Source organism: Trichoplax adhaerens, genomic scaffold (genome assembly GCF_000150275.1).
Source record: "Trichoplax adhaerens TRIADscaffold_3 genomic scaffold, whole genome shotgun sequence".
Taxonomy (NCBI): Eukaryota; Metazoa; Placozoa; class Uniplacotomia; order Trichoplacea; family Trichoplacidae; genus Trichoplax; species Trichoplax adhaerens.
Genome location: NW_002060945.1, coordinates 9,095,169 through 9,239,347, shown reverse-complemented (window position 1 = coordinate 9,239,347; position 144,179 = coordinate 9,095,169). Strand labels below are relative to the sequence as shown.

Below are 144,179 nucleotides of genomic sequence, written 5' to 3'. Positions count from 1 at the left end.
TCTATCTTTTAAAAGTAAACTAGTCCTGTTTTACCAGTCTATTTTTCCAGCAATTCCTGCTAGACTTCTATCGTATTTTGACATTAGCATGGGTCGCACAAGGCGCAGCAGCTGAGCACACAGTGCTGTACCAGGGGAGCAAGTGTACATCGATGCTGTGTCTGAATAAAGCCGTTTTAGCGGCTAGGCTAAGCAATTTCCTTTCTAGTTGAAGTTTTTTACTAATCCTTTTAGGGATATTGACCACTAACAAAATAGTATTGACAAGTCACAGCTTGAGTTTGCTGCTGACTCATAAAGTCCTACATTGGTGATTTGGTGTGGATATTTTGGCCAGGCATCGACTGTTAACGAGTGTGCACACCACACTGGGCTGATCACTATGAGTGAAGGAAATTTCATCCTAGTTGAATGTTCTTGAAGGCTTTTCCCATTGAATCAAATTCATTCCATTGCTTTGAATCAAGTGAAAATTGAATTAGAGCTTAACTGCTGTGCTACCCAGCGATGCTAATATGCCATCGACCTATCCAACACAAATGGGCGCTTACGGTTTATGAACTTCTATAGCCAGTCACGACAAGACGAGAGCAGCATGATGGCGCTTATGGACTTTATTGACGAATACGGTAGCGTCGAGGTAGAACAATTCATCCATTCCCTGTAGAAGGAAATCTCTCATTTCCTTCTTTTAGCAGTCTTGATAGCGAGCTGGAAGTAGCTAGGAAGCAATTTCTGCATTGCAAGTGGCCAGCCAACGATGCACTTGAGTCAAGAGTAGAAAGGCGATCTACAAGCCACCATTAGTTTCTTCTTTTGGGAGGCATTTTACTAATTGAATTAGATCGCACAGTGCTGCCACATACACTTGATGCAGTAAAAGGTTTTGCTGAATTTTTTGAGTAGTCCTATTAGCTTAAAGTTATCTTATTTTTTGAGTTCTTGAGTCTATTCTTGACTCCATGACTGCAGTCCATCTCGACGAGTGCTTCCTTCCTTCTGTACAAAAGTCATGTCGCTCCTGCTGCCTTGTATTGGGCGTCATTGGCGACATCCTTTCTTGTTTTATTGACTATGATACTATAGGATATCGAGCACAATGATGTTCTAGGTTGTCTAGTCTCTTTGGCATCAGTTGGCGACATTCTTTTTACTCGCAGCTACACGATGTCGTGACCAACTCCAGTATGCCAATAGGTTTTGTACTCACTAGTTTCTTTTTTTGAGAGGCATTGTACAATCCTTTCCTGATCAAACTAGATCGCACAGTGCTACTATATCGATTCTATGCAGTAAAAGATGTTGCTGAATTTTTTTAGTAGTCTTATTAGCCTAAAGTTATCTTGTTTTTCGAGTCCTTGACTCCATGACTGTAGTCCATCTCGACGAGTGCTTCCTTCCTCCTGTACAAAAGTCATGTCGCTCCCGTAGTCCTATATTGGACGTCATTTGCGACATCCTTTCTTGTTTTATTGACTATGATACTATAGGATATCGAGCACAATGATGTTCTAGGTTGTCTAGTCTCTTTGGCATCAGTTGGCGACATTCTTTTTACTCGCAGCTACTCGATGTCGTGACCAACTACAGTATGGCAATAGGTCTTGTACTCACTAGTTTCTTCTTTTGAGAGGCATTGTACAATCCTTTCCTGATCAAACCAGATCGCACAGTGCTACTACATCGATTCTATGCAGTAAAAAGATGTTGCTGTCTTTTTGATTAGTCCAATCGGCCTACAAGTATCTTGTTCTCTACTCCATAATTGTGGTCGATCTCCACCATAGTCGGACTCGTGTACAAAAGTTATGTCGCTCCCGTAGTCCTATATTGGACGTCATTGGCGACATTATTTCTTCTTTCATTAACTATGATACTATAGGATATCGAGCACAATGATGTTCTAGGTTGTCTAGTCTCTTTGGCATCAGTTGGCGACATTCTTTTTACTCGCAGCTACTCGATGTCGTGACCAACTACAGTATGGCAATAGGTCTTGTACTCACTAGTTTCTTCTTTTGAGAGGCATTGTACAATCCTTTCCTGATCAAACCAGATCGCACAGTGCTACTACATCGATTCTATGCAGTAAAAAGATGCTGCTGTCTTTTTGATTAGTCCAATCGGCCTACAAGTATCTTGTTCTCTACTCCATAATTATGGTCGATCTCCACCATAGTGGGACTCGTGTACAAAAGTCATGTCGCTGCCTTGGTCCCATATTAGGCGTCATTTACGATTGCTTGGTTGACGACTAGACTATAGGCTATCGAGCAAAATGATGTCATGCCTTCTTGAGCAAAACGATGTCATACCTTTTCTAGTCTATGATCCATCGATTAGCGACGTTGCTTTTACTCCAAGCTTCTCGATGTCGATACCAACTCGTGTACATACAGTCGGTATGGTCTTGGAAGCCACCACGCCTACCGTACCAGACCGGGCCAGTCGGCATTGCAGCCTACTTTGACTGAGCATGAGAGTAGTTTCTTCTTTTGGGAGGCATTTCCAACCCTTTTTTGGCCAAACTAGATCGCCCAGTGCTACCACACAAATTCGATGGAGTGAAAGGGTCTTGTTGTAGTCGTATTTGATTCGAGGTATCTTCTTTTCTACTTGCTACTCCATGATTACAGTCCATATCCAGCACTGTCTAAAAGTCATGTCACTCCCGTTGTCCTCTATTGGGTGTCATTGGCGACATCATTTCTTATTCAATGGACTACTAGACTATGGGATATCGAGTAAAATGATGTCATGCCTTGTCTCGTCGATGAGGCACTGATTGGCGACGTTCGTTTTACTGTAACCTACTCGCTCTATCCACACTCACTACCCTGAAAACACACTCCACAATCTACCCTTCAGTATGCCAATAGGTCATAGAACGCGAGGACTACTGCACCAAGTGGATCGTCTACCGTACCCAACTGGACCAGTAGTATGGCCCAGTTGGCAATCTACTTGCGGCTCTTATTTGGAAGGCAAAACTAGATTTAATCGTCTCTCCTCGATCCTTTTCCTACTCTAAAGATTCTTGTAGTCACCATTAATCATTGACAAAGTGGAAAACGTTGTGATTGACAAGGGCAAATGGCCTTTTCTACTATCAATGCAACCATGGCATAATCAGCCTTGATTGAGTTTATTCTTTTATTCCATTCTTTGCTTAGGCTGAAGAAGAATTAGTGGCTAAAAGAGCTGCTCGTGCTGAAGCTCGATCCATCAGAATGCAAGAATTAGTCAAGCATACACAAGAGGTAAGTCCAATCAATCCATGATGAAAATAGATGCATAACCTAGTAGTAGACTCTTGTCTCAATCATTGCCATGACATGGGCTAGAGAAAGAGATTTGTTCATCAAGGAGGATTGACTCGATCATCCATCATGTTACCATAACCCTACGATGAAAATAGATGATGGCGGAGAGGACCATCATCCGTCTACGTTACTACTGTCACGTTGATCCTAGACTACAACTTGCTAGTTGTACATAACCTAGTAGCAGACTCTTGATCTTAATCATCACCATGTTATTGGGTAGAAAAAGAGATTTGTTCATCAAGGAGGATAGACTCGATCATCCATCATGTTACCATAACCCTTACCATGAAAATAGATGATGGCGGAGAGGACCATCATCCGTCTACGTTACTACTGTCACGTTGATCCTAGACTACAACTTGCTAGTTGTACATAACCTAGTAGCAGACTCTTGATCTCAATCATCACCATGTTATTGGGTAGAGAAAGAGATTTGTTCATCAAGAAGGATTGACTCGATCATCCATCATGTTACCATAACCCTACGATGAAAATAGATGATGGCGGAGAGGACCATCATCCGTCTACGTTACTACTGTCACGTTGATCCTAGACTACAACTTGCTAGTTGTACATAACCTAGTAGCAGACTCTTGATCTCAATCATCACCATGTTATTGGGTAGAGAAAGAGATTTGTTCATCAAGAAGGATTGACTCGATCATCCATCATGTTACCATAACCCTACGATGAAAATAGATGATGGCGGAGAGGACCATCATCCGTCTACGTTACGACTGTCACGTTGATCCTAGACTACAACTTGCTAGTTGTACATAACCTAGTAGCAGACTCTTGATCTCAATCATCACCATGTTATTGGGTAGAGAAAGAGATTTGTTCATCAAGAAGGATTGACTCGATCATCCATCATGTTACCATAACCCTACGATGAAAATAGATGATGGCGGAGAGGACCATCATCCGTCTACGTTACGACTGTCATGTTGATCCTAGACTACAACTTGCTAGTTGTACAATGGCGGATCGTATTACAACGACATTATTCATTCCAATTCCATTTGTACTGTACTATGGATAGAGATCGTGTGCCATTCAAATTAGCTAAATGAATCCTTTTTTTCCCCCCTTTGCCCCCCTATGGATAGCCAGCTTAAACGATAGTCACGATGGCCAGTAAATCATTTTAGTAGAGTCATCTTAAGTAACCGATCGGGGGGTAACAACTGCAGTACTGTATATCCTTTTGGATTTCCATGTTAAAACAACAACAATCGCCCCATGCTCATCATCATCCAGTGGATCAATTCCATTCCAGATGGATAGTCTGACTTGCAGATTGTCGCTATTCTAGTCTAATCCGCCCCAAATGGCTTACCGATGTTTTCCAGCCTCCATGATGAAAACAGAGTAGTTCACATCATCTACTTTTAGGACAGCAATATCCATGCATTTGGTACCGACTATTTTCCAATCTTCATGGTTATGAAGAAAGCCAGTTCGATAATTGAAACAATGTATTCAATTTGAGCTAGCCATCATATTAGTAATCGTCTAGCCTTATCCTTGATGATGAGAAGGAAATAATTCACATCGCCTGATGACTGAGCTTCATAACGATATCATTCCATTTTTATACCCACCGTTTTCTATTCTTTATCCTAAGAAAGAAATCTGTCCTGAAAATCGACTCTATTCTAAACGATGGATTGAGTCTTGGCCAACCATCATCTTATTAGTCATCGTGTAGCAATATCCTCCATGATGAGAATACAGCACTATACATCGTATACTTTCAGATCACCTACGATATCATTCAATTTGATACCCATCATTTTCTACTCTTTATCCTCACCAAGAAATCCACTATTCTAAACGATAGATTTAGTCTTGGCTAACCGTCATCTTATTAGTCATCGTATAGAGATATCCTCCATGATGAAAATACAGCAGTTGACATCGTCTATGTTCAGATTGACTACTTATAGTAGAACGATATCATTCCATTTCCCTATTTTCTAACTTTATCTTAATAAAGAAACCTGCCCTGAAAATCTACCCTACTCCAAATGATCAATTCAGTCTTGGCTAACCATCGTCTTACTAGTCATCGTATAGAGATATCCTCCATGATGAGAAGAGAGCAGTTGACATCGTATACTTTTCACATCGCCTACTTACAGTACAACGATATCATTCAATTTTATACCCGTATCATGTTATTCATCTTTATCCTCATCAACAAATCTATGCTGAAAATTAATTCTACTCTAAACGATAGATTCCATCTTGGCTAACTGTCCTCTTAGTAGCGAAATGACTCGTTAGTATTAAGACAATATGACTCTCTTTCATCTACAGTACGTTATGCCCATACTCTTTTGCCATGCTTTACTTTAGCCCAATTCTCAGACTAGTATTTGAACGCTGCCATTCGTCAATTCGTCTTGATCATCCCTTGCAACACAGTAAATTGAAATCATTGTTATGCAACAATTTCAATAACGACAATCCAGATCATCCTCCCTCAACAAAAACTCACTCTCAGTGCAATATTCAACCAGATGATTGGTGGCATTGATTGGCATACTCGTCGATCTACATGGACGCTCATGATATTGATCGTGAAAAGTGTTCCTTTTCCATTTTAGTTCGGTCAATCTTTGAGGCAAAGTCTATTTTACTGTATGAACCGCGCTATAGTATACTGTAGACATCGTAAAGATGATGATGACAGTAGTAAAAACGCGGCTACGATGATCGTCTATCCCTTGGCCAACTGTCTTTTTCTACATCTTGCTTATTATGTGTATTTGGATATCTGTATTGATATTTTACTCCACTTTTTCTGCTTCTCATTTTTTTTTTCCAATTTCAATTCTATTCATCAATTTACCATGTAATCATACAACATTCGACGCTTTCTTGATGGCAATGTATATAGACTTGAACAAGTGTACAAATCATGTGAGAATAGGCCTAGATGGCCTTTTCAACAATAATCATTGTTTTAGATTGTTGAATAAGTAGGATTTTCGAAATTTCTATCCATGATGGATTGATTTATTGCTAGCAGAGATACTTTAGATGGGTACTGTAATGACTGACTGGTGTGATTTGACTCCATTTTCAACGAGCTTATCCAATTAACCAAGTCTATTATCCAGAACAATCATGGCTGTCGTTGTAGTTGTAGCAATAGTAATCATAAATTATTTATATTCACTCCACTTTCATCTACTCTCTTGAGCCTGTAAAGCTCTTTTGACTACCATGTTAAGACACAAGTGCAGTCAGATTCCTTGATTGAAATAGATACAGTAGTGTCCTCCACATAGAGGCTACAATCAATCAAGCGAATGTACCTTTACTTTCCATGAAGAATCGCTTATACTCGTATTGTTAACACAGTTGCAAAAAAAAGACAAGAGATACAAAGTCATCCACAAGCTAGCTTAGATTAACACTGGACTCGAACATCGATGGAAAAATTCTTCAATTCTTAGCATGCAGTAACTCTACTCTAATCGACTGTATATTGATCATGTTTATTATTGAAGCTGATCGCTACGGTAATCTCATCGTATAGAAGAGAATTAACACCAAATTGAGTCTGCTTTTTGCATACCAATCCAACACACTATTGTGCTCTATAGAACGAACTGGATCTCCAATCAACCATTTTATTTAGTATTGTAGACAGATTGCGTAGAAATGCATGCGGTGTACCAAGAGATACTACTGTATTGATGTGTAGAATTACTGCATCCAACGAAAGATAGAATCTAATCTTTTTTAGTTTAGCCCATCTTGAAGCAATAAGTGACGAGCACTTGGCGTCCCATTTGGAGAATCAAACATGGTGACAGTATTTTACCGTACAATTTACAATTTTTTCTTCCATCAGTCCATGCATGCAGTCGTAGTGTAATTTGCTCTCCAAGCTAGTTATTGTTTAGATAGGGTTATCCTTTCTCGATCTAATGGTGAATCATTGTTGATATAAACTATCCAGCTAAGCCATTTTTCTATTTGTTATTTTAAATTGACGAAGCCTAATTAATGCAATAAGATATGCGTTGTGATGTATACTGGATACCTTTGGTCAATAACGATGATGTACATTTCAATATTGAAGTGAATTACTTCTCCATATACTTTACTCGTAACTAAAGTTTCCAACTAAATCCATTTTACTTTTAAAAATACTATCGGTGCAACTGCATTAGTAGCTAAAAGTAAATGAGTTCCACTAGGATCTACTTATACCATACTCTACTAATAACTAAAGTTTCCAGTTCAATCGATGTTATAGATGAATACCATCGATGCGACTAGTAGATGGAAGTAATATATGCCTTTGGTCAATGAAAATGATCTACATTTCAATATTGACGTGAATTACTTCTCCATATACTCTGTTAATAATATAGAGATATAATTAAAGTTTCCAACTAAATCCATTTTATTTCTACAAATACTATCGGTGCGACTACAGTATTAGCTACAAGTAAATGAAGTTCCACTAGGGTCTACGTATACCATACTCTACGAATAACTAAAGTTTCCAATTCAATCGATATTATAGATGATTACCATCGATGCAACTAGTAGGTAGAAGTACTGTATTCCTTTGGTCAATGAGAATGATCTAGATTTCAATATTGAAGTGAATTACTTCTCCATATACTCCCTTAATAATATATATATGTCGTTTACCGTATAGATAATTGATCATTTTGCAAAATGACCGATTATCTATAAGGTAAACGACATATATATAACAAAAGTTTCCAACTAAATCGATTTTATATTGGAAGACCGTCGATGCGACGGGTAGGCAGAAGTACTGTAGGCTTTTGGTCAATAATGATGATCTAGATCTCAATATTGAAGTGAATTACTTCTCCATATACTCTACTGTAAACTATAGTTTCCAACTAAATCGATTTTATATGAATACGATCGATGCGATTAGTAGCTAGAAGTGGACAAATTCCACAAAGGTTAACACATACTCTCTACTAAGAACTAAAATTTCCAACTCAATAGATTTGTATAATACCATCGATACTACTAGCAGCTTATTGGGAATTAGTTCTACATACATACGCATATACTCTACTAATAATGAAAGTTTCAAACTACAATCTACAGTATTAATACTATCGATACTACTAGTTACTTAAATTGAATTAGTTCTACGTATACGAATAATTATAATTCAAGTTTCAAACTATAATCGACGACCGAGTATTAATACCACGGGTATCAATCAAGAAATTTCAAATTGTACATGTTATACTATGATAGTCGTTGATGGAATAGCTATGGCTGCTTGCTACTTTTCTTATATTCTTTATTTGGAGTCATTCATCGTTAGTAATATCTTTATCTCGCTAGTACACTAGCATATTATCATTCAGCGATACACATTGAATATTCATCACTCAAGATTTAGCTATGAGACACTATCGCCGTACAACTATTCTGATTTATAGTTACTTCCACTTTTAAAAGCACCTCTTACTGACAGCTTTTTTATGAACAATCATTAATTAGACTCGATCGGTATGAAGAAAATAGATAAGTAATAATCCGTTTTCCTCTTTTATCTATGAAATCTATAGGTTGATGAAGATTCAGAAAAAATGACTGATAGTAATGTAACCGATAATGATAAAGCAAGAGTAAGTAATAATAGTCATATATTTAGGACAGAGATATATTGTCTTTGATGAGGTTGAGAATATTACAATCAATTAAACTTTCTAAATTGTGATTTACAACATTGATGTGTTATCAATACGGTATTACCTCTCCTATTTTACTCTGTCAAGATATAATCTATTTTAATGTAAGATTCTTATTGTCTTGTTTAGGATGCATGGAGAACGGCGGTAGCTGCTGTAAATACTAGCCTAGTTAAAGCTGATCAATCATCTTTAAGTTCAATGGATTCCGACGATTCTAAATCTAGTAGGAGTAAGGTAATCTATAAAAGTATATCTGATGTACTCGGCATTTAAGAATTATAAACTTGTAGCCGTGACTGTTTAATACATTGCCGTCCATATTCAATCCTATTTTGTTGTTGTGGTAGGAAAAAATTATAGCCTTGGAAGAAAACTTCAAAAAAGCTATGTTATCAAATTCACAATTAGTCAATGAGAAAACTAAATTATTGTTCGAAGTAGATGTTTTAAAAGACAAGTAAGATTATCTCCAACGTATATTTTTATCATGTACAATACTTTTAGTCCCTTTTCAAGTACATATATATCAGTTCTAATTCTATCAACGGATACATGTAGGATTGACGATTTGGAAGTAGACTGGAGCGATGCTAAGTACCATCTAAAAAAGAAGACGTTTGTAAGCTAAAAGATTGATCATAAATCTTACAGTAACCGATTACTATATTCAGCCTTAAAATCTTATTAACTTTAAAAATAAATTAAAATTGGATGTAAATATGACAGGATTTGGAACGCCAACTAAAGTTAAATAAGAAATTGGAATATCGTGTAGAAATGTTAGCAAAGGAGTTACAAAAATATGTTGTAATCAACGAAGCTGTGAGTAGTTAATAGGAACATAAAAATTTAGCTCGATAAATCTTAACTATGAAGGAATAACAATTAGCCAGCGCAACGCATTGATAGAAAGTTATCCTTATTGTTTATTCTAGGGAGAAGTTGAAGAAAGGATTGTATCAGAAAAACAAGAGGAAACACCACCACCTAATGATGAACTACTATCCTTTACAGAAGAGGAAAGAGAAGATTTATTACATGAGGTTTATACATAAAATACTTCATCAGTCCTTAAAGTAAAATTGTTTTTATCCTCTTGCAGTCATTTATTCAGAATTTCTTTTAAATTGATGTAATACTAGATTTCCAGGCTGAAAAATGAATTGCATGAGTCAAAGATGAAAATATCTGGAATGGAAAATCAATCTTTTGATGTCAAAGTCGAAATCGATAATATTAAACGTAAGGAAATTATCAGCTAGCTACGTGATTAGGTTATGCCATAGGAAGGTGTAGTATTTGTTTCCATGATAAAAAATGCTGTTACTGATTTTGATTATATTATCAGGCGAATTTGGTAAGCAAGTGAACGAACTGAAAACTAAAGTTCAAAAACTGGAACAAGAAAATACTCGTTTGGAAACTAGCGTAATTATTATTGTATTCTTATTTTACTATCCCAATAACTATACGAATATATATATATATATATAACATCGACTAACTTCGGGTAAAATTCCAATTTCAATAATTTATAGAATTCACGACTTGAAAATCAGGCCGTACGTTCCGCTGATCAAATAAAAGAATTTGTAAGAATACACATATCTTGCATTTATAACTGCTATTGTGGGAATTAATGGGGTATTTCATTTTATTCCATCTATTAGGAGAATACAAACAATGAATTAAAATCGGAGAAAAGAAGATTGCAACGTGAGGTAGGATTAAAAAATACTTATACATCGTAGATGTTGTGTATATGAGTATTGATGTAGTATATTGTTAGTAACGCTTGAAGATCAATTTGAGCTATGGTAAAATCGGTATCGCTGCTCCATTAAACTTAATACCGGATAACGTTCATTTTTCAGGTCCGCCAATTAACGGAAGAATTAGATGAAGTGAAATCGGAAAATAGTCGTCTAAATAGACGTTTAGATAAAGTAAAAGGGAAAACGCATCTAGTTTCAACCATTAATTGATTCAACCTATGTAGATTTATAAGGGATACGATAAATACAGTAATAATCGTTTCATATTACTAGCATTTTACATGTATTTCTTAGATTAAAAGAAAGTAACCAAATTGGGTTTAATTTTACCTATATCGGTGCGCTTTAGTAATTGCAATTGCAAAGAAATATCGACAGTTTTGTAACGAAAAATGATATAGCTTGATATCCTTTTATGTAACATAGACACCAACGTATATTGTACTAGACGTACTATACTGCATTAATAACTGAATAATATAAATGTTCGATAGTTATCTATCTAGTAAATTAATTTATTGTTTACTACATTTCGTATACTGTAGCAGGATAACATAATATAGCCGTAACTAACTGTAGGTAGCGAATACAAGTATGACTATGTAATTGCTTGTGAGTTTTTAATACAGAGGGTTAGTTGCAGTATCTTGTATCAATGTTTTACTCCTTATTATTCGAGTTGCTGCCATTTACGTTTCTCACACTCACTTTAGATAATTCTCGCAATTTTGGGGGGGATAAATCAAACAATAGTTGTTTATCCGTTCAAATGACGATACTTTGTACTTTAATGGATATGGATTAAAAATACAATATGAGCAGATTCCTAAAGTAAACTCAATGCTTAAAATGTTTTCATTAATCTTCTAGATATTATAATCTTTCTTATAAAAGTTGCACTCACTTATCATAATTAGAATCAGTTGAGAATTAGTTGATTCGAGAAGGAAAGAAAGAGTATGCAACGAATGTTGTCATTATTGTTTTAAAAAGTATAATGTTAGGTGATTAGTACAAGTTAGCATAATATTGAAGCGATGTATTGTGCATTTGTGTGTATATATATATATCATTGGGGTGTGCGTTTATAAAATAGAACTTGGTGATTGTCTGTAAATTACGGGATTTATTAATTTAATAAAAAGTGTGACTAAAAAACTGCAACATTGAAAATTACTGGAAATAGAGAGCTTGATATCACGGTCTTTCATTAGCATACCCACATATTGAATCGACTCAGCTAACTGCTCCTTCCCTATGAACTAAATTACCCCCTCACCTAGTGCCCAATAGACAGTCCAAGCGTATAATACCTACTACGTATTAATTAGACTACAGCTGTTATGACGACATTATGTCGGTATACGTGCATTTAAATAATGCACGATCAAAAATCCTAGTTAAAGTTCTGTAGTAAGACATTGATTTATTTTTTATTTAGTTACATTCGTAATTTGTTTCTTTAGACAGCCTAAATGTTGATATTTGAGTAATGCACCCTTGGCATAGTCTTATGATAACATTCAAAAGTCCTTCATGTATACATTACAGCATAATCCTATATCAAAATGGCAGATACAAATCTAATAATGTAATAGTTATAAAGACTTAATTACTTAGTGAATTGAATATTATTACGGACATGGTCAGATGGTAAATACAAAGACAGAAGTCGTAAGGAAAGTAATCCAACGAGTGAACACTCATAATAGTATGTATAAACGTCAAATGATCAAATCAATAATATACCTAGATAGGTTTATGCTATGATTATAGTAAATTCCATGTCACCAATATGACATAAAAAAAATCCCTAAATTGAACTCTCCAACATGAAATAAACATTTTTATGAAACGGAAATACCATTCTGCTGTATTTCTAGCTAAATATTTTGCAGCATTTTTAGAGATAATTGTGGCTTGAAATTACAACGGCAGCATGGTCGAATAGTAATAACGGGAACCTCAAAAATAGATTACTTCAATAATGGAGAAAATATTATGAAATAAAACAAAGTTAAAAATTCAGGCATAGAAGCAAATACATAATTAATCAGTCGAACAAAAAAGGCATAGATGACATTCCAGGTGATATAAAAAAGGCCAAAAACAATTAATCTTACTACGAAATGGCTACAACGTATATCGTTTGACTTGATGAATAACAGTCATAAAGCCTAATAGGCGAATTTTTGTTTTCCAATTAATAACTGCAGTGACGTTTATGATATCACAACTAATCAATTATATATCACAATTAGCAAGTGTTATGATAATGTAAACTACAGATGATAATTATATTGCCTTAGCTCGATATTAAATGGAAGAAAGAAATAATCTAGCGGGTAAGTAACAGGTTTTTGCATCTACTATGAAATTCTTGAAAACAGAAAATATTACAAAGACGATCTTTACATTTAGCATCACAAAAAGAAAACTATAAACATCTGCAAGTATTGTTAATCAGTTATTGGTTACTTTGAGTAACAGCTCAAAAAAGCGTAATTAATTGAAAATTCAATCAATATTTTTATGTCCTACTTTCAAATTCATTATATTTCACATTAATATCGCTTTTTGATTGTTTTTCCATATCAGTTTCGCATTTCTTAGGGAATACTGAAGCTAAGTATTCGTCTAAAAGTACCTTCATACATTCAGAAACTTGTAGATTTGGAGCACAAGCTAGCAATGGTGTTAATCCTTAAGAAAAAATAGAATACAGTGAATGATGGTATTAATACTGAAGTAATTATTAATAATTTATAGTAAATTACGATAAAAAATTACAACTTCGTAGTTGTAATTATTTAGCTTGCGTTATCAAGACTATAACCTACCGTTAGTATCTTTAGAAAGAACGCTACAACCGCGTGAGAGTAGCTCTTTAACTACATCTATTAGTCCATTATGTGCTGCATGATGCAAAGCACTAAATAAAAATGGATTTTGAAAAGATAGTCAACGCAAAATCGTTAATAAATGAGGACAAAAGTATGATAACACTTACGTTTGATTTAGCTTATTTTTCATTGATAAGACTTCTAATGGACAATTTTCCATTATGATAAGTGCACATGAACTATGCTGCTGTATTTGTACAAAATAAAACAAGATAAATTAATAATGAATCTAATAACACCTAAAACTACGTAAGTTCAAAGCGTATTACGTACATTGATACAACTAAGATGCAAGGCTGTATTGCCCTCGTTATCCACTAAACTAGTATCAGCTTCAGCTTCTCTAATTAAAATTTCTAATTTAATACAAAAAGAGCATCAAATTGTAAAAATTTAGTTGATCCAATATATTTGCAAGTGATACAGCTGAGAAAATTATTACATTTATAACAAACCTATTGATTTCTCATTGCCTCTTACAGCGCCCATCATCAAGGCTGTCTTTCCATAACTGTCGAAAGCATTTACTTCAACGTCATAATGTAGAAGCATTTCGACACAATCATTGTGATCATTGAACACGGCGGCGTGTAAAGCCGTTCTATATAAACACCAATATAAATAAATCGTTACGATACAATAGTGCAGATCATAATTACAATTCCTTATCAACATCATAATTGATACCAGAAGGTTACTATTACAGTATTACCTATTATATTTATCACTTGCATATATAATATCAGGATTTAAATTATCAAGTAGTAGCTCGGCGCAAGCTTCATGATTATTGTATCTGAAGTGAAAAGTATTTAATTTAGGCTCAGTTACATACGTAGTAGTACAGGTTATTATATTGAATAGTATATAGTATTTACACAGCGCAATGCAGTGGACTGAATCTATTTCCTTTCAAGTTGCCTTTATGTGCCTAGTCCAAAACATTCAGATAAAGATATAAAATGATTTATTCTTCCACAATAGTATCATTTTCTGTAGAATATTTACCTCTAAAAGTACATCAACACAACTTTCATGGCCTAGAAAATTATCACCGAATAATAATTTCAACATTAGTATCATTCAAGTCTATACTTTCTTCTAAGCAATTGCAATTATAGATAGATACCCTTATAGCAAGCCCAATGAAGTGGTGTGCAACCCTGAGAATCCATTTTAGACATAGAAGCACCAAATTGTAATAAAGTTGCTAACACGCCAGCATGACCAAACATAGCTGCTAAATGGGTAGCAGTTCGTCCATATTTATTACTATAACATATACGAACTTATGTCAGTTTATTGTGAGGTATAAATTACTCTATATGGAACTACTAATACAATAGAACCTTTGATTGAAATCGATATCACGATATAGCATTTCTTCAACACATTTCTCATGTCCATTGCCAGCCTAATGAGATGAAACCAATTCATTGACAAATTGCGTATAAGAAATCTTAATAAATTCCCAATAGTAATCCAGAACAGTATAGCTATATAGCAAACTTACGGCTCTATGAAGCGAGCTAAATCCTTCGTTATCAGCCAATTTAGCTGATGCTCCTGACTCGAGTAACAAGCTTAAACATTCACTGTGACCATTTTCAGCAGCTAACATCATAGGTGTTCTAATTTTTTGATAAATATAAGAAATAAATACACGTATAGGAGATGTACATTTGACTGCGATAATTTTACAAATATATATACGAAATTACCTTCCGGCGTAATCAGTGATATCCAAATCGTTACTACTAGCTACATGTTTTATTATTTCGCCTAAGCAATCACTATGACCACACATAGCTGAAAGTAAAAGAAATTACTGAAAATTTTAATATTCCATTCTCTTAAATATTAAAACTGAACTAACCAATTAGTACTATTACAGCTACCTGAAATGTGAATGGAATTGTGACCGCTTTCATCGACAGCAGTTATGGAAGCTCCAAATTTCAATAATTCCACAATGCAGTCACTTTGTAAGCGACAAAATTGAATATTAAAATCATAAATCAAATAAATCTATTAACAATATTTTACAGTTTATGACGTACTAATGCAAAATAGAATTTGACAGTTAACGACATCCACTATTTTTATAACCTATAAACTATGTAGGTTACGATCGTGTCTATTTGTAAACTTACTAGTGGCCTTCGTTCGATGCAATAGTTAACGCTAAACGACCTAAACATGACATAGAAAAACAACATAATTTATATTTTATGGTCTCGCTATAACTCATTATTAAGCTCCAATTACAAAACAAAGTTACGAAAATAAAACCTTTAACATCTTTAGCATTGGCGTCTGGTATCACTTTAAGCAATAAACCTACAGCACTGGCATGTCCATTGTATGCCTGTAATATGAGATAATTTAATTGTATATAAATATAGATATATCGTTATGTTATAGTTAATGCTAATTTGTGAATTGTAGCCAAATTGTAATTAATTGTTAAATGATAACAAACCGCTAAATGTAAAGGTGTAGTTGATGGTTGCTTAACACGCGATCGCGTATGTTCACGGATACTACAAACATCTATTAACTATTTAACAAACATCGAATAAGTTGTATTAGCTTAGTTATTATGCTGTTAGTGCAAATAGCTGAATTATTTACCACTTCTAAATTGAGAACATGACCACTGTATGCAGCATAATAAAATGGTGTAAATCCTTCTTTCGTAGTTCGTGTTACACGAGCACCATGATGGATAAGAAGTTCAATGCAACTAAAAACGAAAGATATCGATAAATGTTTCCATCTTATCAACTGCTTTATATAACCTATTTTTACAAAAAATCAATGACAAACAAAACACTTGCCAAATCAACGTACCGAGCTGATGAATCAGCAAATGCAGCATAATGTAGAGATGAACATCCTAAATGGTCTGTTACGTCAATAGTAACTCCAGCATCAATAAGAGAGCATATACTATCGTAATGTCCATGGCCTGAAGCGTAATGCAGTGGCGATCTAGTAGACACAAGATTAAATAATATATTCATATTAACTGTAAAATATACGAATGTGATAGTTGCTTAACACCTTAATTGGAGAGAAAGGGAAGGACATGTTTTTTTTAAAATGTATAAAAAAGGCATTCGCTAAATCGGATTCATAGCTTACCTTCCATATTTATCAACGGCATTAATATCAACACCACAGTCAATCAGAAGATCTACGCAATACGCACTACTATAATAGTAAATTCCAAATTTTTGAAGGATTAGGAGCTTCAAAACAAAATGTTATCAATGCCATATAGGTCAATAGAGTTAAACTTGTTTTATATCAACTGCAAACCAAATACCTGCTACATGCTGCCGCATGCAAAGTAGTTCTATCGTCGACATCCCGAACGTTGGGATCCGCTCCTATGCAAACATGTATGTTAAATCATTATAATAGGGATTCTTGTACATAACTTTTAATAGTATAATTCACCAACTTGAAATAGATCGCTAAGAGTTACAGAGGACTTACCATAATCTAAAAGTAACTTCACACAGTTAGCGTACCCGTACAGACTTGCCATATGTAACGGTGTCATCCCACATTCACCTTGGCTGGAAGCGAATATAAACAATTATACAATTATCAAAATATTCTAACAATCTTAGATGAATGGTAAGGAAACTTATGCATACAGTATATTAGCATATAATATAAATTAAAATAGATAATTACCTTGAATGATTAACTCCACGCTCCAATAGTATCACTAACGTACCCTCATGACCATATCTCGCTGCCAAGTGTAAAGCTGTATTACCATAAGTATCTGTCTCATTTGCTGAAGCATCTACACAATAAAAAATTTTTGATTTTAAGCTTATCAACCTAAATCGTGTATTATCGAAAATCAAAATAACTTTACCATAAAACAATAATTTTTCGATTCTATTAGCATTTCCACACATGGCTGCATAGTGCAATGGAGTGCGACCATCTTTGGCCTATGACAATTATTTTATCAAAGCCTGCTTAATGTATGAAATCTTGATATAAAATTATGCAATTTTCTACCTACCTTGCTATTAGGATTAACTCCATTTTTGAGTAAAAATTCCACACACTCTGTGCTCTCAGCGGTAGCAGCAGCTAAGTGTAATGCAGTCTAAAATAGGCAAACAGTAATTATAAAAGCAGCATTGCATACGGATGTATACCTTCTATCAAATGCTAAATATAATAGATATACATCATATACATATTATTAAGTGCAAATTTTTTACTTGGCCTTTATGATTAGCGGCTCGCAAAGATACTCCATGCTCATGTAACATTGCTACAATTGCATCTTGTCCATTTAAGCAAGCAACATGTAAAGGCAAATTTCCGTATATATTGGAAGCTTCGCTCTGTAAAAGTAAAAATATTACAGTATATGCAAAATGACTTTAAAGAAGGACGTTGTATGTTTTACTATCCATGTAAATAGTTACACCTAAGCGTATTGTTATTAGAATTAACTATATCTACAATTATATTATCAACTGTTTTAATATTATCGACTATGCCGAACTAACCTGAACATTGTGATCAAGTAACATCTTTACGATACTTGCATGTCCTCTTGCAGCACAAATATGAAGTGGTGTATAGTTCTAAATATATAATTACACAATTATAATTGATAAAAATATTTCTTATCAAGATCTTAGTTAGTAAATTTTACCGCTATAACAATAATTTAGTACTGATAAAAATTAATTGAAAGAGTTTTATGTTTCCGTAAAATTATCAAAAGTTACGAATATTCATAGATAGGTATTTAGATGTCATTACCGCTTTATCTGTACAATTAATATCAGCTCCATTCCCAGTTAAAACAGATATACATTCATTATGGCCTGTAGTAGTATTATACCAGTAAGTATTAAACAGGGGAAAAAAAAAACAACTGTGCCAATAATATCATTCATCAATTAGTGTACAGCGTAACTAACCCATGTAAGACGCAAAATGGATAGGTCTTCTATGTTGTTTATTGCTAGCATTTGCATTAGCTCCTTTTAGTAGCAATAAGGAAACCATCTATAATGTAGTATAATTTAATAATCAGTTCAATAAATTATTAAAGAATCTTGCTTAATATTAATGGAACACACTTCGAATTAAGCACAAATAATTAAGCTTGTCATTACTTCAAGGTGTCCTCCAAAGACAGCATAATGTAGACATGTGCTACCAGATCGATCAGTGATATCAATATTACTAACAAGTGGCAATAATCGTTCTGAAAGATATAACAAATGCATATAACAAATAAATACACTGCAATAAAAAGTACACATGTTATCAACGAGGAAAATACGTATTATAGATCTCTTATATTTGTTTACAAGTTTAAATATTTATATGTAGCTTTTGCGACTATATTACCGACGCAACCAATATGATTGTGTGACGCAGCGGCATGAATTGGTAATCTCCAATTTTTCTCTCTTGCATTTGCTTCTGCTTTATTCTGCAATAAAAGTTCTACAGCTTCCTATGTTGATTTCATAAAACAGAAACGATTAGGATGGGGTTTATTGTAGGTAAAATACAATATTTATGAAATACTTAAGATAACCGTCTAATTATTTCGAAATAGACTAGAAATCAATAATATCTGATTTATATTAAATATCTACTAAAGTCTGAAATTGTTCATAAAGTGAACTATTAATCTAACAGATAGTTAATAACAGCAACACATTTTACAGAAATGTACCTCTTTGCCTGCAATGCATGCCATATGCAATGGCGTCGACCATTTACTATCCTTAGCATTAACATTGGCTCCTATTTTGGCATATGTAGACGAAACGGTAAATTTGAAAAAAAAAGGACGACATTATCAATTGAGTAATTGTGACATGATTGCAAGGAAATTTCATCAGAGTATAGATTTATTTCTATTTATCAGATGTAACGATCAGGATTACTAATTTTAAATTTTGCGTAAATCCTAAAAATACATAACTAGTAAATCTACCCAATATATACTCTATAATTATATCTAAAAAATAAAAATTAAAAGAACGATACATTTATAACTGGCAACTACCATTATATACAATTTATTACTGCACCATCTAGTTGTACAGTAGATAGGTCCACTATTTGTTGTATTTTTCAGGGGTTATTAATATTATTGAACATTAATCTAATTTATAAATCAGCATAAATCATTACCGTAGACGATTAAAATTGCCATACATTCTGTACTACCAATGAATGATGCCGCATGTAAAGCCGTACGGCGTTCCTCATCCTAATAAGAAATATACACATTTTGAATTTAAAAAAAAAAACTGATAGCAATAATATTTAAACGTAATAACACAAGCAATTTTAATAATAATAATTGTTTGTGAATATATGTGCGTGTGTTTTAGTGATTAGTATACAAACACACAGTATTGTACCGCCTAGCAATGCAATATGCTTTACAAATCGTAAGTAAACATATCAAATAACATAAATTTACTTTAGAGCAAGGATTTCAATTTTTATCTGTTCCAAACTATGTTTGTAATATTAAATAGACAAGCGATGGCTACACCAACGCAATCATCAATTTAAAAGAATTAATTATAATTATCACTAAAGCTTTGAATGTTCAGCAGCACATATGTTAACTGCAATAATTGTTTATTAATATTAATTCGTCTAAGTAATATAGTGATCGTTTTCAATTCTTGGATTACAGTAGTATGGTCTTGGATCAATAAACTCTATCGATCAAACAGTTCATAAGTAGAATCGTAGATAAATAGCTTTGACGATGCCATAATCGCTATTTTGAATCGATATTTGTTAAGGCATCCTAAAATTTTTTAATTTTTATTTATCGAAAATTATCACTATCAATCTGATCGTCAATATTTCTTAAAATTGTGTAAGGTGCATTCTTATAGTTAGGAATTTATCATGGTTATGCTGAGTACATTGTAATCAATAAGAAATTAGCTGTTTTCTCTACTACTTCAGTCAATGCAACAATATTTGACAGATAGAATAGTGATAAAGGGACTTTACAATCATATTTCATAAAAATTAGATAGCAACCGGAAGGTTTGTCAATCTGCCTAGTTTTTATGTCGTAAACTGTAAAATTCTAGACAGTACGTACACTGAGATCAATTCATTCAGTAATTAATTGATTGATCGGTGGAATTAAAATTACAATGTTCCTAAAAAGTATAGTTACTACGGTCTATTGATACCACTTCATCGCTATCATAGCAAAAAAATTTAACGTTTTCGATTATATATAATTACTTATCAAAGTCTTCTAGTCAATTTTAACAACTAACGTAGTCAGTGATAATAGCTAAAAAATTACATGAATATACGAGTATCGTTGTCGTACATTGTAATATCCTTTCAGTGTTAAAGTATACGTAAGTTGAGTGTGCGAGTTAGACTTAAGACTTGATATATTTATTTATAAAAACATCTTAATAAGTAATAATGGATTGATATCAGACTATATACATAAGCCAATACTGAATAACAGACCATATAACAGATGATCAGATAGTATACTGACTTGATTGATCGATATTAAGGGTTGAACATAAGTGTACTTTTACCGTTATATCAAAATTAATATCGTATTAATGATCATTGATGATGAAAGTCAACTATGAAAACTTTACTAACAGCAAACATGATAACAGCTGACATATGCATATTTAGGGATGGCCTATTCCATTTAAAATTCCTAGATCAAGCAGTACGGTAGGGTAAAATTATAGATTCGATACGCTGACAATATCATAGTTGGAGTAATAGACGAATAGTACAACGTTATGCGGCTGTAGACTGCAGTAGTTGTGTCTCAAAAGTATTCAATTCTGGATACTGTATGTTTTTGTCCTTGTTTACAATTATTGAAGTTTATGATAATATAATTCAAGATATTGTCTAGGACCTAACAAGTCTTGTTATTGAATTGCAATAGATTTATAAATAGTATACTGTGCTGGTCATGTGCATATGATCCTATCCTCTTTAGAGATGATCTTATCAAACAGTACGTATACTGTCAACGATCATTACCGCAAAGATGTACGTACGGTATATTAGCATCTCAAATCTAATGGCTAAGTCAGAAAATATCTTAACGTTATCTCGAAGCATAAAAGTGTACCGTTATGCTCGCACGTAATGTATACTGTAATAGCGATATCGTCTTATAGATAGATGATGTTACTACAGATAAATTCCAAGATACTGTATATCGTTCATTTCGATTTCAACTATTATACTATTTATCATCGAATTGACCGATAAATTTGCGGTATCCGAGGGATAAAAAATTGATTATTAGTGGTCGAAAAAGTAAAGGGAAAAATAGCTCTTAAATTACTAAGTTAAAAACTGTGGTAGGCAAACAATTGAAATAGTCAAAGTAGTTGGTCATTAAATTAGGCCATCTTATCTATCTGTCTTCTTATGCGGATTAGTGGAATATCATAATTTAATAAAGGATTTGTATTTATATCGATAAAATAGAATACCATTTTACTAATGGAGCTACATTTCGATTGCTTCTTGCCCTTCACTCCCCACTGTACAGTGTACAGTTGATATGCATTCATTTGGAAGTTAACTGTTGTACTTGCTCTATTATTATTATTATAAAAATGATTGCGAAGGCGCATAACACGAGATACACTACCCGGGATCGATTCAATCATAGCGGTAAAAGAAAAAAAGTCGATGCAGTGGGGTAACGGTATTTTACAGTCACCCTGTGGGCATTGTCTATTGAACGATAAATAGTCTGATAAATCTTTTAGCTATTCTGCAGCATTAACATTTATGATGTCTAGGCATATTCAAGAAAGAGATGCTTTCTAATAATGCTGTACATCTAGCATGAGACCGTTAGGATAATCTAAGCATATTGGTATGAGGGATTTGCCAAACTAGACAGCACCTACTGTAACAATAATTGATATAATTACTACTACACAGTACTGTATAGTATAATACCCATTAGGACAATGAATGAAAACTATGTACAGTAATAGACTTTTGGATACTACCTACATGAACTGAAAAGCGACCTGAATAAAGTTGCATACATAAAGTAAATGAAATAATAAGTGAAATTCAAGTTGAAATTTGATATATGAAAAACATTTGATCGAATTAAAAAAAAAAAAATCAGACACTGTACTTTATGCCTAATACAGTACAAGTCAGGACAGTTAAAATTTGATGAGTAGGTCAAGTCTGGCAATTAGCTTTTCCGGGTTAACAATCGCTTAGAAAGTTATTATTTCATGATATTGTTTAAAGTAAAGAAATGCAAAATGAAAATTGAAAATTAAATGTTTGTCTGTCATTAATTCACCTAGAGATTGAAAAGGCATCGCAATAACTGTAATAACTCAAAGAATTGTCTTTTAGTTAAAATAAAGATGCATTTTAATTCGTCTTGGCGATAACATACTACTCAAAATATACCGTAGAGTACATCGCAAGACATCGATCAAACTACATACTGTATGCTCTATACTGTACTAGTGGCATAGTACAGTGTTTCGATACTTTATTTTTCATAGACTATACCTAGTATGAATCATGAACAGTGGGATCATAGTGAGAAAGATAGACGGAGATTATCCTGTGCATGTATGTCATGTAAAACGAATACAAGAAGACAGACTACTGCCTCTATAGAAAACATCAAGCGCGTAGTATGCTATCATTAATCAATAAACGAAACTAGATATGATAGTACGCATAATTGTGTCCAATCTTGAAATCATAATTATAGTACTGTATACTGTACAGACGGTGCTAATGATAACTTTGCCTGTAATATAATTACGGACCTGCACTTATTTAGTGATGCACTGTTGTGTACGACTGCTATGATGCAGTGATAAAGATCGATGGAAGTAGAAAACGAATGATGCTAAAATAGTGTCAAACTTATCAATATTGGCAAATGATGACGAACGACTAGTACAGTAGGTATTCGAGTTTTGCTTTACAGTTTGTATCCTTCTTCTCGTCATGATCGCCATCATGATTATTATTTCTAATTATCATCATAACAATTAATACTGATTATCATCCTCGAAGTAGAAATAACTTTAAGTAAACGTTATATTATGGGGAAAAAAAACAGTACATAACAGTTGTATAGTAAGGCAATCAAATAATGATCGTAGTTTAAAACAATATAACCCATTGCTGAATCACTCCTTCAAATTCGACTATCACAACTAGAGTTAAAGCATCAACAGACAAAGAAATCAACTGACACATTGTCTTACCTGTGCGTTGACATTATCACCTTGCATACATAACGTCCTCACTTTGTCGAGGTCGCCAAAAAAGCAGGCTTGGATTATAGGTGGCTAGATAGAAAAGAATTACTCATCTATTTAGAATTCGAGTTTAAACGATAGAAGATTTCAATAGTACCACAACATTAGAAGAAAACTAGAATGAAAATTATTCACATTTAAGGCTAGTTGTCCAAATCAGCATTCATATCGTATGTTGGTTATTGTACAGTACAGTATAATTGTGTAACTACGACTGGCTACTACACCACTTTGTGAGTTGGAATATAGCCTAATTACTGCACGAATATTGAAAAAAGCACATGCTATAAAGATAATATGGTACAATTTCAATTTTTAATCGTTTTACGATAAAAAATGGCAACATTCATGGATATCGATGAGCTTAGAGACTGATTAGGATAAAGTAGATAAACTGTTAGGATTATCATTTGTCAAGATTTTTGTCATGCAAGACCGATACACACGACTTGTAAAATGGACAATTTTTTTTTTAAGTATGCTGTCTATAAAGATAAACGTACACATTAAAGTAAAGAATTTAGCAAATAGATTGAGAATAGAACAATTGATTTGAGCATATGATTGGATTTGATGTATTAGTGTACACTGCACCTATAATTGTGGGTATCATTTTGACAAAAGCTATAGGTAAAATAGACTTTATCCTATGACGAATACTCGTCTATGGTAGTTTGATCGATCAAGATTATATTCAAAAATTTGAATGTAACAATCGTAATGTAATAAAAGAGTAGACAGTAAAATAGGTGTCGTTTCGATTAGAGTAGACATCCGTTAAGTGTCCAGTAGAATATGTATAGAGTATATTGCTATGTGATCGCATAAGAAAGCAATGATGCCCCTCGCCTACGTACGGCCCAAGTCATTGAGCCATTGACGATGGCATCGATTACGGATCTACGGGGGTATTGGTAGGAGACTCTATACTGTATAGTACTGTACGTTTCTGCTATCGTTGCAAGAGCTCAATTTGATTTTGTAGCAGGGGAAAATAAGAGCCCCCAAAAATACACTTTGTTGACTGATGTAAGGCATGTATTGATTGCTCTTGTGGCGAAATTAGTAGCTGTATGTACTCTCTACTCTATGATTGAGCATTACACAAGTAGTATCCTTGGTGGACGATCGAATGATATTATCGGTATCGAAATAGCAACAATTTTGGGGAGGTTGAATGGGTGCCAACTTACCAATTCCTCAAAATCCCTCATATCACCCACATTGAAATCAAGGCTCGACGAGAATAGAACCAAGGTAAACGGATAAGGTTAAGACAGAATGAGTCAATCAAATTAACGCAATGCAAGGTTGGATCGATTTGAAGTCAAGGTTGGAGCGCCAAGATGAATCTATAGAAAAAGTGAAGAATGGATTGTCCTGATCAAAGTGTTGAATACAATTACAGTACGTACGTCCAAGGAGGCCAATGCGAAAAAAAAAGAAATTGGTAACTAGAAGAAGAATTCAACTTCAAAGTCATCAATCGACCTATGCTAAAAGTTGGACATATTAGTTTATCTAGATAAAAGTATCATGATTGAACTTTTTCTCTCATTGATCTCATCACTGCTTGTAGGAGAGTCTTTTTTTGGGTTCGTATCCATCATGGAGTGAGATTGTAGGCCAGGCACAATCGTGGTTATCGAGTCGACAAGCGTCAAGGAAGAACAACTGTATCCAATATCTACTGTAATAACGTCTTGATTTTCATCGACGTTTCAAAGACTTTCATTTCCTAACTCAATGATTTTATGGTATCCATTTGATATTGGTTATTACAGCGAAGACAGTTTATTTCAACTTGACTTACAAGCTAATTTAGTGCAATGGCGCTGGTAGAATCCACTTAGTGGTCAAAATGATGACGCCAGTCGAAATGGGGGGGTAGTCAATGAAAAAAATCCCAGTTGACAGGCGTCTACCGCTAGCAGCGTGTCCGCTGGTAATGAAGCTTAAAATGAGATTGATCTCTTGAATGAGCGCAAAAATGGCTCAAGATACAATCAATTAGACCTCACCAATCTCTACTCTTTGCTAATCCATCCAAATAACAAGCAGTTGTATCAATTTTTTCCTCCTTTTTCCTCTTTTTCTTTGCACAATAAGGTCAGCATGCAAGAGCAAAGTGAAGAATGAAAATCTCTGCTAATATTCGTCCACTCGACGCGTACCTCGGGTCAGGTCGTCCAGTACTCAGACCCAGTCGTTGGTGGTTGACTGTGACATGACGTTTGAGAAGAACGACGCACGGTCGTGTTGGCTGACTACAGTATAGTACAACGCTGTCCCCAGTAACGGTATGGTACAGTACTGGACCGTGCGCTGTGTTACAGTACATACTCTACCGTGCACAGTACATTGTATTGTACGCCACTTGCAATACACTACCAGTCTACAGTGCAATACCATCGACTCACACGGGGACACCGTTTATCAGTCAAGGAGAGACGGACGTCGTGATGCTGTCCTCTACGTTCCTACGATGGTTCGTACTGGCAAGGGGTCGTTCGCTGTGGTGTTGACCAGTCTTGCTGTCAGTCTTGCCCAACAAAACCTGTGTGCAGTGCTACAGTGCATACTCTACAGTGTACAGTACACTACACTACGACCTGCAATACTGTACAGTACAGTACAGTACAGTATAGTACAGTACAGTACACTACAAGTCTACTGTACAGTGTACACTGTACAGTTTAATAACATCGACTCACCCGGGGACACCGTCTATTAGTCAAGGAGAGACGGACGTCGTGACGCTGTCCTCTACTTTCGTACTATGCTGCGTACAGACAAGGGGTCGTTCCCTGTGGTGCTGACCAGTCTTGCTGTCAGTCTTGCCCAACAAAACCTGCGTACAGTACTACAGTACATACTCTACAGTGTACAGTACACTACGACCTGCAATACAGTACTGTACTGTACTGTACAGTACAGTACAATACACTGTACAGTACAGTGCAATAACATCGACTCTACACTGTACGTTCCTACTACAGTATACTGTACAGTACTAACAACTAACAAGGGGTCGTTCGCTGTGGTGTTGACCAGTCTTGCTGTTAGTCTTGCCCAACAAAACCGATACGGAGAGTACGGATGGTACGTACAGTACAGTACACCACTCCAGTACAGTACTGTACAGTCTACAGTCTACAGTCTACAGTACTGTGCGTTCAGAGTGAAGTTCAATGGTCACTGCTGACCAATCACACCCACGGTGTGTTTACTCTACGACAGGTTGACTTGATAGAAATCCAGTACAGTAGCGGGCTACGACTGGCTGACTTGTACAATGTTCAGGCGTGTTGGATGACGTAGTTGTGGTAGTGTCATTCCAGGCACTACTGTCACAGCGTTGTTGCATGGTCAACGCCTGTGCTGATGTTGCAAGAAGAAATTCTTCATCAATTGCAAAATGAGCTAGCCACCTTTTCCGCCATGAATTCATGCAGACTCAGTGCAGTACATTATAGAAAAATAGAAATGATGAGGATATTCATTGAGTTGTTCAAGGTGAAAAAGGAAGAGGAAATGCGCCAACTTTGCCTATACCGCATTGCATCAAGGGCTCTCGTGTACACTTTACACTGTGTCGAAACAGTGCAATCGCTTGAGCCATGACCTTGTACAGGAAAGATGAACTTGAACTCGACAAATGGAAGGAACGTCAAACCATTTCAATGCACAGTATCATGCAGGCAATACAATTAAAAGCTATTTCTTCTATCATGGCATCCATGAACTAGGGCAATGCCATCACTGAAACTACTCTGACCATCGACATGGACTAGATGATATTATACGAGTATTTCTTAGTCTATGCTAGTCTTACAGTAAACAGCAGTAGCAAGGAGGATAGCATGAATAGAAGGTTACTTTTTCAAAAATGGAAAGCACATTCTTGGCTAGTCTTCCACTGATCGATGGGTCCTGTCGAGAGATGGATTGCTTATACTGTATGGTAGACAGTAATGGCATAAAGTAGCTCAGAAATAATAATAATATACGAAAAATAGGGTATGAAGTGGAGAGAAATAAAGCGACTACAGGGAGAGCAAGAGGAGACACCCAAAAGTACATTATCAACGACAGTACTGCACCAATCGCAAATGACTTTCCATACGCCCTGTACACTACAGTCGATGCTGTAAGTAGCCATCGAGATCAAATCAGCCATAGCATTAGGCCATGGTCTTGATCATGGAAGGGTAACGATGAATATCTTAGACCAAGCAGCAATTTCCACTTTGCATCATGGTAATGAACTTATCATACGTCCTATACAATAATCAGGGTGCTACTATCATCATGATACCTCATAACAGTAGTGGTGTGTACTTTTACAGACCATTAGCAGAATATAGGCCTTCTTCTTGTAGTCCATGGTACTTTAAAGATATGGACAAAAAATGCAGTAAACTCAACTATACCATTTACTATGGTATAGTCAATTCAACCTATTAAAATATTGAAAGATTGCGGCTGGTATCATCAATGATACTACTATATGGGACAGTATGTCATATGTTAGGGTTAAGGTAATGGCTCTTTGGGGGAAGCACTCAAATCTTGCTTAATAAATCCCTTCCAGGCAATCTTGGCACAATTCTGTGATAGGACAAGAAGCTGTGATGGCGTAGATTGATCCAGCTCTGGACACTTTTCATAACAATTGTGTCTGCAATAGTTAGATTGATACAGCGATTCAATACTCAAGTGATACAACTATTTAACATGTGCCGTAGGGATAAAAGACATGCAATTCTATCCCAAGCACCCATTTTGGTCAACATAGATTGTCTTACTACGAAGATATTAATTGAACAATTTATTGAATAGGATCAATTTTTCCCCCTACTAGTATAGAAGGTATGTAAAAGAAGTAATATTTTACAAAAAAAAAATTGCTTGTTAAACTATAAAATAGAATTAAGTCATTCAATGATATTTTAGTAGTTTATCCTTCAAGGTAGATGTGCATAGTCATAATTAACGTATAATAACAACAATACTTGATTCTACAGCTTGCAAAGAAGCACAACTTCAATTAAAAACAACGATAGAATCAATGTAGTTGCTAACATACGATAAACCAAATTCCATTTTAAAGGTATAATTAATTAATCGATGAAGAGGTAAAAATCTTCATCAACCTACAGGGTATAAATGTTGAAAAATTTTACAAGGAAAACAACGACTATTGCAAAAGCGAAAATGGATACAAGAATTAATGTACTCTCTTCTGCAGAAATAAGAATAACGATGAAATTATAAACAGTATAATCCTGCCAAATCAATAATAGAACTTAGAACATGGAGGGTAACATTTAGAATCAATATTTTGACTATAACATGCAAATGTAATCATCCAGAGAGATCAACATATACAATATCAGATTAATAAAAAAATGAACTAATCATACTAATGTATAGCGCTAAGAGAAGAAACACACGTATTAATATTTTCCTAATTATCGTGCTCTATCAATTTACTTACGATTCGTAAAATATTGAATTAATAACAATGATAAACAAATGATTAATATCATAAATTTGTTTAGTATTCTGTATATATTCAAACAGTTATGTAAAAATCAGAAATTATATATTATCTATAATAGCCGATTGGAACTTATAGGAGACATTGATTTTCTCATTTTCAAATAAAATTATGGTTACAACTATTCGACTACAAATAATAATTTTTTCATTAGATTAGACCTTGGCCTCCACTATTTCCAAATTAATATCATTATGCATGGCGACCATACTTCGTTGACAAGGTTGTTCTTTCGGCAAATGATAATTCTAGAAGAAGAAATTTGAAAATTTTAGCCAAAATTACTAAATGATCTTCAGTAGAAATGATTTTTACCGTTTACATTTTGGTGTATATCGCGATAAACGAGATCATAGATCAATATAAATTGGGTATTATCAACTTTAGTTGTAAATTTTGCCTTTTTCAGCCTATAATAATTTAAGGCGGTGTATTGCTTTTTTAATAACTAACTTTATCATTTTATTTTATCGTTTCCAGCGCAATGATATACGATACTGTATGAATATTTCTATACTTGCAGTGAATAACTCAATTTTGCTTGGAAATTTTATACGCGAAAATGGATGTAATTATTCTTACCGCAGAAAACTTATCCCTAGAGCATAATCCGACTTGATGACCACAAGTTATTGCTTCATATATGCAAATAATAAGCACTGGCAATAATATAATTTCATTAACACAAAACATGGCGACTACTCCAGTGTTGACCAATTGTGGTTGCAAACTCAATAAGGTAGTAAATTCCGCAATGGTTAATATAATATAGCCGACGATAAAGACCAGCGATGTTGTTAACAAGATAAAATAAGCAATAGCCTAAAATTAAGTATGTAAAACAAATAATGAAGCAAGTGAAATGTTACAACATCGATTGATTGTATAGAATATGTATTTTAAACCAGATGAATTATGTTTTACCTCATTTTCTAAATTTTTGATGACAAGATTATTGCCAAAATGACCAGTTAGAATCAACTAATTACCAATTTGAAAAATTGAGTTAGTACTATATTATTTCTATATGCTACTTTACTTGAAGAGATAGACTAAAATTCACTAATTTATAATTATTACTAATTAATGTAGTTAGCTTTGAAGTAATACTGATAAGTAAAAGTATTAACCTAATAAAATAACAATTTATCACTCAACATGATGCAATGATGTATTTTAATTTAATTTGAAATTGGATTGATTATCAATACACTTTGCTATGCTAAACTATGAAAAAGTTCGATTTAAGCAATTAGTAGATTCTGTAACTTGATTCTAGTTGGAGATAACGCAATCCGCTAGTAACTATGATTAGTGACTAGTTCATTTACCGTATTTATGCACTGACGTTGACAAGAGTACTTACTTGGCATCCAACTGCAAGAGCAATGAAAATGTGAGAGGAAGTGCCAACAAATGATTCAACAACACCCACAATTAGAGTCAATAATCCAAGAAAAGCGAAACATGCTCTAATCATTAATTGGCCAGTAGTTGTTGTCGAACCAAATTGATTAAAGATGATAAATGTAAAGAATGGCGACCGTTGGCGCTTAACTTTTAAAACAGTGATACAAATAGAGATGATAAAGTTACCAACAGCTCCCCATAATGAAATGATAAATAAAACTGTATAAGTTAAATGAGTTTCCCTGCGTAAAGCAGTAGATAGGTAATAAAGTAAAGATGAAAAGGTTGTTGAAATGGACCATAATGATGATGCTCTTGTTAAAATGAGTGACCAAAGAGACTAAAAATGATTAGATGAAAAATGTAATCAGTTCAATCTATCATCCGAATTTATTTTTAAAATATCGTTTACAGTATTCTTATACTGTTATCACGAAATAACTTTTCATAAACCAATTTTTATCTTATTTTCAATAGATAAAATAATTTTGTATTCGATAATAACATCATCATCTAATACTTCATACATATTTGTATAGATAATTACCATCTTTCATAAGGTTATTTCTACAAGTACCGATTGTTTATATATGTCTATACCAAACACTAGCCGATTTTCAATGAAATTTATGTTCATAACTTATTTTAGGGTAGATACTTAGTGGCCTACTAAAATGGGAGGTTGTCAGTATCTCTGAGCTGTGCTATGGGCAAACATCGAGAAAGACAAGCCTAACAGTGGGCTCGAAGGAGTTTCGATTCTTGTTACAACTATTCATTTGTGATGACTATATAAATTGTAGGAATTGGAGCAAATCTTCTCATCATTAAAAGTAATCATTTTCTTTAGGAGATATACAGGATGGGCAGAGTAAATATCCAATAAATTTAATTTAGAATCTTTTTCTGTATGAAATATACAGAAATAATTTACTCTATTACATTTCTGCATCATTCTATATCAATTTATTTCATTAAAGATTAAAGTCTTCTTAAATAAACGTTCTCAGAATTGATGTTATACATAATTAGATTTATCTTATGCCTACTTGTTTTTCATCTACGCGTATTCTACGTATTAGCAATTGCTTGAAGTATGCACACATAGGGGCAATACTGATTCGATTCAATCATGCACGAGATTGCTAAATTTTGAAGTAGTTTTTTAATGGTTTCATATTGTACTTTGCACGAGTAAATAGCTAATACTAAACTTACCGTGGATGATAATTTTGGATATCGATGGGATAATAATGTTACTGCACCCGATGTAATCACCTACAAATAGAGTGTTTATGCAATAAATTAGGCATTCTAAATCTATTTCAGAATTACATGATTGCTAACTGCAAAACTCTTATCCAATGCATAGCCTCTAAAGAATGAATCGAACTAGTAACCATCAATTAACATCAATAACGCTCTCCATTATAATTAGGCTATGCACGCTACTTACCATTGCACCCAAATAGCTATTGGCCAAAGTAAATGCATCTGTAAGTACAAACAAGCATACTAATCCAAGTACAAATGAAATAGTGCCAGTAATAATTTGTGCAATACCCATAATTCGATGATTATGTACGATAGTATTAAAGGAAGAAGTAATAGAAGAGGGAGAATAGCAAAATTTATCTGTATAAAGCGACGACGTCTCATCACTTTCATTAACAGTATTGTGGTGTTCTTGAGAGCGTTCTCGGCAAGCGTATAAAGCTTTCATATGGCGATAACATCGTACAATGTTATAAATTGAGAAGATTAATATTTGCAATGACAGCAGAATGGTAATTAGAGTAACTGCCAGCATTTGCCCACTATCATGGTAATGATATAGGCCCAATGCGAAAAAGAAAGCAGTAATGGTATAGATTTCCCCAATAACAGAGAGCACGGATGAAATTATAATACCAATTAACTAGAATAAAGATAAATGGAAAAAATAATTATAAGTCAGACAGAAGTTTTGGTTAAAAGTTAGTCTATTAAATAAATTTGATTGACATCGGGTACGTTTGGATCATATATTCCAGTTGATCCGATGCGAAATTATAAAATCGGCTTACCGTAAAACATTGTGGCTTGATTCGGTAGGCAAAAGTAGAGAATCCAGCCCCTGTTAACTATAGCAATATCAAAATAGATTATCATCGTCAAGATGATGGAAATCTATATCGCATTCATTGATGATTATCAGTGTAGTAAAAATATGATTAAATATCCCTATAGATTATTTTAATTCTCCATAATGTGCAGCGAAATTTATAACTAAGGACATCAGTCAAAGTAATAATATGGTCAAATAATATCGCTTTTAATATTCAGCAGAGTAAATACCAAATAAAATTGCTATCTTGGTAGCTAAGCGCTAATTAATAATAGATTTATTAAGGTGTAACTTGACTTACCCCAATCGATGGAAGTAACATACCAACATAAAGGTATTCACTTTTATACTCTTTTAAGATAATCCAACCGGCCACCGCAATGGCTGCATTACCTGCTACTAGGATCAAATGAGCTACTCCTAGAAGTAAGTTTTTATCAATCATCTTTAGATTTACTCTAGATGGTGGTTGTTTTTCCTTTCTTGCAATAATTTAGGAATATCTGATAACAATAGTTGTTTAGCAGATCATACAATTATTTTTAGCTGAAGTGTTTGTGTCGATGATCTTTTGGGACTATAGGAATGGAAAAAAGATTATAATGTATACGAGCATACTGAATAATTCAACGATCTAAGTAATAAGTCAAGTATAATTATACGAAATATTAAATGATAGATAAATTAAGATATTATAACTAATAGCAAGACGAAAAGTATTGATATAAAATATTTATCGATACATTTAACTATTATATTGTAAGGTTTGGCTTGGATCATAGATTTCTGCAATTCTAATGTATTATAAGCTATTCGGACAATTAGCGATACAGAATGATGTAGTATTAAACGATTAACATATTAAAAAGATTGTAGCGAATAACTCAATGAAAAGTATCGGTATAAAATATCAATCAAGGTATTTCTCTGTTTAATTATATCTTGGCTTGGATTGATAATCTCGGTAAATATGCCATAATATATAATTTGGTTATCACTAATTGACTATCAAGAATTTGAAGTTGATAAAGATCGAAATAAAAATAATGGGATCGAATAGTCCATTTTACATATCTTCAGCAATAAAAATGAAAGCATTTATAAACTCTCCTGTTGTCAAAGATACCGCATTAAAAAGTAATTCTTATCAGTCATTAAGAATCTGATATTGAAATAAAAGTTAAAGTAATGGTGATAAAATAAGACAGCATATTCTCAGTCCTGTGATGGAAAATGCTTGTAAATTTGCTATTGTTAGTTGATACTGGACAAGGAGGATTCTCGTCTAGTTATAAAGAAGTTTTAGATACAAATGACATAAATCGAATTATTGGAAATAATTGAAAAGTTTAAACATTTAATGAGAGATAGTAAAAAGGCGACAAAGCTTATATTGATTAATTATTATCCGTTGTCTATAATTATTATACAGGATTAAGTAGGTAGAATACTGTAAGTTATCGTTATTCTTTGAAATTGGTGGGAATAAACAGGATAAAAGGAAGGATATGCGGGTACATAATGGTAGGCATGTTTGAGATATTTTCTTTATAGAGGAAAATAGTGATAGAATAGAATTGCATTAATTTAATTTTATAAACAATGCGTATCCACCATTTTCAAATTTATCTTGTTCCAGGCTAGAACAAATAGCATATTCATCTAGGCTAATTCTGATGGAAATAATCGAATCAATGCAAAGAAAGTTGATGATGGAAAAATCCAGTCAAAATATTACCTGATCAAATCGAGGATTGTATAGTAGGAAATGAAAAGAAAATAGTGATCTTTCTAGACATTTAATTAATTTAATAAGCGTATATAGCATTTCCTTCCTGATGCTGTTCATTATTTCTGGAGCTGCCATACGGAAATGGGCAATCTAGATATTATATAACTTAGTTATCATAACTTTAATAGTAAATATTTTATTCTTTTTAGCTTTAATTGATTATTTCAGTAGAAAGTTCTTGATTTATAGATTTATTTAGCCTTTATCTGTAAAAATGTGATGAATTTGGCTTTTAACCAGATGAGTGTTTATTTGGCGTCATCAGAACAGATCAAACTTGACAGTTTCATATGAGTATTAAAAATGGATATGACCAATGAATCGTAAGAAGATACTTGAAGAAATTTAATTTAATACGTTAAAAGAGTGCTAATGAAATAGAAAAATGGTATGCAGATCCATCTACACTCGTTTAATTTACATTTTGGGAGTGTGTTTATAACGAATTGATAGAGTAGATTAATAAGAATGATAGTAATATATAAAGATGATCAATCATTTTCTGATAGTGAGTATAAAATCTCTGCTTAATTTTACCTCGTCAGAGCATATTTTTGAGAATTTTGGGTGTGATGGGTTACTTGAAGTGCTAATAATGTATATATATATAATATACAAATAATCAGTCATTCCTCCATCTTTGTAGTTTTTCCGCGTAATTACTACGGCATAAATGAGGATAGCAAAATAGCTTTAATTAAGAGTTTTTCGGGCAGATGAATAAAGTTATACCATACAAAACAAATTAAGTTTAAATAATCACTCCTGATCAATCTGATGGTGGTTTATTCAACTTTAAACCTTACTAACGTAGCAGCTAACAATTTTATTTTCAGAAAAGGACAATGAACCAATCCATGCTCTCATAATTCCTGTGCTTGTAGAATAAAACTTATGTAGAAAATGAATAAAGGCTGCGTGACATCCGTAAATTGACGATAATTTGTAAAATATCTTACAAATAAAGTCGCTAAAATAGAGTAAAAGTCATTGGAGTCTCATCATCCATTATATCAGTTAATCTTGCTACTTTTAAATTGTTGTAAATCGGGAAATGTTTTAGTGTGTGTATGCATCAGTTTTACTATTACCATGGCAAAACTATTTATCAGCATTAAATTAAACAATCTAAAGTAAAAAGTGATATACAGTCTGTTATTTAAGTCGGTATGGAAATACCGATGCTTTAGCAAAGATTCTAAGAAATACTACCTATCTTTTATCGTCCACCTTTTTTCGTATTTTAAAGATGAATATCTTATAGTAGTATCGTCAGAAACTCCCCTCTTTTAATACTTAAACGATTACAATCTTCATTATAAAAGCTATAAAGTATAATCTTAATTAATAAGCTAAACTATAGCCAATGGTTGAATTATTTATAGTAATAGTGATAATATGCCTTACTATGTTCTACTCACTATCATTCCAGCTATTTCTCTTGCAATCGGATTTTACACGAGCAGTTCTAGATTTATTTTGATAGAAATAATTTATGCTACCGCAGATTTTTCACATCATATTTACTCGATATGAATAATACTGACACTCGATTAATCATCGTATGTAAGATTTGAGATTATAAGCTCTGCAGATGAGCTTAATGATGATTTACTATACTTGCAATATTCTGCTTGTATTTCATGGTAACCATTTTAGCCTAGGTATATTCAGATTTTATTGCTATTTTTGATAACTTATTTAGCCTCATGCTATTCCGCTTATATATGTATCATCCTAATTCTTTTGATCAATAGCCTAGTTTTTTTAATATTTTTGATGATTTACTTGGTTTGTTCTATTGTAGGTCATTGGTAGCAGTTTTAGCTTATAGTCTAATTTTATGATCATTCTTGATTACCGCATTTAGTTTCGCTTCATTCTAACCATTTTGGCTTATAGTCTAGTTTTATAGTTACCCTTGACGATTTGCGTTAATTTACTCTATTCTACTTGGAAATCATTTCCAATCTTTTTAATTCAAAATGTAAATCTGTGACTCTATTATCATTTAAAGGAAAATGATTTATATAACCGCGGATCGTCTAGGGTGTGTAATCGGATACAGGATATCATAACATATATTTAAAATAAGACTTTAAAAGGCAAATTTCGCAAATGCAATATTTTTTAAACCCATTTCTTCAACTAATTATCCAAAGAATCTAATAATGCTGGTATTTAACAGGCATTGGTTTCTATGTATGTATATTATTAAGCCAAAGTGGAATTCAATTTCATTATGATCAAGGAAATCGAATGTAGGTATACCGGTATCAAGATAGTGATATTCTAATTGTGCTTTCTGGAGTTATTTCTGCTATTGCTTACCAGCAAATACTAACTTTTAAAGCTAATATTTTACGGGTACGTATTTTAAGGGTTAAGGATAAACTGAATTTAATCATGAGTAGAAAAATCGAGCATATGTAGAGGCAATAACACGCGTACCATAAGATCATGCAGATTTCTAGAAATTCTATAAGATGATTATCTCATGCTGATACCAATTCTAACCTTTCAAATGAATAACGAACAATCGTTTACAAAAGCAACTTATAGATTAAAGATTTTCATCTCCATCATAACTTTATATCATCTATACTTATTGATCGTGATTGATCATAATTATTCGATTATCTATACCTCTTTCTCTATGATTAATTCGTATTATCCAGGGTATGGTTAACTAGCAATAATCATCATCGATAATTATTTTTAAATCGAGTGCATATTTAGATAATATTTCTATTTGGATTTATTCCACAATTACTTCACATGAGTCGATCATAAATCAGTCATTATGATGAGAAGTGATGAGGGAATCACGTTTAGATTATGATTATCACATAGCTTTCTGACTATAAAATAGTATTCATTAAAATTCAATCGTGAATGTTTGCGGTAATGATTATTCTAACTTGTTCTAAAATTTATTCGAAAGATCGTCAGTAAACAGAATAATGCGGGTAATTATCCATCTTATCTTAAAAGGATTGAAAAGTCAATTTCTGATAGAATCTTACTATTATCCGTGTCTAGATTAAGATAAAAATTTAATTCTAACATCTTGCTCATCCGTCATTTTACTATTATTTTAGAAACCTATTTGATTCTAAATCACCATCTTAATACCACTGCTAAAGGATTGGGTAAGTAAGGGTCAAAAATCATGTTTTAACTGAGTAAATTGAAAGTTAGGCGCTCAAGAAATTAATACGACTGCGGTTAGTTTGCTACATTTAGTAAAAGTCTTCCAGTATCTCAACTGGAGTAATAAAGCCATCAATAATATGAGTAATTCGCTTTTATAGCTATTAATTAATGATGAATAAGTGCGGAGGCACTAGAGTTAATTTATACGACCGAAAAAGCTAGCTGTATTTACCATAAATAAGGTCGAAAATTATGAAATATCGTTGATCACTATACCATCATAAAACGAGTAGAGCTAATGATAGTTTTAATAGCTTGAATGCTACTACATTTAAGGGCATAAAGTGATACTATAATGGCTCTCGTAATTCGATTTCATTATTTCCTCTTCTGCTGAGTATAAAAAGTTATAATCAAAAATGGAAATATTCGTGTTTAAAGATGATTTTGTACTATAGGCAAAAATCTAGTTTAATACATGTCTGATTGAAATAGATGAGTCTGCTTCGTTATACGCCAATACTTTAATAGTGATTGGATATAATATGAAAAAGATAAATCGGTCTGGATTGATATTATGTAATAGAGAGTAACCTATCTTCTAGCCTTAGCATCATTTCATCACTATCTCTAGCTAATTCTAATTCTTCATTCTTAAAGCAAAAGTGAACACGAAAAAGATGATAAAATGTACGTCATTTCTATGCTGTAGCTATACTGGAGTATTTTTAAAGAGCGCCAGTTAGTGGAAATCCATCAAACCAAAATGTAATTACTCGATTTATTAATTACTTCTTGGCTATAAATATCTTCATCTACTTTATTTCTTTTCCATTGATGATCAAAATAGAGTGTGAAAAGACGAAAAGTATCGTAGTTGTTCCTACTTCACAAATAGGGAAGAAATATTTGCTTGCATAGTGAGTGAAATCTAGAGCTGTTAATGATCTTGCCATCTTTTAATGTTGTATCATTAAGCCCTTATTAAGGTATTTGTGATCTAAATGGCATTCAATGAAGACAGGAGACTATAAACAATATGTATATGTTATGTTATATATATATAATGATCAGGGATGTTCTATTTTATTAAAAATGAAAGATCGTTTACAAACACTGTTTTCGGTCTTTACATATGACATAGGTGAGAAGGTCAAGGAAGAATTCAATAAATCAACTCCTCTTGTCGTAATTTGAAATAGCATCTGCAGAATTAACGTGATGTTGTGATATTGTCACCTTACTATTATTCATTATAACTTTCTTGATCGGTTTTTTTCTTTCCAAAAGTAAATGCAGACTACCATTAATGTTGTCAATTTTTAAATTTATACTTATTTAAATCGAACGTATCTTAGTTCCGATGATTTAAATGAGAAGATGAAAGAAGAATCAATTCATCAATTACTTGTATTACAGTTTGAAACGTTTAATGTAGATTTTGTGTTACGTTGTGTCATTTACTAAGTTTAGACTAATTTTTTATGTATCAATACGGAACTAATTTCCAATCGTTTAAGCAAGAAGATAGAAGAAGAATTAACCGAACAAGTGCTTGGACTATCGTTTAACATGACGATATAAAATTTGAGTCTTATCTTTCGCTATATTGACATTTATTTACCAATCGATTGGACTAATTTGTAATCATTGAAGTGAAAAGATGAAAGATAAATGAATCTATCAATTGTTGATCCTATAGTTTAAAACTACTAAGATAGAAGTTGTATGTTGTGTACTGCCATCTTATTTTTCCTTGTAATGTACTGCATCTAGATTTCTCTTTCATGTCGTAATTGTCATTAGCGATCTATATTATTGTCGTTTTCGAATTTTACTCTCCTGTATAACTCGATTAGAATCTGACTTCTGATCATTTGATGAGAGAGAGGATCAATCATTGATCCATTGCTTTTACTGTAATTTAAACATACTATAGTAGAATTTGTGTTATGTTGTGATATTACCACTTTGCTTTTATTCATGATAATTTGCTTGATCAATTTTTCTCTTTCAAAGAGTAGATAGAATTAATAAAGAGATAATGATTGAATATATTCTTCTTTTAGAGTAATCTAAGAAATTAGACTTTACCAATGACAAAATAGAATAAAATTTACGTATAAAAACATCCTTAGGCTATCTCAGTTACCTACTCTCTCTTATTTCTATCGCTCAGTTCATTTTTAACTCACCTTTTAAAAAATACTGAAGTCCAATCACTATAACTTGAATCGAATGACCATAGTCAATTTTATTTATGGCAGTCTTTCCAAATTCTTAATCTTTATTATTTTTTCTTGACTACGGTAGTTCAATAGGTTTGTTGGTATTTGCTCTTCTGTTCTAAGCTACTAGCTTACTTTCGATGACTTCATTGGGGTTGGAAAAAGATACCGATATTGATTATTCAAGATAGCCAATCTTAAATCAAGGGGAAAATAGCTCTTAAATCAGTAGAATTGAATCAGCTTTAATCGCGCAAGGCCTGTAACTAAATAATTTTTCATCGACTACTCAATTGAGATAAGTTGAAGTTTGTTTAAAACAATGGCATTGTCTGTTATTTTGTTGATGACTTGTTTCGTTTATATCTAGACTATTTTATCTTATCAACAATATTAATTAATTGTCAATGATTGTATTCAACTAGACTGTTATCAATTAGATTATAATTTAATCAATAATAAAACAATAACATTCAGGTTGAATGTAGATAAAGGGAAAAAATAGCCAAGCTATAGCTATATAAAGTTCAATAGTAAAATAGTGGATAGTAACCATTACATTGAAATCATTGGATTGTATTCGTAAGAAAGAAATTTTTCCATCCCAACCACTTTTGATTTGCTTCTAGGAAGAAATATGTTGACATTCTTTTCTTTTTTCGCTCACTTTCATGGGGCTATACGATAGTATACGTCCACGATAATTGCTCGCTAAAAAGGATCGACCTTGAGTTAAGATAGGTGAAATACAGTAGCCCAAAGTAATTATTTTTAGGGTACTATATGTTTGCATAAGATAGGTAGAAATGAATTTTCAATGATTGTAGCAGAAATAAGGCATGATTGGTAAGTAAATAGAGTTTATCATATAGATTCTTGATCTTCACTTATCTTAGCTGTTGTCTTGCTAATCTTGAAAATGTCAAGACCCAAGGCTGATCGTAATACTCTAATGGAACTAGTAGCAGAAGTTGCAATTACTTGTCAGTTATCGATCAGCTAGAGCTATCACGTCTTTTTTCATTTCTCTTTCAATCTTCGTAGCTAGAGGGTTCCTTATTAATCTAGTAAAATTAATATTCAACTCACAGTAACTTCATTATTAGCAATAACTGCAATTAAATTTAGCCTTTTTGTCATCTGCAACATATGCATGCTAAGAATCGAAAATGATTCTCTAATTGCTCCCACCTCTAGTTCTAATCCGAGGTTTTGCGGTTTTTGATCGTACTGCTCGTTGAATGATAGAAATTCTAAGAAAGACTACTGAATTCTTTCTTTTCCGACGATTTTACCCCTGGCTCCATTTGAATCATCGGTTATGATTGTTATTCGATCGCACCTTTTGTTGCTTGTATACACTAAGAAAAAGTCTGAATTATTTTATCTCTAATGCTTTTCTATGAATATCAACCATGACTGATGCTGATACTCCGCAATTGTCGTGTGTGTTAACAAATCGGTATAATCTATACTGATATATTTTGAAAAAGAAATTGTCTAGAATATTTTAAAATATTCTTCAGCATGGCTTAAACCTAATTGTGAATAATAACGACCGTTGATTACACCTTTACTACAGTCAAAATTATTTTGAAATGCTTGCCAACTCCGTTTTTAATCGAACAGCCAGTAAGGTTATTTTTAATCACGCCTTTATCGGCAATATACTGATTAACTGAAATAAGAGCTTAAATTATTTAAAATATACCAATTACTTGCAACTGCCTAAAGCCATCATAGGCAATATTGAACAAGGATGATATCTTTTCTTTCACCTTATTCGAGTAGGTACCGTATTTCTCTTAGCTAAATACTTTTATATACAATTTAAACAATGATAGGCATTCAGTATCGCATATCAAATCCAAATTCCAGCTGCATTAATTAAATATTGATCGCTCTTGATATTGTACTTCTTATACACGCTTTAATTTTACCATCTTGTTATTCAACTTAGGTAGACAATGTAGGTTAAATTGCAATCATTGAAAGTAATTTGTATTGTCTTACACAGTTTACGATTATTGTGGCTATAAATGAATACCATGATGATATTCCTTTCAAAGTGGAATACAGGACGTTCATTGAGGTTAGTTTATGATAGACAAAATTTTTTCAGTTATTGATTGGCAATAGAGACTTTACAACTCGACTATCTACATCAATTTTATATTAAATACTATTTTATTGTTTATTTAATTATAATTGATCAGCCTATTTCGAAATAGTTAATGCAAAGATACTCTATTACTGTAATCATCACTTTGTTTTCTTTTTCAATAATGTTTCATTCCGATGATGGATGTCTTGCTTGTAATCAACAATAAAGACTTATGTCAGATTTTAGTAGTAAATATTATATAAGTTGCTACGTTAATTTAATCGATTTTAACCTGACTAGCATACTTTATGATAATGTGACATATCAATTTTAATTCATGATTGCTTTATTAATATCTGTAAATAAAGGATCTAATATTAATTGTACTTTAGTAATGATTTCATTTGTTGCTCAGTGAGCGCGTATGGAATTGCAAATTCCCAGTTAATATCTATCTAATTGAAACAAGCTACAAAAAATTACACCACTGGTGAAATCTCGAGATTTTTAACAAGTGCAGCAAATGTTAAATCTTAATTTAAGCTTCAGCTAAAATATGTCGATTAATAAATTATCCATTATTGTTATACATATTATTTTTGGTAAAATGAATTACTAATGATGGTAACGTTTGCATTAATTCTTATGGCATGCATAGCAAATGTAAATTTCTAGTAAGTTCGGTTTGTACTCATAATCAATTGTTAGAATAGAATAAGGACTGAAATTCTACATCGATCATGAATGAATATTTAATATTTAATCCTAGTACTACTCTATAGAACTCTTTTAGTAAAATATTATGGCATGATTGCATTTGTTGGTTGACATCGTAGCAAATATCAAATTTTAATAGCTATCAGCATTTCTATATTACTGCTCTTGCTAAGTTTCAAACAAATACATCTCGAGATAAATATAATAGCTAGTATAATCTACTACTAGTTAATGAACAAAGTGAGGTTGATGTCCTATATAGACTACCAATCTAGTTAATGTTGACCATGCAAGACGAGGTTGTCATGTATAACAAAAATATAAGAAATTGAGAGATACAGTTATCTAGTATTTGCGAAATGATTAATATATATGTTATATACACAGCATTTACATATCATCGTCCTCGTTAATCTTCAAAGTACTCATTAAAGCCAAGTAATTGAATGCAACAAAATTGTATTAGTGAAACTCTGATACATCACACTGTATCGTATTTATTAAAGGTGTTGGCAGAAGTCAATTAACAATCCAAGTCGAGGTGCAATATGATTCTGAGTAATTACAATTTACTACGGGCTACAACGGTATTACTGTTATGATTACAAACTTGATGGCAACAAAAGTTAATAAGTACAACTCGTAAACCAATATGATCATCTAAGTGCGAAATTTATGGTATGAACATATTGTACAAGTATGACATGGTTGAAAAGATATTGCTGCACAGTGGGTTACGACACAACTACCTATGAAATACTGTTAAAACCTTTCGAATATTAAATAGCAGTATGTTCACAAATTCATAGGTACCTATATTAAACGACCCTCAATAAATTAATACCTGATAAGTTTAAAGGATTTACACCAATTGTCTTTTACGATACGGTAATGCAAAGTAACTACACAATCATTTTCGATAACGCGTAAAAAGAGAAACGTTGTAGCCCGATGCTTTAGACGTGCTTACTAACCGCACTCTTGTAGTAGCTGACCAATTTAAAACATAAACTTACGTCGAACTTTGCATATGTAGATAATGCATTTGTCCTTTCGATTACCTGTACGTATTTATAGTCGAATATTACCGTTAGATTGACTATCAATATAGTTTTGCATACCAGTTACGATTATAATAAGGAAGTTAAGTAGATTCTTTATACACACTAATCTACTTATGCACAATGAATAAACCTATGATAACAACTATTAGCATCAATTGACCTCTAATTTTGTCAAGCAAGTTTTAACTTCAATTTACGCCCTATTTAATCGTTGATTATATCTGTGTTTCTCCAGATATGTCTTGAATGGAATGTTTCGTATCATCTTGTATAGCAAAAGTATGGTTAAGATTGTCTATTGGTGAATTAGTTTCTTGAGCCTGTTCGCTAGCATCATAAGTATTCTCAATCTACGATAGGGAGTATAGAATTAATATAATTATTATAAAACATGGACCAATATACGAAATAATTCTAAATTAACTGCATTTTACCATAGCGATTGCAGGCCTGTCTCCACAGATACAAATTCCTGAACGATATCCAGTAATTACAGTTTCATATAAGCTGATAATTAAGGCAGGCGCTATTAAGACAAAATTTACTATAGCCATAGCTATTGATGCTGGTCTTTGTGTTAAGATAAATGGCAGTGATGTATATTCAGCAATTAGTAATCCAAGATAAGTTGTAATAAACGCCGATGCCATGAAATTTATGATAAAATAAGACGCCACCTAAGTAGTTAATATCCGTTAAATGTAGAATGTTAATTAAAGCAAGCGCTTGCTAGCACAATATCGGATAGAAATTAATTATAGTACATTGAATAGCCGTTAATAATATCTACGTACCAAATCTTCCGAATATTTAAATGCCAAGTTATTGCCTAATTGGCCAGCTAATATTAACTACAATTGCATTAAAGAGAATAAAATTTGTTAATGATAAGAATTCTATTCACGCAGCAACTTTTCTAGAATAAGTGCATTTCCCTATTATCTATTTATTTACCTGGCAGCCAGTAGCGAAAGTATATAGTAGGTGTGTTGGAATTCCAACAAAAGGTTCTATAAATGTAACAATTATAAAGAGAAAGCCAAAGCAGCATAAAGTAATGCCAAAAGTGATATTTTGTGATGTTATTGGCATTCGTAATCGATTAAATAGCGTCAATTTGAAAACTGGAACTTCCTCCAAACTCGCCATTTTGAAGGTAATGATTGCTGAACCCACCAAATTAAGCAAACCAGCTATCATGACTAAAACATAAAATGCAATATAGGCCGCAAAAATTTGTCTTCCAATGATGTTAAAAACGAGATAAAGTGTGGATGAAACTATTAGAGCAAAAGACCAAAGACATGCCCATTTCGAAGTGATCAAAGACCAGGTAGTCTAAACCAGGAGAAGGAAATATATGATTTTAGTTGTATGATACTGTTTGCTACACTCTTCGGCAAAAATAAGAATCACTTATTGGGATATTACCAATGATTTAATATTTCTTAACTTTTGAGTTAAATGAGTAATGGTACCGCTCGCAATCATCTGATTCCCGATCCAGCAAATATATGAGAAATAATTAGGCGATCATTGTGTTAGTACTTATAAGATTGCAGGTTACGTAAAACAGTTTAGTCTTGTGGAATACTTACAATACTTCCGAGATAGCAGGTAGCTGGTGCAAAACCTCCTTGAAGAACTACTAGACTAACTATACCAAGTACAAGTGTAACACCTCCAGATACTAGCTGAAACAAGCCTGGGCCGAATAATCCGAAGAACAGAAAGTGTGCGTCGACTGGGGTTGTAGTGGAAGCCATTCCAGATTGTTGATTATTACTTTGTGTAGCGTCTCCTTCGAATGAGGCATTGACGGTAACGAGATAGCGAGCAAACTTGATAATGACATAGCCATTAAATACTCCAAAAATACACGATAGAATAAGCGAAATACTTGCAACTGCTAGCTCGACAACTTTGGAATTCCTTCTTGAAAATATGTAAATGATGTAAGAGTGAGACGCAATACTGAAAATCTCGCTAGCCACGCAAATCGTTGCAAAAAATATGATGCCAATTAACTAGATGAAATTAAAATGAAAATTGTTAATACAGTTCATTGTTGATTCACGCACTATATGCATGCTTATCTATTCCTGATTCTATTTGCTTTAACATAATTCTTTTAGGATGACTTTTGAAAGGTTTAAACTCTATAAAGTCTTAAAATTGCTAACATCCGCGAAACTGTTGACACGGAATTTGAATATCATAAATTGTATCATGATTGTAGCTCATGATCTAGCTTACCAGAGAATGCAAAGATTTTCGTACGAAACCGATGGCGCACATACCACATAAGAACATCTACAGCAATATCAGTGAGTGAATTAAAATTTTATCAAGGTTGCGTTACTATTCGATACATTACAGTGAAATTATAAAAAGTAATATTAATTAATTAAACTTCTTTACACGTTATGAAAAGAGTATCGAACAGAATATACAATATGCACACTGGAATTGGTAAAAAATAAATTGTGTTAATGTATGCTCTCTATCCTAAATACTCAATGTACTTATATTAGACGAAAAATGCTAAACTTACCGCTATTGTAGGTAAAGCAGTGGAAATTAACAAATATTCATGACGAATTTCATCTAGTAGTATCCATCCCAATATTGCCAAAATGGTGCTGACCACACCTGAGGTTATTTGGATAATTCCAATGGTGAAAGCTGTCGGCATTTTTCACTTCTTAATTGTTCTTCGATTATAGTGCTATAATTTCAAATCTCCTACCGTTAAATCTTTAGAAAAAAATCAAGATGAATAGTATTATTTTATAAGCATTCAGCCATGAAAAGTTCATACTTCAATATTATGAAATATGATAGCAATAATCGATTAGGCAATCTAGTTTATCATACGGAATTCCTATAGAAAAACGATCTAGTATTAAAATAGAAGGTTCCATAGATGATCGACAATTTTTTATTACAATTCATAAGGAATCAGAACTAAAAATACAGCCAAGTACGAGCCTAGTATTAGGTGATTGCGTGGACTTTCAAGGAAATTATATTTTTCATTTCCTGTAAATGTTGTTAACTTTGATTTACTCCATATTATTATGCAATGACAATAATCTAGGTTTTAGGCAGTCAGGTGTATCTACAAATCTGTATCTATATATGGCGGAAGATATGACTAGGCAGACGCTTAAAGTAGGCATTAATTAAGCATCAATTGTTCACCCTTCCTTCTTCCTATAATGATATGAATTAAAGGCTTTCAATGCTTTTTATTAAACGACGAAAGCTTATATACATTGATCAGTTTATACGTCTAAGTGACTAGAGTATGAATGACTCAATATAAAGTGTAATCAGATTATAGCTATCTAATAAAGTCTGCTTCTGATTAAGGTAACTTAACGTTATCTTTAAAATATTCTGCTTAGAATATTAGAATAACTGTTGAATAGAAACGACAAAATCTTGCACTGTACGATACAAGAAGTAGCCATACGAACAATAATTTTCTTAGTAACTTTTGTCGACGCTTACAATAAGCTATTATCATCTTTTAAATGTAGTTAGTAAAAATATTATAATTGTAAACATAGTTTCAAAGCAATATAAATCCAATCACATCACTGAACGGAGCTATTTTATTAGATGATATATATGTTTACAGAAAGATGCCCAAGGTTATATAATTAATGAACTAAGTTTACTGAAATTATTGGTTTCACTATTTTTAGATCAATCCCTGCTGCAATCACTAGACTCATCTGATCATTTATCAAGAGAATTTACATTTATATAATAGTTCTTTGATATCTGTTGGTAGTGACCTCTCTTCCCAATATACTACCTTGAAAATATGTTTTTTCCTTCTTAATAAACAATATTACAATCCTTGTGTATCAATAAATTGTAGTAAAACTAGTACGTGGTAGCACATTCGTTGCGTAACTATTTGTTATAAAGCTATAGTAATCAAAGGACGATAATTTTAATTTTCTTTCATAATTCTCAGATAGTCATTCAATATGATTGCAATTGCAATTTTCGAATACTTGGCGGATGCAGGATTGTCTTCCATGAATAGTATGATATGGTTTCCGTGAAAATAAGCTTGAATTAATGTGAAATGACACGTTTGAATACTTTGTAGCATCCTACTGTATATGCTATACACGTATCTACATAAGCAATGAAGAAATGACTATGGCATGATCCTTATGTCATGTATGTATATACGAGAATATTAAATTCATTTACAGCAGCGGCCATTATTATTATAATATAATTATTATCGTATCGGTTAACTTAGCAAAGATACGAAAACATGTACTGGTAACTTTTAGTCATGATAGGCGAGGGGTATAAGCGTGGGATTGACTCGTTAGCAAATTTACAAAGTTAAAAAAGTGTGTGATTTTAAAGAATTCCGAGAATTCATTCTCTCGACCGTATTCTTGTAGTATACAACATAGTAAAAAAGATTTGAGATCAAATGCATAAAGTTGTAACATTGAAAATTGCTGATCACAAAGGCTCCTTGTATATTCCTTACTAATACCACATTATTGTTAGCAGTTGTGCGGATAGAATAATTCTATAGATTAAAAAGACATCTATAGTCGACTGAGAATGATCATAATGTGAATAACAATAAGATTTATGAGTAATTCTGTAAATTGAAAAGACATCTATGGTAGAATGAGAATGATGATAATGAGAATGACAGTAAGATTTATGACTTTATCAATTGTTATGCAATCATGATGAGCTTGCTTTCGTTTAAATCAGGATGAGTGAGTAGTGTTTCGATCAAAGAACGACGACTATGATAAGTAGAACAAAGGATCTTCAAGTATTCCTAAGTAAAATATTTTCATTCTCTTTTCAATTGGGAAAAATAACACAGGTAATAAAGTGGGAGGTAATGCCCAGAAATAGAAGTAAAAGTGATTAAAAAAAGTTCAAGTGTTTATTCAAAAAGGAGCCGCAAAACTGATGTTATCACTTTGTTCAGTTTCCTTTTTCATGGATTGCACTAGGATGTATTTACTACTGCTGAGACATGAGATTGGAGTGAACAAGTTATACATTACTCCTTATAGATGCTAACTACTTATTTATTGATAGCCTCTTTACTTAGACTTGTACAGTCAGTATCCAACAATCTCGGCTGCTTCGTCTTCCAACATGGTGGATGACGAAGAGTCCCAGGTAGTAGTGACTATTGTCTAAATCAAGGATAAACGTTGAACCTATACGAGTACATATATTGCAATGGACGATATAGAAGCAGATCTGATAACATAATCATATCATTATTACAGTCGCAATAAAAGGTGAAATTATGATGTCTACTCATGGCATAGTATATTGTCATAGGTGATCTATCATGGTCTCCGATGTCTATTCATTCTTTTTACTATGGAAATGTATGTGGAAGACGAATTCAATTTTAGAATAGGCTCTGAGGAAGTAATAGATGAAGTAGTAGGGCAGGTATTTGATGAAGTTTGATGGAGATGAATATTGTAATTCTTCGATGTGTCTAAATATGCATACTTGTAAAAAGATGAAATTGAATTTGGTAATGAGCTCCATGAGTCTACTGTAAAACGTAGGTGATGTACTGTACTGTCGGAAGCTATGGGATGAAAATGATTACTTCTATGTTCATGAAAAATGGTGTTGATTACATCTCTAGGTACTACTGTAATACAATCGATACTGTAGAAAGGTACTTAATGGAATAATCATCAATTCTTCTTCTTGTCCAAATGTATGCAAAGGATGAAATTGAGTTTGGAAAAGGGCTATTCATATCGGCCATGTATTGTTTATATAGTGTTGTATCATGGGAAGATAGATATCTGATAGTGATTTTTACTGTCTCAGTACATCTATCGGCACAGCAATATATAATGAATCGATGATAAATTCTAATTCTGTACAACACATGGTTAGAGTAGTAGCGAAGTATGTTTATAACATGTGCATAGCATTGAGGAAAAAGGATTGCTGCAACTGCTAAGTTGGTAAAAAGAGTCTATCGGGTTGAGTAGCGATTAAATTTCAATCTGCAGTTTCCAAATGGTAAAGTATTCATGGTGTACAACATGACGATATTGACTACCAAGTCGATGATCTAAGTGATTTAATCAAGTGTATTCTTATCATGAATATTAATCTATCTTGATGAATTGTATGGTTATTTAGTTGCTAATTATTCTTGAAACACGCCGTCTATGTATCATGCCATCTACCATGGTCAGATTGATCACTATCCTACTTGTACTTTATCAACTTGGAGCCGACAATGTTGAATGAATTCTTTTTTTACCCTCATTGATGGCAGTTTTAATAAGAGTAGGAAAAAATCGAGGAAAAAATAGATTGAATACTTACGATTCGATCCAATCAATCTAATTGGAAGCGATCTTAGCTGATGCAAAATTGGTTCCAACAATTTTCTTCTTCTTGTTTTCTCTCCTCAATCAATCGACTGGTCACAATCTGATCCGTTGATGGTAGTGTTAGCAAAAATAGAAGAATTTTGGACTGGATTGATCATTAGTTCCTGTAGTCAAGAGCTCGATGGCTTATTTCTCTCTCTTTCTCTTCCTCACCTTGGTCAGTCTCCCGCTTTGGGTCTAGCTGGCTTCGACCTAAAAAACAAAATAAAAAATTAGATTATTTAATTGTCACCCACAATACAATATTATTTAGTACGCTGGCGGTGTTGCTGAATTGTACTGTACTGTGCTATACTGTACCAGTGTTTAGTACAGTACTACAGTATACACATCGACGTAGTATTGTAACGAACCAGGTAGTACTGTAGTAGGCAGGGCAAACGTATGGGTTTGCCCTGCCTACCTGGTCGTCTTCTTCTAGTAGTCCTTGTCTAACCGAACCTAAAATATCCCCTTGCAATTTGCAAAAGAAGAGAAAAACGAGGTAAAATTACAGTAAAAATAATCAGTGTGAGCCTTAGGCACAAGCTCTGCGATTTTTTCATGTCTTATTAATGAACCAGCGTGGTCTAAATGCAGTGACTAGTCCCGGACTATAGGAGTAGACAGTCTACCAAGAGCTCTTCTAGGCAGCAGATGGTTGACGGCTTTGTTATAATATCATTGGCAAAGCTGCTAAAATTGAAAAAATTACAGATAAATTCATCATTTGTCTGCTTAATCAATTAATAGGAAGAGTCGACTATAATAATAGTTCTAGTCGTAAGAGAAAAACCCTCCAGTGTACACTCTAAAGTACTCGTGTAGACTGTAGAGTGGAAAGGTCATCCAAAGTCAACTTGAACTCGTTCAAAATGGAGGAGTGGTATGCTTCTGTCTCGATGTCCCATCTTGTATCTGGGTAGAAAACATACTAGAGTTGTAGGGATAAAATTGCATCTTTTAATAGGGTTAGTGCACCTGACTAAGATAACAGATCATGACCGATATTGGCCCACAGATATCATCAGTAATGCTACCTAGACGAGTTTATGATACAGAACCATAATGCAAGATCGATATCATGACCGACATTGGCCCACAGATATTAACAGTAATGCTGCCTAGACGAGTTTATGATACAGAACCATAATGCAAGATCGATGAAATTTGACGATGGATGCCTCACAGTATTATAATTTACTACCAAATGCCTATTACTGGAATCAAATTGATGCTGTTTGCGTTGCTCCAGTAAGTAAATTTTATCGTTTAAGATATTCCATCCTACAATCTGAGATATCAAGTTGCCCCCGCCCCTCCTACCCAAAATAAAGATGGAATAAAATCCACTCTACAGTATCGACATTAACGAGTAAAAGACAAACAAGGACATACAGTATTAATTAACAGCACTTTAATAGTACCGTTGACAATAATCTAGATTGCCCTTGATAGTATCTTGGATACAGTAGAATATCGCAGCCGATCACCACCGCACAATGTCAGCTTTGATGGAGAAACAGCAAATTACTGGGATAATTCATTCATTAATTTAATTTAATAGCTGTAGATACCAATCTAGTGCAATTATACCTTCGATACTATTCTAAACGCTCGTTTTAATAGAGTAGAATAAGATAAATATAAAATTAATTCGATTAAAATTGTTGATGTACAATATATTTATTTAACTTTATGATTCTATGGAGTTGAAAGGGTATTACGGATAATGATGGATTGACTAAAATAGTATACCGTGGAATTGATGATGATGTGATTTTACGTGTGAATTGGATCAAAACTCGCTAGCCATTGAGAACACGTTGCAGCGTGTGCCGTATTCATTTGCAAATCCCACCTTTACTTTACATTGTGGATATGGCCAGACCCGTGAATTGATCCACCATTCTGTAATGCTAGAATTATAATTCATAGGTGTGAAGGGTTGGTTCATAGACATTAGTATTGTAAACTCTGCATGTATAACAATCATCGCTTTTCAATCAATTAAGTGAATAAGAGTACAGATGGACAGCTTTTACGCCAAATTTGACTACGTGACCCGTCTGAAAAGCGAATCAAGGGTAGCACAAATCTTCAATGTACAGGGTGTGTGGGAAGTCATTTGAGATTTCCAAGTGTAATATCAGGATATTTTCCAATGATTTTCCACCCATTTTTGTTGTAATCGTATAGAGTAAAGCTTATCATTTTTCATGGTAATAGCAGTCATGATCATACCCTTACCAAAAAGACGCTAAGATAAATTTAACCCGCACGTCTAAATATCGCAGACGTAAAATTCTGGATTATCGCCATTTTACTTGGGTATTGATTTACGTGCCTATTGTTTGTACATCATTTTAGTATTACAGTAGCTCAATAAAGTGACTTGGAAAGCCTTCAACTACGGTAGCAATTTTATAAGAATTTAATCGAGATTGAAGGCTAGTCTTTCATGCTGTAGCCTGTTTCTACATTGTGCAAGTATGACCTAAATACGTTTATTTCTAATTCATAATTCTACATTAGAATAACTGTAGATATTGCCACATACGAATAATTCATCCACTATTCCACAATCTTCTCATTAATGTGAGTATATCCAATTCGTAGACCGTGCACGTTTAAAAGCGGTGTTTTTCAATCAACAGAGTGAGTAGAAGTCAAGATGATAGAACTTACCAAGCTGTCTACCAGCTTGGATCTTATAGTACGCTTGTTAAACACTTGAGCTACTCGATATGTCTTATTGATGACGGTAGTCCGAAGTAGTAGGTAACTTTACTACAGTTGTTAGTATTGCTCAAGATAGCGGATAGTAATACAACTATTTTAAACGTTTATTTCCAATTCATAATTCTACATTAGAATCACTGAAGATATTACCCATACGAATAATTCGTCCACTATTCCACAATCTTCTCATTAATGCGAGTATATCCAAATCGTTGACAGTGTACGCTTAAAAGCGGTGTTTTTCAATCAATAGAATGAATAGAAGTCAAAATGCTAAAACTTGCCAAGCTGTCTACCAGCTTGGATCTTATTGTACGCTTGTTAAACACTTGAGCTGCTCGATGTCTTATTGATGACGGTAGTCCGAAGTAGTAGGTAACTTTACGACAGTTGCATTGCTCAAGATAGTGGATAGTGAGTGATACAACTATTTTAAAGGCGATGGTGATTGTATGAGAGTTCAATCAAGACTAGTCATTTATAGCATGATGCTGTGTCGTACAAATATTGACTACATATAAGTATGCTTATTCTGTGATGAAACTATCAGTCCGTTCTGTTCCGCTTTCGAATCTCCCTTGTTATTTCGATGACCTGAATTTAAGTATACTATCATGCATACGACGATAGCACGTTATGAAGAAACTATAATGACTGAATAAGATGTAGGATTCCATGTTACGGCTATAGATATTAGATATTATTGCTTGCACGAATTTCTCTATTTTTATAGTCTGTAAAATAAATAAGTAAAACATAAATTGGACTTGTACATAGTGCAGGGGTACGTTGGAAAGTCTCCCTTCATCAAATGATGCAGAGAATATAGTTGTCTCATTTTTGATTTTGATTTTTTTTTTTTACTCTATAGCCAATACAGTTGTTACTACTGTATTAGCGTATACTTGACGTAGGTTATGATCTAAATTGATGACATTTCAATCTAGGTTCAAGCCTTGTCATCCATTGCATGAGATAGTTCTACGTCGATACGTATGGATCTAGTTGCATAAATATATATTTCTATTCGCTTATAGTTTACAATTCTACCCTTAATAGTAGATAGTGTTGCACATACGGATTTATCGCGCTGCTCTGCCATTCTATCAATTCAACATACGTACAGTAGTGTATAATATTGGATGAAATTGTCAACGACGCACCAAAGTTTAGTTTATCAATCAATAACGCGCATAGAAATTACATTTAGGGAGCTTCAGAGACTGTCTGCCAGCTTTCTACAACATTGACGTACATTCTTAATCTACAATTGGACTACAACGTATATCTTGTCTGTTATTACGCTAGTCTGATGCAGTTGTTTAAAGTTGCTTAACATAGTGACACATAAATAGCTCAGAATATCAAGGCGATGAATATCAATCATCAAATCATATCCATTGAATGCAATACGTCGTCCTGTCCAAGTGTATACCTGACTACTGTACACTGGGTGCCAAGAAAAGCTTAAGTCAAACATTGCGTGAAAAACAAACTATTTTGACAGTAGGGTACTCTACTATTTTCCGTGTTTAATAGCTCATTTCTAGTCTCAGAATTCTACAAAACGTAATGGATATACTTGCAACAAGGGCAAAGTCTTCAAATTGCGCCATGTACACCATACTGTAGTACTGTATACCGCTACGGTCGGTACAGATGTATCTGTTCTCGTCATATCATGCATTAATAATCCTATAATCGGATGAGCATATAAAGGCAGTTGAAATATGAAATAAAGTGGAACTAAAGCTGTAGATTCTAAAATCATGAATCCAATAAAGTGAGAGCACAACCAGGTAATCGGGTTGCATATATTAGGCAGCTTTGCGACTTTCCTTTCAAGCACTAAACTCTCTTTTACCATTCAAATTTCAGCAACTCCCCTCCCCATTTTTCAGATTGGACCTGACTGACTAGAGACCCACCCTCTAAGGGTCTCTATAACGGTCTCTAGACCTGACCGTGGTTGACAAAGAAATTATAGCAATCATAGGGCACGTGATACCGTCTGTACTCCCATTGATTCCGAATCCTGGCAACAGCACGCAGCTTGATGAATGTCCGTCCATCTTGGCCATCGACAGCAATGGATGCATTTCAAGTTGGCTGCTAGTGAGCTGTGTTATTGATAGGAAATAACTTCGATTCTACCTCCTAGCAAAAGTGGATAGATGTAATATAAAGCAATAGATATCTTACCCATTCTATGATTCTTTTATCTACTCAATTCCTTGAGGATTCTACCGTGCTCTCAGTAGACGATCATTTGTATCGTAGGAAGCAAACGCTTCACCATTAAAAAGACGACTACTGGATATTTATTTGCAAGCAATTTTCAAGCAGCTCTCATTGCTAGCTCGACTGCATTCCGTGCTATTAATCGACAAGGTTAATTACTGGACAACGAGATTCTTGTAATTTGATCCAAGTGGGCGCTGTTATGCTAAACTGTGTGTGATAATCGTAATATTGTATTACCAATAATTATAAGAAACACATAATCATTGTCGTGATGATGGACGACGATGTGCAATTGACGACCCATAATGTTAGGGAATTAACTGAAGAAGAGAGCAGTCAATTAGCAATGGATACCGTCTTATTGACACCTTTCAAACGACAAAAATTAGAAAAAGAAGCTAAAAAAAATTGGGATCTCTTTTACAAAAGAAATACTACAAAATTTTTTAAAGATAGGCACTGGACAACTCGAGAATTTAAAGAACTCTGCTCCGAGGTATGAACTAATTGAACTCGCCGTACTTTGATCAACTGTCAATCAGATCTTAAATAATACACCTACATGCGAGTATACACACACAAGCAGATTCAATCAAGATCATGCTATTTTAATTGGCGCAAAATTTTGCAAAACGTGCAACACATTGGATAGCTGCAGAATTTCATTAAAATACAAATCTTTTTAGCAGTCTGATTAATATGAAGTTGATGCAACATCTGTTATCTACTAGTATAAAGATGTACTGTAGTATGCAAGCATCTTTAAAATTACGACCTCTGTACTCGGAGATAGTACGAACTAATCATTCAATCATTTTCCCAGTAACCACACTCTTACAATAATCTTAAATGTTATAGGATAATAAAAACAGCAATGTAAGCTCCAAACGTTACATGCTGGAAGTAGGTTGTGGCGTTGGTAATGCTGTTTTTCCTTTGATTGAAGAAGGATGCCAACTCTATATTTACGCTTGCGATTTCTCACCTCGGGCAATTGATTTTGTAAAGGTAAGTGAACTATTTTAGTGTCCAATTTTGCTACAGTTAACAAACAATTGCAATTGAGAAATAATTGCATTGATATCCTCTATTAAGTTGCTCAGTACCGGTATACTAACGGTAACTAAATGGCTCTTGACATACCCGTATATTTATTATGATGAAAAACAATTTCGACTTACTATCTTTATCAGAGCAATAGATTGTATGATGAAGCAAAATGCCATGCCTTTGTATGCGACATCACTTGCGATGATTTGACGCTGTCAATTCCAGCTGCTACTATCAATATCGCTACATTGATTTTTGTCTTGTCAGCTATTACACCACAAAAAATGAGTGCAGCTATTGCTAATATCGGCAAGGTATTGTTCTTCTAAGAATGAAATGAGTACAGTACATACAATACTTCAACATAACTATTTAAACTTTAAAAATGAGTTATAATTTATATTTAAGTAATTTCTTAAGTCGATCTTGTAGAATCTACTCACTACTAACTTACATCGAAGCTCTACTGTAGCGTTAATTCCTAGATACTATACTATTTAAGTCGGCGTCAATATAGTCATAATGTATATAACCTATATATATAATATAAACTTGTACAGGTCATGGCAACTGGGGGAACTTTGCTATTTCGCGATTACGGAATTTATGATCACGCTATGCTAAGATTCTCTCGTGGACATAAAATAGATGACAACTTTTACGTCAGGCAAGATGGTACGATGGCTTACTTTTTTTCTGAAGGTAAAGATTAGCAACAGTGATGATATGCTTTTCATACACATTACTGTAATGATGATGGGAACCAAAGTTTTAAATTGAATCTCGATTGATTCAGCATATTCGACACTACTTCAGTTATAAATAAAATGTAAAAAGGATGATTTACAATTTATTCGTATTATAGTATTTTGCCGTGATTCATAAACTAATTTTTTATTCCAGAGGCAACTCGTAAACTGTTCATCGGCGAGGGATTCGAAGTCGTAACGTGCGAATATGTATACCGACAAACTGTCAATAAAAAGGAAAATCTTTCTGTTCCTAGGGTATTTTTGCAAGGGAAATTTAAAAAATTATAGCACACGGATGATAACCGAGGAGAAACTGATATTAAACGTCGATTATAGCATTTGTTAGTAGTAAAGAATCTCTTCGCTATTACTGCCTCAATATTGACGATACTCATGTAAATAGATTTTAGATAAAATTCATATTACTATTAAAAGCGATCAACTTTTATGCCTAATAATAAGTAGCGTTCTAAATTCAATCACCATTTACATTTAAATACGCTGCATAGTGTCACTAATTTATATCATGCATATACATACACGTATATATATATTGGAGGAAATGAGAACGAGACAATCCAACACAGCACATGAATAGTCCTTGTAATTAATTAAAAATATTTTATTACGATATTACAGTATTACGATCTCTGTGCAACTTCTCTTTGATAAATCTGTATTCTGTTGTCAGCTCCTCCACTAACGATATACTAAAAATGAACAAAAAAGTGATTACTAAGAGAAATAAAGATTATGCACAATTAATTAATTTTATATCTAGTATAGACATTTGCCAAAAGGTTAACTGCAATCTTGTGTGGCATTGATTGTAAGTAGGTGTATTAAATAAGTCTTTTGTAACCTGTGGCTCTGACCAATCGACTGCAAGTACTTTGTCTTCATGGCCCTCTATTGAATATAACGGAGCTAGGTTGCTAATAAGTAACAAACAAAATATATTATTTTAGTAACTACAAAATTCTTGCTATAGCGTCCATTATCGTTCGATACGGTAATTACAGTACCATCTAATGTCCCAAAGCTTAACAGTGTTATCAAAAGATCCAGATACCAACTGTTGTTCATCAGTTGTCGACCAACAAAGTGAACTAACGATATTTTTATGGGACTTTAAAGTCAGCTTCAGGACCGTTTGATCTATTAAATAGTGTCAACAGACCTTGAGGTACCATAATTATTTAATGTAAGCTTCAAATCAGATATTTACCAACTACTCGAGGATCATATAGTCTAATTATTCCTTCGTCGAAGCTTCCGGCAGCTATGAGGTCCTGAAATGGTGAACATGTAATACCTTTAACTACTTTATTTACATTAATATCGGATTTGTTGACGCCGACTTCAGTATCCCATATTTTGATTCGATGATCCCATCCAGCAGTAATAATTTCAGCTTCTTTCGGCCAAACTACAGCATCAATACCATCAGTATGCCCCGAAAGAGTGATGTCGGGGAGCTTCAATTAAAATAAATCATCAGTATAGTGATTTAAAACAAATAAAATTTAAGAGACATGATAAATTATACGATGTCATGTACCTTATCGACAGCTTTCTGTAGACCTTGATTTGTTTTCATCTTTTTATGTATTGGGTGTGTTGTGTCGTCATCTTTCCGGGAACAATCTTCAAATTTAAAATACAACGATAGCATTACAGTCTTCTCAGATATCAGGATAAAATAAATTCACTACACATTGCTGTACCAACCTGTTGACCAAATTTTGATCATTTTATCTGAAGATACGCTACATATCTGAATAAATATAGAACATTACTACCATTTACCATCGGTTAACTTTCGAAATGAGAAAACATTGATTTGCAAACCTTTGTTTTCGATTGATTAACAGTAACCGCATTGACAGCTTGTGTATGACCTTTGCATTCACACAAACACTCCACGGATTTAGTTCCTATTGCCCACTAAATGGTGATAACAATTTTATCATTTTAGTGTAGATAATAATTTAAAGCAACAAAATACTGATCATAATTTCTAGCACATCGTGAGTTCTCATACCTCCCATAAACGTAGGGTGCCATCTTGCGAAGCCGTCACTATGGTGGCATGATTATTATCTAAATAACAAACCTTAGGGTAAATCCAAAGCAACAAATGATACATTTCCGGTAGAGAATAAGATAATTGAGAGATAGGTTTTGCTACCTTTAGAGATCCATTCAACACCATTAACATAAGATTCATGGCCTTTAAATATAGCATATTCTTCACCTTTATAATATATCGTACAAAAATGTGATTATATCAAAGATGCGGACAATTTTTAGAGGCAGACTGGGCTTGATATGAAAGTTTATGAGGTAGAGACCCTTTACTAATACAGTATATAATTATAAGGTCAGTTTGGTACCTGCCATATTCCAAATTCTAGCTGTACCATCTAGGGAGCCAGCTAGAATACTGATTATAAAGCAATGTTATTTAAAATTAAGAAGTGACCTTTGTTAAGCATTATGACCATATACTTATAAGTTTAAGAAATTTTTCTGCATTACAATAATTTTGCTAATAGAAACAATAACAATTGACAGCGGATGTATCATAATTGTTTATACTATTCCTAAGAAAATTTATCCGTTTTTATCGTCTACAACTTTAAGATCAAATAAAAATTCCTCGTAGTCAGCAATTGTTGCCATACGACAAACTGTTCCATTTCTTTTGTGTAGAAAAAAGTTTTATTTAAAATTATCGCAGACTTACCAATCATCTTTACTTCTGACGCTTTTAATCCAGTCGCTATGGAGGATAGTATTTAAAAAATCTGGCGGAGGTTCTTTTTGAAAGTAGACAACTTCAATAACACTTTCCTATGGGTCATATTTACAACATGTTAAAAGAAGAATAAATTTCTGGCACGATTTGGCCCACTCATAGATTAATCCATTTATAGCAATATGCACAAACTGCATTGCATTCAGATTAGCAGTGATTAATACTCTCTTGCTTACGTAGCACTAATGCTACATTTCATTTGCATCCGGTTACATGTATATACAATTACCGTTAAATTAATGACCATTTATGAATAAAGTTTTATCATAATTTTGACTACTGTATCAATTCACCGTGGATAGATTCTTAGATGTAACATATCCTTCGAGTGAATCTCTTAATAGATCATTATTGATTGCAAAATCAAATTGAACACTTGCAGGTATCTCGATGTCATCTGATAAGAAAAATTAGAAATGTATACCGTTAGTTTACCACTGATGGAATAGTCTATAGTTTATTCCAAATGCACATTACTTATATCCAACGAATTTAGGACCGTATTGATACGAGAACGAATTGTAATTTTAAATAATAGTTACTAATGCTATTACAGCATGAGTATGCAGCCTTTACTACAACTACAATATGAGTTATACTATTGAATAGTAAGTTATTTACTTCACTGTCAATAAATGAATCATGAAGGAACTGCTAGTATAAACTTACTTGCAGATAACAAGGTGTGGACCGTTTCACTCAGTTCGTCGCATCCAAACCGGCTTGGTAGAGATAATAGATTCCCTGATGTATCAAAGCTAAAACAACATAATACATAGCTATGATTTGATGGTAGACTTGCAAGATACTAGATAGTTTGGCCAACAACTACCGACTATTCTTCTAAGATATAACGTAAAACAGTATGTATCCTGAATTGCAATGAAGCATACTACACTATACAGTAGTACTACAAGGTGCTGAGCTGATGACGAAAAGCATCATGATGTTTCACAGCTAGATAGAGGAATTTTATTGGATATTGTTACCTATGATACGTAGTTCGCATACCGTTTGTTTAAAGCTACAAGTCGGATCTGCAGCTGCTTGCTAGAAGTTTTATCATTTTCCAATTCCATTCCTTGAAAATTGGATCAATTGGACAAAAATTCTTCTCAAAAAATCGTTCACCTGGTGCTGAAATCTCCAAGACAGCAGAGCTGAGATCTGGCCGTCAGCGTGCTGGGCTGCGGCTGGTACAGTACTGTGACTTACAGTACAGTGTACTGTACATTGAGCTACAGTACTGTATACTGTACACTGTGAAGTGTGCCCTGAACCAGTCCAATGGACGGCGGTCGCGATCAGAGATGGCTGCAACTTGCAAGTTTAAATGAATGAAACATTTTATAGTTTAAAATCAATCATGAAAAAGGGAACATGCAATTGAGTAATAGCTGAAATCGACATTGCGTCAAGGGTTGACATTGATAGGCAATGGGTTTTAGTTTTCACTCTTAAGGTTGCAACTCGCTAACTCCGAAAATTTGAAGGGACTTGAGCCCGATAGAACACATTACTACTGTTGCTGAAATCACCACAACTTAAAATCCTCCAGGAATATTGATTATAATGAAATATCTGAAATTGACACTTGACTGACTGGCAATTCGCGTAGCATTAGTGTTTTACTCAAAAGGGTGGGTGAGCAACGATTACGAGATCTACTGTAGAAATATGAATACGGATAAAGTTAGACTCCTACCGAATACTGTATTGCACGCTTTAGTAACTTATATCTGGAACTAGTAGGTCTCTTGATCGCCAAGCGCCAATTGTACGGTGATTATTTAACTTCAACTTTCATGTAAAAATGACCAATACTGCAATTTATAAGTAATCATTTTTAGAAACTTCCGGTCAAACCACTGGTGAATAATCGTGCTTAAGAAATTTTGAAACGACAAATTTAGACAAGAGCATTAGCTTTGCACGCAGTTGCAGATTTTTTATTTCTTACAACTATACCCTCTATAGTCTCATTCATTGTTATTATTTATATTTTTAAGGACATTTTTTATAGAATAGCTAAGTTATGTTACGTTAATAACATTCAGTAATAGTAAACTAGCAACTACGGCAGTAGTCATGTTTGTTCCTAATTTTCGGTAACAATTACGATTCTAATAAATAATATTTCGCTATATTAATCTATTTAGATATCATTTCAGAATAGATTTGAATTTTTAATCAGCAGGATAGATAGCGAGCTAACATAATTCTATATAATAGCATGAATAAGATTTTGCCTCGTACTATTTATCATATCGCATTAGAGCAAATTTCATGATAATAGCTACATTTTCGTGTAAAAGTAGCTACAGTAACATAGATTAAACAAATTCGAATATATTTTAACCAATGAGGTTAACCTTATATTGACGAAAAATTTAGATGATTCTGTCTGAACGACACATCTAAGTAATGCTAACATGGATTTGAATTCTATAATGGTATTGATAATTAATGAATAATTAACTTGATAGGAGCAACGAATGAAGGGTTATTAATTGCGGTAATAATTTTTAAAATACACGATAACAAGGCTCATTTTATACTTGTTATCAAAATTGTAATCTATTCATTGAATTTGTTTCGCTAATAAAAGTGCATTAATAATTTTATGATTTATATATTACTAATAGGCATAGATACTGAACTTTTCGATACAAATCTCAAGTGTAGTACTCCGCAATCAGTTATGAATACAACTATAACTATATGGAACACGACCCAAGTTACAGTTAAATCATGATAGAATAATTGGGCCACATTACTTCAAGGCATTAAGAATATCATTGACTTCTTCTGCAATCGATGATAGCGCAAATTCAAACTGGACCTATTGTATATTTATATCCAATAAAAGTAATTATTAGCGTAGTGCATTTAAGGGCAACAATAGTTTAAATACAGTACTAGAATTTGATTGAACAAACATCATGATACATTTTCGAGGTTATATGAAGATGTAGTCTGACCTTGGTTTTTACCATTGAAATACGCTGATCTCTTAGATGTTCGATAGTGGCTGCAATATCAATCTCTTTAGTTCCTAAGAAAGATGTTAAATCACACTCATCGTTAATAAAATCCATTAATTACAAATCTGTATAATAGAAATAGGTTATAGCTTGCAGTTAGTTTTGATCGTAGCTACCTTTAGATAATCTTTTTAATGTCATATCAATTAGAATATAAGTTCCAGCACGCCCAGCTCCGTCGCTACAGAATCAATCCATTGCAAAGTTGAAAAATCCATTTTTTATGTTAGTTTATTTTGGTTACTACAAAAGTAATATCTCCAACATTAAGAGTGACTACATTCTAAATAACTTACTTGCAATGAATAATAACTGGACAACCTTGACCATGGTACGATCTGTTTATTTTCCTGTGTAGAATAATTATCAGTAGTTAAAATAAAGCGTAAGAAGCACTTAGCAGTAGACAAACATTATTTATATTAGGTAAAATAATAAAGTATGTACTGCAGATATATCTAGTAAATAATTGAATAAAACAGAAGTTACCAAGAATTTACCTGCGGAATTCTAAAAAATTTTTTGTATCTTTAGGAATTCCCATATCAGGCCACGAAAGATACTGAAATTGTGTTACTGTACGCGTTTCTTGATTCTATTAATTGGGTAAAACAGGAAAGTATCATAATTTTTAATAGTTTTAGTTAGATGTTCTTTACTGAATACTACAACGTGTACATTGTCTTTAACGCACTTTATTATATCCATAACATAAAATATAACATGAATATTGCTTTACTTACCTTTATATTTCTTAAATAGAAGTTTCTAACAACATAATCATCACACCAATTATGCTCCGAAACCAGAGTAACCTTAACGAGAGTAAATTCCAAGATTTAGATACAGATTTTACTTTTTTGGATATACCCTATGCTAATATACCTCAAAGTCACCGTAACACTCCTTTCCTTTCTTTTCTGGCCAATATAGAGCGCAAACAGCCTAATAAAGGACGAATAAAAATATATAAATTATGTGATAAAACCAATAATAACTAGGGGAAATCTCTATCATTTGGTATCAGTTAAATAAAGATTTCATTTTTTTGGTATCAATTACGTTAATTTACCACATCATTTTCTTTTAATCGGGCTAACATCACAACAGTGGCAATTTTTTGCTCCCAAACCATCTATAGTAATACGTAACGGTTACAAATTCTCAGTAAGTGCTAATAATTTTACTTAATTTTTTTCTTTCAAGCCAAGTTAAGTTTTGATTCGTCAAAAATTATTTTCAATAACCTGCCAAAAGTGAGCCTTAGTATTTGGAATTGGCCCTTGTGTTGCTATGTACATTGGGTTTCTTGGATTATGATCGTACTAATTGAAATATATTATTCAATAAATATTATCAGCAGTTACTACGCCATCGTACATTCGTACTTACAAAATCAAGAACGTGATATTTTGTGACAATGATTGCTTACAATGTAGCTTGCATTAATGTAGTCGTTATCATTGGTTGGACTGGTAGTTAGAACGACGCGATTATGATCATCTGCGGAAAGTAGATGAATACTTAATGTAGATAGAGGCTGAATATAATTTCGAATGATATGGCGCCAATATCATTCGTGAACTTACATGGAAAGGTATCGCTGTATCTGTTTAATCGAATATTAACGGCTCTTGAAGCAACCAAACCACTACTGCGATCAACTTTGTACCTTAGCAAAGCCTGAATCATAGTTCAAGTTATAAATATTCAAATGTATTCAAATATACCATATTCTTAAATATGTATTATACTAGTTTATATCTTCATATATCCCTTCATAAAAACTAAAATCCACATTGATAACTATAATATTACTTGAAATATTACAAGCCTCTAATCAAATGTCATAACAAACCTCCCATTCTTTCATGAGGCGGTCTTTATTTTTCAAATGATCTTCCATGTAGGACTACAATAGAATACGAATAACTTTATTCACATACAGAATCACTTTCCATTACTTAATACCATATTCATAGGCTATAGTTTCATATAATAAATAAACAAGCATTAATGATATTTGTTTACTTACTAAAACAACGTGGCAAGTTGATATATCCATATCTGCCGTAACTGGTTCATGGCTCCTATAAAATATCAACAAGTATTATTGATGAAGGTATAGGTATGTAGTATGCAGCTATTCAAAACTTAGCTGTCAATTTTCACATACCAGCTAGTAGCAACAGAATCTAGGCCTTCTGTTACTTGCTCAGCATCACCAATAGTAATAATTTTACCAGATGCACCATCAACCATTTCAGATTTCTTTGATGCTACATGTTGGCGACATAAATCCTAATTGAGAGATGTATTTAAAGGAACTTTAATGCAAATAAAGCAAATTAATCCAAGTGAATACAAAATGACAGATAATACAGTATAAATGCCATTTTACATAATTCATTGAGCCCTTACTTCGTAATCTGTGATATCAGATTCAGATGCAAGCAATCCAACCATATCTTCTTTATTATCAGGTTTACTATCATAGACATGGACGTTTATTATGAACAATCCCATTTTAAAGTAAAGAGATTGATAAAGTGCGATAGTATTGATTAAGTGATTTCTTCGACGCGTTCGATGCAGTGCTTCAAATTTACATCAAGTACAGCAACTTACCCTTTCTTAAATACGAATACAAATAAGCTAACTAGAGCTGTAATAACCAATACAGCAACCATGATCCATATCAAAAGCGTTATATGCAATTCATCGTTGTCTTCATCATCAATCTAGAAACGCATTAATCCGATATATCAGCATAGTTTTTCTACTACTCCTCTTCCTAGGTATACAAACAAATTTCAACTGATGTATCATATTAAATTAAATCAGGGTAGAATTACCGGCGTTTCTGTCGAATGTTCCATTATGGCTTTAAATGGAGAATTTCCATGATCTAAGTTAATCAATTGATGTTATATGGGTGCATCATAAATGAATGAATGAATTTATTACTATATTATGGTATTTTTAATGATGTAATTGACAACACTTGTTTGATACTACTCGTTTATAACTAATTTACACATACATATTTGGCTATTGCTATAATAATGTAATGCATATTACAGTGATAAAGGATGAACTATTTTCGTGTTCAAAAGTGACAATCAACATGCAGAGTTACTTTTGATTACAAAGATACAGTTAATGGAAAGACTTACAAATAGCATCTAACACGATGGTAGCTGTCACGTTTCTTATATTTGGATTAACTGTGAAAGATAGATTATTGCCATTGATCCTTGAAAAGCAATCATTAAGTTGTTAGCAATTTATTTTCTAGTTCATTCAACATCAACGAGTGTAATGTGACTTTATAATTTGATTGGGATACTTTACGGTATGCCTGATGTACATTTTTTATTTTTTTGTAGGTTTCAAAACTTACGTTACATTGGAGAATGTACCATGGCGCAGGTGTAAATAATTTTCGAGTGAGACAATATTATTTTCAATTACTTTGGGATTGATTTCGCTTTTAATCTTGATTGTAACGACATCATTTGATGTTACTGTAGGATAATGGTGATAATGAATAAAGTAAAAATATAGAACTAAGGTGTTTATTAAGTATTCAACAAGCATAAGAAACTAGTGATGGAATTTGATAGGTTTTACGCTTAGTGTACTACTATATTCTGCAATCAGAATTGGAAATTAATATGATTTGTGTGCTGTAGTATGTATATGAAGTTGTTTAAGTTGACTGGATTCTGTCATTTCATTGAAGCCCTTGTAAGCAACTGTCTATTTGAAGATTCAAGATTATTATCGTTCATTTATTGGAGAATAGAGTATAGTAGAATGGTCAATTCTTTTGACAACTACTTGCCGTTCAGGATGAGTTTTAATGATATAACTGTCCTAGTTCATGTTAGCACCTTTCCTATGTGTCTACTTGCATTCCTTGTATATTTGAATTCCTCTCGTTCTACTTTTGACTAAGCAACAGCATGGAATGATTATTCTATAGTAATGCGTCTACTTGCTATATTCCTTGCAGTATTTTAAAATGCTCTCGCTCTACTGCTGACCAACCGATAACATCTCTCATTATTCCATTTGTAGTAAAATTGGAAATGATGTTTTCTATCGCCAATATACTGCATGATCAATCCGATCAACCTTGATATTGGCATTGTAAAATAAGAGTATTTTTTACGAAATAAAATTGAAAATTGTTTATAGAGTTATAGAGTGATGATCCTTTACTTATTGTGCTCGCTTCGACTAGAACTGAACACCTATCCCCATTGGCGTTGATCCATGTGCTCAAAAACTATTGCTGACTTTTACACTTTAACCTACCTTAATTGATTATTATTGGCATTTGCCATGAGTGAGGTTTGATTATCGCTCACGTAAGTGATAGGACTCAAGTTTCATTCTACTGCCTTATAATTCAAAATTAAGTCGAGTGTTGCATCAAGCTCTGCAATTAACGTGTTGTAAGTTCAATAAGTTATCCTAATTGAAATTGATGATGATAAGACGCATTTAAAGCGGACTACATGAGATCACGATGACTACTGGAATCGAATCAACGCATATTGTATAGCGAACATTCTTTACGTTTCTGTCGATTCAAGCTGTGCCGACTATCGGCCCGTTTTTGAAATACTGTACATTATTTTTAGAGACATTCCAGTGGCTACCGGTACATATGCCTAAAATGATTTTTCAATGAAACCAGTTTATATTAGCCATTCTAGATGAGTGGTATGGGTAATATCATGATAATACTGTATCCTAATAGTATGATATGGAAATATTTCAAAAATTTTCCGACCATTGCAGGCTAATTTACAGTACAGTGTCTATGTAGTATCGTCGTGGTTGTTTCCATCGAGCTTTCAATCACGGCTCAAAGAAATTTTTCACCGTGCATTTACTACAGGATAGTATACCATAATGAAAGTGATGAGTTCATGATCCGACTACCGTTGACCATGAATGTCCTAAGCTGATCGAATTGGAGCTAAGTGAAAACCAAAAAACTTGTGTTCAACCCTTTCTATCTGCAGTAATAGAACACCATCGCATGCTATAATTAATGGATTCTACCTTGCTACTACATAAAATTTCAAAGGGAATGATGAGAAGGAGCAAGACGAAGTGATTGGTAATTTACCGGAGTACTAGTACGATACAGTACCAGTACGATACAGTACCAGTACGATACGGTACCGTACAATACAGTAACAGTACAACACAGTACCAGTACAATACCATACCAGTACAACACAGTACCAGTACAATACCTAATCGTATGAAGTCTCTCAAGTTGGTGTCAAACCATGGAAAACAACACAAATTACTGATAACAGTGATAAGAACTGCGGTAGCACTTTTCCCACCAAAATTGCCCAAAAGTCAATTGACTGAATAATTTGGACGCTGATTTTTGAATTATTTGTACTATGGCATACGACAGCATCCATTGAATAACTGCCTACTGTTCATTATGTTTAATATGTGTGTTATTTCTACTCCATTGAATGAAGGGAATGACTTTATGGAGATAGAAAACGAGACTGAGTGGCAGCAGGATCACTTCCAACATCCAAGCTGATCCACTCGTCATTCACTTGAAGCTGGATGACGTGTTTGTCTGCTACGTGTCAACATTAAAATATCATCACACTACAAACGCTATCGTGATGACGAGCAGGTCAGGCGTCAATGTCAGGTCATCTGTCGTTACCTGAATGAAATGGATGACTGGCTGATGATGATTTGGGAACCATGGTGACGCTGGAAGTGGCTGTCGGAGAAGACCGAGTGGATGGCGTTTGAGTTTGTATGGCTGCCGAGGTAGGATTAGAAGTTGGATGATCGGTTGGTTGCCCATATCCTGGTTGATTCTCTTGATCGGTGTTAGCAGGAGATGGCATTTTAGAATTGTTATTCTCATCGTTATCCATATCATCTGGATGATTGGATGAATCGACAGTTTCAGGTATAAATTCGTAATTGTAATTTGGCTTTTGGGATAAATAGTGTGATGATTGTTTATGATTGCTATCTTGACCATCCATTGGGTTAATAGTGTCTCCCTGGTAATTGATATTCTCATATTCTTGCCAGCCTTGCTGCTTAAGACGTTGAGCTAAGTACCATTTCCAAAGCAAATCCTGGTAAGATGTACGTATAGCTAATTGTGAATCATATAATTCTGGATTTCTGAAGTACACTTCATAACTACCACGGTTATTCATCTCGGGTCTAATTAATTCTTCCACTTCAATGGAATCAATTATAAATAGAAATTTCAATAGCAAGCAATGAATTACTTTATACATCAATAATAATATTCAGAAAAATAGTAACTTGAAATGGAGCACGTTTTTCTCCACACTTTATGCCACAAGGCAATATCAATGACAACAGTATTATATGTCTATCTCCCATTCACATATTGACTCCAACAATATGGCGACAGGAAGGGGATAGAAACATGCCAAAAGCTTTTACAGTAATAGGACAGCTATGAAATACGACAATACTATAGTTGAACCTACCATAACTTCTCCTTGCAGCATTAACTGGTAGACAAACACCACGAGGATCCACTTGACATACACAAATAAAAGATGGAAAAAAAAAAAAATCCAAAATTACAATCAAATCAATGATAAAATTCGTCTTGAAGCGTCGAACATTTTACAAGTAAGAAGGTTTCATAGGACTGAGAATGAAATCAACATTCAAAACAAATTATTTTATTCATAGTAACAGTCTTGCCAAATAGCAAAGAATCATAAGAGTTGGAAGAATTCGATATAGCCTGACTATCGTGTGATGGTACTTTACGTCTTTACCACTGACTGCATTGAAGGATATATATATACAACCTGACCTAAATTGTGCACGATGGTAGCATAGAAAATAGCCAGTAGTAGACCCTTTAAAGTAGACATCATAGTTCAAATCAAATCGATCCTTAAAGCATCAATCAATTCTTAAACTGCCAATGTAATAGATCTTCAGGGTTGACTCCGACTATTTTATTGAATATTTATTTGGACGCCATATTAAATACTAGCTTATAGTGTCTTCTCCTAAGTACTTGAATAGTGAAACCTTAAATCGAGACAAAACTATCCCGGTTACTTTACTTTATCCCCTTTCTACAATATCAAATACACATATTCTTAATATAACAATGACAAGGTATACCCGAGATTGTGTAGTATTAACACCCGATGAAATGGAATATTTTAAATTCATCAACTTCTATGCTCATAATTTGGTTGCCCAAAATTCTCATTGTATGTTTGATTGATTATAATTATTGATTTAAATAAATACTACGTCGCTAAATGGTCTCTATAGTAAAGAGAAATGGATAGGATCGTTCTAAACAAAACTGGACTCTAATTATAATTTTACAAATAGATTATGTTGTCACTTTGTCAACATAATTTTCTTCTCCTTTCATACTTGACGTCAAAGATGAGCAATATAAAGGATTTTCAATAACGACAATGCCTACTTATGCGTATTGATTAATTATGATCTTGTATCCTGTTGATGCTTTTAAAATAGAAAATCAGCGATAACACTGTACGCGTATACCTGGAATAGAGGGGAGGGGGTGGGTACGTAGCCGAAGTGATGATTCCCTTACCAGGAAAAAATATTGCAAAATGATAATTCATTTAATAAACTGCCATTCCAACGTATTGGCTAGCAGCTTAAAAATAAAATTAATACAATATTTTCCATCCTACCAAGCGGTAATACTAAATCGATACACTCGCCATGTTATTGATAGCATTTATGTTTGAAGGTAAAAGGCTTTCTTTCCTTTGCTGTCATTAACAACCAATAGAAAATGATTGTTATCCAATTTCTATTCAATACATATGCGTATATATATATCATATATTCTTAGCTAGATTCTGACGTTTCTAATTAGAACAATTTTTCTGGTAATATCTATTAAATCAAGGCAGATTGAAAAGGGGAGGATCCATGTGGGTAACGTAGTGATAGATAGTTATCACGATTGAATAGTCCAGTTGACAAGACCATTAGAATCAAAAATTGGTCTACTAACGGTTACTATTTAAACTTTGTGGAAATTTTTATCATAAAAGCAAAAGGCTAAACGCTACACATGCATAGTAAGAATCAGACCGTAGCAATCGACCTTGAGGTATGGAAATTAAAACATAAAAAAACTTACAATAAATTTAAATAAAAACTCTTGATGTTTATCATCATCCTATAATGTTGGAAATACTCCTTTTCCCTTAAAGTTGAATTAATTATAATCATATTTTAATTATTGTATGTGTACAGAATGAAATGATGGCTTAAAAGACAGGACTCTATTTCCATATCATCAATTACAGTATGAAACTCTTACTCTATAATATACAGCGGTCTATCGTTATTAATAATTTAGCAATCGGTAGCAGTCAAATGGCAATAATATCCGGGATAGTTATAAGAATCGTATCGAGTTAAAATTATTTAATTGCTTGCAGATTCTAAAAATAAATTAGTCTTATAAATCATTTACGATCAAGTTGATCAATAATAAATATTCCCTTTCGGTCAAAGTTCTCTTTTCGCTATTTGATATTCCGTATCAATTATGTCTTAGGATATTACGTTATTTATTACAAATGTTGAAAGAAAAGAATTGACCTCATCATCATCATTGTATTTTAAATATGTACTACAACATTCAGCGTGATAGAGTTGCTTAATCGACAGAATTTGTTTACCTTACCATCTGTGTGAAAACAGATGAGAGACTGTTAGCTGAATTTCGTACCGTTGCTTTGCCTATTTCTATTTTAATGCTATTCTCAGATATAAGCACCAATTTTTTTCACGACAAAATTGTCATGATCGCCGTATAACGTGAAGCAAAAATTAACTATAGATAGACACTTATTTGTGGGGATACATTTCGAGTGTAATAGAAGGTACAACCAATGGTATATATCTGTACATTATATAACGGATACTTATTTTAGTTTTAATATTACAGTAATTTTTATAACATTAAAGAGTATATGATTAAAAAAATGGTGTTTTATTCTCTACCGTAGATAGTTATTGACAGCACTCTATTAAATCATGATAAGCTAAAATTAGAAAAATGTCAAAACTGGATAAGCAGAAGAGTAATCAAATTGGATAGGATAAAGTTATTGCAAAACTTGTTTAATTTCGTATCCAAAAGACTCCACAGACTCTAAATCCGACGTGTATCTATAGTACTTCCAATGTGACTGGGAAAATATATGTCAAAATTTCATAAAGGTCAAATCAAGCTAATGCCTGTCAACTATAATTAGGACGGCCTTGTATTTAATCTAGGATAAGACATAATCCAAATAATGACTCGTATATGATTTATATCTGCGTTTAGAAAAATAACTTTAATTGGGCATCTATTTAATCTTACTCTGGTAATGCAAAGTAACTAAACCTGTATTGTTATCCTTTTCTTCCAAACCGTCAGTTCAATAGACTTTTTACCTCCCCAAGTATTTAATGAAATACTAGTACTAATAATTACTAACTTATTTTCAATGTAAACCGATATAGCTTACATCTTGGCACTAAATCTTCATTGAAATTAATGTCTCCAGCTGCAATTAATCATAGCTTCTATTAAAAGGCGTAATTCCAATCGACAGTACAATATATTACTAACATGATTTATTTCTAGACTTCTATGCAGAAGACACAAATGTAGAGTATCTATATATCTACTTATTAGCGGATAGAAATGAAGAGTTGTTGCTCTCCAATTTTAGTTTCGCTATGAAGAAATTCCAACTCAATTTAAGTGACAGTGGAATAAGTCGTAATGAAGATTTGAACTTCATGGTACTTAATGCGATTTTCAAATTAGGGTATAATAACATAAAAGATACATCTTACAGATAAGAATAAGAGATACCACGCGACAGATACTACTCGCATAAGCTAATTGATTAGCCTATGTCGAGTGAAATGCTAAATAATTTGGTAGTGCTATATAACGTGAAAAACTCTCATTAGAAAATTTATAACTTCTACCCTCTATAAAAGAAATAGAAGAAAGTCGTTGTATTACAACATTGAGCTATGGAGGGATTTTTCCACTGATAACTTAAATTTATGTTGCAAACTAATTGCAATTTCAATCACATAGAAAGGTTGTTTATTGAAATTTTACCAGTAAAAACAAATGATCACTTAGTTCCTCTTTGGTGTTGAAGGCATTAAGAGTACATGACTGAATGATAAATAACCGATGATGGATTTGAACGTTAGGTGTAAAGAAAGCCGTATATTGTCACTACTTTGTCGCAGCTGGATTAAATAGTTATAGTAATATTGCAGGTTGTATGAACGAGAAAATATACACAAAGTTTTTCAAGATCAATTAAGATGGTGTGTGTTCGATCATAACTATTATCTATATCAGGACCGAATACAGTGATGATTGTGCTGTAGATGGGCTTTTAGTATTTACGGTTTGTCTTTCAAATCTGCTACGAATATAACTTCAATTGAACTTAATTGCAGCAAGACGAAATATGTTGTAGAAAGGATAAGACGTAATCCTATATTGCACCGGCACTTATAATAATAGCTAATGCACCAAGAACAGATCTCTTCCTGTAGTAAGTTATAAATTATATTTGTAATGATCTTAAATTTCTGCTATTCATTAATACTAGCTCAGGATTCCTACTTGGGCATTTCATATTATTAGGATACAGAATAAGTAGGAGATTACGAAGAATTCTTTCACTAATATAATCGTTTATCAATTAGTTAATTTTTTTTTTTTGCTGTAGTATCGGGGAAAATAAGCTTTAATGCTGTTCATAGTACTATGCCCATATTAACGGAGCTTCGATAGTATAAAATGATATTCAATTTCAAATCCGAGATTTCCACTTATACAGTTATGAACTATAAATTGCATACGTAGCTAAGTAAAGCCGTATGATATTGTTGCCTAGAATAATCCTTAAATAGAACTTCGTGTTGGTCGAACAAAAGGAAATACCTCACCTAGAGCATAGTTAAGGTTCGCGTAATATAAAAATGAGATCATGTATGACATTTAGGGAGAATAAATATTTCATGAATGGTCCTTGGGTAATAGAGTTGCATATTCGCCAATTTTAAGCTTTTACCGTGATATATATGTTGAAGCCAGTGTACTACATCGATGATAGATAGCTTGAATGCATACAGTAAAGTCATTAATTTATTACTATACGCCTATCAAAAATTTATATAAGAATGGTGCTGGTATTGATATATCATGTTTGGCTAATAATTCATCATAGTTACCACGCTATCTACCTGATAATTATAATCAGAGTGTAGAAAACTCTCCTTCAAAGATGATTTTCGTAAAGGTATTCTCAAGCTAAAGTGGATAGTATGGATGTATTCCGTTTTGGACTAAGAAATACTTAAATTCCTCTAACTGATTAGAAAATGATATAGTTTCACATTTTCTAACCGTACGAGTACATCATAGTAACTGCGTTACTCTTAAGCAGTTATGATTCGAATCATTAAAGTTAACTCCGTGCATTTCTTTCCACCAATTTTCAGGGATTATATTACTGATTCTCAAAATATTAACTTTATCGACGTTAAATAACTCTGAACTTCTCATACTGTACAGTACTACATTCTACACCCAGACTATAGTTTTGATCGACTGTAAAACGTAAGTTTATGATACGGGTAAATGCACTGTATGGCAGTCAAATAGTTTGGAACTCTAATCGATGACTTAAAACATTTTTGTGTCATCCGTAGGTTTTGGGAGAAAAATTAAAATTCTGTTCTAGTGTTAAGTGTAACCGAATTTCATAGAATTGAAATAAAATCAGTATAGACAGCGAAAATTTTAAGACTAAGAGATGCGTTACTGTCATCGTTCTTATACCTAGAAATATATGTATACTGTATACTTCAACCATGTTAATTCTATCATTACGGTTAGTTTTCACTAGAAGTACAGTTTCTATAGCACTTACCAGAACTGCAATATTCATTTCGTTGACATATTGATTGATAATAACGACATCCTAAGTTATAAAAATGATATAGATATTAAGGCAGTGATTTCTGTCTCGTTCTCAATGGATTTACTCTTATTAGTCAGCTACGCACAGGGGTCAAATTGATCAAAAACAACTTCTAATTAATTGAACGATAAAAGTGAGTAGCTAAATGAAGCAGCTGTAACATGATTATATCAAAAGCCATGCATTTGTCACAGATCACGGTATATAGCCTATTGATTGTAAAGAATCGGTTTCTTATTTATCTCAAGAGGTAATAACCATATAATTAATATGATTTGAAATGGCATTCGATATCTAACGTGAAATTCACGATACGTTATTCGTAACTTGTCGGCAATAATTAAGTTTTTGCCGTCAGTCGATCAATAATATTATGTTTTATGTACCACTATTAAGAACTAAATACAGCTGAGCAAGTCAACTATCAATTATTTTGTATGCCACTTAGGTCGTTCGATATCGATTATAATTATAGAGAAAAATTTACTGATAGTAACCAAATTGGTATGTAATATAGCATTAATCAAGATGAAGCTTTGATATGGAAATTGAAAAAAAAGCTTACATATCTTGAATAATGGATTTAGTATACAATTTTCAAATTCAACTGACCTATTTGGCTAGCTTTGACATAAATTGTAGCTTCGGTTGCGTCTTGTGTCGCAAGGTATATAAGTAATGATATAGTAAGCAGATACCTATTGGCCATAATTGAATAATTGAAATTTCTTACGGCACACTCTTGTATAACAGAATGCACTTTTAGAACCAAAATCAGCCAATAACCAGTAAAAATGGAGCGTTATGTAAGGATAGTGATAATTAATAGCACTTAAGATATTCGCTAAAAATGTTGACTAGCGTCAATCGTATAAATTAAAATCAAATCGGTGATGATATTGCTAGTCGTAAGAGGTGAAAGAAATTACATCCAAGCCATGCCTATAGCTAAAATTCATTAATAGAAATAATTTAGTCCTTAAATTAACAAAGTGAAGAATCGTCCTGTACTGTATAAATTTATTAATGTTCTTCTACTTCTAGTTAGTGGACATAATAATTTTCATACAACGCTATTCTTGATAATTTTGAGGTTAGAAACCGTACTAGATACCGCCTTAAGGATAAGTTTTAACAATTTTCGATTGTTGGTAAGATACACACTGTCTAATAGTTTCACTTATTATAAATATAACTTTATAGCTAATAGTCAGCTGTATACAATACACATACCATACAAAAGGTGCTTTAAAGATTTAGACCTAAAGTTGACGTAACTGCCTCAAGGATAAAATTAATTTTACTGGTTGCTTAGATTTATATATCGTACTGTTCTACACATAATAAATAACAACTTGAAAGACTTTCACGCTCGACGATATACAGCACTATCTACAGTATATAGACTAGACATGGCACTGGATAAAGTGGATAGTTAATAACAAAATCTTCAATCTAAAAACTGAAAGTAGTAAAATGATATTGTATAGAAGAATTAGTTTCCTTGAAAAGTAGTAGAAATCACATTAAGATTTTATTGTTTTTTTTACAAATGTTGAGTACTGATTTTGTAAAATTATATTAGTAACAAAGTGTATGTTTCAAAGAGGCCGATAAGGTATAAAAATGTATACACACAAGAAGAAGCAATTGTAGATGCTTAATTGAGTAAAACAGAAGAAAATTAAAAATTTTTATGACAAAGGATTCTAGTACTATTTGTATTTATTGTCGTTACTATACCATATGATTTCAATAAAACGGCTGGCTACTCAGAATCGTCTAGCATACACATCAAATCCACATTGTAAGCTATTTCTACTCTATTTCAAAAACAGAGAAGAAATTGATTAAAAATATCTAGGGATCCACTTGAATACCTTTAACTTTTGAGGATATGAAGCCTTGATCGCGATAATTTTCCTACATCAATAGTAACAGTGTCTTAACACATTTTCCGTTTCCTTCAAGATTGTACCGGTAGCAGTAAACGGACTAGCTTCGAAAAACACGATTGGCGACCAAGGCCTTTATTCAAATGTTGTAGATGTATTATTATCCTGATCATGGACAATATTGTAAATGATATCGTACTTATATGGGGAAGAAGGCCAAGAAACGCTATTCTGTTAACGGTCGTGAAATCCTTCATTAGATTAACCCAATTAAATTGATGTATTTCTACCACGTGATTATCAGTTCCGGTTTATGACAGGTGTACTCCCATATATAGCATAAAAGTCTAAAAAATAGATTGGAACTCCATCTTTACTATAGCATTTGCTGCAAACATTCTATAGCAATTTTAGTGGAGGTAGGCCATGTATGTAAATGAGGAATCAAAGGAGTCATTTTTCACTTGCATTTTTATTATGAAAGACAATGATAGATATACTGTAGAGAATAGATAAATATTACTTGCTTACAATAGCCTTGCGGGAATTTAAAAATAAAAGTGCACCTTTATTAAATTGATTGAATAACATAAATTACCATCTACAGTGGTACTATTTAATCATCAAAAACGTATCTTGTTGATCATCTTTAATGTCTAAAAGTTCGCACTGCCCTTGTAATGTCTTCCTTCACATATCTCTAACTATGCAAGGATAGAATTGGAAATATTATATTAGCGTCCTTAAGATAGGTCCAATAGTTGGAGATATGGTGTATAACATATGTACTCTACAATGGGTCAGCGTATGTCAACTTTCACTTTACATCAACAAATAAATGGATTAAAGATAAGCGGAAAACTCAGTCATAAATGATTTAAAAGGGGAAAAACGAATCCGGACTTGCTGCCCGATTCCTCCATTTTTTCTATATATTACAGTATTAACTTGGCATTAGCTTGTACATGCTTTAACGAGCCATTACGTAACAAATATAGGCCATCGTAAAATCATTAAAGCACATTCTAAGAAACTAATCCTATAGCATTAATTGATATATTTCGTAACCTAGTAATCGACTTCAAATAAAACTGTTGACTTATGAAATGATTATTTAGTCAGCGATTGTAAAAAATAATAGATGCGAGCCTATTTCTTACATAATAATCTTATGATGTAAAAAAACACCCGTATGCGACCGTATCATAGTAATCATTAGAGTATAAGAATAGATTATTATCATTATCCCTTGAAGGCCTAGATAGAAGGATGTATCAATTCAATTAAGATTAATTCTTCGAAATTATATCCGTTATAATAATGATCATGAAATATCTTGATGACGGTTTTGGAGTTACGTTAATTTCATCTTTTTTTCTATCTTTTTACCAATATGAGTTTAAGTACCAAACGTAACCAGCTACATTAACTTATTAGGAGAATGGTCATACCATCGTCATTGACGTGATGCTTTAATAAATCTACTACAGTATGTACTGTAAATGTTGTACCGGTACTGTCTGTCTATTGCATTAGTAAAACGTATCCACTACATAGAAGTTTTTTCTTACCTCTATGGTCCATTATTTGGTTCGACACACTGCCTAGCGAATCTATCAGCAAAGGTGTGATCCTATTATACTGTAGTTGAACTCTTTAAGGAAAAATTTAATATTAAAAGTACGTTTCGGCATTTCTTAAATGCGTCATAGAGAGGTTATATATAAGCCACAACGATAACTAATCGATAAAGGAACTGCGTTCAATATCAACAATATGAGAAATCGTATTTCTGATAGTGATTTCCAGTATTGACCAGTTTCTCACCGTTTATCTGAGAAACTATAGCATATCGGTCGCCGTCAGTGGCTAATTTACAGCCCTATCACTACAATTGTCTTGACCCAACTTCCATTTTAGAATATTATCAAATAGAGTTGACATAAATAAATATCAATAGTATTGATGCAGCAAGAAGGAAGCGATTGATTGTGGCGATGTTTGAAGAATCAGTAAATTATTTCCTTCTTCACAAGGTTACTGATACAGTTCAAAGATGTAGTATTAGCTTTTGGGATCAAATAAATACCTCTGGTGAATTAATGTTAGTGGTCATGCTATACGCCTCACCTATAAGTATGTTTGAAATATGGCGGAAAATCTATTGAATTTTTATTAAAAAGGACATGACAGAGATTTATCAAAGTCGACTATTCTTCGAAGAAATTTTTCGGAACTAACAGTTTCAAATGATATAAAAGTAGTAATGTACGGCATTTTTTTATTCATTTGGACTATCGTTAAGAAGTAAGATAAAATTTAAACGTACCTAAATTGCTGGAATTGAAACATCTCGTAAAGGTAATTAGGGAAGTTTTTTTTGGCCCAATAAAGCATTCGTTCTAGTATGCATGCAATCAAGTCTAAATACGTACAGCAGATACATTTGTATGATAAATTTGCTTTTCGTCCTGTTAAGTAGAATTAAATTAGCTTTTAATTGGAAGCTTACCGGTTTCGTAATAGGTTGTTCTTAGGCTTCTTGATTTTATATGTTCTCAAATACTTATTATTGCCATTTGACAATTGCGATGTAAATAGCAACGCTGATAATGGCGTTCGGTAACATTGCTATCATACTGCTTTTATTTATTTTGGGTGTGATATAACGTCTCCGTATTCTCATGCATTATCGCATATCGGCTACTTTAATCCATCGTGTCCGTACATTCACACATTAGCATGTTTTAATCGTATCGCGATATTTATAATATACAGTATAACTAAATCAAACTGACTACAAAATTATGGTCAAAAGGCTAATCAACGTATTGATTTACTACTACAAAAATGTAGTATCAATGAACTTATTTCAATTGATACTCTATATCGTAACCATATTGCCTCTTTTATCGTCTCAACATCGAGTTTTAGTATATTTTCTCACTAATTTTACAGGGCTGCCGATTCATAACGCCTGATGCATACACACTTTCATGAAGTACCGGGCAACATTAGCAATAGTAGTTTATCAATTTCTCCCTGAAAAAGTAATACAATCCTTCTATTACTAATGCTAGCATTATAAAGATGATTCGAATATTTTATACTATTTACGGGTCTTGCTTCAGCGTTCTTATAATATGTATCAATTATCACCAAGCAGTAACGTCTTCGCGCTTAATTTGTTACTGTATTTGTGGCGGTATACGCTTTTTAATGTACTGTATGTAAGAAAGAAATTATGCTTAGAATACCGTACTTGCTCTATTGGTAATATGAAGTTGTATGCTTTTGCCTATGATAAAAGATAGTCACGAAATTCAACTACATCGACAAAATGGCATAAAATTTGAGGAATTGCGATTTTTTACCTGACTAAACATTTACACTTACTATAGTGTTGCCTTATACGTGAGCAATTTTCATCGTTAGAGTTCCGATAATACCGCTGACTTTATACGCTGTAAGATGTTGAAATAGACTATTTATGATTCAAATAAGTTATTGCACACGGTATGGCGATAAATAAGTCAGCCATTGTAAATCAAAGTGGTAAAGATTTGTATCATAGATACAAATTTGTATAAATAACTGGCTCAGTAACCTTGATGGTGTTAAACTTCGTGCCAATTAACGGAAAAATAAAATTTGTATCTATAATTGCTAAATATGGCTGTAGTAGTTGCATATGCCAAATTTGTGCTACTGTCATGTTAACCGAGGCTGTATTTATAATTTTTGAAGCTTATAAGTATCTTACTTTCTTGCCTGTTAACTTACCACTACTGCTAAAAATTGTATCTATTTATCATATTGAGTGGTTTCTTTCTTAGAATAATAAAGTAGCGCACTTCGTAAAGATTTATATATCCGCCCGTTTTGAAAAAGTTGTTAGCACATACGTATCATTAATAATTCTTAAAAGAATTTACTGCAATTATCCGAATACCTTATCATGAGTTAACATAGTAGTAATATTCAAGCAATAAATACTGTAGCTAACTGCTTAACTTATTGGCTATAAAATTAACTACGATATATTATATTTTTTACAGGTTATTGGTTCAATTCGTAGAGGTTAGGAAGAAGTACAGAGAGAAAACTGCCGCTACTTTCTAAGTGCCTGGAGACTCCATTGTGCCGGGAGATGATAGTTTGATTTAGAGTAACTTGCCTAGTTGAATGGATAAATTTATAATTAATTTTTCACGTTTACTATAAGCGCTATAGTCTGTCTAAAGATTTATAACGTAGAGGTTAAACAGCATGATTCTCACTTCTCAGTTACATAGCCGTAGCACCGCAAGTTACATTGTAAGCAAAGTTCCTATTGCTAGACTAGAATGAAAGCACTAAATTGGTGTACATTACCTTATGTTCATTTTTAATAGAATTTACTTGACATAATTTGATAATACTCGACGTTATGTAGTAGAAAAATTTTATTCACTAAAACACGTAGTAAATCTATTACACCATAGTACAAGAAATGAGAATTGAGTTACAACAGTCTAATTTTAGTGTTTATTTTGTCTTATTACTTTATCACACTGATTTTGACATTTTACCTAACATACCTTTTTGATAAAGTAGATGCAAACATGAAAATCTAATCTATTCAACAACTAATTACAAAGATACTATTTTAATACTTATGTCCATTTGAACCTACTGCTGGAATAGCAGATCTCAATTTGATTTATTATTCCATTGCATTTATATAAATACATTATGTTTTATAAAATTTAATATATACTTTCCCATCAGGTACATTTTATTCTGATAATAATGCTATTTAGCACGGTTCGCTGGCATCATCGGCTTTCAAATAATATTGAATTTAAATTTCTACATTTTTTAACGATTAGTCTTAATGCCGCCACCGATTCTTGAAAAGACAGAAATAAATAAATCAAATTGTTTTCTACCGGTGTGACATCTTTGATGACGCTTACAGAGATTGCAACTACCTCCACAGGAAAAAGAATCAGATGATTTATTTCTCCACTATCAATCGTCAATTTAGTAAATGGTGATAATCAACTTGAAAATGAAGACTCACAAATATTGCATAAAGTACGCGAATATTACTCTTCTTGTAGTATACAGTGAACTGTAACATGATAGTGGTAAAATTTTCTTGTAAACTTTTATAAACGCCAGCAAAATGATACTGTCGTGTTAATGCAAGGAAAATCTTTACCTGGATTCTATAGTAAGCCAACTTTGAATAATGTTAAAAAGTATACTAATATATTCAAGCGCTTTCATTCCCAACAGTAAGAATTAATGAGTGAGTTACAATGAACCACTGTAACCCCTTAACCGTATACTTTTCTCTGTACTGCAGCATATGCGAGTATAAATATATAATCAGAAGTAAACTGTAAAGCACATGAGCTATATTAGTAGGACACAGGATTCATATTATGACTGAAAAGTGATTTATTTCACATTAGTAAAGAATTATATTGGATACAAAAAACGTCATTGCAGGATTAAGAAATTGAATTAGATGGTCTTAAAATAAAGACTGAATTTATAAATATTACAAGAAACCAGAAAATGCTAGTAAGCGTAACTTTACCAATCAAGGAGCAACTTTATTACAGCTTACAAAAATGTTGGCCCAAGTTTCTATTTATTACCATATCAAGCCGAAATTGCAATGACGGGAAAAAATTTTAAAATTTACAAAATAATCGTAATGATCAGCTACTGAAAGTGGGTTTGAAGTTCTATTACCACTAAATTGTTGGAATTAAACGTATTCTTGTAAGCACTAGCCAATGCAAGACTGCTTAGATGTTCCAATCTGACGGATTTGCTAGCGCATGTGGTAATAATTAATACAATTGTATGCTCGCTACCATCAAACTAACAGTAAATCATATTTATTTCATACAAAGTAGGAAAAAAAATAAGACAATCGATTTCTGCCCATGTACGTATTATTGGCAAAAGAATTTCATTTATCATCAAGCTAACAGTAAATGCAATTTATTTCATACAAAGTAGGAAGAAGTAGCCCAATTGATTTCCGACAATGCATTATTGGCAACAATTCGTTTAATTTGAAATACAAATTGACAAAATGTGGGCATTTAAATGAACGGTGATCTACGTATAGTAGAGAGAATTACAAACATATCTTATTATAGAAACATTGACGTCTAGTATAAAAAAATATTTGTTGGAGAAACTGGAGGCCTCTACAAAACTAGAAACCAACAGTTTATAGTATTAATAAGTTGATATATTTTTGATATAAATATAGTTGCACTTTCATTGGCAACAATCATATTAATAAGATAAAGAGTCGTTATAAAGGATAAACTGGCAGTTCTTCTTTGAAATCAGCATACCTTGCAGTTTTTTCTTATCACACGAGGGTGATACAAGATGGCAATTTTTTGACACTTTTTAAGGTAATTTAGTCCTGGAAATTAAGCCAGACTTTTTACGACGGCTAGTTACTCTGTTACCGAGAACTTCTTTGCCAACTTCCCATGATAGTATAGGATGATCATCTTCAATCTTGCTATCATCTCGAATAGAAAGTTTATCAGCAGGGCATAAGTCGCCATTTTGAACAGTCAATTTGGGAAAAGAATGATTAAATACTGATTGAATACTGAAATTTGATTTGCTTATTTTACGATTCCACGAAGCTAAAGTGGATTTCTTGGTTATGGTGTTGTTATTCATATTTTTCTTATAAGGATGGAATGCTTGACCTCTACCAACTACTTGCGAGTTATAATTGATATCATCGGCAGTTTTATCCGGTAGAATATCCATATTCCGCTTGGTTTTCTTAGTATTCCTACTATGGTTGTCAGTCTTGACGCTATCATCTTGATGAATCGGGTTATTGGAGGGCATTTTTTGTAGATTGGTTTCTTTGAGAGCGCTATCATTAGCACCATCTCCACTTATTAGACTTGCACCGGTTGTACAATCGGTGTAACTAGAATTACTACTATGACTAGAAATGACGGAAACTGAACTACCCTCGCGTCTAATTCGAATATTTAATGATGAATGCGTACTAGAATCGAGACGACTGCGTTTTCGATTAGCCTTTTTACCGTTGTTTCTGACAGTAGTGGAAGCTAATCTCTTACTAGTTGGTCGGCAAAGATTTTTATTATCGACATCTTCCTCTTCACTTTGACTACTTTGTCGACTTGAAACTAACCATCGACTACTTTTATCCTTGCGTATAACTATAACATCTTTCATCACTTTATCTTCTTTAGTTATTAGCATGCCATTATTATCAAAATCTTCCTTATCTTGATTGACAGACGGCTGTAGACTTTTCCCGCTATTGTCAACAAACTCTTGACATTTTAAATTTCGACCTCTTCTTGTAGTATTATTTGCCAATGGTATAGTATTCGATTGCAAGTGATTTATGCCATTTTTATGAGTATAGCCTTCATCATCATCGGATGAAATGGATGTAGCACTTTGCAATCCAAGTAGAAATGATGACGTTGTTAAGATAGATCCTTCACTGGATTCTTCATCGTCTAATTGATCTAAATTGAATGATAATTCATCATCGGAAAAGACATCGTCGTCATCATTTTGATAGAAATGATGTTTGTCGTAATGGTCGATGTTGGAATGATAGACTGTTGCTATGGTTGGACCACCATTTTGATTGGAGGGATAAAAATCGTTTGTAGCAGAGGCGAGCAAGGCAGAATGATTGATTACGTTATTGGTATTATTTTTACCATTCTTCCTGTTGATGAATGAGCGCTTTGTACATTTAGCATCAGAATGGTTAGTATGGGATTTATTTTTGGGCATTTTCGGATGATTGGTGACGGACCCATTGGATGTCATTGGTTTCCGTGTAGTTTTGCTTGTTGTCGTTTTAAGTAAGTTACGATCAAGCAATGGCCTTTTATTGAAATTACTTCGTTTTCGATTAGGCGTATGAGAATCATTGGATTTGGAATATGGACGCTTGGAAGTGTTTAATTGCTTATTTTTTCGACGTTGGATCTTATCTTGAGTATAATTATACAGTCTTTCGACTTCATCGGTAGGTAGTAGAGTAGTCCGTGTTGCCGTGCTGCCAAGAGCTTTAATACCTTTCAACATATTCAATTCATCTAAAGTACAACTTAATTTTTTGCATTTTAACCTATCGATCCTATTAAAGGTGGTCATACGTGATGTATTTGGCCATAAGCGATCGTATAACTGAGTTAAGCAAAAATATTCTTTACCATTGCGTAGAATTACACCTAATTCAACATTATGGAATATTCGAATTCGGCAACGTTGACTCTGGTTATTGGTGCTCGTCATTGCAGTTGAAAAAGTTGGATTTACCACGACACGTCGACGTCGTTAGGATGTGGTTGGAAAAGTGTTGCCAATCAATTCTAGGATGGGAAAAAAAAAACTTGGCTTGAGTGATAAGCTGTCACCCAATGTGGTGAGCCAACGAATTGGTTCAACGTGGGTTGTAATGATCCAAGCGTAATCTACTACTGGAGATCCCCAAACTACAGGTAGCAAATTCCTAATTAGGTAGAGTGATTTGGTTGCTTCCCAAACAGTTCAATTGCAATGCATCGACCAGTTGGTTGGCAGTGGTCTGCACTTGGAGATCTATTGGATAACAACCACTGTCAAGGTTGGTTGGGATGATGAAAGCGTCATTACAACGTGTTCAATACACAAGCACACAACCAGTTTACTCTATCCAAGTAAGCTGTAAAAAAAAATGTTTCTTCCCCCTTCATTGGCACAAGGCCTTTTTTCACCGTTCTCTCCTCCTCCTTTTTGCAGTTGCCTTTGCCTTGACAAGCCCTTTGGCTGACATTTACCTTAAACTGGAAGAGAATCAATACGTGCATTCATTGTTATTCTAGGCAGTGCAGTACGATGATGCGTAGTGGCGGCTTGGACAAGGGCTAGATTGTGTTGAAACAGTCTTCTATTGATATTGTATTTGACTATGATGGAACAAGAAGATCCACTTCTACCTTGCAATGGCAACCTTATTGAATAACAATAATAACTCAATTTGTACAAGGTGCAGCATTGTGCACTTATCATGTCGCTCTTTTTCCTTTGACGATATAGTCATGGTATAGTGCCTCACTAATGGACTGTGTATCACCATCGATGGTGGTTGGACTTGGATCGATTGACCAAAGTATTGTCAGCGTCTATCTTCTACCCTTCAAAATGGTACAAGATCATCCGATCAATCTAACTTGAAAATCATCTTTCTCGTCATACATTCTTCTATTCCACATGTTATCATCGATGTCCATTTATTTTCAGCCAAAAATTGAAAGAGAACAACAGCTTGCGTAGTACTGTCAGGCTTTTTGATGCTAGCACTTATCATACAGTAGGATAGCCGGAATGGAAATCTTACGGCCTTCATTCTGGAGATAACCCCCCGCCCCCCCTTTCCCGAAAAAATAAAAATTAAAAAAAAGGCATTGCAAAACTCGTCAGTCACCAAGCAAAATGACAATTCCACTGAAGGGAGGATGATTTGACTCCATGCCTTTTCCAAGGAATGGACTTGGGTATTCAAATAGATACGTTTGGGGATGACTTTTTTGATTTGATGAAAAACGGACTGATGTAATCCGGTTAACAAAAAAACAAAATGAAAGAATAAACCAAGAATAAACCCCCAGCGGCGTTCATGCAAGGGGATATATCCAGTTCTGATGGAAAAAATACACGCATACATGCAATCTTGAATGGAGCCAAAATAATACCCATACTATTTCCATAAAGTTGGACAAACATGCAGTAAAACCTGTACGATGACCTACGGCAATGCATACGTATAAATACTATGGACAAGTTGTGAAATGGTTTTCATCGCCTGTTTGGGGGGGATACACTTGATGCGTATTTGCTAATCAACAAAACGGAGAAAGGTCAATGTGAGAGTTACAGGCGCCAACATTTTAGACGTGATTCAACAAGAAAAGAGTTGATGACTGTAGCGCTAAACTGTAGCCTACTTTCATTCCAATTACAGTAGCTGACTGGAGAACGAACCCAATATATTGCACTTTACGGAAATAGGTCGGTAGGCTTTGGTATTTGCCTACCGAGGATCGAGTGATGTATTTGATTCGATACGGTTGCTATGACTCAAAGTTATCATTTACTGTATTTGGAAAAGAAGAGGGATACCATATAGCATTCTCGTTCTATACTGTACAATAATTCACGATCAATACAGTGATAAATGACTCAATTCAATGGTATAACTATGTGTACAGCGGTTTAATCCATGTTGTACTATGACTCAAAGTTATCATTTACTGTATTGGGAAAGAAGAGGGATACCATATAGCATTCTCGTTCTATACAATAATTCACGATCAATACAGTAATAAATGACTCAATTCAATGGTATAATTATGTGTACAGCGGTTTAATCCATGTTGTACTATGACTCAAAGTTATCATTTATTACTGTATTGGGAAAGAAGAGGGATACCATATAGCATTCTCGTTCTATACTGTACAATAATTCACGATCAATACAGTGATAAATGACTAAATTCAATGGTATAACTATGTGTACAGCGGTTTAGTCCATGTTGTACAATTGAACTGTTTTTTTCCCTCTCCTTGGCTTTGGCAAGAGTGCCTTACAAGCCTATCGATGGTACAGTGTACACACATTCATGTTGGACATCCCTTTAACGAATGTCCATAACGCTGCACTTGTATATTATCCTTCCAGCTATCCTGCAAGGCCCTTTTTCAACGCATTTTACACTGTCCATCTTGGTATGGCAGCTAGAGACGCGGTTGGAATGGACGTGATATGAGCTGACCGTGTCTGATTGGAATTCTAGTTTTGTCGCTTTACCGGTACCATACAGTTGACCATGACCCAGTCACGCTGTCATGGCTCTGATGACCATACTACCAGCGACAACTTGATCGACATTATTTGGGAGTTTTCCAAGTCAACCGGTAGGGGTGACGAGTAAGGACACCCGTAGTACCCTAGACTGACCTGCATCATTCTTTTAATCATAATAAATTGACTGATTTGATTGGGTTACGCAGCATAGAGGTGGTTGTCACCTTGGTATAAACCAATAGCTAGCCGCTGTGAATAATTCACTTTTCAATCTGACCTCACCGTAGTACGCTACACTTGAATTCAGGTCATTTTGGGTGTCGATCGCATTATTGACTGACTGACGTACTTGACTCTACCATTGTAAACAGGATCGATCGACTGCAACGAACTAGTCTGCTTGAAGACAGCATTGATTGGCCACATTCATCCGATCCGCTGTAACTGCATTGTACCGTATGCCGCCGGGTCACCGATTGCACATTCACTCGACGTGATGGACTAGGATAACGTCAAGCGCACTCTGCTACCACGGATTGCTATGACACTTGTGCCTCACCACTCTTGTCTTTGAACTGCACATCCATTCAATTTCACTACCACTGATGCATCTGGCAATGCTTAGCAGACCGCCAAAGCGATCTGCTAAGCGTGAACTACGACTCGTCTACCCTGCATATTTTTTTTTTGGGGGGGGGGGATAGACTATCCTTTATTTTGGGTGGAAATAGCAATGTAAAAAATGGGAAACTACGACTCGCCATGACTTGGATGAGATTCATTTTACTTTTGCATTGAATGAAAGCAAGAGCGTGACATTGTCAATTCGCTGCAAGGCCAAGACAGCCTCGGTCGGGGACCATTGAACCCAAAATTTCCCAACCAAGCAGCGGTAACGAACAGGGGGGAAATTGGGGTCGAGTAGTCCATGGCTCTGTAAATCAAAAATTCCACAAGCCGTTTATCATCCCTTTATGCTGTCTTGGTGGCAATACTTTAATTGCAATCATTTGAATAGTCTTGCATGCTACAAAATAGGCATGTTATTATACACGGGTGGAAAATACAAATACAATATTTTGCCGGTAGGAGGCTTGACTTGCAGGCAATCTTTGCGTCAACTTGGTAAAGTGTCAAAATAATCGAAAGATACTGTATTCAATGTTTTATGTCTCAAAAACTGAAATACGATAGCTTGATATTTGTAGGGGCTAACCATGACAGTATACTTCAATCTTCCGTTAACAATATCCTATCATTTCATAACCTATATCAAACCTATTTGCAATACTATTCCAATATTGCTTTCGGGGGGATAATGCGATGGATGGACTGCAATGATTACAATACGAAAGCATAGTTTGAGACAGGTGGTAAAATGTTATTCGATCCAGTAAGTAATTATTGATGAAGAAAAATTGTTTTCACGTAAAAGCATAGTTTGAGACAGCTTGCAAACACAATTTGATCATATGGAAATCATTGGTAAAGGGAAATTGGTTAAGGTTCTGATCTGTTGCTTTTAACCTATCTGGGAAAATCAGGTAAACCTGCTTCATCTCAAGTACGTAACCTCATAATAATAGACCAATTATTATGGCAATCAACTATGCAAAATCACACTTTATGAATCTGTTGAAATTGCTTAGTGTTTTAGAAAACACCTAGTCTCCTGACGATGACTTTAAAAATAATCTTTTTCCGTAAATATTATGACTAGTTTAAATTAGAAATATTTCAAGTATTTGCAAAATAGTTTAGTCCTCTATAAGAATAGGTACCTTTGTTTCCTGACCTTGTGCTTTTACCTCATAAATCCTACTAATATAGTCTATACAATAGCAAGCATAGCATATCCGTCTATACCGCATAAAATCACGGCAATGATAGGTTAGTCCTTTTATTGAAATTTCATATCCTATGACTGAAAATTTGGAACCTTAAATTTGTACTTTATGTACACCCCTATTGTTGCCATCAAGTATCAAATAAGCAAGGACTCGGGAGTATATGCTCCTCCAATGGCCTAATAGACAGCTACTATTCAGTATTGTGATATCTAAGCGCATAACGCTGTACTTAAGCCAGTATACCTATTTCACTTCTCTTACTTATTTTAGCCCCATTAGCAAAACTGTAATCGTCATATTCTTATTGGATAACTCCACCATAGTTGTAAATTGGATTGTTCTGTTGTCTGTTCTATTGCAGGTGATCGTAATGACTTATCATTGGGTTATTCAGTCAATAATTAGTAAAAGCAATAAATCCGCTGTAAAGCCTGTCTCAGTATACCATTTTAGTGTTTGGACAGATTGCAGACGCAGCAACTCCAAGATCAAGTATTACTAACAAATACGCTATATTAATGGTTTTACTTTACTCCCTTTATCTACCTATGATTTAATACATTGCTACTACGACTTGTCTAAGTAGTTATAGTAGCGATAAGGTTATGAATTATTACCTTAACAATAAGAATAGAAAACTTCCGTGAGCACATTGTACTTAATCGATATCGAATAACCCCTGTAACTCCGCTTTCCGACCGTATCTATTTATTTATCTTAAGTTACTCAATAAGAGTAAATAAATAAATTCATTTAAGAAAATAGCTTTAAAAATCCTATTTTCTCCATAGGATAAAATGCTAATCAAATGAGTAGATATCCGTAAAAACTGTAGTATAGCTTATAAATTTGCCAAGATTCCATCTTGATATCCGGCTTTCAGATCCTATAGCTGTTGTAGCTTATTGTAACTTCAATGGCCTTTGCTATTGAATTAATTTCTCCTACTTGTTGTAGTTGTAAGTTTATATGAATCTGTTACCATGTAACGAAGTAAATTATTATTATTTCAGATTTGATATGAGAGAAATAGCTGTTAAAGACTTTGCTAATCCCCGATCAGATTCCATTATACAGTAATTCATTGAGTATTCAAATGCTAAGATTAGCTGGTAAAATAATTTCGATCGAAGCACCATGCCGTCGGTTACTTTCAAGCAAAACTGATCATTTGTACCCGATTAAAGCTTTGAGACAGAGCAGAAGCGATTGTTTTAAACCTCTATCATGACACTCAAAAAGTACTTGATATCACTTCTCCTCAGCCAAGCTTACTAAAATTAAAAACAGACTGACGACGAGTCTAATTCCGATTTTTACTGTACATAATACGCATTCTGTATCCATTTTATACACTATACTGTATATTATTTACCTGCGATACTCGGTACTACTGTACTTTAGATCGAGAAAAAATACAGATTAGTTCTACAGAATGGATCAAAACCAAGTTATGTCGTGACACTGTTTCTGTATCCAACGCTAAAGACCTTGACATCGAACGGATATCCTCCAAATATACAGTAATTGACTGACCAAGAGCCAAAATGCGGCAAAAAATGGCTTCTGTGCGTGTGTGTATAGCAGACGAATATTACTGTATACGTAAACGATATAAACATATGAGTATTGTATGCTACACCATGGACTATTGGAAGAAAACCTAGGTTTCCTCTTAGTAGTCCATAGCTATACGTGCTTTACGCTGGAATTTCACTAGTATCACTTTTACCTCTGGATTTTAAATTGGTATACGTTTTTATACGCGTGCATTCACTTTGAATGCGTGTAAACTGTACGATTCCATCTCCTACGTTTAAGAATTGTTGATGATAAGGCAATACCGCCAACAGTACAATGCTATCCACACGCGTGTAGAACAGATGTCATGAAATAAGGTTTTGTTTGCAGCATAGTGTAAAGATTTTCTGCCTCATTGACATACTTTTTGAAGCAATGAAAGTTTTTCCACTCCACGCAAAATGGCGACAAGAAAATTTTCAAACTCTATCATGCAGTATTTTTAAATCTCTTCGACAGTGCTGCGCATGCGTAACATACAGTACACTACATTACTCGTACAGTACTTTATTACAGTACTGTGCACTGTAATGTACTGTCTTTGTACTGTACGCCGTTGTTGTCAATGGCTACGGCGAATACAACCCGAGTTAAAACTAGTGCTGGATGCTACAAGTCAATAATAAGTTAAGTAATTCGTACCTTAAAGTACATTAACATACAGAATCGCCTTACTTGAAAAGTAAAGAGTATAGGTTTGAAGGTAGATTAATACTCAAGGCAAGGCGTTTTATCATTCGTTAAGTAGTTTATTGTGACCTTGGCGTATCGTAGTAACGACGATGGCGACTAGGATATCTTTCGGCAATCTCCAAAGTAATTCACAATCCCCTACAAATAGCTATGCTAGAAAAAGTATTACCGAAGAGAATGACTCTATCAAAAATCTTGATACTGAGGATGATGATAGTATTTATGAAAAATTCAAGTAAGTCATGATGTGGCCTCTTTGCATTGATTTAGACGATACTCGGCGAGTACGTTTCCGATAGCTGCTATACTATTCTACTTTAGGGACAGCATTCAATTGATAAATTACATAATTCATCTTGATATTTTTATTGAGTAATGAAATACTACTACTGCATGCAAGTTTTATAATGCACTAAAACATACTATAAGAAAGGGCATCTTGATTAAGTGTTTACTACAGTGTTAATAAAATCTTTCAGCTACCTTATCATACTATCAATTTAAAAAATTGCAGCTTATAATAGGGTAAATTAGATAGGATAATATTAAAATAGATTGTCTTGATTAGTCCGAATAAATATTATACCAACAGTTATCAACGATCAGAAAACTGCCAGTACTATACAATGCAGTTAATACCAAATCAATTCCCATTCAATATGACTTAACTAAACACCGCTATATTTTTAATGAATCAACTTTCCTTACCACCAAAAGAGGAATATTTGTAAATTATCGTTCTTTTCGTTTTTAGATATAGTTTATAACCATTTAGAATCTTAGTCATTAATAAATAACGATATACTATACATGAAGGTCACTCTATTTCATTTCACATTATTAGCCCTTTCTGTATGGCTGTGTCTGTTATCGCCTACTATGCATTGTCGATACTTTAATTTCTTTCAAAGATGACTATCTTTCACCTATTTTACATTTCTAATCATAAATGGATATTTTAATATCAAAAATATAAATCATTATCGCAAAATTATAAATTTGAGTGTTTATAACGAACTAGCATCATCCCCTGCCGACCCATATTATATTATTTTAAGTATCACACTATTCCAGTAATTGATATAAAAGTTTCAGTATAGCACGCGCAATAATGAATTTTATTTATTATGCATTTGTATATAGCGACAAAACGATGGCTACACGCTAATGGAAGCATGTAACCACAGAAATCATACACCTTTACTGATTAAAGGGAATTACAGTAAATAATGTGCCGTTGTTAATATAATTCTAATTCGCTGTACTATAGACCATCTTTGGCTGAAGACTATAAAGCTGGCTTCTTTTATAAAGATATTGCTACACAAACCGAAACATCAGAAATTGTTGATATCAAGGAAATGACAACAGTAGTACAAGATTTAATTGAGGTAAAAATTTATAAAGGACATAACTGGGACTATCTCTACCTTTGATGGCGCGTCTAGTATGTTCTGTCATAACTTTGCTCTTGAAATAGAACATATAAAATTTAAGGATTAAATTGCATGCAGTAATTTATTAAGATATAACTAAATAGATGGACATTGTGCATCATCTTGTTATTCAAGCTAACAAATGTGTTATAACGTGGTATTAGAATTATTCTAAATCCATTAAAGTCAATAATTAATTACTTATACTACCATGAAACATTTGTTGCCTAATTAGGAGTTAGACCGATTGAAAAGAGAATTTCGTTTGACTAAACATAATATGCTAGCAGATTATGAAAATAGATTAGAACAGCGTTCACTAGAATTGTAAGTACACCTATACTTTTTCTAATCGATACATGAAATTAAACTTGTTATGATCCTATATCCGTAATGCCCTACTATTTGATTGTAAATTAACTCTTTTTCCTCTATCAATTTAATTGTTGTAGATATTGTCGCGTTAATGATAAAGTGGAAGAATTAGAAAAACTTCATAAACAGGTAACCAAGATTATTCTTGAAATGAGGCTGATTATTTGTATAAGTTCTGAAAGTAGATGTTAAATATATTACTAAGTTACTTAAAATATCGCTTTTACTTTGATTGATATAGAGAGTTGAAGTCGTCAGGCATAGTTGTCGGCAACAACTATCGAATGCTATCAAGCAAATTGCAATCGATCATAGTGATTTTTTCGATGATCAGATAGAGGCAGAGACTGATCGATATAAGAAAGCAATTAAAGAACTTGAAGAACAGTATGTTATCAGTTTGGTAGCTAAAGTCAATAAGTCAACTTTAAAGATACAGATACCAATTTAATCTACAAATCTCATGAAAGTGATCTATACTGTAAGTTATCTGAACTATAAATCAATTCTAATTAGGATTAAAGACCTTATCGATGATGCTGGTGACGATAATGATATTATTAAACGATTACAACACGAGTTGGAAGAAGCGCGCCAAGAGGCTCAACATAACCAAATGTTATATGAGGTATTACATTCGATTAGAATTCAAAAATCTTATTTAGCGCAATTCTTTACCTTCCTTTAATCGTTCGGAAAGCAATTTTTGATATTTTATATCCCTATGTTTCTTTTCAATTTTATAAACGGATAAAGGCTGCCGCAGATGCTCCTCTACCTCCAGAACCTGATAATACAGAAATTGAAGAATTAAATGCTATAGTCAACAAGCTAGAAGAAAAGATTGATGAGATGGCAAAAGAGATAGATCGAAAGAAAAGAGAAAAGAGTAAAATATGTAAGATGTTATTATTATTATACATGCGTATAGTTGTTAATCGAGTCAATCGAGATATTAATGGCGATGTTAACTTATCATTTAAATCGGTAAAACTCATTTATAATCAGTCATTTAGTTAGCTTGTCAAGTAGGATAGGCTACACGCAAAATAATAATTTATCACAGGAAAAATTTAAATCAATAGATAGCTCAATCTGCTTAAAGCAGCGAGTAACACAATAAACTGATATTGTTTCGAAATTTAGCTTTAGAGAAGGATTTAGTTACCGAAGCTCTGAACAAAGAGCAACTGAAAGTTCGTCAGGTTAGTTATTAGCTTATGAATAGATAGCTATTCAAATGAGCTTCTTTGCAGATTTATATCTCCATTTGCCGCTAATGCCATTTAAATACTTCTAACTGCCTTTGATATTCTAATAAGTTAATTTTATAAATATTAGCTGCAAAATGAAATCGATCTAATCAGAGCAACTAGTGAGAAAGAAAAAGAAAAAATTATGGAAACTGTAAGAGCCAATTTGTTAACAAATTAGAAATCAGTCGTTATACAGTGAACATTCTACAGCAGTTTACTATATTTTACCAATAAAATTTACGTACACAGTTTTTCATTTATTCTCATATCCAATGTAGTTTAGTGAAGAAAAGAAGCAACATGAAAAAGATATGAAACGCCATATTGATAAAATTACGCAGGATGTAAGATTCACACTAAGCGAGCTATTTTGGCTTAGGATTTAGATAAATAAAGAGATTAAAGCTAAGCATTTGATTGCTTTTAATTATTAGATGAACGAACAGATAGAAAGAGAACGATCTGCGTTACAATCCCGTGAAAAGGAAGCTTTCAATGCGGCATTATCTCAAAAGAAAATTGCCGACCGACGATTACTGATGGTTAGCCAAATATAAAATAAACATAACTGGTCCTCTATTCAGTAAATTCGAAATATTAAATATCTATGTTTTTGATCCAATCACTCAATAGGAAAGGATTGAACGTAGTCCTGTTACTGCTGACGATAGATTAACGATCCAAAAGTTAGAAGGATTAGTACAGCGGCAACGAAACGAAATCATCAGGTAAAGCTATAAAAAAAGTGAAGTAGCTATTTTGTAATAGCATAATATTGTATGAATCATAGAGGCAAACAAAAATTTGGGTTTGCTTATCACTTGATATTCTAGGTCAATGAGTACATTAGCATTTATCAATCAGCTTTCTATAATGTCTAGTAGTATAATTGTCAAAATAATGATGATATGATGTTTATTTAGACTGGAAAAGGAAATACGAAGAATCAATATGACATGGGAAAAGAAAACGACCGTAATTCAGCAAACGTAAGCTCGCTTTAATTTTGACCCTATATTATTCCGAATCAATATTTATTTCATGATGTTAACGAATACCTACTTAAAAGATATCTTATGCTATAATTGTTTACTTTAGTATGATGGCACTAAAAAATGAGAGCTTTTTAAGGGCTTCGCTTCAGCGTCAAGCAGCAACATTACATCCTGCTGGTGTCGCCTACTTGGTAATCCTAATGGATTTTATTAATATTCAGACGTTATGACACACTCCTAAATGCATTCTAGGATGTTATATTTAGTAACACTAAATTTAATTAACTGTTTTTGGAGAGTCACGATATAGAATAATTAACGGTCAATACCCTACCCTAAATGATTTATTATATTATAATTGATAAACAATCCATGTTATCATTTATCGAGATTTAATACTGTATGCATGATCATATTACTACTACATGAAATGAAACCGATGCAATTGGGTAAATCGGGCTAAGCTAAGCTATATGTAATCACTAAGACAATTCAGTCACCAGATAAAAAATTAATCTACTTATCAAAAGTGTACTATCTGGTTAAAAGGTGTGATTTTTCGTTAACTGCTTAACTCGTATACAAGACTGATAGATATTTTAATGAAGAAAAAGTGAATTAAGCACTGCATTTATTTATTAGGTATTTTAATATCGATAATATCAATACTAATGATGATCCGTCTGCTGGTTATTCGATTACAGGTTGATAATAACAATTCAACTGAAACACATAAAAAGCCACTGGTACGATTCTAGCGCGTACATATTCGGATTATAAATTATATTATAATTCTCTACAAATTTAAAAATCTTAATGTGAAAATTTGATAAGATAACCTTAGCTAATCTGTGAACCACTTCTTGGTCGGTCATTAATATCCATCTAAAAAATAAAACTGTGCCTAATTTAAATTACTTTTATTTATAGCCAAATATTCGTCAAGAGCTGCCGCAATCTGGGGTTCAGTCCGGGGTTCAATCTGGGGTTCAATCTGAATGGCTTACTGATCAATTGGCCAACAGTAGTAAGTAGACAGACTTATGTAGAGTTATGTTGGGATATTCTAATTAGGAATTTTTTCATTAACGCATAGGTTATATCACTTTAACTCTAACTCATAAAGTAGTCAGGGTCGTATAGTAACTTGCTGTATTTCTTTTAATTTAAGTTATGTAATATGATTCGGTATTAACGATGACAACTGTTCCGTTTACAGTAGAAAAAGCTGGCCCGGAATATTTAGATGAAGAGTATCCTATTTTTGACTTGGGACGAAGACAGTCCGTAGCTGGGTAAGGCTGTAATCATTATTCTGACTCCATATGGTTATAACATATTGCCGAGAAATGAAATATTATAATAATATCCTATACTATTTAATGTAAAATACTATCGAAGTAAAATTTCTATTTCTTCCATTAGTGACACCGCCAGTAACGCTGAGGATAGCCTTAGCGCAAAACTTGCACCACAAAACCAGACATCAGTTGGAGTTAATTCCTAGAAAATCGCACTGAACTTGCCTAGGATGGGATATGAATTCATCAGACAGTAGTCCATTTAAACTTAACAATTTTATGCATAATCTTTGCTACAGGAAAGCTGACATAATACAAAAATCAGACGAATTCCTGTATTAGGTAAAGACTGTAGAATGGAGTGCCTATGAACTCTAATTCATTACAATTGTTGTATAATATTTCGGATTAGTCTTGTATATAAAACATTACTCCTTAGGTAGACAATTTAAAATATTGATACTTCTACCTGTGTAATATAAATTCATATAATTTTATATTACTTGGATCAGCTTTGCTTGTAATGAATGAAGGCTTAGTAGACATAGATAGAGATATTTACAATTGATAACTAGTTGAGTTCCTTCACTGTACATTTTTATATAACGCTTTTCTTAAGGAAATGCTTATTTTTTTATACGATATCCATGAAATTGAGTAATTTAAATAAACAATTTGGCAGCTAATATTAGTTTTGTGATCTATAAATCGTGAACTGATTTAAACATCTTTTAGAATGGGTTTAGACTTAGCGCTCGTACTGTAGATCCATTTATGACAAATTTAATATTAATCCTCATTCAAGGCTAAAAATGGCTTAGGTTCATCTACTTTTGACATCTGATATATCAAATTACTTTAATTCTTTTATGCTTGACAATGCCGGATAAAACTAATTAATTTACCCGTAATCTCTTTACCCAAAACCCATATCATTAATAATTTCAACATCAGGATGATCACAAAACTTGAAAAACAGCTTTAGGATTTTCTCAATTCTACAATCATTGATGATTAATTATTAAAGATAGGAAATGAAGCATGTAGTCTTGAGATTTTATTATTGCTTGTTATGCTTAATATCAATATACTCGTGTAAATAAATTATCATGCTAGTGTATAATACTTATCCATCTACACTGATGCTATAGTATTCTAGTAAACTACGGTACTCGATCAAATTAAATCATAGAGAATTCTATCGCGTCTACAAGTTTAGTTTATAGTTTCTACGTGCTGTTTAAAGCACTAACGATTACCAATGGAATGAAAAAAATTGAATCACTTCGAAACTCTATTGATCTTTCCTATGATTAGTATATAGATGGCATTTAGGAGCTAGCACAATCAGAGAAACTGCTTTAATCAATCCAAACTGACTTCATTTTGCCTAGAAGAATACTCGATAAATTCTTCCATCATGGTAATCGTATTAGGATTATTCAAGTTTAAGAAATGAACTACTTTAATCCCAAGTTTCCAATATTATTTGCTCTACTGCTAATAATTGCATTGCAAATAATAATTCAGTCAGTATAGTCTACTAGCCTTGTTCTTATTAACCAATTATAAAATTTGTCACTTTTCAATACCCCGAATTAGAGAAACCTGTTGGATTGTACTTCAATCCCTATTTCTCGATCCAGTTTTTTGGCTGATAGAACAGCTTTATTGCTGTCTTCTATAGTAATTAAACATTAATCATACGGAAATACCTTTTGGATTAATCAGAGATTAAGGTATTGAATTTTAACTATGATCACGATGCTTTATCCAAGAGGTTAAGCAATTAGTATATTTTGATTCATACCTACGCTAGAGTTGACTAGATCGTCTAGCAGAATATTAACTTATAGTAACATTCTACTGCCATAGTTTGTCTATTTAAACGTATTCAATTACTATAAGTTTCTTTCGTGAACCATTCATGAGCAATGCAAATATGATCTATATCCAGATACTAGGAGGAATTTTACCTCATACCTCCTACTCAATAATAGCATGATAATAAATGTTGATTTTAGATGTTATTCAACAGCTGTTCCATTAAATGCCAGTCGACTGGATGATACAATTGGATAAACTCTGTATCATTTCCAGTAATCATTATTACTTCCAACCTCCATCTAGGAGTAAATGCTGCTATTCAGTACCATTCTCCTCTCTATCTGGTCTTTTAGTACCATCACGACGACGTTGACAATAAGATATTTAACCCAATCCAAAATTAATTATTCCTTTCTTAGCCATCTAGTTGTAGCCAAACCACTTGAATGACCTAAAAATTATCCTTATTCGGAAGAATTTTATAAATAGATGGAGATAACTACCATGGGTTATTAATGTCTTCTCTTATCGAATTTATGCTTGTTGTAGTTCAAGGTTATTGTGGTAAAAGACTTGAATTTTCGTATCATGGCCGGCATTAATAAATTAGAAATTAACGATATTATCGAACACTATATTGCAAATCAATTGCAAATTAAATTACAAGACGATGCATCTAAAAATTATGGAGTAGATAGCTTGAAAAGTAACGATCCAAGCGCTTACTACCAACTAGGCTATGTCTACCAATATGGACTAGGATCGACTAAAAAAGATGCCATGAAAGCATTTTATAATTATAAAATTGCGGCTGAAGGAAATCATCCTGGCGCTCAATATACTGCCTATCAATTATATGGTACTAGAGAAGGCGGCAGAACATCCGATTGTGTACGGATTGTCGATGAAGAAGAATTAATTCAATTAAAGTTACACATGTATCTTAAATCGGCGTCGCAAGATCCATGGTTTACCCGAGCCCATGACGAATTATGGAGTCATTATAAGCGCTCAAGTCATTGGAAAAGAGCACTAGAAGAAACTCGAATTAATTACTTGAAAAAATTACAGTCGATCGACCAGTTATCCAATCAAGAAGCTGGTCAAATCTACAACGAATTGGGTTATATTACCTTACAATTGACTAAATATAGTAATAACCAAGATTACAGTAAAGCGTTAAATTATTTCGAGCGTGGAGCACAACTTGGTAATTCCTCGGCTTATTTTAACTTGGGTGCTAAAATGTATCGTAATGGCTTAGGTGTAACTAAAGATCGGCATAAAGAAGAAGAATATGAGCGTAAAGCGGCGCAACTTGGCCATCCAAGAGCTCAATTTTATCTTGGCTGTTTGTTATTTGGCTATTTATCCGTTGGTCATGAAGAAGATTTAATTAAAGCTTATAAATATTTCAAGCAATCGTCCAAATATAATTATACCGTGGTCGGTTACTATCTTGGCTTATATAATTTACTTGGCATTGCTGGTGTTAAATCCAACGTCCAAAATGCTATTAAATTATTCCAAACTGCAGCTGTTGCTCATGACTATACCAGCGATAAAAGTAATGAATTAGCATTGCAAATTTTAGGCTTTATGTACGAGAAAGGCATCGGTGTCGGTATCGATTATTCATTAGCAGCGCATTACTATGCTAGTGCTGCTAAAATGAATTACTTTCCAGCGTATATTAAATTAGCAAAATTAGTAGAGAAGAAAAAGGTTTCTCCATCCTCATTTGATTCAGCTATAAAATTATATGATTATGCTGCTCGTTCAGATGATGAATCTTATTCTGGTCATGCAAAATATCGCCTAGGGAAAGTCTATACGAAAGCGGCAAGTACTTTACTGAGGAATTCCGAGAAAGGATTTCGATTTTTCGAAACTGCCATACAAAGCTATCGAAATGCTTTGGAAAAGCAATGGTTTAAACAAGTTCGCATTCATTACCACTTAGGTGTTATGTATATGAACGGATATGGCGTTAAGATAAATCCTGAACAAGCCATTGAGCATCTCAAGAAAGCCATGAGGAAAGCGCAAAAAACTTACATTCTATACGACAACCACTACGGTAGAAAAGCTAAGCAGAAGTTGGAAAAGCTAGTTCGTTCCATGCCCAATAAAGAACATATCCTGGATTCCATTAAAGATGTTCAATTTGTTACAAATCACGGACGTCGTGTTAGCAGTAGCAGTAGTAGGGGTAATTGCTTTATACAATTCAATTGGATGGTTTTTCGACTAGATTGCAAGAGTAGATTTGAGCATTCTTTCTGCTAAACATGATTTTAATATAATTTACGCCTAATTCTTTCTCACTATAGCGAAATCCAGTCGTAGTAGGTTAAACTAGATAGTATTATCCTTTTCCACGTTCAGTTTGAGAATTGAACGGACATGTTTACAAATTCATCACACCAGACCAATGATTCATTGATTTGCAGATTATCCATTAAATCAGTTAACTTACTGATTCATTTTGTGGTGTAAACGAAAATAAAAGTAAAATAGATTACTTGTGCATTTCCTATTAAATCGACCACTTGCATGATCAATTTTACCAAGAGAAGTTAGGGCAATATCTCATTAATCTTCTTTCAAATGGATAGCTCAGCTGTCAAATACGTGCATTATCAATTTAGTACTGAAATGTGCAAGATTGTGCATACATTTTCTTTCAAATTGGTAGCTCAGTTGTCGACTATCGGTATTAGAAAACTGGTGGAAAAGTTAAATCGATTACCTACCCATTTTCTTTGATATTAGCTAACTCTACTGTCTCATTTTTTATTCATCTATTGTAGAAAGTCTCGTCAGCAAGGATAACTCGCTGAAAAGAAAATCAAATCAGAATTTAGCCTCGCGTGAAAGCAGACTAAGTGTTAATCAAGGTAATCCTTCTTCTATCATTTGAGTTGGAATAGCGTAATGCCTATATAATCAAAAGAACTACTTTCAAATTTATAACTACTGTTTATACCTCGATGGGCCGTTATTTATGATAGGAGTTTCTTTTATCATGTACTCGCACTGTAAACTCTACAAGTTTTTTAATATCGCTATATTGTCCATTTACCATTCCAATAAACATTCAAGGATTAGTATCCGTTTAAATGGTATTTCTTCTATATTCAATTAAAACTATTGCATTTTTCTTCGCTATGGTTAATTTAATGAGCAGGAAAATAAATGAATTATACTTTAATAGCAGTAATGGATCATTTAATCCAATATTTTTCTTGCCCTGGACTTATGATAGCCAATGTATCACAGAAATAGATACATTCCAATTCAGTTAGCTGGCATCATATTTAATGGATTATTGCTGTGTCTATCTCGTGATGACAGTCCATATTATATTAAAATAATCATTTTTATTACCTTCCCTATCCTACGATGACAGTCAATATCCAGTAGTAATTAATGAATTCTATTTCAAAGTCCATAACATTAATCTAAATTGTTTTATTACATGTCCTATAACGCGGTCAAAATCGAATAGCATTTAACCAATTCTATTTCAATTTCCGTGATACTGAACGAATAATTTTATTTAAATGTCTCATGACACAGTTAATATCGAATAACATTTAACGAATTCTATTTAAATATCCGTAATATTGAACGAATCATTTTATTAACTGTCCCATTACAACAGCTAATTTTATATACAATTGGATTGATTGCCTATTTCAAAATTGATCATCTTTTTCTTATATAGTCCAAAAAATATAAAATGACTCGTATATTGATGATATGGCTTTCTTTTAGACACAGATCTTAGTCTCCTATCACCGAATGAACATAAAGAAGACAAAGCCAGTATTCGAGGTCTTGCTAAAATAAATAGCACGTTTAGCTTAAGTAAAGTATGACTATCAATTTGCTTAGAAGGTATAATTGATACGTCAAAGGATATTTTAGATCAATCTTATCGTTTAGATAGCGCAAAAGGATGATAGTTTCTAGCAATACTATGCTCAGTCCAGCAGTATATTTGCCAGTTTAAATATACTTTAATTAGTAAGCTTTAGCAGATATTGAATTAGCATCTTTAGCCATCCGGTAAAAATGGCTAATAGTTGATCGATAGATTGAAAGCGATATAGTTAGCCTACTGAATGATGTTTATTTGGACTTAAAATAATATCAGCTCTACAAAGTATCATAATATTTTCATTCTTCTTACACCTGTCTAGGAGAAAAAAGTAGCAGCACATTAGATGCTCCTAGCTCTAATAAAGCTTCATCGAAAGATAAACGACGAAATTCTAGTATGTTAACTATCTTCTATATTTTGAAATCATCAGAGTAGCTAATGGAGTGATCATTATAAGTATAATTAAAATAGTAATTCAAATTACAACAATTTACTAATCCCACTTTAACCTCTCTGATTATTTTATCTTTTATCTGATCATTAGAAGCATTATTAGTGTAATGTAAATAGTAATTTAAATTACAGCAATTTTCCAATCCTTCTCTAACCTCTCTTATGATATTGCCTTTCATCGTTTTTCTTCAACAAGGTGTCGATTATGCCAATTTAGAAGAATTTAGAAATAAAACCGAGCTCAAAATTCAAGAATTCAAAAGTAAAATATCACAACTGGAAGGTTTGTACAAAACAACTCATAATTTACCCCTTCATTTTATCCGGATATCCTGATATCCTATGGAATTATTCATCGAACTTTGAATCCCGAGAATACTTGTTGCCAGCATCAATGATTTGAATCGAATGCTAATATTTTATTATGTTTATGATATATCAAAAATTGGAAATACTAGCTGAAAGGTCTAAATTGGCTAAAGAAAAAGATAAATTAGCAGAAAGTGTTCAATATTACCAGAGTAAAGTTAATGATAAAGAAAATGAATTGCGTTATTTGCAAGGTTAGTCTGCTTGCTACTGGTTATAAGTGAGTTAAATTTATATGATAGGCCATATTTAGTAGTTGATGTAAATTAATTCTTATACCTTGCAGTATATAAATTAATTATTTCGATTTGAGTAAGAATCAGTTAAAAATCTCAAAAGCAGTTCTGAATATAAGCTTTCCAATGATTTAACGCTAAATTTTTAAGTATCTCATTAATCAACTTAGCATGGAAATGATTTTCAATTTTTAAAATATATATACAAACTTATGACATATTAGGGCAGCAAAGAGGATAATAGATTTATAATTTAAGTGACTATGGTTTCACAGTGAGGTAAATACCAAGTGCTAATAACACAATTATTTACTCATACACCACTATAGATCGAAATGACGCATTAGCAAAGAAAGCTCATGATGCACAAGTTAAGACGATTGAGCTAGAAAAGGAAATTGAGCACTTTAAGACAGAGTTCGAAAGCGTTAAAGGTAAGCTAAAGCACAATATTGGTCAGCAAAAGAAGTACATAACTGTTAGTTAGGTAGTGGCTATCTTTCACAAAATCTGCTCTTAACTTAAATTAAAGTATCGTAAAGTTTTATTACAAAATCATCCGCGGGCATATCTCTACAAGCTCTCATTAACTAGTTCATACTTTCGCGGCATTTAAGCCTAGAGGTTAAGCTAAAGTAGAATATCTATGCAAATTACAAATTCCTATAAATTAGTCTACATGTTAGATATTAGTAACGATATGCAAGCCTAAACGTTAAGATAAAGTAGAATATTATTGACCTATCCTAAGAGAATTTACATCAGTTAACCCGTAGTAGCTATCTTTAATAAAACCAGTGTATACTCAAAGTTAAGCTAAAGTAGAATAAAATTATGAAAACAACTATTGAAGTTATTATTAGTTGACAACTATCTTGGATACAATAGTATTACGAAGAATAAATGGTTATGAAGTAGTAAAGATTTTCCTAAAAATCACAATTTATACACAGTACTGCGAATAAGGATCATGATTGATATTAAATTTGTTTACCTACTTCGCTTTATATGAATACGGGCTATTTTATGACTTTTTAATTTACTCATTTAGTGGAAAAGGAAGCTTTAGCCATTAACTTGCGTACAACAGAGCAGAAATTGGCTAATAAAGACGAACAACTAGTTACGTTGTTGGCTAAACTAGAAAAATTAAAAGGTATCAGTGAAGCTAAATTGGGCTTATGATTAACACTTGTAAACAGGATATTCTCCTTGCTGTACTCCACTTAGTGGCTATAGGTTATTCTACTGCATTAAGATTTTGAAAATGCCTTAATACTAACTATAATTTTTACTTGCTGTTATGGTTTTTAAGGCGAGAATAAAGCTCTAAATAATGGCAAACTAGCTCTCGAAAAGAAAGGTATTGAGTATAATACTCAAATTAAAGAATTAGGCAGAAAGATTGTAACATACGAAGAAACCATTAATAGCTTAGACGTGGAGCTTAAAGAGCTGCAAAGTAAGATTTCTTATTACCCAATCTTAAAGGAGCAAACGTCTGCTAGCCCTGAGATTTGCACAATTCAGTAGTCCATTTCGCGAAATAAAACAAATATATATTTTAGCATTGTACTGTAGATTGACAAGGAATCACGTTTTTAATAGTATAAAGAATATTTTATCAAAATGGATATGGCTGCATAGATATAACCAACAGTTGCCATTCCTGAATATATTTGTAGTTTATTCTCCAAATTTTATTTTAAATTCTATTTTTATGTAGATGAAAAGAAATCCATGATGCAATTACTAAAAGAAATGGAGGCAAAGGATGCTGCTAAAGGCGAGAGTGTTACTGCAATTTTATCACAAATTCAACTTTTAAGTGGTAAAGAAACTACCTGCCAAATTTTTATTGCCCATAGATATTCAATTTTTTCATTTATATGCTATCAGGATTATGGCTACTACAAATTGCTTGTTCCTCGTAGTCCTGAATTATAATTCAAAATCTATTTTACAGGGGATAAACAGTCGCTAGAACATGAAAAATTTAAGCTTCGGGAAGAAATATCATCCAAAAGCTCTGAAATTGATCAATTAAAGAACAGAATTACAGAACTAGAGAGAGTTAAACGAGAAGGAGAGCGAGCTATGAATAAATTAATGGGTTTGTAGTTAATTTGCTGAAAGATTACTTTTTTATGAATGATTTATTGAAGGATAATTATAACCAAAGTAGAGAGGAAAAATAATTCGTCAAAATTAGCCATGATCTATAATACATTGTGTAGAAAAGTTATACAGCTTTTACTATAACTTCTGCCATAACTTAATAACCAAATTTCAATAATTTGCAGCTGAAAAAGATAAACTCAACAAGAATTTAGAAGCCATTGAGACCAAGTTAAAAGATAAAGATACCGAATTAAATGATATGATGCAAAGAATAGTCCAACTGGAAAGTGAGTTACTCTAAATATAAAGAAGTAAAAAGATTTTTAGTAAGATTAATATACTATTTGAAGTTTATCATATCCTTTCAAGAATTTTATATAAAAATAACGATGAATAATGGACTAACTAAATTCTAATTGAAAATATTTACTCTACCCTACGGATAAAGATGAGAAAAAAGCTGTAATAGTAGAAAAAACCAATTTATCGGAATCATTAGCCAAAGAATCACTCATGAATCAAACTTTACAAGAAGAATATGATTTGATGAAGGAAGAATTGAAGAACTTAAAAGAAAATGTTATCCAATTAGAAAGTATAATATTGATTCGTTGTGAAATATTTTGACAAAATTACTTTGCCTTAGTATACAGAATTATGATAGAATGAAATATCCAAAAAATGATAGCATGAACAATTTATATTTGATAAGATTGCCTTTAATCTATTTTGGATAGTCCATTTTTATATCTTTTCTTGATTATATCCTTATATCAAGCTCAAAAGCGGATAGCTGAAGATTTGGTTCATAAATTAGAATCTGAAGCTGAAAGTAAAGAAAGCAATACGACGGAGTCAACAGAAAGTAATTATTGATATTATAAAGTCTATTTTAGATAGGAAATTGTCCAATTTTAGCGCCTTCCTATTAGAGTTATAATAGAATTTAAAGCATAATATACCTTTAGTTCATTGTTGGAACACACATAAATTCTACTTCAAGTTATTAACTGTAAATAATTTACATCTATACTGTAAATTTTTTCTTGTTATTAAAAGTGTCTTTAGCGATTGCCTAACACAATTTTCGCATAATATTCGCTATAAAGTGCTAAAAAATGCTATTTTATAGATGGATGGTATCATTAGCTTGTATTAGACTTAATTTTAAGCAAACACGATACTTTTAATCACTGTATAGAGGAAGAAAGTCGTGCTGCCGGAGCACCTTCTATGAAGATTATTTTAGGTATGATTGTAAAATGCACTTACTAAGACTTAAATTTTAACTTGCTGATTGTTGGGGACTATTTTAATCCACTAGGATTTGTGATTTTTATTAGTCATTTTGATGCTTACTTATTGTATTAGTACTGAAGTATCGGTCATGATAGCTATACTTATGAAAACTGAAAAAGGCTAAAATTTAGAGCTATGAGATAAATCTGTAATTTTGATATTGATCTATCTTTAAGGATCTATATTAGTCATTTTAGGCGATTATTTATTGCACTAGTTTTGTTACGGTAGCTACGCTTACGAATATTTAAAAGGCTAAAAATATTGCTATAGTATAAGCTATATCTTTAATGCATGATCTACTTTTTAAGGATCCATACGGCTTATAAGCTACTTTATACTTAGAATAGGGTTGTTGCATACGTGAATCTAAACTAAAATTACTAATACTTACTGTTAAATTCTAAGTTATAGTGTTGGTCAATATGGTCTCATATCGGTTACTTTTATGGAGAGCTGATTATTAGTTAATGTTAATTCATTCTTGCAAAATTGATTTGTTCACTCTTGGATATCAATTGCAGTTATGATTGCTCGACATTTATCGCTAGCGTATAATTTGCCATGATTGATCGAGGAGTCAGTATTTGATGTAAATACTATATGATACAACAATACGCATTTTATGCTTAAAGAGTGCAGCAAAATAATTGTACGATGCACGAAATGCTAGATGTAATAGCATAAAATTGGACGAGTAATTGTAATAATAGTATTAATTATTTACTTTATCGAAACTACAGAAGCAGAAGAGTCAACATCGTCTTCCGAAAACCAACAAGGTAATTGCGAAAGAATAAATAGTTTGATCATTTTAGGACATAAATTGGCATGATATTAGCTAATTTAAAACGCCCATACTTTGATTATCCTAGAATTTTTACTTTCATAATTTTAACTTTTTTAAAGAGTTAATTTATTAAATGGGTCTACCCTTGATTCTGAAATTTCATTTTCTCCGCGATTTTAACCGTATTGAAAAAATTAATTAATTTAATATATTTATACATTGATAATTCTGAAACTTTATTTTCAAAATTTTAGCCAATCTGACGTCGAACATATCTATGTTTTGACGATTTTTAAAATTCTACTTTCATAATTTTTAACCATTCTGAAACGTCGATTTATGGAAGTTACATTACAGTATATATACTTTGATGATTCCAATTTTTTTCGTAATTTAAGTGATTCTAAAGTATCAATAATTTTAGCAATTCTGATACATCGATTTACCTAAGTAAAAGTATCTATACTTTGATGGTCCGAAAATTATATTTCATAATTATGACCGTTTTGAAATATCGATTTATTAAAGATATAGCAGCTATACTTTGATGATTTAAATTTCATTTTCGTAACTTTAGTGGTTTTAAAGTATCGATGATCTTAACTATTTTGAAATATCGATTTACTGAAGAAACAGTATATACTTTGATGATCTGGAAATTACATTTTATAATCTTAACCATTAAGAAATATCGATTTACTGAAGATACAGTATCTTTACTTGATGGTTCTAAAATTCTAATTCTCTGATTTCTAATAATAAATCAGTAAAAGTTCGACGACTACGATTATCAGGCATGGATAACGCCACTGGCTTGCCATCAGAAATGTTGACTGTGACTGGATTATTGCAACGAAGAAATAGTTTTGATTTTCCCAATGATCAAGAAGTAGGCTTAGCAGCTATGGAAATGGGAGAGCCTAATATTGATAGTACTAAAGGAATTTATACTGAAGTTGGAGTGCAATGTGAGTTAGGTAAAAGTACATTATTACGATTATTACAAGGGCCTGAGACATCCGATGCTATTGCTGACGATAAAACTCCACTACTTGCTAACTCCAAACAAAGTAGTAGTGTGGCATCCAAATTGCCGTGTTGTGCAATTATGTAATATTTTTAATGCCTATTCACTATTCAATAAATTGAAAACAACTAGAATACCAACCTAATCGACAAAATGACCTAGATGATCATGTCCAACATATAATATCATTCCTTGCATACGATAATTTTTCGTCATTCGACATCGTTAAGTTAATTTGAATACCGGTACTAATTTAAATAGCTAAACTATCTATCATTTTTTTATTAATTAGAATTAAAGTATTATTATTGATGACAGTGTGATATTTTGACGCCATCTTGCTCTTTACCTTTGTAATTCTTAGCACAAGTTCTACTTTATTTAGAATTATTTTGCTGTATCGAGATAGATGATCTCGAGTTTATTTATACATAGTATTGAAGTACTCAGTCTAATCTTGTCAACATCTTAGGAGTAATTGTACTGTATGTTTTTTAGCCTCTTGCACATGCTATATTACTATATCTGAAGCTGAGTACCCCCCTGTTTGCAATTTTATCTATTTTAAATGATGATATTTTTTATTTTATGCTGATATTTCACTCATGAATATTCTACCTACTTAATCGATTATAATCATAAAATTAAGCGGTATAAATATAGAAATATCTGTACTTGATCAATTAATGACCTTAGTCCTTTTTATGCAATAATTTTAGCTACTACTATCTGCGGCGATATTAAATATGAGTGGTTAATTATATTCATAAGCGACAATTCAGGATATTATTTCTCAGTTAATCCCTTTAGGTGTTTGTTAATAAATAATAATTTAATTCCATTGAATGGTATATTTCTGCTTTGGGTCAAGATTCCCTATTGCTGAATAATTTTGAGCTTTTCTCCTTCACAAGAGACGGTTATAATTTGAGTTATAGGCTTTAGTCTTGATGACATAGAGACTAATACGATTCTTGGATGCAATTTGGTCTTAAAATGTGTAGAAAAATGACTGAAGAATTTAGCGGATTTTATTGACGCCATTTCTCTCTTAAAGGAGAAAGTGCGTTCTTGAGCCGTATGATGTTGACTAATTTGATTAATAAATGTAATATGAAGCTGCTATAAAATTGTTGAAGACTTTTGCTAGAGTTTAGGCTAAGATTAATTTGATTAATAGAGTAGATGTGATAAAGATCTACTACAGGAATGATGGAAAAGTTAGGAGCTAGGCTAACGTGCTAAGATTAAATTCGATGGATAGATGTAATAGAAATCTACTACAGGAATGATGGAAAGTTAGGAACTAGGCTAATGGATGAAGATTCATTCAGTTAATAGACATAACAGAGATCCAATACAGGAATGATAGAAGAATTTTTCTATAAGCTAGACTGGCCAAGATTAATTTGGTTAGTGGATATGCTATCGATCTGCTAAAAGAATAATGAATAAATTTTGGTAGGAGCTAAGGGGCTAGCATTAATTCAGTTAATAGATGTAATACAGATTTGTTATAAGAATGGTGGAAGAATTTTACTAGGAGTTAGACTAAAAGGGCTAAGGTTGATTCGGCAAATAAATGTGCTATAGACCTACTATAAGGATGATAGAAGAGTTTTCCAATTTATTCATAAAATAAAGCTAACCTGTTGGTAAAGGCATCAAAAATTTTAGCTATATTTCTAAATATTGACACTAATTATTAAAAATAGAACTTAAGTTTTAAATTCTATCCAAGCAAAAGTGATTTCATAACAATCTTGCCATATTTTAAAGTTTAATCGAGAATCAGTAGCTAACGAAGCGAAAATAAATAGGATCGGAATTCAGGTTATTTCGAATTGATATTTTATGAAACTAATCAGCGTCTTCATCGTTTGAATTATTGTTGACATGGCGCTTTTTAAGATTTTCCCCTATCTCCAGGTATCTGCTCATACATTCCTCCTAAAGTAAGGCCAATTTGGGATGGATAGTGTTGAAAATATGAGTAATGGAAATTTTTAGCGAATTATACGACACTGAAAATAGTATTAATTTTGAGTGATGATTGCTTACTTTAGTTTTCTGGGGCACTAGCATTGAGATTAAATCCCATCGATCTTCGATTTCTTCCGGATATTCTTTCAGTGCTTCTTCCAGTTGATCGCTTTGTAGTGGAGACCATTGGCTAATTTTTTCCTCAGAGTTACCCATTTGGGTGATGTTGGCTATTTCAGCTTCTTCTTTTTTGTCATTTTCAGATGGTGTATTTGCATTTGGAATCTTATCGGTTACTAAAAGCGCAGAAAATTGTAAACTAAACTAAATATCAAGGTCTAGTTCTGTTCAAGAAATTGCAGCAATCTCTTTAGCACTCATTGGCTAAATGTTACTAGACATAGCTAGGTTGAAGTTTTAGCCTATTTCAATTCTAGTTTAATAAGATCGAAATAGATGTAGTATTACTGTCATAATTCATGTGTAATGTATTTGTATTTGCAATCTTGTCGGTTACTAATAGCTTAGGAAATTGTAAACTGAAGATTAAAGTTTATATCTGCGCAGCCAATTATCGCAATCTCTCCAGTACTCATAGGATAAATGTTGCTAGACATAGCTACGTTGAATTTTTTGCCTATTTCTATTCTAGCTTCAGAATATCTAAGCAGAAGTAGTAATAATAGCGCAGCGATAGTAGTTTTCAAGCGAACCTGTAGGAGATTTTATTTTACCAAGACTCGATTTCATTTTTTGAGCCATAGTAGCAACCTAGAACAACGGAATGATATCCATATTATTTAATTATTTTTTTCTACTAAAACTGAGATAATTCTTATTAAGAATATGAGAGAAAATTTTTAAAGTGTAACCTGCGAAGATGGACGATTCATTTCTTCTCCAATAGTTTCCCACCGATGGCGAGTTCCACCAGGATATTTCTTCATTAGCTTTGATAATGTTACAATATCATTATCGGTCCATTCCTGGAAAGAAATTGAAATATCTTGATTAGAAGTGACTATGTCTTCACTCATTGTCAACATAAACTTCTCCAATGCTGGATAAACTGTTCCATTCTAGTAAGCAGCCTAATAACGTAAGCCACTGATCATTCATTCATTTCTAGCCCTCCATTTAGCGATCAAATTAACAAGTATTGCAGAGCATGCATCCATTTTTGAGTCTATTTTGATTCTATTGCCAATATCAGCCTACAACTTGATAGGGATATTATCCTCTGTTAGATCAAGAGATCAGATCTACCTTATTGACAATTGGGCTCTTTTTTACAACAGCTGGTGTCGAGCTTGCTACATTGGATTGCGGCGCTTTCTCAGGCTTTACGTTATCCGCAACAGTGGCAGTTAATCTCTTGCTATTAGAATGATTGAATGATTCTCCGATTTATTTTCAATCCGCTGCTTCTTTCTCCTTCTACGATCCACTACATTGAATAGCATTGAGAGAAGGTAATCAACATTTCATCGTCATCAATCGAGTAGACGATTATAATAATATCGTCAACGAGATTATAAATTAGAAATGAATTTTGTCCAGTTATGGCGATTCATGAATGCTACAGCGGTATGCCTTCGCTGGCTCTTGTTGCTTAGCTCTCATTCCTATCTTATCCCGTACCTTGGATATCTTCATCTTCTTCTAATTTCTCCTTATTTCGAAAAGATTGAATTGTAGCCACAATATACTCTCGATGCTCGGGCCATGACTCGTAGAGCCATTTGCTAAAATAATAGACTCGATAAGGCAATGAATCATCCAGTTTGGGTGATTGAAAGACTTCTATTTTCAGAAAAAATTTCAAGTATTGATAGGTAGATATTAGAATAGTGATGAATGATTTCATGGCAAGCGATAGGTTGTATTAATCATGGATGGAACTTACCATAGTAGTTGGCTTCCGCAAGGCGATGTTTGGCTTTCTGCTTGGCTTTTCTTTCTAGATTTTTCTGTGTTGGCTGAGCCATATACTAAAAGGACGATCAGAATTCCTGAATTAAACCGTTTCAAATCCATGTTGAAGCTTTAATATAGTGGTTGGATGTCAGTGATTACAAGTCAATAATTAATTCTTAATATCTGGGATCAGTTTACATGCAGAGTTGAGCGGAAAGTAATGTGACTACTGTTTGTGAATAGGTGTTTAATCCTTCGCTTACAGCAATCATTATAAAATTCAAGGTAAAACAATTTCTATCTAGCTTAATCTTTTACAGAAATGGAGGTTCGAGAAATGACTTACAGTCACCATAATAAGAAGAAACTGTTTATGAATCTGTGCTGAATCTTTCACATAGAGCGACGATTAAAGGCAAAATATCAATATCTTATACCGCAAATAAATCATGTTTAACGTGAAAGCAGCTATTGCTTGTGAATCCTCGTTTCATCTTGGATATGGAAGGATGATTACAAGAAAAAAGAAGCTTATACAGGAAGTAGAGCACACTAAAATAGGATAAAGTATGGATGCATTTTTTTGATGGTATCTTTCGCATATATTGGTGATTTACAAGTAAAAATAACTAGTGCTTTCCGGGTCTACTACACGACTCGAAAGTCAATCTTGCTTAGCAAGAGAGCCATGACAGTCTGCTCTCCTGATGCATTGATCACACTAGAAATGGGCTAAAATAGGACGGAATAAGCTTTGGTTGACAGAAAAATAGTACAGAAAGTTACCTGATTAAATCGCTTGCCAAAGTAATCGCTCCATAAATAGATCCAATGACTGATTGTAGTAATAAAAATCATGAAAATAATAAATTCAATAAAGCTCATCTTTCTGGCTCTTCTGAGATAGTAAACGGGTTCTTTCCAGTCAGGAAGTCCATCTTCTAATATTCTATCATAGCTGGATGTATAGAAAATGATAAAAATAGAAAATGAACAACTTATTCTACGCAGGATTTCTTCAGCAAGAATGCTAATCTGTTCATCAATTCTCCATGGAACGAGAGGAAAGAAAATGACAAATATCGCCTTGACGACAAGAAGGAGAGCAAGGGGCAGAATGATCAATAACTCCTAAACCCTAGTTTACTTCTAGTTTAAATCCATTCTCCGTGTAACGATAAGAACTGAAAATGGACTTTCTTAAAATGGCAAACACCGCATGGATAGCATAATTAAAGGAGAACAAGGGGCAGAATGATCAATGTCTCCCAAATCCTAGTTTACTTCTAGTTTAAATCCATTCTCCATGTAACGATAGGAAATGAAAATAGACTTTGATAAAATGACAAACACTGCATGGATAGTATAAGTAAAGGAGGACAAGGGGCAGAATGATCAACATCTCCCAAATCCTAGTTTACTTTTAGTTTGAACCTGCTCTCCATGTAGCGATAGGAAATGAAAATGGACTTTGATAAAATGACAAACACGGCATGGACAGTATAACTAATTTAAGGGAGAGCAATGGGCATTTAAATCAACATCATCATGCTCATAAAGAGCGATCTAGAGTTAGCTGGTGATAAAAAGAAACATCATGGCTACTCTTCGAGTGCTAGGAGAGTCATTAGATAGAGTAGGTAGAGATTTTTCGATTAGGAACTATCCTTAATTTCCGCATTACTTTTATGAAATGATTAACGGCTTCTGCTGGACTAAGCGATAGCAATTGACGTCAAAAAAGATGGCCAGAATGAGACGTTGACAGAGAAAAAATGATTGTCTATTTTTGGCCTAAAGTTACTCATTCTCACTCAATCCTCTTGAAAGAAATAGAGCTAGCAGAAGATAAAAGTAATTTCATTCTCGAGTTATGTGATAATACTGTGATGTGAAATTCATGCTGGTAGTTTAGTGATCCATGGCAGACGAGAGTGAAGGACAACGGCAAAGAAGTTTATGATGTTCATTTTTCAATTCTAATATCCATGATGGATGAAAGCTTTATAAAAAGTGGAGAAGAACTCCTTGCACACTGGCTTAAATAGGACTAAAAGCTGCTCCATTGCATTGAATGTCAATGAGATGGAGTTGATTTTCAATCGCTATTGACAAATTGGACGCCAATTTAGCCTACTATTTTTTCTACTACGTGTGAACAAATAAAATGAGGGTCGATGAATTAATCACATGAACTTGTAGACTTGGTAGAGTAAATAATTAGACTTTATATAAAACACAATTAAGAAAACAAGATGAAAATAATACGACTAAATAGCACTGAAATGGGAATAAAATCGTTGAAATAGTCCGTTATGGTAAGCTTCTACAGAAATCGCAATCAAGCCAATAAGACGAAAATCATGGGAATCAATGATACCGAAATTTTAATCCATAAGGTTGGACTAAAACCCTTAATTATTGACGGTAAGCTTAAATATATAGGCGATGAAACAAGATGGAAATAATAATTTATGACAATTTCAATCGATGAATATTGGTTGAATTAGTCCTTGATGGTAAGCTTATAAAAAAGTGATCAAGTTAACGTGATCCATACGATTATAACGATCCATAACGTTATCCATAAGATTGGACTAAAACCCTTGAGTTAATTATTGATGGTAAGCTTATAGAAGTGATGAAGCAAGATGGAAATAATGGGACTTAATTTAGGACAATTTTAATCGATTAAATTTGGTTGAATTACTTCTTGATGGTAAACTTATAAGAAGTGATCAAGTAAGCGAGATGGAAGTAATGCGACGAAAGGAAATCAGATCAAACTGTTGAATTATCCCTTGATGGTAAGCTTGTAAGAAGTGATCAAATAAGCAAGATGGAAATAGTAGAACTGAAGGAAATGTAGAATCAAACTCTTCATTGAATTAATCTTTGATAGTTAGCTTATAAGGAGTGGTTAGCAAACAAGATGGAAATAAGGTACCTGAATAAAATTGGAGTGGAACCGTTAAAGTAGTCATGCATGGTAAGCTTGTAAAAAGTGATCAACAGACAAGATGGAAATACTGTATCTGAATGAAATCGGAGTGGAACTGTTGAAGTAGTCATTCACGGTAAGCTTGTAAGAAATGATCAGCAAACAAGATAGAAATAATAAAACTGAATAAAATTGAAGTGGAACCATTAGAGAAGTACTGATGATAAGCTTATAAAAAGTAATCGGCAAACGAGATGGAAATACTGTAACTAAATGAAATTGGAGTGGAACCGTTGAAGTAGTCATTCATGGTAAGTTTGTAAGAAATGATCAGCAAACAAGATGGAAATAATAGAACTGAATAAAATTGAAGTGGAACCATTAGAGAAGTACTGATGATAAGCTTATAAGAAGTGATCAGCAAACGAGATGGAAATAAAGCGACTAAAAGAAGTTTCAATCAAACCGTGTTATTAGCCCTTCATGGTAAGCCCATAAGATCAAGCAAAGTCGATGGAAATAATGTAACTAAATGAAATGGTAATGAAACTGTTAAAGTAGTCATTGATGGTTAACTTATAAAAAGTAATTAACGAGATGGGAATAATGTAACTAAATGAAACTGTTGCATTCATCATTGATAGTAAGCTTATGAGAAGTGATGAACAAGCAAGATGGAAGTCATGGGACTCTATCCTATACAAATTTCAATGCCTAAAATAGGAATCAAATCGTTCTAGTAATCATTGATGGCAAGCATATAAAAATTAAATCAACGAACAAGATGGAAATGATGGGATTCAATCTGACAACAATTTCAATTCATAGAATTGGAATGAAATCGTGGAATTAAGGTAGAAATAATGCCACGCAATCTAGAGCAGATTTCAATCAATGAAATTGGGATAAAATCGTTCGATTAGTCATTCATAGTAAGCTTAGTTCGGGTAATTATTGATGGCAAGCTTATAGAAATAATGGGACTCAATCGAATCACAATTTCAATTCATGAAACTGAAATGAAACCGTGGAATTAAGATAGAAATAATTCCACGAAATCGATGAAATTGGGATAAAATCGTTCAATTAGTTATTCATGGTATGCTTAGAAAGCAACTATCATCAATCAATTAAGAAATAGTATAGGACAAGATCAAACTTACGATTTCCTTTTCTCGCGATCCGTTAAGATTTCTACCACCAGGGAGAGCTAGAAATAAAATACAAAAATGGAAACATTTCAATATCAGGCAACGCTGTATTAGCTTGTCTAAACTAGAGTGATTCGATGACTCGATTAGAGTAAGAAAAAAGGGGCCCACTCATTGATATCATCCAAGTATCCATAAAGACCTTAGAACTATTTTCCGCTTGAACTGGATATAATTTTAAAGGAATAACTTACATCCTGAAATACTTGTGTGGCGTTTTCATCTTTATTCCTATCTGGATGATATTGAATGGATAATTTCCTATAGGCACGTTTAATCTCACTCACGCTTGCAGTCTACATACAAGAAGGATAAAATATCCAATGAATCGATTGAAATAAGCACAACATAAATTAGGCTCAAGTCTATACTAAACGGCCATTTTGACTTAAAATCATACAGTTATAATGTGTTGGTGGACATGGTTAAGAAAAGGACTAAGAGAAAAATAAAAACTGCTGTATAGTAATGAGATCGTTAAGCTCAAGATGAAGAATTTATAGTTCTACCAAGCGGATAGCAATAGCAAGACAGGAGCTATCGTATAATATTCATTCAGTCACGTTCCTAATTACCTTTTCAACGGATAACATGGTATAAAAATCTTTACTGAGTCTTTCTACTAAATCAAACAGTTCAATATCTTTACTTCTCCATCCTCTCCATCCTTTGCCACCGTCAACGATCGTCCATTGCAGGCAAAGAGCTAATATCATTAGATGACAACCCAATCTAATATTGGCCATATTGTCAGTAATCGTGGACAGTAAAATTGGTTGGCAAGGGAATCGAAAAAATGAAGGAAAAAGGAACCCTAAGTCCCTTAAATGAAAGAATTCACGATCCTATTCAAAAGACAACCCAAGAGGGGGAGGGAGAAAAATGCCTCTTCCTAGTCTAACCTAATGGTATTCTATTTTCGCATTGTCCATGCCGTTATCCGTAATAAATTAACCTATGGAAAAAGCAGTTTATAGACCAGTTGGAGCCTTGCAATGCAACTTAAGACAATAAAGTTATTTGAAGGCCAACCCATTCTATTAATTGACTCAAATATGGAATAATAACTTGATCCATAATTCATAAGCTCTCCCTTTTGTCCAATCTTTATTATCCAAGAAAAGCAATAGTAAACTTGCTTTAAATGCTTACCCACAACTCGACTAGTTAATTAAAACATCAACATCGACTGGACAGTGTAAATAGCCAATCGGCAAAGAACCAATGGAAAATGTTGCCGTTTCAACTGGAATTGGTTATTCCTGTTGTAGTTCAACACAAGTGATCGAAAGGAGTTCAATAATGGATAAAATCAAATAACAGCCATCGCTAACATGGAGCAAAAGTAATTATACAAACATCATCAAATATCATCCAAAAAATCGCATTCAAGCTATACGTATAGATAGGCAGAAGCTAAATTGCTTTCGATGTATTCACAGCTACTTTAGATAGACATAACCGTAGAAAATAGATTGTTGAATTACTTTCTAAAGATGTTATCAGTCAAAAGTTAATGGATAAAGTTATTAATGTTTTCCATAGATGAAAGAAATGCTTGTATAAACTACAGTAGTTTGCTTGTAAAGTAAGCATTAGGCTATTGGGTAACATGACTAACTCACTTTGTAGTGGCACCATAAACCAAGAGTAGATTGATTCTTTAACAAAATTGTTCACATCGATGGATCATTGATCGGTTGTACACTTATATTTAATAGCATAATTATAATATTGGATAGTAACTTAGGTTGAGAGTAGATTTATTCACTTACAATATAGTTTACTTAAATGGGTCTTTGATCGGCTATACACGTCTAATAAATGGCATAATTAAAATATTGGATAGTAACTTATGTTGAGAGTAGATTTATTCACTTATAATATAGTTTACATAAATGGATCTTTGATCGGCTATACCCGTCTATTAAATGGCATAATTAAAATATTGGATAATAATTTAATTTGTATAGGCGCTATAAACGAAGAGCAGATTCGTTTACTTACAAAATAGTTCAAATAGATAGATCATGGAACAGCGATACACACCTATATTAAATAGCATAATTAAGATATTGGATAATAATTTAATTTTTAGAGGTACTGTAAACTAAGAGAAGATTCACGCATTTACGAAATAATTCATATCCATCAATCCTTGATCGGCTGGCTCGACACGTATATTAAATAGCATAGTTGAGATATTGGATTATAACGTGGAAATAGAAGTGCTATAGACCAAGAACAAATTCATTCACTTACAAAATAGTTCATATCCATCAATCTTTGATCGGCTAGCTATATACGTATATTAGATAGCATGATTAATTAAGATATCGGATAATTTAGTTTCTAGAGGCGATATAAACCAAGAGCAAATTTATTCACTAACAGAATAGTCCACATCCATCCATCACTGATCAGTCAGTCATACATGTGCATTAATTAAGTAGATTAATTGAAAAACATGCTAATGATGAAGATAGTAGAGAATAACTAGTTTCTGGTCTTGAGTGCATTTAATTTTGTCGTATTAGAGAAATATTCATAAACTAAGAATATGCTGATTAGCTTAGAAACAGTTTAGATATATATGATGATTGATTTGTTGCCTAATCTAGCATGGGTTTCGTCAATAAATTAGATAAATGTCGTTTTATGACTAATTTAGTAAATTAAAAGCTTTTAATCAACTTGTCTAGAATGGCCCACCAAGACTTAACTTACAAGTATACATATAAGGTGCATGGATCATTGATATATTGCATAAATTGGTAAGACTATCATTTAAGAAATTAGATCAATAATTTAAAAGCTAATGCAGCTGATCATGCTATGCACATATGATTGAATATACATGCAGGTGTCTTTGGTTTCTTAGAAACATTTATACAGACGAAGTTCATATAATTAAATCGGTATAGGTAGCGTTAAAGCTATATGCTAGAGCTATTTCTGCTTGGCTGTAAAAACTATGTTGCGTCAAAACAATCACGATGAAATCATCATATAAAATATCCATTTCGAATCCAATGACTGTATACAACAGTATTATATAGCGGCAATAAAGCAGTCACTAGCTATTAATTTATCTCACCATGGGATGGATAATTTCAGAATTTCTTCAAATAAGTCCATTCAAATTTAAGAATGATGTTGCAGTTGAATCCTGTTATATATAGTACAATTCTTACCTGCATACTGGCCATCAATTTAAAAAGATACTTGTGCATGACTGGCATCAGTAAATACTACAAGTAGTTCGCTAGTACTGTAGCTGGGCTAATTCAACTTGATTTTCGACAATAACTAGGTAATACATTTAAAAGACAGTAGAGCTAGTAAGAAAATGTTGGATAATGGATACTTTATTTCTTAATTTTGGATAAACTTCGACCAAGTTCAAGAATTCTGTAGCTGAATAATATTAATAAGATACACACAACTACGCGTATTGGAAATATGGACATATAATTCTAGTTCAATTTCGAAAATTTTCAAATACTAGATAAGATCATGTGGATAAACATCTATCATTGCGTTTAAAACGCTTCCAAGCTAATAACTAAATTATTCTATTATATCAAATTAGTGCTTAAAGCATATGCAAAATTTGATCAGTTTAGGATCACACCCATGACACAGAAGGTCAAAGCAATAGCCGTTCTTCGTGGAATAGATAGCTGATACTGTAGTACAAATTGAGCGAAGCTATTTTTACTAGCCGCAACTCATGTATTAAACGAGTACAGTGACCAATTTAAGGACAATCTTGGCAATTAATTAAAGGTACCGGTACTAATTTCATGGCTAATTCCAAGGATACCAGTGTGTTCGAAATTTGTAACAGACTGTAATAACCTGATATAGGATTATACGTATACTTCAGATCTGACTACGTATAACAAAGACCATAAAATGGAATCATAATGACAGAGAAAAAGGATTTCCAAACTATTACAATAAATGACTGTAATATACAGTAAATGAACGTAACTATAACATATCTCTATATATGACATAAAATGATAATGATATATCAAGGATCAATAGCACTACCATCTCCTAAAAATCATCAGCAAGTTAACTTTATCATCATATCAAGATATGTATAGATTCGTATTGTAGGATGCTTAATCAAAACGCGAATAATAGCATAAAAATAAAAATTCTCTATATTATGAAACTAGGAAATCAATATTGGAAACCATAGCATATTATGATAAAGCAATCTCCGGCAATAATTAATCCAAAGTTTGTAATTGATATGTTGCACAACGCTATCCGTACTCAATGCTATCCATGAAGTACGTACATTGCTTTATTAAGAACATTATTTCCATCATTACTCAATACTCATTATAAATCTATATCACACATAATACTGCCGAGATAGTGTATAAGTTTTGATTTCAATCTTTAGAATAACTACGTCTACTCGCCCCAGGTTATTTAAACTGCATTGGTTAGTCAATTTTTCGATAAAATGAATTAAATAAGTCAGCTTTCTGGAGTTATTTTTAGTCGCTTCCTGTAAGTGTTTTTTCCATTGAGCTGGTCATTCACGACTTCATCATCATCATTATCATCCTCATCGTCGTCATCATCATGACGATGTTTTACACAATATTGTTTTTCTTTGCTGTTCACACTGTGTAGAGAGGTAGATTCAGCAATAGATTGACTATCATTGATGTTGGATTTTTCCACAGACCTAGCATTACCATCAGATTTCTTGCAAAATGTTGGTGGATCTTCTGCATATTTGACGATAAGTTTATTACCTATAGGATACTCGATACCGTTTAATTTTTCTCTTGCATAAGCAGCCATAGCTAGTGAGCAATAAGTTACGTATCCAAATCCTTTGGACCCTCCAGTTTGACGATTCAATTTAATTTTACATGATAACATGCCAGGTATAATATCAAATAAACGATGCAATTGTTCCTGAGTAACCTTGGTTGAAACAATCACAAATAGTCGTAGGCCATTTTTGGTACTGCCTCGATTTCCATTGGCTTTTACGCTATCCAGCATCAGGTTTTCAATCGTCTTTTGCGCTATAGCTGATGCTTCCACAGGCTTGCTTTCATTATCAAGGTAGGCATTTCGAAGTATAGATGGCAGGTAGTCTATAATGGAGAGATTGGCCAAATTGCTGGAGTTTGTTGTTTCACTATTAGCACCGTAAGATTGAGGTAATTTAGTGGATTTAGGCTCAGCTAATACTGCTCTAAAACTTGCGTCACAATTCTCGAGGGCAATAGCAGCTGCCGAAGCTTTATTAAATTTGACATAGCCTAATCCTTTACTTTTCTTCGTTGTATGATCTTTGACAATTTGGCAGTAGTCGATAGAGCCAAATTCAACGAATTTCTCTTTCAAATCTTCTTCCGTATAATCCCTAGGGCAGACGACAAATAATCGAGCTCGATCATATTCATCGATACAGTTACTTCTTCGCGTCGAATTCTTGGATTGTGCAATCATACACTACAAGGTGAACATAAGAATAGATGAGAAAATACTCTTAGGAGATATTTGAAGTGAAATTTTGATGCATTTTTCCTGATTAACAAATGATAATACGTGAAAGGTTGTAAGCTAGGTACAGTTAGTCATGTTAGAAATAGACTGGTCTATCGTACAGTAAATTATCTATTTGCTATCATTTGGTAAAACTCACAATCTGTACTTCATATTGCTGTAATTATAGAATAGGAGAAGATTACAATTAGGCATATAGGTGAACGAAGCGAAACCATTATGCATGGCTCATGCTATAGTAGGTTAAATGGTGAGCTAAAAACGTATGGAGATAGTTATATTACTACTGTAATTCATACAAGTCGAAATCGTCAATTCTACTCAGCTACTAACAGCATTCCTAGTCCTAGTAAATGGGAAAAGATCTCCGGTAAGCATGTACTTATTGGAAGTAAACGGAATTTGAACGCATTTTCATGACTAATGATAGGAGAAAAAGGATGAGCTTCAATGTGCTCATGTAGAGGTCGTTATTTATATTTATAATACGTCGCATAGTAAATTTTACTCGTCTATTAACTGTGTTTTCGTACAACTTTCAATCCATATTAATAACATTAATGGGAAAGAATCTCAGGTAAGCATGTCGGTAGAGTAAACGTAACTATTATACATTTTTATGGCTAGAGATAGGAGAAAAATTGGGAGTTTCAAAGGATGGAAGTAGTAGTGCAAAATAAAAGGTACATGTATGTACTACAGTAACTTCTACTCGTCCATATGCTGTATTTTGTACAACTCCCAATTCATGTTTAATATTAGTGTGAATGGAAAAGATCACAGGTAAACGTGTAGGTCAACAAAACGCAACTTTTAAGGAATCGCATGAGTAATGCACCAAGGAAAAAACTTTTGAAGCATTTTCATGACCAATGATGGGTGAAAATTGCAAACCGAATGGAGGCAGTCCTGTTAGCAAGACTAGTGAATGCCGTAGTGTAAATTCTAGTCGATAAACATTTATTGTACTTTGTACAACTCATAATTCATATTTAATATCAGTAGTCATGGGAAAAAGATATGGTTGTTCATAGTTGTTAATACGTAATACAGTCCGTCATTGAGACGGGATTCTACATCAGTAATTTATCGGTTGTAGTACCACTTTGGATCCAAATTGCCAATGTGATTCTATAGATCAATCCAATTTTCTACATGGAAATCGTGTGGTAGCCATGCCATCCAGTCTCTTTTTGACTATAGACTCAATCGGCTACAAGCTGGATTGGCAACAGCTTATGCAAAAACCAGTCGCCATAATATCAAGGGCTATTCCGAAAACACAGATAGTATTGACAAAACATCAAACTTAAAACCAATTCCATTCCATCATGTGGTATAGAGAAGTTCTACTCGAGCAGTTTACGTGCTGTAGTAGAGTCCCCAGATTTGAGAAAAATCGATTCCGGAGTCAATACTGTTTACTCTGGATATTTTTAGCCCTAGGGTACAGTGTGGACAATAATGTAACTTGTTTAATCATGGCTGTCGCTACTAAGCTAATACCTATCGAAGCTTAAAACACTCCTGCATATTACTGTGATTGACGGACCTTGGCGATCTACCTAGAAATTGGGAGAAAAATTCTCCAAGTAGTCATTTGTGTATTAAAAATGGATGCCAAAAGTAGACAGGAAGGCGATGCCATAGTACGCCATGTCAACAAAGACTGATCAAGTTGATTTGTATTGTAATTCATTTTTTTCCTCTCGCTTATGTACCCAGTGGTTTGAAGAAGAAAAGTCTTCAAGTCATCATACCCATAAGTCTATATATGTAAAAGTGGATGGCCAACTCGACTAGTAGTAAAGTGATGCCGCATGTTGATGAAGAAGAATCAAGTTGGTTTGTGCTTTAAACGATTGCACTGGCATATTGCTTTTACGCTATTACTACACAGTATGTTGGGGGAATAATCCTCTATATATTGAATGAATTGGAAGATATAGTTTGTACGACTGTATAAAGGAAGGTATTTGTTGTCTTGCAATTTTTCACGCTGTACAAATATTCGTCAACACTATTAGAAGTATTTTATACTAGGATTTGAATATTCCTTTTCCCTTTGTAGTTGGTAATGTTATGGATGTGGATAATTGAATTATTAAAAGATGATCCACTTTGATTTGAGCACAAGATGCGCTTGCTTGTCTACTGGATTGTATAGCGTCGCGTGAGGAATAGTTGTCGATTAGATGACAATGAATTAATTAAATCAATCAATACAATTAGCAACATGAACTTTGTCTGATGGTATTAATTCTAATTCTAATTATCCTCATTCAATATCTCCTACACTACAGCCTATTGTAGTAGAATAGGAATAATTTTCATGCCATGAAATATTTGGTACGCTAGTAGGATAATCGAGTACAGTAGAACCATTTGAAAAGAATGAATCAAAGCAAAAGCAGAAATCACTTGCCAGCAGTGTCTTCTTACTGTATTATTCTTGATCATCATCATCATCATAACCATTATTGATAGGTGATAAAAACATCACATCAAGAAGAAAAACAATAACATGGAGGACAAATACAACTCGATTTGTTCTCGCTATTTCTGTAACTAGCTTGCAATAGAGTCATCGTACAGTAGAATCGTTGCAAAAAGAATGATTGTAGACATTGAAAGTCTGATCGACGTACAAGTAAGTCGCTTAAGTTACAGCTTTGCTGGCGCCCATGTCCCACTCTTGGCTTGGATTTATCAATACTGTCCTTGCAATGGCGAATGATTGTTTGATTTTAAATAAAAACAAAAACAGTCACTGAATAAAATAATCTAACCCATTGAGTCAATAGAATGAAATTAATTAAAATGATCACGATCGCCTTTGCCATTGGAAATATTGATCAATAGGGGCAAGCAAAAGTAGATAGATGTATTTTCTTTTTCATCAACAAGGAAAACTGACTACTTGAACTGTAATACATGTCTACAGTCAGTTTGGCAGTCTACGTATAAAGTAAGAGGATAAAAATATACCATCAGCTTTGGGTATTCTAACCGGCCATGTTGGGCATGGAGGAAGAAAGAAGAATGCCATGTTGGTTAATAGAATGACTATTGTCTAGCATACAATAATCGAATTTCCCTTCAAATCATGTTGACATCAATAAAAATCAATACCTTCCAAGATGATTTATTAATCCATGGGAAAAAAAATTGCCTCTGCAACTGGTTTAAGCGTTCCCCTTAACCATTGACAGTACTCGATGGCAAAATGGATCGTTTGCAAGTTGTTAACATTATTGTCGTCGACCAAGAAGCAAGATACAATGAGGACATCGCCCAAGCCATCAATTAACATATGGAAACATGTTTACTATCATCAAATATTACCCAAGCTATCGGCCTAACAGGCCACCTTTTATTAGACGGTGCAAAATTTGCCTAGCGATAATACAACATGGATAAAATCAACACTTTTGAAAAGCGAGACTATTCTTTGGCTATTAATAATGAATGCATTGCGGTTGATAATGAGTTGACTTTACAGTAGTGTTGTAAAACAGCGAGATCAAAAATTGATTCAAAGTCTTTTTATTTCAGTCAGTGAGCAATTGCTGCCTCTGTTCGAGTGTTGTCTGCAGACTTTGGATGCCATGCGAGTACTCGACGATCATGATCGGGTATCGATAGCAAATCGATGGCATTGAAGAGTCGCATCCAGTTGTAAAAGATAGACAAATGGATGTGTTTTTGGGGGAGTGGATCAGCGGCATTTCGTGCGCTCCTGTCCATAGTCATTGCCACCGATGGTTTTCATCGGTGTTGCATGACTTGTAGGCATAATCTAGTGATAGACATGTTCCATGGAGGAAAGTATAGTATCAAAAAAGCATCTGTCGACCAATGGAAATAAACAAATCATTGAAATCCGATGGAACAAAAGCAAACAAATAAAAGTATAGGGACATCACCAATACGATCAACTCGCTCTCAAGGGGCCATAATCCAGCAATCAACTCAACTCCATGTAGAATTTCAACTCAGATAGTCATTGGATTAGTTGGATTTACTCTCGCATGATGAAACGATGAGGAAAAGTGCCATGATCAACATGACAGCAGTAGCCATGATGACGACAAAGCGCACGTCAAGACCCCAATGTTATTCTACCTCGGTAGTAAGGGTCCATTGGATATCTTGGATTTGAAGAGAGAGATTACGAACAAGGCGATTGGACAGTGTCTAACATTAAGCTTGTTGTCGTCGTTCAACATGGGCTATTCCATCGACTCGTAGACTGCAATACAGCAAGATGATGGCAATCCGTCTTCAATCCCTTCCACCGGATGAAAATGATAGCATGGACTTGGCGCATCCAGCAATCCATCATTGTTCATCGTATGGCAATCAATGAACAATTCATTTTGCAAGTATTTGGCTACCTTACCTTAAGTGATTTCTGATGATCGCCTAAAATTTGACCATCCATTGCTTCGATCGCTTGAGCAGCCGATGATGCCTTGCTAAATTTAAGATACGCCATTCCTTTACTTTGGTTGTTATTGGCATGATCACGAACCACCCAGACATCTTGTATACACCCAAATGGCGAGAAAGCATTTCTCAGGTCGTCTTCAATTAATGATTTATCACACAAGATAAACAAACGAGAATAAGGTGGATAATCGCAATCGATCCGATTGCTCGATGATGATAAACTATGCTGATCATAGGACATGTTGGCTAATTAATTAATTAATTTATTAATTCATTCATTTATAGCAGACACACCACTAGCAAATGCGAGCAGGCTGCTTTGATGCCTTGCAAATGCTGAACTTGTCCGCGCCGGCGCTCGTCGATATTTTGGTGGACCAGTTCGGTCCGGTTGGGTCGCAGTTCGATACCATAACGGTCCAATACCCAAGGATGGCATGCCTGAACTTTTGCCCTTTTCTCCCTGTTCTACCATACTCCACTATGGAGAATAACGACTTGATTCAGTAGTGATACTACTCCCTTTCCAACAAGGCAATGGATCCTTGGCATCTGGTAGGCATGCTCAAAACGAAACGTGACTTGCTTTGTTTTATGTAATAAAGAATTGAATGAAAGTAGGAGTGCAGGTTCGTTGGTGTAGTGGTTATCACGTCTGCTTTACACGCAGAAGGTCCCGGGTTCGAACCCCGGACGAACCTACGCTAATTACTTTTTTTTTCCCCAATGCAAGACTGCCCTATTCCACACAACTAAAATGGACGCATCCTGTACTACAATAACACGACTCTAATAAGAAAGGGGTGCTGGAAATAGTTGGCGAGACTTGTCGATTATTTTATTGATTGATTGTAGCAATGGACAAGAATAAATTGAATAATAATAATACAGTACAGAGCAGACTTGAAGTCATGATTTGAGTCTACGGTATCCACTTTCCTCTCACAACAGTTCACGAGAGGATAGACTACAGCGAGGATTGTACTCAATCTATCCACGATTGTACTATAGAGTAGAGAGAGTACAAGAGAGGAGACTAGCATCCATCGCAAATAAATAATTTATTTCAATGGCTACAGTAGAGAAAGTTATTTTGCCCAATAGAATCAAAACATTCTTCCTGAATGCATTTCAAGAGTGCAAATAGGAGTACACCAGTAGTCATAGTACGCAGACAGGAGTAAGAAAGTCATACGTTGCATCCTGTATTCAATCCAATACCGGCATCGCCACCATAATCATATCATAGTAATACTGTAGCTGTAGAGCTGTTCATCGTGCTCAATTCATGTCACCGTAATATGTCTGAAAGACTGACAATAGACTAAAGGCGATGAACAAATGAACGACATCCTACTGCACATGGTATACCCTACTTAATACGTTCCAGCATCAACAGGAAAGAGTCAGTTGAACTACATAGTCAAGACTTGTCTGTTCTCCTCTCGATCACCATTGCGTAATAGTTCCTCAGATAGTAGTACTATAGCAGGAGATAGGCCGTATTCGATACTAACCCAAAGCGAAATTTCCTAGCTTAATCGAAAGAAAATCATCTGATGAAACATTAACCTACTCAACACTAAGAATATTTTATCCCCATACACATTAATAACTTATCTATATACAACATCGTCTATAGCCATGGCTGAGGCTTGTAAAGTCTGTTCGTTAACCGAAAGCTATCCAGAAAATCGACTTATTCAATGTCATGGCAATCAATGTGATGTCATCGTTCACCAAGGTTAGCATTTTGCTTGGCTTGATGCTTTTTAATCATAATTCGTATGCAGTCCTTTCATCAACGTTCCACTAGCCAACAGACTTATTCTCCAACAGCAAGTCCCCATTCGCCTTGAAAATCAGAATACACACACATTACGATCACTATCCAGTAGGCTTATTCTCTCTCACAAGTCTCCATTAGCCTTCAAATCAATACATGACGATCATCAACCAGTAGGTAGACCTATTCGCCTTGAAAATCAACACACATACATTACGATCACTATCCAGTAAACTTATTCTTTCCCACAAGTCTTCATTAGCCTTGAAATCAACACATGACGATCACCAGCCAGTAGCTAGACCATGCCACTTGGTTAAAGCTAATCGTGCCTACCATATTATGGGATTGCTTGCTTTCATTGAATCAACACGTTACGATCATCAACCAGTAGGTAAACCTATTCGCCTTGAAAATCAACACACACACATTACGATCACTATCCAGTAGGCTTATTCTCTCCCACAAGTCTCCATTAGCCTTCAAATCAACACATGACGATCATCAACCAGTAGGTAGACCTATTCGCCTTGAAAATCAACACACACACATTACGATCACTATCCAGTAGACTTATTCTCTCCCACAAGTCTCCATTAGCCTTCAAATCAATACATGACGATCACCAACCAGTAACTAGACCATGTCACTTGGTTAAAGCTAATCGTGCCTACCATATTATGAGATTGCTTGCTTTCATTGAAACACTTGTGCCTGCATGGATAAGCAACAGCATTGTAAAATAAAGTGTCATAGCTACATTTCTTACATGGATAAAACTAGTTGTTAAGCAATTCTACATATGCACACTGTGTGCACACATTGGCTGATCATGATATGATCGTTATCGTCATGGACAACATGGCATTTTAATTAGTATCATGCTGATGATCATCACGCATTGGCAACACGGCTATTTAATTTCTACAATGTTCATTACAGGATTACCATCATCACTACATAAGCAATCTAGGTCATTAAGAGGATGCAAGCTAACAGCAGCTATATATAGTACTGTATAGCTGGTATTATCTTTCATCAATCACATGCATATATCAGATCAGCAATGCTAGGCTTGCTAGCCATGCCATAGCATCGACTGTATATGGATAGTCTGTAGGTGTCGAGAATCGACCTACCTGCGTTATGGAAACAGTCTCGATGCATGTTCTATTCCGTTAAAATGATAACAAGGAGCTACTAGAGACGACATGATGCAAGATTGAGCTGATGCCTATCCATACACACCACAAACAGTGCTTTTATACTTTACTGTTGCAAGATTTACCTTCAAGCCCTAATAGATAATATAAACATCATCCTAGATGACTCCAATCCCTTGGTAGTTACCGGAAAACAGTAGTAAAGATCCCAATCGATAGTACGTACAGTCAATAAAGTATGGCAGCAGCATGGAGGATTACCAAAATCACCTGGTAAGAATTAGAAGAGAATCCATTCAAGTCTTCCTATACAGAACTGTCAATCCTGAACTACTCTCCATTTGTATAAAATGCATAGACACAAGCCTATCGTACAGGTAGATTTCAACTACGAATGTCATTGCTATATCGACGGAGACAAGGATTAAGAAAATCATGTGCTAAAATACAGTACCATGTCCATCTTGAGCAATTCCTCCATTCTCCTATCCTAGTAGAATGCTTTCATCTTAGCTGAAATGAGTAACTTTAGTTCTATCCCCAGTAGAAATAGTCTATCCTAGGAGTAGAATGAGTCCTTTTCTAGTCTAGGTGGCATCCATTTTCTCAAACCTCTCGCAAAGAGTGCCTATGATCTTTACTCACAACTTGCATCTATTTGCTGTTGTAACTGTGAATAAACGAATGGTGTTGATCTCATCGACTGTGCTTTACTGTCATGCAAGCGTTATGATGGATAGGCTACAAGTAGAAAAACTGCTTAGGCACTCGATCAGTATCTTGATGCATAGAAAGCAATAATGCAATGAATAAGAGCAATAAAATTTCTACATCGTTCTAATTCTAATTATCCATATTGACTGCACTAAATCATTTTAAAGAAATTACCAACCTAATTGAATTTTTTAAATGAATCTTTGATATACTGCAGGGTGCTACGGAGTGGCGCAAGCACCTACAAACGATTGGTACTGCGATCGATGCAAAGCAAAGGAAACGAATCCTATAATAGTAAATAAGGAACCTATTTCAAGTTCAATTATGCTATTATTATCTACATAAATCAGTATTTTTGTAGTTTTCTTCTTTCCACTCTACTGAACATAAATACAACAGTTATCGTAGTAAAATGAGCATCAATGTTCTAAAGATACGCCCTTACATTGCATTTTCTCGCAGAAATGTCAACTGTGTCCTTCAGAAGATGGCGCCTTTAAAATTTGTAGCAATGGAGGTAGGTACCTATTGGACTAGCCATGATGCCTATTGGGAACATGAATTACTTCTTTGTAGTATCTAAGAAATGGATGATTTCAACATGTCTATGTTAAGCCGCGAGTTGTCCATGTAGCAGCAGCGGCCATTAACGTACTGCACTTTAAGGATCCTCCAAATTGAAGAGATTTTGTAAATAAGCAGAGCAAATAAAAGATAACTATGTAGTATACACAGAGAGCTCAGCCATGACCAGATTATTAAGCAGTAAAAGAACAAACATTCAAAGTTTACTAGTGCTAGAACAGCAAAGGAATTTGTGTACTGCATTGCAGGGATTGCGAATGCTTTCCATCGATCCTTGCAAACAACGTGCAAATTATACGTGCATCATTTTACATTTTAATTATACACTAAATTGATACTGTACAGCCACCATGAGCCATGCAAATAATGTAAAAGCATTAACATGGGTAATTTTGATGGCCAATCTGCTACAAGACTACAGTATCGTCATTCTTATTCCATTGCTGTAGCTTGGGCGCATGTAATATGCGCTCTGTATATTCCGGAAGTAACATTTGGCAATAACCAAACTATGGAACCAATTGAAATCTCCACAATTCAGGGTGATCGATATCGCAAGGTAAATTGATCGCTGTTTCACCTTTCCTCGCTATAACTGCGTCTTATCGCCTCGTCGATTTTTCTTTTTACTGTCAATGGATAGCATCCAGACTGCAAAAAGTTTACTAATCATGCAGTGCTTGATCGGCTTCTTTTCCATCAACTTTGCTTTCATTTAATTTTGTTTGTGGTCAATTTGTTGGGTAGTAAAGCGGATCCAATGCAGCCAATCAGTTGAGCTAGTTTCTGCTTGCCATCCAGCATTTGTATTTCCAGATCTGAAAGATCGAATTTTACATGACTACATCTCTTGTTGGACACTAATCTATCTTGTCTTTTCTACAGATTTGCTATCTTTGCCAATTAAAGGGACAACTGAGTGGTGCGTTAATGGGCGCCTGTATTAAATGCAGCCAACCAACTTGTTCATCTTATTTTCACGTAACTTGGTGAGTTAATGCGTCAGTAGAGCACGTGTACCAGTAGTGCTGCCAGAAAAGCGAATATTCTCGTAGCTCAACATGATTAGTTATTAATTGACTGTCAACAAAATAACCATGGCAAGACGGTATATCATAGTTACAGAAATAATGATTGAATCTTTCTACCACCTTCTTGAGCCTTTCTGTTAGTCTGGAAAAGCAACCACACCAACTTTAAACTGTATATTGCTAGAGTAAAGTGCGGGCTCGGCGCAGATTTCTTCAAACGATGCGCGGTGCACTGTCTTGTAGTTTTGCGTGTTGCTAAACCTTTTAATATGAGCATATGCCTATAGACTAGACTAGAATGTCGAATTGACACTTATTGATGAATCCAATCGAATTACAAGATCTAATCAGTCTCTATCTGTGCACGCTTTCATCAATATAGCGCTCAAAGTGAGGATTTATTATGGGAATTAAGCAGCAAAGACCTTAGCAAGTATTGTGGTTTTTGTCACAAACATCATCCGAACCAGGTAACATTATCCTCTCCAACTCTGCAAAATACTAGAGTACAGCAATAGTGAGACTCTGTTGTGGCTTAAGAGCAATGAAATTAATCCTTGTACACTGCTGTCAATAATACTTGTAGTTAAAGATGAAAAAAGACACCAAGAAAAGAAAACGGAAACCTAGCCAATCTTCCAAAACGGAAAATCTCGGTACTAGCCATTAAATGTGTGATCAAAAATTGAATCTCAATTTCTGTCTACTAAAACTTAGTTTTGCATTGGAATGCAGACAGCGCGGACAAAAAGAGCGCAACAAATTCTTCGTCTACTGCTAAAGATACGGTAAGCTAACTGACCATAAAGAATAAAGTGGAGTTCTGTAGGTCCTAACTACTGAAATTGACAGTGTATGCAATATCTTGCTCGATTTAAAATACAAAACTAGTCGATCGCAACAACCATCGTTGCCATCAAAAGAGATCAAGATGAGTGTAGAATAGCGATAGATTGCTTGACTTTACACTTGTTTCATAAAATCTCTTCCATCTGGATTTTATAGGATCTCAATTCAAAATGCAAAGATACACAAGGCAAGATTATTTCACTTTTCAAGACATCGAAGGTTGTGTACGCATACATCGGTCGTAGGATGATTAAAATGATTCGTTTATTCCACTGCAATGTTTAGGTCCACCATTGAAGAAAAAAAAAAAAAATAAACACCGCAATGAGAACGGTAAACTATCGCATTACGATGTGAACAAGATCAAATATGGTGATACTAGTGCTTATTGTACTCATAAAGTATTTTAAATTGCAGAAAAGTTAGCAAAATACAACGATAAAAATGATCCAAAAAAGAAGAAAGAAAAGGTATCCAATAAAAGTTATAAATCAAAGAAAGGCTCTCTTAATGAAGAAACTCAATCTGTCCAGAAGAACTTTACCAACGAGAATGCAGACACACGAATCAAGAAACATCATCGAAATCAACAACAGCTTACAGCCCAAAACGATCTAGATTTAATTGCCTCCAGTCTTGTTAATGCTGCGCTGGTAATGCCAACTACGTCAGCTACTAGTCTTGATGGCAATCTATCCCAATCGAGCGGTAGCAATTTTTACCCTACTCAGAATAACATATCGAGGTAAATAGGCAAACTTGAAAAGTGTTTAAAACTTGCATGTCAGATGAATGAACCAATAAATACATTAAGTGAACATACTCCATTTTAACGGAATATTGTTGCTGCTCTTAGTTTGCAGGACATTTTAATTGCTAGCTTGAAAAATAGCTTAGCATTCATTGACCAAACAGCACAAAATCACGACAGTAAGATCAAATGAATTTATGTAATTTCTTCTTGAACGCCTAAGCATGACATTCAATTGAATCTCAACATTTCACTGATTTCTTGTACACGCTCAGTTTCCAGTTATATACGCGATATAGCCAAGCTTAGAGTTAAAACACGACAATTAACAGAGCAAAAGCATCAATTAGAGTTACGTCGGGCTGAATTATTACTGCAAAATCGTGACCTGGAATCAGCCTTACAAGAGATCAGAAAGTCTAGACTCTGCGAGCAAAGTGTTCATATGCAAAATTCCAATAATGATGAAACATCTCATAGAGGTATTTCCAATTTTTGTTAACAATTCTCCAATTTGGTCTCTTAAAAAGAAGAATTCTATTCCTGACGTAGCAGTCATGATATATTGCTCTTTGTCACATGTAGCCGTATATAATAAAAATAATCGTCTGTTGCTTACTCGTAGGTGATGAAAATGTTATTCCGGAAATAAGTAATGATTTACGCAACAATGATAGTTCAATCAATACTATTGCGAAAACGAGTGATGATTTCTATAATAATGATACTTCAAGTATGCCTTCCTTAATAAACCCAAATAATGATCTCAGGTTAGTAAGAAATAATTTGCAAGACAGTTTCGATGAATTGCGCGTCTTAGACAACGCATTTCTTTTGCACTAGAAATAATTGATCGTCTAACTTGATATACAGATTAAATAACCAACATCCATCTATAAATTACAATTTGAGCAAGCCTGACGTTGATTCGAATGTTATGGAGGTCTGAGTTTTGAGCATTAATGCAAATCGTGACCATTAAAGTCATCAGTATTTCTGTTAATCCTTTTTATTTATAATTTAGCTTTCTAATAATCCTATCAACATGGAACACGGTAACTTACACTAACGAAAGGATGTATCGACTACTTTAAATTAACCTGCTGGTATAATGGAATTGGCGGTGATACTAATTGCTCATATTTGTATTTTTAAACGATTAGTGGATACGCAAGATAACGCTGAAGCATTAGTAGATTCTTCCGAATGCTGCTCTAAGCAAGCTTCTGTTAATTCAACAGAAGATACGACTGAATCAATACAACGTAGTAATCCCGACGATCACCCGACTGAAAAAAACCTAAATTTGCAAGGAACATTAGGAACTAATGTGTGCCATAGTCATGAATTATTCACACACCAGCTGCAAGCTGCAAATTCGGAGTCTCCTAATAAATTAACTAACAATAATTCGCAAATTCTCAACGGAAGCCCAACGTACAACCAAAATGGTCAGCAATTACTTCCTAATTTCAATTCCTCTAACAATCATCAGCAGCAAATTCATCAAATTGCTCAACAAACCAACCAAACGGTAAGTACCCTATTTCGAATGTATTAAAATTTAAATCTCTAGTAGCCTTATCGCAATTGTAACTGTCCAGTCTATCGCGTGTTACTACAGTAATCGCAGAACCACCAAAGTCCACTTTTCGGTGCCAGGCTATTTATGCATATACGTACTATTTACCGTTTGTGCACCTGGATTTTTGTCATCATCGTACATGCACTACAGTTCTCTAACGATCTTTAAACGAAATTTATATATAGTTGGCTGCTCCATCATTTACAAATATCCTTTATCCTAACCATAATTTTGGTGTCAGTCCCAATATATTTTCATTACATAATTCTCCATCATATACATATCCCACCGCAAATCAGCATTATCATCACCATCATCATCATGACGATCGTCTACTACATCAATTTGAGCATACTTCTAATGTAAAGCCTGTAAGCTTTAGTCAATAACTTCAAATGTGTTACCATTTTTGTGATTTTACAGGAATAACGAGGTATGACTGTTTATTCTCTTAGTAGGAGTGTGAAGAACATAAGTAAACGTGATCGTCGTAGGTACCATACCTAATGTCTCAATATCTCATGGTTCACGATGTCCTTGGGCTTCAAATGTTAAAAAGCGTTATGCAATAAAACATGTTATTGTATTATTGAAAATTTGATGTTTGATTTCACAAAGTGTTTTAATCCTAATTCAAGCAATTAATAGAACGTTGGTATATTCCTGTATATTGGTTAGTAATTTCCCGTAGCTCTTAAACTGTAACGTTAATTTGGAAAGGACACTCTGTTAGAACTACTACAGAAACACTTGCTATTGAACTTAGCTAAATTATCATGGTAAAGATAAGTACTTAGTCTTATCTTCAACTCGATAACCTATTTTATTTCATTTTCAAATTTATTGATTTGACCTGTGTATCTAGTAGATACTTGTTAATCATAGGTCGTCACAGAGTACATGTCATGCATACATTCAAATGTATTTCAGCTGTAAAAATGGCGTTATTTGATCCACTGTATTGACGATGTAAATACGTTATACTTATGCATGCGGCACATGTGTAACATGCCAGATGTAATGATATTGTATACATATGTATAAACATTGATGAATGATATCTAATGATTCCATCGGGAGCTATATGAAATAACATTTAGACTACACTGTTTACAATTAGTTCTATGCATTATCGTATTACTAAAAATATTTACCAGATTAGTGATCTAAAGGACTAACTACTTTGTACAGATGTAATCAGCAATCAGAATGAACCGTGATATCAACCGGAAGAATATATAACTTAATGTAGTACATCGCTGTAACTGTACCAAGATTCTCGTTTCATTTTTGCTGCTTCCTGTAATGTTGAATTGGCCTGCAGCATTTATAAAGTACCCTTTCGAATCAGATCTAATTTTCGGATGTTCTGTGTGGTTATATCGATTTACTAAAAGCAAGTAAATAATTAGATGATCTTCGCACGTAAAAAATTTTACATGGAAAATATCGAAATTGCATTCCTAGTGCAACAGATGCCAAAGACGATCACGCTCGTACTGTGTGGTGCATTGTTGCCTCCTAAATTTTTAAATCGTGATACACATATATGCAGTCTATATACATAGACGAGTATAAGCATACAAGGCCTGTTATTGAGTAATATCAAAAATACAGTACAATATATAACATCTCACAGTTTTGAATTAAGAAGAGTCATCTGATACAGGTAGGATAGATATATTACTGTACAGTATTACTGTACAGTAGACTGTATTAAAAATTTAGTTTAATCTTAAAAATTAGCAATTTCCCAACAGCTTTGCGGTCTAGTGTACATTGGGGTAGTCTCCAGATGTAAAATTCTTAAGGAATTCTATGTATTAAATGTGGCCTATTGCCTTTTTAAAATACTGATCGAAAGACACTTTTTGTCACTTTTAAAAAAGGCGTCGTGTCAGTATTTGAAACGGCGACAGTCAACTTTTAGTAAATAAAATTTTTAAAGAAATGATATTAAGAGACTGCCACTTATCTATACTAAATGATGAAGTTGTTGGGAGTTTAATTAATTTAAAGCTTAGATTTTTTAATACAGTCTAATATACAGTATTCTATTGTTTCCAAATAGTATATCTTCTATTGCTATACAGTTATAATCGAGACTACTAATAAAGGCCTAAATTGCTTTATAGATTGCCATAAAATGTCATAACGTATCTGTGATCATGTAAGATATTTAATGGCTTTTCTTACTCTCTTTTGCATAATAAAATGTCTATTTGCGGAATGAATATGCAGATTTAACTTTCACTAGAGTATGGTACCAACGCAAATCTGTGCTCAAATTGTTTAACTCCTATGCAATAAAGTCAGTCAATCAACGCATGGGCAACATATGGCACAGTCTGTAAAAGTGTACCTTGTGTAGAATATTATGGGGCTATATTACATTTATTTTAACCTCATCAGATATAATCGAGTACTATGCATCATGCAAAGCGATATAAACAAGTGTTTCCTTTAGAATTCTGTAGCTAGGAAGTATACTCACATTTGTTTTCTACTAGTAGCACCTAAGATACGCTCTCAAATAAATACAGGTTCTACAATTTCAATCTATTTTACTTGGCTAATGGCCTCCTTGGTACATAAATAGACATGATGTCACCGATTTTGCGTATATAATGACCCGTATATTTGCTTTTTCCCTCATAATTGAAGAGTTCAAATGGTATTGTCGGTAAATTCAATTTAAAAATATTCCCAAATAAATATAATCTATCAACAGCCGATTACGTCAGATTTGAATGTAGTAAACACAGCTTACACTAATTAAGCAGCATAGTATAGCTATTGGTGTATCGGCTTATCAAATAAAGAGTACAATAAATCTTGTCATCGATAGCCTGATAAACATCGCCATAAAAATATAAAAGTACTCTTAGAGGTATCGAATATCAAATAACGCCTAGCCTAATCAGTTCGTGGCAGCTATTGATACAAAAACATCACGGAACGTATAAAAAGTTGAATACTCTAACAAGCCATCGTTGAAACCATGTTGGAAAGGTTACAGCTTAGGCAATCTGGGACATCAACCAACTTAACAGAGCGGTTATGGCCTTTCCTGGTAGTTGCATCTCAAACATTCGGGCTACTAGCGTTTATTCTATTAACGATATGGGTAACCAAATTCCTTGGTGGGATGTTATGGGATGGAGGTGCAAAAGAATTTAACGTTCATCCATATTGTATGGTTATTAGTATGATTCTCTTGAACGGCGAAGGTAAGTTAGGAAACACACATCGCAATATTAAGTAACTTTATAACCAGTTTTTGTACTCACATCGCTTTTTCAACCTTAATAAAATTTATATTAGTATCATCGTCGTATAGTAGCTGCACTTTTGTAATTAATATCGTAATAACTTAAGCTTGTACTACAACAATAACAAGCTATAGAAGTTATTAGATGCATGGAACTTTTGTTGTATATTTAATAACAGGAATATTAAATTTTTAGTTAGATAACGTTATAAAAAATAATCTTAAATTGACAACAATTTGTACTAGTCATACTTGTAGATTTTTCTTATTTCAAATTACAGTACATCCTTATATGTTTTGATCTCTTTAATAACGATATCAAATGTTTTTTTTTTTTCGACTAAAATAACTTTACTATTCTAGATAGATTATAGTGAGCCGATATAATAATCGAATTTTCTAATAAAGTCTCATCTAAAAATCAGCTACTATTAATATTACTGCATTTCCTTACAGTATAAAGATTTGATACCATAGAAAATGACCAATATTGTAGAGTTTAAGTTATATGTGTAGCTTAAAATTGTAATCAGTTCGTTTAAGGTGATAGAAAGTAGAAGACTATATATGATGCTAATTTATAAATTTACAGCACATTAGTCATCTATTATTCTGTAGTGTGGACAAGGTGTCACATAGTGTCTTGATTCACATCAAATTAAATAAGACGAGGATTCACTATGCATATTGAATAATATTTCTATAATGTCACGAAATTATAATAGCAAGCTGTTGGATTACTGTATAATCTAAAGGTTATAGAAGAAAGACTTGTTCATAGTAACCTGGTGGCTGTAATCTATATTCTAAATAGTTTCTGAGACAGAATTTGTCATGACAGTGCAACCCCACTTTAAATGTCAAATAATTCCAAAAATCGGAGGCATATGTCCCCGTTAGACGTAATTAAACGTAATTAACAATAACGCGGCTTACACGAGATTGCTCTCAATACATACTAAGCAGTAATGTTTATTGAAATCATTTATTCATTAAAATTTGCCATTAAAGAAGGCTAGTTGAATTCCATTAGGATAGAATTTTATCTTTAGTAAATGCACTATTGCTTACATCTAAAAGTATCTTATTTCAAGGAGTGTTAATTAAATAGCATTCTTGTAGAATCTTACCTTTAGACTCGTGTCATTTTATTTAGGTTATCTAAAAGTCTCTTGTATTAAGGAAACTTAATTGAGTTACATTTCCGTAGTACTTTATCTCTAACTAATGTGCTTTTTTATCTAAAATACTGTATATTCGTATATGTATGTAAAAAGATTTTGGGTTAAGGAAAGTCAGTGGTACTCTTAATTTATCAGTTTCGTGTCTAAATAGTCTATCGATTGTGAGCAATTGGCCATCTGAAATGAAGTTCTGCAGTAGTACTCTTAGCATATACTCGTTGCTAACCTTGATAAACAGGAACATTAGGAAATAATAAAATAGCCATTAACCAGTTTAACTAATTAAACTCAGCCAAAATATCAAATACTATACTTGCGTCGGTAAGGCTAACCTTAATATCATTGTTGTATGCAGCCATAAGCTTTTTCCGAATTTTCCGCCACAGCTCCAAAAATACAGTAAAATTAGCCCATGCATCAATTCAACTTGTCGCTTTCACGCTTGCCACTGTTGGATTATCTGCTGTTTTTCAATTTCACGACAATAAGGGCTACCCTAACGCTTACAGTATGCATAGTTGGTGCGGTTTATTAACAGTGTCCTTGTTTGGTCTTCAGGTATGTCAAATGATTGTTTTTTACTGCTACTGGAAGGCGATATTGACCTCATATAAAGATCTTTCGCATTGACTAACAAGTGGATAGTTTAACAAGGATCAATCTAATATCATTATTACCTTCTTTCTTGCGTCCTCTCATTTTATAGTACGTTTTTGGACTAGTATTTTTTGTCTTGCGTTTCTTTCATGAGAACCTTAGACAAGATTACCTCAAGTTGCACCAGTTTTTTGGTAAAATAATATTTGCAATGGCGATTGCAACCTCACTTATCGGAATTGATGAAGAATTAACATTTGCGTAAGTCTGCAGTAATTACAGTTGTAAGATCTTAAAAGTAAAGCTACGTAATTTATCAGCTCTAAGTTATCATATTGATCATTTTTAATAGGTATGTAGTAAAAGTTGAAAACAAATACATTAGCAAATCCTTAATGATATAGATAGTTCGAGTTGCTTATTTTAACTTGTAGAAAAATAGGGATAATAGTAAATTCAATTATCTGTTTCTGAATATAAATTTACTTATTACATATGATGAAATTAACAGAGGGAAATATGGTCAATTACCACCTGTGGCTAGTCTTGGCAATGTTCTTGGCTTGGTACTCATTATTTTCGGCATTATTGTAGCCTATATTATAACTCATACCGAATTTGAACGACCACCAAGTGACGATGAGTTTAAAGCCATATCTGAAACGGAAAATGATTAGACAACCAATGTAGGTTGCAACATGACTGCAATCATTATGCTTATAGTTTTAAAAGCTACCAGAACTCTGTTACTGATAGATAATTCAATGTCGTTTTATGATATTAGTTTTAAAGATGAGATTTTATGATGAGAGCATTATCGGTCATATTTACATCTTAATCACGGGAGATAAACCCATCAGGGAATCGGATATTACTTCTCACTTGAACAGGACTTAAAACTTGTTAATAAAGATGTCATAATAAGTATGATTTTGATTTATTTTTACTTGTACACGTCTTGTTTCCTACGTTGTTAGTGTGCATGAAAAGTATCAGTTCGATCTGTAATTCTAGTTAGGATACTTGGTTACAATCTTTTGAATGCTTCTATATCTGTCATTTATTTATTTAAATAACTTTACTTGGTCAGCGTTCTTAACTGCTACCATTAAATATAAGCGCAAGATCGTATGGATGATTTTTTGTTTCATGTTTCTCCACAGGATGATATCGTTAAGGATACGGTAATAAAATAAAGAAGTTTGTTTAATTTGAATATCAACTCTTGATCAGTGATCAGTGAAATAGGTTTAAACGATGGTTAAACTTAGAGTTACGCAGCCACTACCAATCGATTAATCTAAGAGATATCCGAAATCATATTTTACAATTTTTTTATGGTTGAAATAGTTAAACTGATCTATCTTTCAATAATTTACTGGTCGTTTAGTGGAAGAAGTTGACTTTGGCTATGGCTTAATTTATTATTCGCTGTTGAATTTAGTTAGAAGCTCGCAATGATCTGTCTTTCAATAATACAGTTGTCGCTTAGTAGAAGGAGTTAGTTTTGGCTATGGCCTAATTTATCATTCGCTGTTGAATTAATTCATAAGTTCGCAATGATCTGTTTTTCAATAATACACCTGTCACCCAGTGGAAGAAGTTAACTTTGGCTATATATTAATTTATCATTCACTGCTGAATTTAGTTAAAAGATCGCAGCGATAGATCTTTCAATAATAAACTTGTTACTTAGTATAAGTCAATTATGGCTATGGACTAATTTATCATTCGCTGTAGAATTAATTGAAGTTAATTTTATGTTACATGAAATGATTTATCTCTTAATCTTGCATTTATCGCTTAGCAAAAGAAGTTAACTTCGGCTACGGACTAAATATTATGTGCTATAGAATTAAGTTAAGTAGAGTTCATTTTAAATTACAAGGACGAAATCATTTGTCTTCCAGTTCATAACCCATTTGTCGCCTAGTGAAAGAATTAAACTTTGGCTATCTATTAATTTATCATTTGCCGTTGAATCAAGTTAACTGTAGTCAATTTTAAGTTACAAGACCGAAACGATCTGTCTTTCGGTTCAATAACACATTTGTCGCTCAGTAAAAGAATTCAACTTTGGCTATGCATTAATTTATCATTCGCTGTTGAAGTAAGTTAAGCTAATTTTTAAGTTACAAGACCGAAATCATCTATCTTTCAATTTCAATAATCTATTTGTCGCTTATTAAAAGAAAGTTAACTTTAGCTAAGTATTCACTTATCATTTGATGTTGAATTAAATCTAGCTAATTTTAAGTTACGAGGTCGAAATGATCTATCTTTCAGTAATATATTTTTAGCTTAGTGAAAGAAGTTAATTTTAGCAATATATTAATTTATCATTTGTTGTTGAGTTAAGTTAATTTCAAGTTACAAGATCGAAATGATCTATCTTTCAATAATACATTTGTCGCTTAGCGAATTAAAGAAGTTAACTTTCACTATGTATTTACAGTATTTATCTATCGCTGTGGAATTAAGTCATTAAGATATGACTGTCCTGAGTAGAATGTCAATTAGGATTATCAGAACTCTCATTTGTACAGCATGGTGTGCGGGTTTTGTTAGTCCTTCAATAATACACCTGACGTTTAGTAAAAAAAATTAACCCTAGCTATGGACTAATTTATCATTGGCTGTTGAATTAAGCTTAGTTGATTTAAAGTTACAGGGCCGAAATGAAGTGCCTTTCAAGAACTAATCCATTTGTCACTTGGTAAAAGTAGTCCACTCTAGCGGTGGATTAATTTTTCATAGGCTGTTGAATTAAGTTACAAGATCCACAGGCTAAGGTGTAATATTCTCTTACCAAATTAGAAAACAATTCGGCGACACGCGTACTACATGCGCCCATCCTTTATTGCATTATTGCGCCTGTTGAAAGACTCATCAACAATGATAGTTTTAGCAAAATAGTTCCGCTGTTGTTTGATAG

At 33.4% G+C, this 144,179-nt stretch overlaps 13 protein-coding genes across 13 annotated transcripts; 4 read left to right on the top strand and 9 right to left on the bottom strand.

Annotated features, from left to right (window-relative positions):
* Window positions 1–29,803: 29,803 nt before the first annotated feature.
* Window positions 29,804–36,611, bottom strand: TRIADDRAFT_55052 (uncharacterized protein; the record flags this gene model as incomplete). Its single annotated transcript, XM_002110686.1, has 10 exons — window positions 29,804–29,896; window positions 30,231–30,470; window positions 30,573–30,629; window positions 31,015–31,398; window positions 32,277–32,336; window positions 32,515–32,976; window positions 33,125–33,181; window positions 33,467–33,647; window positions 35,495–35,546; window positions 36,578–36,611. 10 exons carry the CDS (start codon window positions 36,609–36,611, stop codon window positions 29,804–29,806), a joined length of 1,620 nt encoding a protein of 539 aa, XP_002110722.1.
* Window positions 36,612–44,441: 7,830 nt separating this feature from the next.
* Window positions 44,442–46,921, bottom strand: TRIADDRAFT_55051 (uncharacterized protein; the record flags this gene model as incomplete). The annotated part of the gene is made up of 7 exons (XM_002110685.1): window positions 44,442–44,576; window positions 44,661–44,903; window positions 45,021–45,077; window positions 45,181–45,564; window positions 45,825–46,253; window positions 46,483–46,539; window positions 46,781–46,921. 7 exons carry the CDS (start codon window positions 46,919–46,921, stop codon window positions 44,442–44,444), a joined length of 1,446 nt encoding a protein of 481 aa, XP_002110721.1.
* Window positions 46,922–55,914: 8,993 nt separating this feature from the next.
* Window positions 55,915–57,730, top strand: TRIADDRAFT_22960 (uncharacterized protein; the record flags this gene model as incomplete). The annotated part of the gene is made up of 5 exons (XM_002111236.1): window positions 55,915–56,136; window positions 56,499–56,648; window positions 56,834–57,004; window positions 57,251–57,392; window positions 57,594–57,730. The coding sequence occupies 5 exons, from the start codon at window positions 55,915–55,917 to the stop codon at window positions 57,728–57,730; spliced, it is 822 nt and encodes a 273-aa protein (XP_002111272.1).
* Window positions 57,731–58,083: 353 nt separating this feature from the next.
* On the bottom strand, window positions 58,084–61,342 carry TRIADDRAFT_55049 (uncharacterized protein; the record flags this gene model as incomplete). Its single annotated transcript, XM_002110684.1, has 14 exons — window positions 58,084–58,152; window positions 58,305–58,377; window positions 58,468–58,600; window positions 58,758–58,920; window positions 59,004–59,089; window positions 59,174–59,219; window positions 59,294–59,389; window positions 59,487–59,545; window positions 59,634–59,699; window positions 59,839–59,888; window positions 60,192–60,298; window positions 60,557–60,660; window positions 60,933–61,021; window positions 61,275–61,342. The coding sequence occupies 14 exons, from the start codon at window positions 61,340–61,342 to the stop codon at window positions 58,084–58,086; spliced, it is 1,209 nt and encodes a 402-aa protein (XP_002110720.1).
* A 1,694-nt stretch (window positions 61,343–63,036) lies between these two features.
* Window positions 63,037–66,186, bottom strand: TRIADDRAFT_55048 (uncharacterized protein; the record flags this gene model as incomplete). Its single annotated transcript, XM_002110683.1, has 17 exons — window positions 63,037–63,105; window positions 63,245–63,318; window positions 63,424–63,488; window positions 63,604–63,657; window positions 63,808–63,902; window positions 64,051–64,122; window positions 64,193–64,252; window positions 64,380–64,442; window positions 64,555–64,632; window positions 64,740–64,810; window positions 64,897–64,990; window positions 65,166–65,219; window positions 65,343–65,397; window positions 65,484–65,608; window positions 65,729–65,795; window positions 65,936–66,048; window positions 66,163–66,186. 17 exons carry the CDS (start codon window positions 66,184–66,186, stop codon window positions 63,037–63,039), a joined length of 1,233 nt encoding a protein of 410 aa, XP_002110719.1.
* Window positions 66,187–68,835: 2,649 nt separating this feature from the next.
* On the bottom strand, window positions 68,836–69,540 carry TRIADDRAFT_55047 (uncharacterized protein; the record flags this gene model as incomplete). The annotated part of the gene is made up of 2 exons (XM_002110682.1): window positions 68,836–68,936; window positions 69,027–69,540. The coding sequence occupies 2 exons, from the start codon at window positions 69,538–69,540 to the stop codon at window positions 68,836–68,838; spliced, it is 615 nt and encodes a 204-aa protein (XP_002110718.1).
* Window positions 69,541–83,714: 14,174 nt separating this feature from the next.
* Window positions 83,715–85,622, bottom strand: TRIADDRAFT_55046 (uncharacterized protein; the record flags this gene model as incomplete). Its single annotated transcript, XM_002110681.1, has 1 exon — window positions 83,715–85,622. The coding sequence occupies one exon, from the start codon at window positions 85,620–85,622 to the stop codon at window positions 83,715–83,717; it is 1,908 nt and encodes a 635-aa protein (XP_002110717.1).
* Window positions 85,623–92,386: 6,764 nt separating this feature from the next.
* TRIADDRAFT_55045 (uncharacterized protein) lies at window positions 92,387–97,866 on the top strand (the record flags this gene model as incomplete). The annotated part of the gene is made up of 18 exons (XM_002111235.1): window positions 92,387–92,532; window positions 93,568–93,688; window positions 93,969–94,060; window positions 94,186–94,237; window positions 94,350–94,495; window positions 94,625–94,736; window positions 94,865–95,006; window positions 95,255–95,313; window positions 95,450–95,515; window positions 95,643–95,708; window positions 95,799–95,906; window positions 95,998–96,092; window positions 96,288–96,353; window positions 96,463–96,550; window positions 97,064–97,105; window positions 97,290–97,386; window positions 97,579–97,654; window positions 97,785–97,866. The coding sequence occupies 18 exons, from the start codon at window positions 92,387–92,389 to the stop codon at window positions 97,864–97,866; spliced, it is 1,656 nt and encodes a 551-aa protein (XP_002111271.1).
* A 13,665-nt stretch (window positions 97,867–111,531) lies between these two features.
* On the bottom strand, window positions 111,532–113,691 carry TRIADDRAFT_55043 (uncharacterized protein; the record flags this gene model as incomplete). Its single annotated transcript, XM_002110680.1, has 6 exons — window positions 111,532–111,621; window positions 111,733–111,950; window positions 112,368–112,425; window positions 112,527–112,640; window positions 112,921–113,032; window positions 113,561–113,691. 6 exons carry the CDS (start codon window positions 113,689–113,691, stop codon window positions 111,532–111,534), a joined length of 723 nt encoding a protein of 240 aa, XP_002110716.1.
* Window positions 113,692–114,366: 675 nt separating this feature from the next.
* On the bottom strand, window positions 114,367–118,379 carry TRIADDRAFT_6336 (uncharacterized protein; the record flags this gene model as incomplete). The annotated part of the gene is made up of 3 exons (XM_002110679.1): window positions 114,367–114,529; window positions 117,874–118,019; window positions 118,299–118,379. Coding segments are annotated over 3 exons (390 nt in total), but the record flags the coding sequence as incomplete, so codon positions are not given.
* A 4,108-nt stretch (window positions 118,380–122,487) lies between these two features.
* TRIADDRAFT_1749 (uncharacterized protein) lies at window positions 122,488–127,915 on the bottom strand (the record flags this gene model as incomplete). The annotated part of the gene is made up of 3 exons (XM_002110678.1): window positions 122,488–122,798; window positions 122,904–123,219; window positions 127,676–127,915. Coding segments are annotated over 3 exons (867 nt in total), but the record flags the coding sequence as incomplete, so codon positions are not given.
* Window positions 127,916–129,369: 1,454 nt separating this feature from the next.
* TRIADDRAFT_55039 (uncharacterized protein) lies at window positions 129,370–136,581 on the top strand (the record flags this gene model as incomplete). Its single annotated transcript, XM_002111234.1, has 18 exons — window positions 129,370–129,469; window positions 129,774–129,905; window positions 131,606–131,685; window positions 131,854–131,908; window positions 132,426–132,535; window positions 132,862–132,965; window positions 133,390–133,477; window positions 133,594–133,663; window positions 133,725–133,795; window positions 134,013–134,097; window positions 134,274–134,601; window positions 134,713–134,786; window positions 134,883–135,089; window positions 135,233–135,377; window positions 135,481–135,550; window positions 135,632–135,662; window positions 135,771–136,141; window positions 136,378–136,581. 18 exons carry the CDS (start codon window positions 129,370–129,372, stop codon window positions 136,579–136,581), a joined length of 2,325 nt encoding a protein of 774 aa, XP_002111270.1.
* Window positions 136,582–139,193: 2,612 nt separating this feature from the next.
* Window positions 139,194–141,921, top strand: TRIADDRAFT_23237 (uncharacterized protein; the record flags this gene model as incomplete). Its single annotated transcript, XM_002111233.1, has 4 exons — window positions 139,194–139,422; window positions 141,003–141,205; window positions 141,354–141,505; window positions 141,756–141,921. 4 exons carry the CDS (start codon window positions 139,194–139,196, stop codon window positions 141,919–141,921), a joined length of 750 nt encoding a protein of 249 aa, XP_002111269.1.
* Between the last annotated feature and the right edge of the window lie 2,258 nt (window positions 141,922–144,179).